The sequence below is a fragment of the Dendrobates tinctorius genome, unplaced genomic scaffold (assembly GCF_039654945.1).
Source record: "Dendrobates tinctorius isolate UK_male_01 unplaced genomic scaffold, ASM3965494v1 ptg000165l, whole genome shotgun sequence".
Lineage (NCBI taxonomy): Eukaryota > Metazoa > Chordata > Amphibia > Anura > Dendrobatidae > Dendrobates > Dendrobates tinctorius.
This window is the reverse complement of record NW_027361832.1, coordinates 31,124,073-31,268,251: the sequence shown is the minus strand read 5'-3', so window position 1 is coordinate 31,268,251 and position 144,179 is coordinate 31,124,073. Positions and strand designations below refer to the sequence as shown.

Genomic DNA, 144,179 nt, shown 5'->3' with positions numbered 1-144,179 from the left:
ATCCCGACCATGATACGACCTGGTCAGGATCGCTGGTGCATCACTAAATGGTCGCTAGTGAGCTTCCACACAGGAAGATCTCACAGCGATGCAGCAGCGATACAACGGTCGTTACTTACCTTTCAGACGCGGCGAGTCCACGTGTTGCTCGTCGTCTATTACCACCATTACGGTATTACCTTTTCATATACCTGCTGGGGATTTGCACTTACACTTTATTTAGTGGCAGGATATATATGCTAAGTGTATATTTTACAGGAGCTACATATTACCTCTGTACTAGCCATTATGTGATACACCTGATATCTGGCTATATGTTACATACTTGCTATGGGGAATATTGTTTACATGGCTATATAATTTCCTTGTGAGGCAAATTGGACATGTGTCTCTTTTTAGTGTTTTTATTCTGTTTGCCATTGTGTATTAATAAAGGCTGAATATTGTTATGGCTTAACTTCATGTGTCGTGTTTGATGTATTGGTTATTTTTGAAGTGCCATTTATTAGGCTCATCTATTTGGATATATTATGATAAGTACAATTAAACTGATGAATGAGAATAATGAAGGTGAAAAGCAGCTAGAAGAACATTTCACATTCAGTATGTTGGATATGGAAGGCCACAGTCCTGTTCCCATAACAGAGGAACAAACAGATATTACTACAGAAGAACAGCAAAATGATTCCTTACAATTAGATGATCTTGTTGAAGCTGCTTCACACCTCTTTCCTATTCATCACATGCACTGTGGTCCAGATAGCAGCAGATTCTGCCTTCAAGACTCTAGAAAACTGATCTCCTTCCAAAGAGAACAAAGTGTCTAACATCCACATAAGGAAGTGGACGTGGCGACCGCAGGAGAAGCTGACGCAATTGAAGGAGTTGCTTCATCGCCCATTTACAGTGACTAAAAAGTTACAAGCCGAAGATTTAACGCCTGGCATTTTTCTAAATGAGTGGAATAACTTGTTGTTTTGCCTGTCCCAAGGAGGAGGTTTAATCACAGATAGCATTGCTGCTTCAATGAAACAGAGAGAGACACTGCTATTAGAAAATAAAATTCTTCTGGCAGCGGTTTATGTGGACCCGAGTCATCGTATATTGCAGGATGATCAACAACTTACTAAAGGAAAAGAAGCTCTGATTGAGGAAGAAGTTAGGATGAGTGGGCTACAGGACGGCCAAGAGCAAGAGGACTCGGGTCCTGCCAGTGCTGCCGTTTCTTCATCCTCATCAGATGAGGAGTTTGATTTTGAAAAGTATTTGGATGACATGGAGAAGGAAAACGTTGCCACAGGGAAAAAGATTCCACTTCCATAGAAAACAGATTGACCATATTTCAGCAACATTTTTCACCTGCTCTCAAAGTAGAAGAGTTCAATCGTTCATCAAAACGGACTGTGCACGAGGCAATTCCTTTTCACCCTGAAATTGTTAGAGATGTTGCCTATGTGGTTACTGCTTTGCCACCAACCCAAGTTAGTGTAGTGAGGTTGCTCTCTAGCCTTAAAATAATTAGGTCAGATTTGAGGTCATCTATGAAGGAGGATCTGATGGACGTGATACTGTTTCTCAGAACAAATTCATAGACTGCGCAATATGTTTTTGTGGAAAACTTTTTTTTACACATACTGCATAGTGTATAATAAATTGTAAATATGCAAAAGTTTTCTTGTTCTAAAGTTGTTTTCCAAAAAATATATTATGTTCTATCTAAATGGCCTGATTATTGTATCATAATAATGATTAAAAGCCTGCTGTTACCATTTTACTACAGTAAATTTATCACTTAAACATGAGCCATGTATGAGGGAGTCGGAGTTGTGGAGTGAAAGTTGGAATCAGTGTCATGGAAATTGAGGTGTCGGAGTTGGAGTCAGAGGTTTGGCTTACCGACTCCACATCCCTGATAGAAACATGTCTGGTTTTGACTCAAACTACTCATATAAATACCTGTGAGCTCGTGAAAATCAGCAAAAGGTTGGCGTCCATGATCAATCCATGTTAAAGAAGGGACGTCTGTATGAGGCCTCAGGGTATATCCACACAGGACTTTTCTGCTGAGGATTTTCCGCAGTGACAAAATCCGGGGTGAACAGTGTACATTTTTCTGCAGACTTCACTCTACGTATTGAAAAGGTGCAAACTAATTTGACATGTTGTCGATATCAAATCTGTAGCGCTGGTTATTTTACACTGCAGATTTTCTCTGCAGCACATGAATGAAATTTCATAAAGTCATATCCACTATGCAATGTAAAAAAAAAATAATGGCACAGAACTGGAACATAAAATAAGTGCCAAGAAAACACTGACCAACTCACTGCTGTTACAATAATGCCAGCCACAATATTCCCATAGCAGGGCTTCTCAAATGGGACACTATTGAGACCCGGCTCACGGTGACTGCAAACCGCTGGTCAAAAATGCCAGTGAGCGCGGATTGCAAGATGCAAGGCAGAAAGAAGCTCATGACTTCCTGTGGAACTGCTGGTTAAGTCACGTGCCTCCGCACCATCAAACTGAAGGAATTTTAAAAAGGCAGCAGCTCTGAAGGAAACCATTGAAAGCTTTCAGCATTGCAATCTCCCATTTTTTCTTAGTAGACTTTCATGGCACAATGATGGTACTGTGCGATGAGTGTCATTTGGCAGGAGAGAGGACAGAATGCAGGACCGACTGGAAGTATCTGATGTGAGGCGAGTGGGTTTTTAGTTTTATTCTCCTGAATACAGAAGCTTAACCACTTTACCCCCAAGGGTGGTTTGCACGTTCATGGCCGGGCCAATTTTTACAATTCTGACCACTGTCCCTTTATGAGGTAATAACTCTGAAATGCTTCACTGGATCCCGGTGATTCTGACATTGTTTTCTCGTGACATATTGTACCTCATGCTAGTGGTAAAATTTCATTCAAATAACTTGCGTTTATTTGCGAAAAAAAACGGAAATTTGGCAAAAATTTTTATGCCCTTAAATCAGAGATATGGCACACAAAAAACTTAATAAGTAACATTTCACATATGTTTACCGTATATACTCGTGTATAAGCCGAGATTTTCAGCCCATTTTTTTGGGCTGAAAGTCCCCCTCTCGGCTTATACACGAGTCATATACCTGGGGTCAGTGGGGGAGGGGGTGTCACAGATCATACTCACCCGTCCTGGCACTCTCTGCAGCCCCCTCGCTTCTCCACTGTCTCCCTTCCTGCCTTCAACGGTCACGTGGTTAAACTCATGAATATGCGCATATTCATGAGTGGTAATGAGCGGTATCCCGTGACCGCTGAAGGCAGGAAGGGAGACAGGGGATAAACGAGGCTCCAGAGACGTTTCAGGACTTGTGAGTATAGCGATATTCACCTGTTCTCGTTCCCACGCTGCTCACCGCCATCTGCTGCTTCCTGTGTCCGTGATGTTTAGCCAGCAGGGGGCGCAGTGACGTGGTTAGTGTGCGCTGCGCCCTCTGCTGGCTGAACAGTCACTGACAGAGGACGCACAGACAGTGGTGAGCAGCGATGGACCCCGGACAGGTGAATATCTCAGGTGCCGGGTCCTGAGCAGGAGAGGCGAGTATGGCATTTTTTTTTTTGCAGCATCATAAGGGGGCATAATCTATGGGGGATTTTATGGGGGCACAATCTATGGAGCATCTTATGGGGGCATAATCTATGGAGCATCTTATGGGGGAATAATCTATGGAGCATCTTATGGGGGCATAACCTTTATGGAGCATTATATGGGGCATATTATTCTATGGAGCATCTTATGGGGCCATTATTAACCTTTGTGCAGCATGATATGGGATGTATTTTGTATGGAGCATTATATGGGGCTCCTGATTCAATATGGATATTCAAAAACATTTAACCTACTGATGTTTCAATTAATTTTACTTTTATTGGTATCTATTTTTATTTTTTAAATTTACCCATAGCTGCTGCATTTTCCACCCTAGGCTTATACATGAGTCAACAAGTTTTCCCAGTTTTTTGTGGCAAAATTAGGGGGGGGGTGTCGGCTTATATACGGGTCGGCTTGTACACGAGTATATACGGTACTTTAACTCAGCACAGTTTTGGAACCAACATTTTTTTGTTAGGAAGTTATAAGGGTTAAAAGTTGACCAGCGATTTCTCATTTTTACAGCAACATTTTATTTTTACGGACCACATCACATTTGAAGTCACTTTGAGGGGTCTATATGATAGAAAATACCCAGAACATACCCAAAAGTGATACCATTCTAAAAATTGCACCCCTCAATGTGCTCGAAACCACATTCAAGAAGTTTATTAACCCTTCAGGTGCTTCACAGGAATTTTTTTAATGTTTAAAAAAAAAATTACTTCAGGTCCAATTTTTTTTATTTACCAAGGGTAACAGGAGAAATTGGACTGCAAAAGTTATTGTGCAATTTCTCCTGAGTACGCTGATGCCTGATATGTGGGGGGAACCACTGTTTCGGCGCATGGCAGAGCTCAGAAGAGAAGGAGCGCCGTTTGACTTTTTCAATGCAAAATTGGCTGGAATTCAGATTGAACGCCATGTCATGTTTGGAGAGCCCCTGATGTGCCTAAACAGTGGAAAACCCCCTACAAGTGACCCCATTTTGGAAACTAGACCCCCCAAGGAACTTATCTAGATATGTGGTGAAAACTTTGAACCCACAAGGGCTTCACAGAAGTTTATAACGTACAGCCGTACAATTAAAAAATCATATTTTTTCCCCAAAAATGATCTTTTCACCCCCAATTTTTATTTTCCCAAGGGTAACAGGACCCTAAAAGTTATTGTGTAATTTGTCATGAGTACGCTGATACCCCATATGTAGGTGTGAATGACTATTTGGCCGCATGGCAGAGCTAGAAAGGGAAGCAGCGCCATTTGACTTTTTTGGCTGGAATTGAGATCGGACACCATGTCGCGTTTGGAAAGCCCCTGATGTACAAAAACAGTGGAAACCCCCCACAAATGACACCATTTTGGAAACTAGACCCCCCCAAGGAACTTATCTAGATGTGTGGTGAGCACATTGAACCCCCAAGGGCTTCACAGAAGTTTATAACGCCCGGGTGTTAAAATAAAAAAAAAAAAATCATATTTTTTCCACAAACATGATCTTTTAGTCCTTAATTTTTTTATTTTCCCAAGGGTAACAGGAGAAATTGGACTCCAAAAGTTGTTGTCCAATTTGTCCTGAGTACACTGATACCCCATATATTGGAGAAAACTACCGTATGGGCACACGTCGGGGCTCGGAAGGGAAGTAGTGACGTTTTGGAATGCAGACTTTGATGGAATAGTCTGCGGGTGTCATGTTGCCTTTGGCGAGCGCCTGATGTACCTAAACAGTGGAAACCCCCCACAAGTGACCTCATATTGGAAACTAGACCCCTTAAGGAACTTATCTAGATGTGTGATGAGCACTTTGAACCCCCCAGTACTTCACATTATAACGCTCGGGCATGAAAATAAAAAAATCATATTTCTTTTCCACAACAACTGATATTTTTGCCCCCAATTTTTATTTTGGTAACAGGAGAAATTGGACCCCAAAAGTTGTTTTGCAATTTGTCCCGAGTAGGCCGATACCCCATATGTGGGGGTAAACAACTGTTTGGGCGCATAGCAGAGCTTGGAAGGGAAGGAGCACCATTTGACTTTTTCAACGCAGAATTGGCTGGAATTGAGATCAGACGCCATGTTGCGTTTGGAGAGCACCTGATGTGCGCTAAAAGACGCTTTTTATTGAAAAAATAGTTTTTGCATCACATTTTGAGAGCTATAATTTTTCCATATTTTGACCCACCGAGTCATGTGAGGTCTTATTTTTTGCGGGACGAGTTGACATTTTTATTGGTACCATTTTCGGGCACATGACATTTTTTGATCTCTTTATTCCGACGCAGAATGAACAAAAACCAGCATTTCAAGAATTTCTTTTGGGGGTGCGTTTACACAGTTCAGCGTGTGGTAAAATTGATAAGGCGGTTTGATTCTTCGGATCAGTACGGTTACAGCGATACCTCATCTATGTCGTTTTTTTGTTTTGGCGTTTTTATGCAATGAAAACAATTTTCTATAAAAAAATTATTTTTGCATCGCTTTATTCTGCGAGCTATAACTTATTTTTTCGCTGATGACATTGTATGGTGGCTCGTTTTTTGTGGGACAAGATGACGTTTTCAGCGGTACCATGGTTATTTATATCTGGCTTTTTGATCGCGCGTTATTGCACTTTTTGTTCGGCGGTATGATAATAAAGCATTATTTTTTGCTTTGTTTTTTATTTTTTAAGGGGCATCGCTAAAGGGGTTAACTAATGGTACAGTTTTATAGGGCGAGTCGTTACGGACGCGGCGATACTAAATAAACTGTGTTCCAAATTATTATGCAAAAAGAGTTTAGGAGTGATAAGGTTAGAATTTTTTTTGTTTGTCATTTAAACTCATTGATGGTGATGTGTGTCAGGGCTCTTTATATCACTGAAAGCAATTGCAGATACCTGTGCAAATTAGTTTGGCAAGTGTGTCCAAATAAAGGCAAGACTACTTAAGAAGGCTGTTCCACATTATTAAGCAGCCTACATTTTTTGCCAAAATGGGAAAGAAAAAGGATGTGTCGGCTGCTGAGAAGCAACAAATTGTGGAGTATTTAGGTCAAGGCATGACTACAATCAACATTGCCAAGACACTTCATCGTGATCATCGCACAATCAAGAAGTATGTAGCTGATTCCCAGCACACATGTGTGCGTGCTGATAAGGAAAAATTGAGGACTCTTTCCAACAGGCAATTGCATCAGGTTAAAAGAGCAGCTGCAAAAATGCCTTGCCATAGCAGCAGACAAGTTTTTGAAGCTGCTGGTGCCTCCAATGTCCCCCTAACAACAAGATGCAGGGTCCTTCAGAGGTTTGCAGCTGTGCGTAAGCCATCCTGTCGACCACCTCTATCCACTGCACAAAAGCAGAAACGGCTCCAGTGGGCCAAACGATACATGAAGACTGACTTCCAAACAGTTTTGTTCACCGATGAGTGCCGTGCAACGCTCGATGGTCCAGATGGATGGAGTGGAGGATGGCTGGTTGATGGACACCCCATGAAAACACGGCTAGGGCGCCAACAAGGAGGAGGTGGAGTAATGTTTTGGGCTGGAATCATGGGGAGAGAGATTGTCGGCCCCTTTAGGATCCCTGAAGGGGTAAAGATGAACTCCATAATCTATGTGGAGTTTCTAAAACAGCACTTCCTGCCATGGTTCAAGAGGAAGAACCGTGCTTTCTGCAGCAAGATCATTTTCATGCATGATAATGCACCGTCTCATGCTGCAAATAACACATCTGCATTGAGAACCTCTGGAGCATCATCAAAAGGAGTGTCTATGATGGCGGGAGGCAGTTCACATCTAAGCAACAGCTCTGAGAGGGTATTCTGTCCACATGCAAAACAATTGAAGCAAAAACCATCCAAAAACTGACAAATTCAATGGACGAGAGAGTTCAGAAGCTTCTTTCGAACAAGGTGTCCTATGTGCAAATGTAACATCACCTAGAATAAAGTTTTGACTTGAAAACTGTTTGATTTCATTTTGTAATAAGCTGATAATGCTTATAATTTGACAATTGACCATTTTTTTGTTCAAAATAAAAAAGGTTGAAAACTCTGCTGTGCATAATAATTTGGAACATGCATTTTGAGTGTTTCTTATTTTTAAAAATATACTGTTTTCATAGGCAGTTTGTTCAAAAACATTGCAATTATACTAGAATATTAGATGACTGGAAAATAACAATGACTGCAATTCATATAGGTAATTTAGAGAAAATATGAGGAAATATTTTTTGCATAATAATTTGGAACACAGTGTATGTGTACTTTTATTGTTTTGTTTTTATATCCAAAAAATGAATTTATTAGGGAATATTTTTTTTTTCTTTTTAATTTATTTAGCGATTTTTGATAAATGTTTACACTTTTTTAACTTTATTATACTGTCCCGGGGGACATAACTATCATGTGACAGATCGCTGATCTGTCACATCACAGATCGCTGTGACAGATCAGCAATCTGTCACAGCCAGTGCTAGAGGCTTCCTCATGCTGGCGATTTGCAGGCATGAGGAAGCCGGCTCTCTGCAGGCCCCCGAAGGTCCCGGCCGCCATTTTGGATCCGGGGACCTACAGGGAAGGAGGCCCCCGCAGCAGCTCTGCACATTGCACTGCTGCGGGGGTCTCAGGAAAGCACGGTGAGAGGCCCCTCCCTGCCGATGCTTCCCTAAACCCCCGGTACACTGCGATCGTGTTTGATTGTAGTGTGCCAGGGGTTAACGTGTCGGGGGCGGTCCGTGACCGCCCCTGACACATAGTGCCGGGTGTCAGCTGTGATAATCAGCTGACACCCAGCCGCAATCAGCAGCGCTCACCCCGTGAGCGCCGCTGATCGCGCTAGACGTACTATCCCATCCATGGTCATAGGGGTCCGGTTCCCATGGACAGGATAGTACGTCTCATGTCAGAAAGGGGTTAAAGGAATTTTTCCGCAAACAAAAGTACACTTTAAACAATAGATTTTGGAATAAAAATAAGATCCACAAACAAATGTACCTGTGCAGAAATAATCTTACGAACCAGTGTGTACTGTGTAATGGCTGTGTCTGACCGTACAGAAACACGGTCTGATCATACCGTAGCTCCTGGGCAGGGGAGGAAGCAAAAAATAGAATACAGACAGGACAGTATGGGATTATGGCTGTTGTTTTACCTCACAGAAAGTATGTTTAAAGACGAGCAGCAAATGCAATTCCATGCCCAGGAGCTGTGGTATGATCAGACCACATCCCTGTGCGGTCAGACACGGCCATTACACAGTACACAGCAGGGGCACATTTCTAAGATTATCTCAGCACAGGAACATTTTTAACACATCCAATTGGGGAATTAATTTTATTCTAAGATCTTTTGATTGAAATTAACTTTGTTGAAAAACCCCTTTAACTTTATATTCTGGTGTCAGCTCTTAATAGCAGTTTATATATGGCACAGAGTATTTTTTTTTTTTTCGTTTAATATTCAGGGGCCACAGTTTGTGTTTTTGGTGGAGAGGAGAAACCATGCAGAGGTCTTAGTCTGGAATCCAATGAAGGTTGTCATAATACAACTGGTGGGTAGCGATCCTGTTGGTGCGCACAGCAAATAAATAGAAGAGAAAGGATGGGTATCTGACTCCCCGACCAGGTAAAATCCAAATGAACATGGATAAAGCAAAAGGCTGTTTTAATGATTTTGTTTTAACCATGTTCTAATAAATTTTGATGTTACCTGGCCGGTGAGCCAGATACCCATCCTTTCTCTTCTAAGTGCATGTTTTTGCTTTATATTTCAGAAGCACAGTACATATTTTTGGGCCATCTGTAAAATTAACTAAATTAATAATTGATAGGGGTGCCTGGCACAAACTTTTTTGAAGAAAAGGTGCTCCAAGACCAAACAGGATGTAAAAATTTGCCCTATAGTCTTTGCAACTACAACCATTCCTTCATTCTCTTACCAACATTACCCATGGACCAAGTCTCTTTTTATTATGGTAGTTTTTTTGTGAGAAGTATCACATACCACTTGCCTCAACAGAAAAAAAAAATCTTAAAAAATTATGTAAATGCCATTATTGTGTGATAGGCAAGGGTCTGAGTAATGGTCCGAAAAGTGCTAAAACGCCCCATGCATGGTGAATGGAGGTATGAGGTCAAGGTGTGAATGTAGTCTAAACTGGAGGTGTAATACAACTATATAATATACAATTGAAACACTATGAGTAATTAGGCTGTTATTTGTAGAATGAAGTACCCGTGTTTCTGACTTGCACTACCGCTGTGCTAATGCCAGCGTCAGGAGAGACCTCGGAGGCAGAGTGCCAGGGGAACAGAGCAGAAAATAGGATGACAAACTAAGTGCAGGAAAATATAGAAAGAAAGAAATCAGGAATGAAAGAAGGAATTAATAGGCTTTTAACCTGTTTTTTTGGCAAATGTTTATGTTGGTTTTGAAAATGCACATTTTCTTTAAAAGCAACAATACCTTCTAAGCTACGCGGGCCACCATTTTACGGGTAAAGTCACTATCAAAGGAACGCTTCATATTGAAGGTTCTTTTGATAGAGGAAGACTTATGTGAAAGGTCTTCCCAATTCCACTTTTGTCCCCGCACATATATGCAAGAAAATCAGCCACATGGTTAAATTGATAGCCGGTAGAGGGAAGAAAAGAAGGCAGTCTGATTACTTTACGGTTCTTTTGCAAAACTGATGAGACAGCAAATGCTATTCAATCCCATTAACAAGACTAAGCACGGCTTTTTTTTTTCCCTCACTCCTACTCCCTCACACAAAAAAAAAAGAAAAAAAATCCTCACATTCCTCACATCAGGATGGTGTGATACGGTTCCACAATTCGGGGAGATTGGAAATTACAGGGCATCTGCAATGAAATTGGTTTTCTGTGGAAAACAGATGAATCACTTACTGCCAATGACTGGAAGGAAAAAGTACTTGTTTATGCCCTTCTGTAATGAATTTTTATGAGGTACAGTTTGCTGTTCATAGAAAAAAAAAAAAGAAGAAAACCTCACCGCACACTTAAAGCTTCGAAAAAATATAAGGTAATAGAATTGTGAATACTGTGCTGCAATTATTCGGGGAGGGAGAGAAGAAATCATGGTATAAAGCACCATACCAATCACATTATGGCAGCAGTAATGCTAAAATTAAAAATGCTCTACTGTATGTAGAAAAAATAAAAGGATAAAATATTAGATTAAAATGCAGAAGGAAATGCTTAGGTCAAATCTCAAGGGCCAAGAGAAATAAATCTTTATACTCTGAAGAACTGGGTATAAGAAAGGATCATCAGCAGGGACATCATGTAATCCACCAATGCTAGAGCTTGTAAGAAAACTGTGAACAGCCGTTTGCTATAATTTATGATTTGGCTATAGATACATCCCAGTGTGTCCAAAAAAATACACAAAAATACCTGTATTTAGCAAATCACACTCATTTTGTCTAGGGAGGAAATAACTTATTAAAAAAGGCCGCTATCTGACTAAGCTGACAAATCTGCCTTAGGTCATGTTCACATCACATTTTATTTTAATCAGTGGCTTCGATGTGGCTTACGAGTGAAGCTGATGGAGTAACGCTGTGCTATGTTGGACATCATTTTTAGCAGAATCTGAGTATTTGATGTAGCCAAAAAAACATGGTCAATTGAGTTTTCAAGCCTGCCTCAAGTAAAGAAATATTGCTGAAAATGATGTCCAACAGAGCACAAAATCACTCCATCTGCATTATTCCATGTCATGAGCCCTCTCAATGCAAACGTCCAAATCCCAGTTTCCAGGGCTTCAGATGCAAGCCCTGATAGATCCACAGACAGTAGACTAAAACACAATGTTAACATAACCTTAGAATGTCAATAAGACAAGTGTCTGTGAGCATGTGTTGTAGGAAGCGCCGCCCTTGCCTTCATCAGTAGGAAGCTCAGGAGGAAGCTTTGGATTTCCCTTCTGAAGGAAGCTTTGGATCTCCCTTCTGAAGTAGTAGGTAGCTCCATCTCTTCCATTCATGTACAGTAGGTGCCACTTCCCGAGATCTCCAGGGCACCGCTGCAGAGCTTCCTATTGTACATCCTCCCAGGCACTCACTCATTTCAGTGTAGCTTGAACAAATAATAATAATAATAATAATAATAATAATCTTTATTTATATAGTGCCAACATATTCCGCAGCGCTTTACAGTTTAACAGTTTCAAAACACAAGTCATAAGTAACAACGCTAACAATACAATAATTAAAGCAAAATAAGACGAAATAAGACGACCCTGCTCGTGAGAGCTTACAATCTACAATGAGGTGAGGGAGATACAGAGTACAGGTGTGTATTTACAATGGTGTATTAACAATGAAGGTCCAGCCATCTTGCGGGAGTGAAGGATGGATGGAGATAGTGAATGGGCTACACACGCACACTTACACAGAGAATGACTTTGATTAGTGAATGTGATAGGCCGCTCTGAACAGGTGTGTTTTGAGGGAGCGCCTAAAACTATGCAAATTGTGGATAGTCCTGATTTCTTGGAGTAGAGCATTCCAGAGGATAGGAGCAGCACGGGAGAAGTCTTGGAGTCGGGAGTGGGAGGTACGGATTAGTGCAGAGGTTAGTCGAAAGTCGTTTGCAGAGCGCAGCGATCGGCTAAGCCGATAGACAGAAATGAGAGAAGAGATGTAAGGGGGTGCCGCACTGTGGAGAGCTTTGTGGGTGAGAACAAGTACTTTGAATTGGATCCTATAATGAATGGGCAGCCACTGTAAGGACTGGTGAAGAGCGGACGCGTCCGAGTACCGATTACCCAGATGGACGATCCTGGCCGCTGCATTAAGTATGGACTCGAGAGGGGATAGTCGAGTGACGGGGAGGCCAATTAATAGAGCGTTGCAGTAATCCAGGCGAGAGTGGATCAATGCAACAGTGAGGGTTTTTGTTGTTTCCATAGTGAGAAAAGGGCGGATTCTAGAGATGTTCTTTAGGTGTAAGCGGCAAGAGCGGGCAAGGGATTGTATATGGGATGTGAAGGAGAGATTGGTGTCAAACATAACACCCAGACAGCGCACCTGCTGCCGGGGTGTTATTGTGGTACCACCCACGGAGAGGGAAATGTCAGATTTAGGGAGGTTAGTAGACGGCGGAGCAGAAGAAGTTCAGTTTTGGAGAGGTTGAGTTTCAGATAGAGAGCGGACATAATATTGGAGACTGCGGACAGACAGTCACTGGCGTTCTGTAGTACAGCGGGGGTAAGGTCGGGGGAAGACGTGTATAGTTGTGTGTCATCAGCATAAAGATGGTACTGAAAGCCAAATCTGCTGATGGTCTGTCCAATTGGGGCCGTGTAGAGAGAGAAAAGAAGGGGGCCAAGGACTGAGCCCTGAGGTACCCCGACAGCAAGAGGAAGAGGAGATGACGTGGAGCCAGAGAACAAAACACTGAAGGAGCAGTCAGAGAGATAGGAAGAGAACCAGGAGAGTGCAGTGTCCTTAATGCCTAGTGACTGGAGCCTAGAGAGTAGGAGATGGTGGTCAACAGTATCGAAAGCTGCAGATAGGTCAAGAAGAATGAGCAGAGAGTGGTCACCGTTACGTTTTGCTGTCAGAAGGTCATTGGTCACTTTGATGAGTGCAGTTTCAGTCGAATGTAGGGGGCGGAAGCCGGACTGTGAAGGGTCTAGAAGGGAGTGAATGGAGAGGTAACGGGTAAGGCGGGAGTAAACTAGGCGTTCCAATAGTTTAGAGATGAAGGGGAGATTGGAGACTGGTCTGTAGTTGTTTGTGCAGGATGGGTTGAGAGCAGGTTTCTTTAGTAATGGAGTAACGATGGCGTGTTTGAAGGAGGATGGGAAAATGCCCGAGGAGAGGGAGAGATTAAAGATTGTAGTTAGGTGGGTTGTGACGACTGGAGAGAGAGACTGGAGGAGATGTGAGGGAATGGGGTCGGTAGTGCATGTAGTCGGACGAGAAGAAGAGAGGAGTCTGGAGACTTCTTCTTCTGTGATGGGATCAAATGTGGAGAGTGAGCCAGGGGAGATGTAGGAAGGGATGGGAGTCACAGCACTTGGTGGTTGGGAGCAGATTTCTTGACGGATATTATCTATTTTTTCTGTAAAGTGGGAGGCCAGGTCATCAGCACAAATGTCTGTGATAGGGGCTTGTGCTTTTGGCCTGAGGAGGGAGTGAAAAGTGTCAAAAAGTTTCTTGGGGTTGTTGGCTAGTGAGGAGATCAGGGTGGTGAAGTAGGTCTGTTTGGCAAGGTGAAGGGCAGCGTTATAGGTTCTTAACATAAATTTGAAGTGGATGAAGTCTTCTGGTGTGCGGGTTTTTCTCCATAGGCGTTCAGCACTCCTGGAGCATCGCTGGAGAAGTTGAGTTTGCGATGTGAGCCAGGGCTGTTTTACTCTGTGTTTGGAGGTTCTGAGGGTGAGGGGAGCTACTTGGTCAAGGGTGCTTCTAAGAGTGTCATTGTAGTGATGAACAGCCAGATTAGGACAGGAAAGAGAGGAGATTGGGGACAGAGATGAGTGTAGGGAATCTGAAAGTGTCTGAGGGTTAATAGCTTGTAGATTTCTGACTGAGTGGTAGGTAGGAATGAGCTGGGGTGGGCGAGGATTTGTGAGCGTGAAGGAGAGAATGTTGTGGTCAGAGAGTGGAAGCGGTGAGTTGTTTAGGTGGGAGATTGAACAGAGCCGGCAGAAGACCAGGTCAAGGGTGTTACCGTCCTTATGTGTCTCAGAGGTTGAAAGCTGTGAGAGGCCTAGAGAGGTGGTTAGTGATAGAAGCTGGGATGCAGATGTGGAATTAGGGCTGTTAATGGGGATGTTGAAGTCTCCCAGGATGAGGGTTGGTAGTTCTGAGGACATGAAGTGTGGCAGCCAGGCTGAAAAGTGGTCAAGGAAGTGGGTGGGTGAGCCTGGGGGCCGGTATATGACCGCTACCCTGAGGGAGAGGGGACGGAAGAGCCTGATGGTGTGGACCTCAAAAGAAGGGAATAAGAGTGATGGGACTGGGGGGATGACCTGGAAAGTGCATTGTGGGGACAGGAGTATGCCAACTCCACCACCAGGTCTGTTTGTGGGTCTCGGGGAGTGAGAGAATTGTAAGCCACCATAGGAAATGGCAGCAGGAGAGACAGTGTCAGAATCCTGAATCCAGGTTTCAGTGAGGGCCAACAGATTAAGAGAGTTGTTCAGAAAGTAGTTGTGTAGGAAAGGAAGCTTGTTACAAGCAGACCGTGGATTCCAGAGGGCACAATTAAAAGATTGAGATGAGGGAGTGCAAGTAATGTTAATCAGATTATTGTGGTTTCGATATGAGGTAGGGTAGGGGTTGAGGTTGGGGGATGGTGGACCAGGGTTGGGGGAGATGTCCCCTGAAATCAGTAGGAGAAGGAAGATAAAGAGCCAATAGTTGTTGGAATTGTAAGTAGTTTTTTTCTGCGATGTGTTTGGGCAAGATGGGCTGAGGTTTCTCAGGAAGGTGAGGAGTGTGTGGGAGCTGTACATGGGAGAAGGAAGTATAGAGGGGCTGATGTGTATGAGTCGTGATGGAGGGGGGATAGGGTGATGAATGTGGATGGCAAGGGAACACAGGAGGATAAAAATAAAGCACATGGTTAAAGGGGAAGGCAAAGTGTGGGTTACCTGACTCCTGCCCTGACTAACTGCCGTTTTGCTGGATGCTTATCTTCTGTGATGCTTTGCTTACGGGATGCTTGCGTGCTGTACCCCACTGCGTGCTTCCCTTTAGCAACTACTACATATATAGGCCACACTACAGGGTCAGGAGAGAGGGATTGTGGGAGCTGGTTGGGTATAATTTGGCAGCTGGGGCCAGCACACCAGGGGATGGTTAGATGATCAAAGGCACTAGACCAAGATGTGGCAATATGCTATAGCACCTTCCACCTGATAAGATCTAGAAAGGCCCCAGTCACAGATCTAAAGCAGTAAGTATTACATACAGTGCAACAAATGAATTATACCAAAGCTTTAGCAAGCACATTTAAATATGCAGCAAAATGGTAAAGCAGCAGAAGTATGGAGTTGTACCATTTGGATATATTACAGCAGAGAATAGAGGCAGCAGAGGTGGGAAGTTGTATCATTCAGGCTGCTTGCTGGCAGTGAATGGAGTAAATACATGCAGGGTGGCTCAGTTGATTACCATTTGGATATATTACAGCAGAGAATAGAGGCAGCAGAGGTGGGAAGTTGTATCATTCAGGCTGCTTGCTGGCAGTGAATGGAGTAAATACATGCAGGGTGGCTCAGTTGATTACCATTTGGATATATTACAGCAGAGAATAGAGGCAGCAGAGGTGGGAAGTTGTATCATTCAGGCTGCTTGCTGGCAGTGAATGGAGTAAATACATGCAGGGTGGCTCAGTTGATTACCTGTGTGAAGAGAGAAGATGAATGTTAATTCCATGCCATGTATAACTGCCGTTTTGCTGGATGCTTATCTTCTGTGATGCTTTGCTTATGGGATGCTTGCGTGCTGTACCCCACAGGGAAAAGATAATAAAGTGTCATCAAGATTAGATGTCTCCTTTTACTATATTGAATGTTCCTACATTGGTTTTTATCATTGGCTTTATTCATGACAGCTATGTGGATCTATTTCTGAACCATTCTTGACAAATTCTGGTGGACCCCAGTGATCTATAAAAGGATCAATGAATTTTCTGGCATTTTTTGATACAACAACTACTCTATTGCAGATAAAAATAACTAAACTATTCATAGTATGAGTATGCATAACCAAATTCTCACTACAGATGCTATAGTATAATACTGACGCATCAATTAATGGAAATCTGTTAGCACGATCCCTCTTCCACAAACTGTTTATAAGTTAAATGTTGCTCTCTAAAAGAGGTTATCCATACCTTTACTGATGAAATCTGTTGCTCTCTGACTGAAAAATAGGTTTTAATATATAGGGAAATGAGGGTTAAGTGCTTTAATAGTGTGAAAGCACTTCCCAAGCCTCTGTCTCCCATCTACTTCTGCTTGACTGACAGCTCACAGGCTTGACTACACAGCCAGTAAGCTGTCAAGAAGAAAGGTAGGGCTGAGCGGGGAATAGAGCTAGAAACCAGAGGCTACAAAGTCTGTTGTATTGCCTGTATTTGTCTGTGAAATTGGAAAAAGTTGGTTACCAGGGTCAGGCAACTGTTTTAACATAGTGAGCTGGTCAGAGGAGCTCCGGGAATACCATAACACTCCTGTGTCTGTCTTACTCTAATCACCCTCCTTGGTCCTGATTCGGATGGATGTGAGGTGGTGAAGGTGTCTGGATGTTCCACACCTTCCTCCATCTCAGGCTTAGCGTCAGCTTCCTCCCTAAATTCAAAGTCCTCACTTTTATGTCAGCTTCTTTTGCCACTACATGTGATCTTATCTAGACAGGATTCAGTGTAAATCGGTTAGGTCGGGTAGCAGCACACACAACACAAGTATCTCTCCAGTCTGGGTTTGGCTGACAACAATGTTTACAAGTCCATCTGTCTTGTCTGGTTATACAGAGGTGGGGCGGTAGCAGTCATGGTCTTAGATTTTTGTGCATCAAAACATTCATAATACATGTTACAACTGTGGTCTCCTTACATCCGTTCTGAACTTCCTCAGCCACACGCCACCATTTAACCACTTGTTGTTCTCTTCATTTGTCTTTTATCCATCCCTTATTCTTTTCCCTAAAACTGTGCCAGTTTTGTACATCCAAACATCCACACTCTGGCATGTTTGTGTGGGGAAGGTGACCGGACTTGTCAGAAGGAAAACAGCTGGGAAAAGGGTAGAATGGGTGCAGTACCCTGGTATGACCACAAGATGGCAGGGGGGAGTGTGAGTACAGGACTTGACAGCAGCTTATGGCTCTAGAAACCGTTAGTCATGGGGGGCGGGGTTACAGGGAACCGGGAAGGTTATAAATAGGACAGGAGGGTTCCAGAAAGTTCCAGTCCCGGGAGGAGCTCAGGAGGAGAGGAGTTTGTGAAGGCGTGCGGACAGTGTTGGAGAGCTCAATAAGGGGACTGAGGAGAAAAGACGTCAGGGGAGTGGCCCTGACACGAAGAACCGCAGAACAGACAAGGCCCCGGGGGTACCAAAATGATGTCGACCTCTGACCGGTGAAGTGCTGGTGGTAGTTAGGCCTAGGGCGGCCCGCAGTGACAGAACCGTGAAAAATGTCACAACGACAGAAGAAAGGTGTGTGTACCCGGGTCTGAATATGGAGAGCTGTGGAAGTGCTGTGGTGTATTGCTGAGGTCGTCAGAAGGACGGCCAATAAACTTGGACCTGTTGTAACTGAAATCTGCATCTGTCTCATGACTGTGACGTCTGTTCACGGTAAACAAGGGACCACCCCCCAAGCTGGGCCACCTTACTACATTTGCCTTTTCAGTATTGATCTCACAATCTTCAATGCTCCTTTTCCTTCTCTGTCCTTTACAATCTGTATAGCTGTTCTGGATCCCATTGGGGCCCTGCCTGCACACAGAACAAGTTGGCAATAGCTTCACCTTATTCTTCACACAGTTCACCTTTCTGCAAAAGCCCTCTCCGTGTGTGTGCATCTTGTCCACAGGCCACACTCTAGCAAGTCAGAATGAGCTGTCAAGGTGTGTAGCGAGAATGCACTCGTGGCTGTCACCTGGTAGACCTTGCAGGGTGTAATGGGAAGGCTCTGGAAAGCTTTCTCCCCATAACTCCTAGCATACTGGATGGAATTCCTAGAAATCACATGTCCACTATGCATGCAGTCGCCTGCGGCTCATCCCCCGGAGACTGACATGCGGTGGGTCTTTCAAGACCACTGCATATCTACTTCTCTTGTGGAGATGCTAGTCTCCGCAACAGAAATAACATAAATAGAAATGTATTGAATGCTGTAAATTCGCATGGTTCAGTGAACAAAAGCGAATTTACCTGCTTCAATAGAAGGAAGTGCTTTGGCCACAGTGAACATACAATGCGTCCAAAGCGCTGCTAGTTCTGGATCGTGGGCACTCGGCCTCATAGATGTTTTTTGTTCTGACTCAAAGTCAGATATGCCGGAACACCAGTGAGGCCAAATTAAGAGATTAGACCCTCAACTCACGAGCGCTTGAAGAAAAGAATTCACACTTGTGAGCATAAGGTTTTTAGTTTATTCACACTGAGAATATTACTTCTTATACCATTTACAAATAATGGAACTCACTGTAGACACCCTGTTACCCAGGTTATGACGACTATTATGTACCCAGAACATGTTTTTGCAGAATCTTAGACATTACATAAGAGATAAGAAGTATGAAATCCTTGACTAAGGCTGGAGTCACATATAGCGACTCACCAGCGATCCTGACAACGATATCAATGTGTCAGGATCGCTGGTGAATCGCTATGTGATCGCTGGTGAGCCGTCAAACAGACAGCTTCACCAGCTATCAGCCCAGCGCCCGGCGTCGCTGTGCACGTTAGTAACCAGCGCGCTGATGCAGGAAGCTGGTAACTAACGTACACATCGGGTATCCAAGGGACGTGCGTCCCTTGGATACCCGATGTGTACGTTAGTTATCAGAAGATCGCTGGTCTCCCGCTTGTCACAAGCAGCGATGCGAGGTGGCCAGCGGGAGACCAGCGACCAAAAAAAAAAAAGTCCTGGCCTTTCCTGCAGTGATCAGTGATACCGGCAGGGGGGGCCGGTTGCTGATCGTTGTCACACACAGCGATCTCGCTGGTGAGATCGCTGTTGTGTCAAAAAAATTGTGACTCAGCAGCGATCTCGCTAGCAAGATCGCTATGTGTGACGGGGCCTTAAGACTACAAAGGCTGGGTAAACAAGAACAGAATGTAGAACAGAGGAAAAAATATTAGCCCTTCTATATTACAGAGCTGTGGGCTACCAGGACAGGGAAAGGATTTGACAATGGTACTAGCAAAATACGGGAAAACAAATTACTGCAAATATTATAAGATGTTTTTAGATACCATATTTTTTGGACTATACGGCACCCTTCTTTCCTCTAAAATTTTGGAGGAAAGTGTGGAAGGTAGGGGGGTGTATTATAGTGCCACTGTACCCCATCTTATAGTCCAGCTGTTGTAGAATTTCACAGGAGTCAAGAGCCAGTAGCTGCAACTAACGTGGGCCTGCTGTTAAAGAAAATGAATATTCACTGCTTCCCATGCCCATAGTCCTCACCTACCTCTTTGAACTGAAACCTGTGTCAAGAGGTGGGTGGGACTATGGGAGTGGAGAGCAGTGAATTTTCATTTTCTGCAACAGCTGGCAGACTGTTACCCGCAGCCGCCGGCTCCTGCAGCGAATGGGCGATCACGTGTACCTGCAATTAAAGAAAATTTGACCACCCATAGTTTCGGGCGTGAGGAGCAGTGAATATTCCAGCAGCGGACCTTGGCATGTGGGGGTGCATAGCAGTGACGTAAAGCGCTGCTTAAACGCTGAAATCAGCTGCTGGCACCAGAACAGGACGCCGCGCTGCGAGGTAGCGGAGGGAAACTAAGTAGAATGCTTTCTTTTGTAATATGTGCAGCATGATGGGGGCATAAAAACCAGGATGGGGGGGCTATTAGTACAGAATTGAGGGACATTACCCTTATAATAGTGTCAGCGGCAGATTCTTCCCCCCATAACATTGCATCATGATCACATTTTTTTTCAACTTTTTTTTTTATATTTTACTCCTCTAAAACCTAGGTGCGTCTTATAGTGCGAAAAAAATAATATAGTTTTTTTATTGTGACAAATTGTGCAAAAAAGGAGCTGCTTATACCTGGATAAGGTCTTGCACTTGTATGTTCCTCTTCATGTGCAGGTTGTAAATCTTGAGTGTTTCATTGTACTATGATGTTTCTCGCCCCCACAGTCCAAGTTTCCACGATCTCTCATAGAGGAGGAATATCAATGACAATTACTGATGCAGTTACACCAATTATATCACTGGTAGAGTAGTCTGTCTACCTTCCAGCCATGACCCGAGGATTGGAATTTAGAGATACTGATTTACACGAGTCAGATCAAGATTGGTGACCGGATTTTAACATACAGTGCAAGATATTTATCCCACAACTGCCTTGTTTAGTGTGAGATAGATCAAAGTCAGGGTCTGATTAGTTTCTATATAGACTTAAAAGCCCTTGCAATTCAAAGCAAGCACAACCAAACGGGTTAATGAACATACATACTTAACACAAAGGTGCCTTAAAAATGTATGCAGCTTTGAAGCCTGGCAAAGAACACTAGTTATCTTCCCAAAGAGCATAGCACTTCAAATACCACCGGACTGCTTTTAAATACAGTGCACATCATCAGTACAGGGATAGTTTGTATTACAGTCTATAATGGGGTGGAACATTTAATAATTAGACCATGTAATATTGCATCACAGAGACACAAAGTGACTCACAGCTGTACAATCTCCACCATAGGCATTGTGATATCAGTCAAACATATCTGGCATGGGTTACAAAGACCAAACAGAAGAAAAAAAAAAAAAAAGGTTCATTCCATGTCCACGCTGTCTACAATGAAATACATAGGGATAGCTACTGGTGAAATGGGATTGACACCCTGCTGAAATGTATATGCCTAGGCATACAGGTCCGCAATATGCCCATAGGAACACAGTGTGATGTGTAAAGAGTATGAAGCCCTTTATGTACTCTAAGCTGGGACTACGCATATGATGGGGGAACCTTTAGTTTCCTGTACTTATTAAAAAAGAACCTATCAGGGGGGCGTGGCCTAGCCTGCTATGTGAGTGAATGTGCGGCTGATCTCTCCCGCTCCACTCACCGGTTAAAAGCATTAATTGAGGCGCCGCCGAATGCCTGTTGTATCCTGCTGACGTGCCCTGGGATCCGGTGTGCAGGGGAAGCTGGGTGGTCAGGATCTTCACCCCCGGGTTTACGCACAGAAGACAGGAGCCGGGGAAGGCGGGAAGCTCCTGCGCCCAAGATGGCGCCGAATCCACAGAGGAGGCAGCAAAGACAAGCGCCGATTACAGAAGAAAGCTGGAGGTAATCTCCAGGTTGGAGAGATTTGTCAGGACAGAGGAGTATGAACGGCTGCAGACGGGAGTGGAAGGTGAGGGGGCTGGAGGAATAGAGGACCCAGGGGAGCTGGAGGAAGGAAAAGCTCGGGTGCAGGATGGTGAGTTGTTGAATAGGTCCCATATATGTCCTGATGGAGCACTTGTTATGAGGGACACATCACCTGCTGGTATGGCCCCACAAGGTCCTGTCCACACTGATCAATATATAGAGGGCTGTGCACCAGTTATGGAAGAGCCGACTCTAAAGAACATATTCTCAGGGGTGGTGTCCTGTAAAACTGCACTTACAGCCTTAACCCTGGAAGTGGATGATTTAAAAGGTGAAATGGTCACTTTTCACTCTGCTATGCAAAAGATGGAGGAGAGAGTGGAGGTGGTGGAAGAACGTGTAGGATTTGCTGAGGATCCGGCTACTGAACTGTTAAAAAGAGAAAAAATACATCTAGCGTATTGCACAGTTGGAGTTTAAAACGAATGATCTTGAAAACTGTTCCCGCAGGAACAATGAGAATAATTGGTGTGCCTGAAAAAGTGGATCTAACCCCACAGATTATATTGAGGCATGGCTGAAAAATACTGTGGGAGGTGACAGTCTCACTAAACTGTTTGCTGTTGAAAAGGGCGCATCAAGTACCGACTCTGCCCCCTGGGTCTGCCCCGAGAGCTATCCTGGCCAAAATTTTGAACTATCGAGACATCTTACTCAGAAAAGCCAGGAACTGTGATGAACTAACTATTGATGGTACCTGGATATCTTTTTACCCGGATTATTCTGCGGTAGTCCAAAAGCACAGGATGAAGTTTGGAGAGGTTAAGAGGAGATTGAGTGGATTGGGCATGACTTACTCGATGATTTATCCTTCTAAATTGAGGATGGTGGCCATGGAAAAAGTGCACTTTTTTCAGAACCCAGAGAAGGCAATGCTTTGGTTGGAACCATTTTTACAAATATCAAGTTAAGCAAAGGAATTAAATCAGAATGTGAACATGTATTCCCGTAAAAAAATACTCTTTAATAAAAGATATTAAAAACACACTTGTCCCAATGAACAAATATGGAAAATACCAAAAATACCTAGACCAAAAAAGCCCTACAAAACCCTGCGATAAACCTGATTAACACCTTCCTTGCTGTGGAGGTTGGCACCCTAAAAGAAATGATTCTGGCGCCCCCAAACAACGAAGACTGTCCTTCAATCCTCTACCTCACCCTATAAAAAAGGTGGGAAAACAATATATAATAGGGAAGAGATGAAGGGAGCAGAAACAAGAGGACTAGCAGGTAAAACGTGGACCAAAATAAATTGAACCAATGAACATACTAATCCCATGCATTAACATGAGCAGTAAGTTGCACCATTCACATTAAATAAAAATAACTTGAGAATTTCAAGCCCGATGTAGTTAATGTATTCATATCAGCAATCACAAAAAGCCACATTAAAGATCACTTATCGTGCATAGGCTATGCCCCAACGCGTTTCCCCGCTGTGATGGTTCATCAGGAGGCTTTTGCAATGAAAAAGATACAGATGCGGAATGCCATAATGAATAAAGCATAGACGATGGTCAGAAATGGGCGGACATAAATAACCCCCACCAATTAATGAACATACTAATGTGCTACGGACACCCAATCAGCGTTTGAATAGTAAACCGGGTCACAACAATTTAAAAACCACCTGTCACATACCCAATCATCAGATCATATCTTCTGCACGGCACTACCACCAGAAGCCCACTATGCGTTCCACAATATACAATCCATGTTAATGCATGGGATTAGTATGTTCATTGGTTCAATTTAATTTGGTCCACATTTTACCTGCTAGTCCTCGTTTCTGGTCCACATTTTACCTGCTAGTTATCTTGTTTCTGCTTCCTTCATCTCTTCCCTATTATATATTGTTTTCCCACCTTTTTTATAGGGTGAGGTAGGGAAGTGAGGGACAGTCTTCGTTGAGTGGGGACGCCAGAATCATTTCTTTTATGGTGCCAACCTCCACAGCAAGGAAGGTGTTAATCAGGCTAATCGCAGGCTTTTGTAGGGCTTTTTTGGTCTAGGTATTTTGGTATTTTCCAAATTTGTTCACTGGGACAGGTGTGTTTTTAATATCTTTAATTAAAGAGTATTTTTTAAGGGAATACATGTTCACATAATGCTTTGGTTGGATCATAATGCTAAACATATTGAAGCAAAGAGGACCCGCTGAAGTCGGCTATATGTATTTACGAGACAGTGGACTATCATTGGTTGTCATTAAGCGGTCCTGTTAAATCTAAAGAGTTATGTGGATAATATGTTATGTTGAGATGAGACGAATGGTTAATTTCAGTTGTGTTCGGCGGTGCAAAAGACAAACTATGTTGTTATAGGTGGGCGGGAGAGATGGAGGGGTGGAGCTTCAGTCAAAAGAGTTTGGGGTCCGTAATTTCGGATTCTAGGTATTGCTGGGTTGCAAAAGAGCGTTCCCATATCTCATATAGAGAGGGTTAATTGGGAAGTTATACAAAGAGTTGGTAAAGGTTCTCTTTTTAAAGGGGGGGGGGAGTTAAAGTGGGACAGCATGGCGGTTAAGTGGTTCCTATCAATACTGATAGAAAATTTAGATTGTGAGCCCCATCGGGGACAGTGATGATAATGTGTGCAAAGGGTAAAGCGCTGCGGTATCATTCAACTTCTTATCTGATCCACTGTGCATGTTTTCACTCCATTCACTGTTAGCAAGCAGCCTGAATGGCACAACTCCCCAACTACATATTTTAATGTGCCTGCTAAAGCTTTGGTATAATTCATTTGTTGCACTGTATTCAATACTTACTGCTTTATATCCATGACTGGGGCCTCTCTAGATCTAATCAGGTGGAAGGTGCTATAGCATATAGATGCAGCCTGGTCTAGTGCCTTTGATCATCTAACCACCCCCTGGTGTGCTGGCCCCAGCTGCCAAATTATCCCCAACCAGCTCCCACAATCCCTCTCTCCTGACCCTGTAGTGTGGCCTATATATCTAGTAGTTCCTAAGGGGAAGCAAGCAGAGTGGGGTACAGCACGCAAGCATCCCATAAGCAAAGCATCACAGAAGCTAACATCAAGTAAAAGGCAGTTATCCATGGCAGTTAATCAGGGTAGGAGCCAGGTAACCCACACTTTGCTTTCCCTTTTAACCATGTGCTTTATTTCTATCCTCCTGTGCTCCCTTGCCATCCACATTCACCACCCCATCCCCCCTCCATCACAACTCCTACACATCAGCCCCTTTACTTACCTCTCCCATGTACAGCTCCCATTCACTCCTCACATTCCTGAGAAACCTCAGCCCATCTTGCCCAAAAACATCACAGAAAAAACTACTTACAATTCCCACAACTATTTGCTCTTTATATTCTTACCCCTACTGATTTCCGGTGACATCTCCCCCAACCCTGGTCCACCATCCCCCAGCCCCTACCCTACCTCATATCGAAACCATAATAATCTTATTAATATTACTTGCACTCCTGTTATGATTGAGTCACCGTAGGAGGCAAAAACAGAAATGCTAGCTAAGTCCAGAAAACCAGAGAAGTTGGCAGCTATCGGATTGCAGACAGACCCCTGAACCTATCAACACAACTAGCAGTAGCCGTGGGGGGTTCCTACGATGCCCTAGACCCCTCGATCACAGCCGGAGAATTAAATAGGCCTATAGAAAGAAAGGGGAAATCTAAACTGCCCCAGAGCAGACCCCAAAGCAATAGGCAGCCCCCAACATATAATGACGGTGAAGCAAGATGAAAACACTAACACAGACAGAAAGATAGACTGAGCAAAGACGGGGCCCAAGCTAACTAGATAGAAAAGGACAGGAAGGCTGCTGTCTGCAATCCGTGAAAAAACCCTATGAAAATAAGAGCCAACAGACTGACAGTGAAAAAGGCCCTGAAGACGCTAGGCTTCAAAAAAGCTATGTCAGTACTCAGGAATATTCTGAAGACAGAGTAACAGGCAAAAGGAGATTCAGCTCACCCCAGCAGGGAATGGCAGAATCCAGAAAAGCAAGGAAAACAAAAACAAAACACGAATGCTAACAGGCAAAGCAGAAAACTTAGCTTTAGAGGAGCAGGAATCAGACTGGTGTCCTAGAAGTCCACAGAGAAATCACCCGCAGGGCAGAAGGGCGTCGGCAGCCTTATATCCAGTCCGTGACTCCACTCAGCCAGTCATCCTCATTAGGCTCAGGTGCCTGATAATCAGGCTCATTACCTTCCTTTACCAGAATAGGGAGTTCACCAGACCTCAGTGATGAAGGGGAAAATGAACTCACAACACACTCCCTCATCTCCTTTCAATTGTGCCCTCTGGAATCCATGGTCTGTTCGTAACAAGCTTCCTTTCCTGCACAACAACTTTCTGAACAACTCTCTTAATCTGTTGGCCCTCACTAAAACCTGGATTCAGGATTCTAATACTGTCTCTCCTGCTGCCATTTGCTATGGTGGCCTATAATTCTGTTATTCCCCGAGACCCACAAACAGATTTGGTGGTGGAGTCAGCATACTCCTGTCTCAACATTCCACTTTCCAGGTCATCCCCCCGGTTCCATCACTTTTATTCCCTTCTTTTGAGGTCCACACCATCAGGCTCTTTCGTCCCCTCCCCCTCAGAGTAGCGGTCATTTACCGCCCCTCAGGTTCACGCACAGCCTTCCTTGACCACTTCTCAGCCTGGCTGCCGCACTTCATGTCCTCAGAATTACCAACTCTTACCCTGGGAGACTTCAACATCCCCATTAACAGCCCTACTTCCACATCAGCATCCCAGCTTCTATCACTAACCACCTCTCTAGGCCTCTCGCAGCTTTCAACCCCTGAGACACACAAAGACAGTAACACCCTTGATCTGGTCTTTGTCCAGCTCTGTTCAATCTCCCACCTAAATAACTGACCGCTTCCACTCTGACCACAACATTCTCTCCTTCACGCTCACAAATCCTCGCCCACCCCAGCTCACTCCTACCTACCACACATTCAAAAATCTACAAGCCATTAACCCTCATTTTCAGACTCCCTACACTCATCACTCTCCCCAATCTCCTCTTTTTCCTGTCCTGATCTGGCTGTTCATCACTACAACGACACTCTTAGAAGCACCCTTGACCAAGTAGCTCCCCTCACTCTAAAACAGCCCTGGCTCACATCGCAAACTCGACTTCTCCAGCGACGCTCTAGGAGTGCTGAATGCCTATGGAGAAAAACCCGCACACCAGAAGACTTGATCCACTTCAAATTTATGTTAAGAACCTATAACGCTGCCCTTCACCTCGCCAAACAGACTTACTTCACCACCTTGATCTCCTCAGTAGCCAACAACCCCAAGAAACTTTTTGACACTTTTCACTCCCCCTCCTCAGGCCAAAAGCACAAGCCCCTATCACAGACATTTGTGCTGATGACCTGGCCTCCCACTTTACAGAAAAAATAGATAATATCCGTCAGGAAATCTGCTTCCAACCACCAAGTGCTGTGACTCCCATCCTTTCCTGCATCTCCCCAGGCTCACTTTCCACATTTGATCCCATCACAGAAGTCTCCAGACTCCTTTCTTCCTCTCGTACGACTACATACACTACCAACCCCATTCCCTCACATCTCCTCCAGTCTCTCTCCAGTCGTGCAATCTTTAATCTCTCCCTCTCCTCTGGCATTTTCCCATCCTCCTTCAAACACGCCATCGCTACTACATTACTAAAGAAACCCGCTCTCGACCCATCCTGCACAAACAACTACAGACCAGTCTCCAATCTCTAAACTTTTGGAGCACCTAGTTTACTCCCGCCTTACCCGTTACCTCTCCACTCACTCCCTTCTAAACCCTTCACAGTCCGGCTTCTGCCCCCTACATTTGACAAACTGCATTCAAAGTGACCAATGACCTGACAGCAAAACATAATGGTGACCACTCTCTGCTCATTCTTCTCGATCTATCCGCAGCTTTCGACACTGTTGACCACCATCTCCTACTCTCTAGGCTCCAGTAGGCTCCAGTAACTAGGCATTAAGGACACTCCTCACTCCTGGTTCTCTTCCTATCTTTCTGACCGCTCCTTCAGGGTTTTGTTCTCTGGCCCCACGTCATCTCCTCTTCCTCTTACTGTTGGGGTACCTCAGGGCTCAGTCCTTGGCCCCCTTCTCTTCTCTCTCTACACGGCCCCAATTGGACAGACCATCAGCAGATTTGGCTTTCAGTACCATCTTTATGCGGATGACACACAACTATATACGTCATCCCCCGACCGTACGCCCGCTGTACTACAGAACGCCAGTGACTGTCCGCAGTCTCCCAACATCATGTCCGCTCCCTATCTGAAACTCAACCTCTCCATAACTGAACTTCTGCTCCCGCCGTCTACTAACCTCCCTAAATCTGACATTTCCCTCTCCGTGGGTGGCACCACAATAACACCATGGCAGCTGGCGCGCTGTCTTGGTGTTATGTTTGACACCAATCTCTCCTTCACATCCCATATACAATCTCTTGCCCACTATTGACGCTTACACCTAAAGAACATCTCTAGAACCCGCCCTTTTCTCAACATGGAAACAAAAACCCTCACTGTAGCATTGATCCACTCCCGCCTGGAGTGCTGCAACGCTCTATTGATTGGCCTCCCCGTTACTCGACTATCCCCTCGACAGTCCATACTTAATGCAGCAGCCAGGGTCATCTATCTGGCTAATCGGTACTCGGACACGTCCGTTCTTCGCCAGTCCTTACATTGGCTGCCCATTCATTATAGGATCCAATTCAAAGTACTTGTTCTCACCCACAAAGCTCTCCACAGTGCAGCACCCCCCTCATTTCCGTCTATCGGCCTAGCCAACCGCTGCACTCTGCAAACGACTTTCGACTAACCTTTGCACTAATCCGTACCTCCCACTCCCGACTCCAAGACTTCTCCTGCGCTGTGCCAATCCTCTGGAATGCTCTACCCCAAGAAATTAGGACTATCCACAATTTGCTTAGTTTCAGGCTCTCCCTCAAAACACATTTGTTCAGAGCAGCCTATCACGTTCACTAATCAAAGTCATTAGATGTGCAAGTGTGCATGTGTAGTGAATGGGCTATCTCCATCCATCCTTCACTCCCTCAAGATGGCTGGACCATCATTGTAAATACACCATTGTAAGTACACACCTGTACCTTGTATCTCCCCCACCTCATTGTAGATTGTAAGCTCTCACGAGCAGGGTCGTCTTATTTTGCTTTAATTAGTGTATTGTTAACATTGTAACTTATGACTTGTGTTTTGAAACTGATAAAATGTAAAGCGCTGCGGAATATGTTTGCCCTATATAAAGATTATTATTATTACTTTGAGATTTACTAATGGCAGAGGGATAGTTGGTGGGGGGACTTCAGAGGTAATAAAATGCTAAGGGAGGTAGAGTAAAAATCTTAAGCTGGAACGTCAGGGGTCTGGTCTAATAATACAAGGCGTACAGTTAAAGTGCAGTATATTCTGAAACAGAGGCCCTCGGTGATATGACTTCAGGAAACACATTTGGTGGGAGAAAAAAAATAGCTGTACTGCAGAAAAGATGGGTGAGGAAGGCGTATCACGCGACATTCTCAGCTTAGGCTAGGGTGGTGTCTATACTGGTCCATGCGAGTGTTCCTTTTGAGGAGATAGAGACAATAATAGACAAAGATGGTCAATTTGTGTTTGTACACTGCTCAAAAATATAAAGGGAACACTTAACACCAGAATATAACTCCAAGTAAATCAAACTTCTGTGAAATCAAACTGTCCACTTAGGAAGCAACACTGATTGACAATCAATTTCACATGCTGTTGTGCAAATGGAATAGACAACAGATGGAAATTATTGGCAATTATCAAGACACACTCAATAAGTGTTCAGAGGCTGGACGCGCTACCAGGAGACAGGACAGTAGACATGGAGGGGGCCGTAAGAGGGCAACAACCCAGCAACAGGACCGCTACTTCAGCCTTTGTGCAAGGAGGAGCACTGCTAGAGCCCTGCAAAATGACCTCCAGCAGGCCACAAATGTGCATGTCTGCACAAACGGTTAGAAACCGACTCCATGAAGATGGTCTGAGTGCCCAACATCCACAGATGGGGGTTGTGCTCACAGACCAACACTGTGCAGGATGCTTGGCATTTGCCACAGAACACCAGGATTGGCAAATTCACCACTGGCGCCCTGTGCTCTTCACAGATGAAAGCAGGTTCACACTGAGCACGTGACAGAGTCTGGAGACGCCGTGGAGAGCGATCTTCTGCCTGCAACATCCTTCAGCATGTCCGGTTTGGCAGTAGGTCAGTAATGGTGAGGGGTGGCATTTCTTTCGAGGGCCGCACAGTCCTCCATGTGCTCACCAGAGGTAGCCTGACTGCCATTAGGTACCGAGATGAGATCCTCAGACCCCTTGTGAGACCATATGATGGTGCAGTTGGCCATGGGTTCCTCCTAACGCAGGAGAATGCCAGACCTCATGTGGCTGGAGTGTGTCAGCAGTTCCTGCAAGATGAGGGCATTGAGGCTATGGACTGGCCCGCCCGTTCCCCAGACCTGAATCGGATTGAGCACTTCTAGGACATCATGTCTCGCTCCATCCAAAAACATCATGTTACACCACAGACTGTCCAGGAGTTGGTGGATGCTTTAGTCCAGATCTGGGAGGAGATCATCCACCGCCTCATCAGGAGCATGCCCAGGCATTGTAGGGAGGACATACAGGCACGTGGAGGCCACACACACTACTGAGCATCATTTTCTTGTCTAGAGGCATTTCCACTGAAGTTGGATCAGCCTTTAATTTGATTTTCCACTTTGATTTTGAGTATCATTCCAAATCCAGACCTCAATGGAATATTGAGTTTGATTTACATTGATCGTTTTTTCTTGTTCTCAACGCATTCCACTATGCAATGAATAAAGATTTTTAACTGGAATATTTTATTCAGTGATAGCTAGGATGTGGTATTTTAGCGTTCCCTTTAATTTTTTGAGCAGTGTACATTAGAGTATGTACCTAGGATATTAATGAGTGAACCTGGGAGACTCTCTCAGCTGTATGTGATACATAGAGTGTATAGAACTCCGGACATGCTCTTTAAAGCTGGGTTGAGGTCCAACTCTGATTGCCCAAGATGTTTGCAACCCCAGGCTGGCCTACTACACATGCTCTGGCATTGCCCAAGACTGTCATCCTTCTGGATTGCTTTGCTGAATCACATTGGAGTGATGTATGGGTGTGTGGTCCCTAGAGACCTGTTGGTATGCATCTTGGGATAAGTGGAAGAAATAGTAACTGATAACATATTTAAAATAGCGATTGCAAGATTGTTGCTTATTGCGAGAAAAATGGTTGCAAAATACTGAATCACAGAGGAGCCACCGTCGAGATGGGAATCCATTGCTCAAGCGGATCATATAATTCTACTGGAAAAGGAACATTACACCAAGAGAAATAAGCTAGATCCATTTCTTAAACTGTGGCAGCCATGGTTAGATAGGAATTAGTGTCGTTGTACCAAGGTAGGACTTTGCAATGTTGGCTCTATGTTAACGTGAATTAATGTTTGACATTGTTAACAATGGAAGGAATATTGTTTGCTTCTGGGATGGTCTCCAGGTGTGTGTGTGTGTGTGTGTGTGTGTGTGTGTGTGTGTGTGTGTGTGTGTGTGTGTGTGTGTGTGGTAATATTCCTCAAAAATTTAAACCGTGAGTATAATGGATATGTTGTTATTTCCGTTTTACATTATTATATTTTAATAAAAATGTATCCAATTTGAAAAAAAAAAAAAAAAAAGGAACCCATCAGGTAAATTTTACTACAGAATCTAGTGGTATGACTGTACACGTTCTAGCAGAATAAAATAAATTTTCGCAGTAATCCAATGTGCCAGCATTGAAAAAGCGGGGTTTTAAATTACATGTAGCTTAGTCTGCAAGTGCATTGTGGGTTCATCTATACACTCAGAGTACATGGATGGCACCAAAAATGAACTTACAGGCTAATTTTTAATTTCTAGGTTAGAATCTTTTAAAATGAAAAAAGTGGTTTGGTACTGTGTTAGCCAGTAGAAAAAAAATATATATAAAAAGTGCTCTCAGTGAGAGAAACAAAATAGGAATCTTGTGGGTATGATAGCCATTAAAAGGTAACAAATAATAGTGAATGTTGTTACAACATTCACTATTATTTGTTAGCCATTAAACGGTATCATACCCACAAGATTCCTATTTTGTTTCTCTCACTGAGAGCACTTTATATATTAGAATCTTTTAAAGCACATCATATTACTCCCAATATTTAGTAGTATCCTCTTCAGATTTTGTATTAGTCAATGCCTGATTAAGAGATCTTAGTCTCAAAAGCTTGCAATTTGTTACCTTTTAATGGCTAACTGAAAAGATGGTATCAACCACTGAGGACTCTCAATTCTGAATATTTTTCTAAGATTTAGTAGTAAAATCTTCCTGGCAAGGCAGAGTGATGGTCAACTGAACTTGTCTAAACCGCATTGACAGTCCAACTATTTAATTTCTATGGAGGCCTACCGAATGCTCCCTCACCAATACTCTAAGTGGAACCTGTCAGCATGATTGTCTGTAGGTGACTGTGCACATTGTTAAGTTGGTGCCATTAAAATGATACCTTGGTTCATGAAATCTTGTGGTCGTTTGATCTTTATTTTCAGTTTTGAGTTCATGACATGCTCGTGCTCTGGGGTGGGGGGGAACTCAACTTCCACACTATAAGATGCATTTTTTTCCTCAAAAAAATCTGGACGAAAATGAAAGGGGGGGGGGGGGGGGGGTACATCTTAAAGTCCATATGTACCTGCTTTGGCTGTGGTGGAGGAGCATCAGCAGGGGATAACTCCCATGCCCACTGCTAAAGAAAAATGAAAATTCACTGCATGGCGCACCCATGGACGTGGAAAGCTGTGAATATTCTTTTCTCTAGCAACCTTCCACGACAGCTCTCCGGTCTCTCCTCCTCCCCCTGCGTGCAGTGCGATACCCGGAAGTGACACCCCGGAAGTGACCCATGCGTGACATGTGGACGACGTGCTGTCATGGCGGCCCCCATCCTTTTGCCGGCGCGCGGAGCTCGCCAGCGCTTGCTGTGCCTGCTCCAGGACCCAGGGAGGAGGAGGGGGAAACAAATGATTGCGCTGAGGGCGGAGTTAACCTGTTATTAACCCGCTGGAAGACGCCGACAGGTAAGACACAGAATCCCCTGTTAGCATGGATGGGTCTTCCTGCCCTGCGTCTGTACAGCCCAGCGCTGCCCCAGCCACAGTGAGTGTACCTGGGGGTGGGTCCTAGTGGTGCGATTCGGGATAGAAGTCCTCAAAATAATTCTCCCCCTTTTTCTTATAGGGAGAAAAGTCTGCCCATAAAAGCACCAATACTTCCAGCAAAATCAGCCAAATGTGCTATATGCAGTACAAAGCTCCCTTCAAACTGGGAGAAAAAGCTATATCAAGCTTGCACAGATAAAGTAGTCAGGGCTGAGCACCCATCATTAATTGAGGAGATCCGTAGCTTGGTCACTAATCAGGTTCAGGCCTCTTTAGCCGCCCTGCCCCCCCCTCCACCACCTCCACCACCTCCGATTATGGGCTCACCACCCTCGAAAAAATGGTGAGTTCAGGTAGAGGATTCAGAGTCCGAATCTGAAAGATCATACAATTCAGGCTCCGAAAATTGGGAGCAACCGGGAACCTCTAAGTCGGCCGACACTAGAAAGTACCTCCTGTCCACGGAATATGTGGAGGAGTTGATCAGCGCAGTACGCGCCACTATGGGCCTAGAAGAGGAACCAGTTACACAGGCAGCACAGGATCGCATGTTTGGGGGATATGAAGGACCCAAACGTCCAGGCTTTCCAGTTCATAAGAGTATAGCAGATATGATCTCGCAGGAATGAGAGTACCCAAAAAAACGCTACTCAGCCCCTTCAGAGCTTCGACATAGACTTCCCCTGGAGGGAGAGGAGTTTAAATGGGACATCCCGAAAGTTGATGTCCAGGTGGCAAGGGTGGTAAAAAAGTCAGTTCTGCCGTTTGATGATGCGTCCCAGCTTAGAGACCCGATGGACCGTAAAGCAGAAAGCCTCCTGAGAAAAAACATGGGAAACCTCTGCCTTTACTTTAAAATCAAGAATTGCGTCCACTTGTGTTTCTAGGTCTCTCTTCCAATGGATTAAGGAGCTAGAGAGCCATATTTCTCGTGGTACCTCGAGAAGTGACCTTCTTAACTTCCTCCCTATTTTGCAAAGAGCCACTGGCTTCCTGGCGGATGCATCAATAGAGATGATCCGTACCTCTGCCAGATCCATGGTACAGTCAAATTCTGCCAGACGTGCCCTCTGGCTTAAAACGTGGAGTGGGGATGTTACATCTAAGGTCAAACTCTGCTCTTTACCTTTCAAAGGTGAGCATGTCTTTGGCCCTGCCTTAGACGAAATTCTGGAGAAGGCCTCAGATAAAAAGAAGGTACTTCCAGAGCAGAGAACCACAAAAAAGCATCTTTTTCGAGCCCCCCAGAATCAGTCATCCCAGCCACGAGGGAAGGGAAAGACGGGAAGATGGAGCTATGCTAAAGGGTAGTAAGGAAGCCCACACGGGAGGCAAAAATAATAAATCTGAAAGGCCTCAACCAACACATTGCATACCACAGATTCAAGATGGAGTCGGTAAAGACCGCCATTCCTCTGATAGGGCCGTTTTACTTTATGGCAACTATAGATCTGAAGGATGTTTATTTCCACATCCCCATCCATCCTTCCCACAGAAAATATCTGAGGTTTGCCATCCAGCAAGGTCCAGAAATAAGGCACTTTCAGTACAATGTGCTTCCCTTTGGGACATCATCTGCCCCTCGAGTATTCTCCAAGATCATGACGGAGGCTGAATCCCACATCAGAAGCCAGGGCATATGTATTGCACCCTACTTGGAAGACCTACTGGTAATAGCAGCCTCCTACAAGACCCTGGAACACCAAGTGGCTCAGACTCTGGATATTCTCCAGTCATTAGGGCAGATCCCGTATAATAAAAAAAAAAAAACAAAAAAAAAAAACACTCAAATCCATCCGTCCCAGGTGGTGAAATTCTTAGGAATTCTGTTAGATTCAAAGAATCAAATGTCCTTCCTCCCGGAGGAAGATCATAGGTCCATAATATCAAGGATCTCGAAATTCAGGGAACAGAGGTCCCCGACCCTCAGGTCAGCCATGTCCATCCTAGGGTCAATGACCTCCTGCATCCAGTTGGTGCCTTGGGCGCAGGACCATTCCAGAAAGCTCCAGTCCCATATCTTAAGGAACTGGAACCAGGATCACACCTGCCTGAACAAGAGGGTCCAGACCCCAGGAGCGGTGAAGGTCTCGCTAGCATGGTGGATGGACCACAAAAACCTGTGCAAAGGAATCTACTGGTCCCTGACCCCCCTAGTCACGGTAACAGATGCCAGCAAAAAAGGCTGGGGAGCTGTAGTGTCTCGACACCCATTCCAGGGGTTATGGAGCCAGAAAGTGAGCGCAGGTTCCTCAAACTTCAGGGAACTGAAAGCGGTGGAGGAGGCTCTACAAGCAGCAAAACACCTAGTCCAGGGCCATCATATCAGAGTGTACTCAGACAACATCACAACTGTGGCCCATCTCAGGCACCAGGGCAGCACAAGATCCAGCAACTTGGAAAGCCTCTCAAGCTGAATATTTTGCTGGGCCGAAAGACATCTCAGATCCCTGACAGCAATCCACCTAAGGGGTACCGCCAATCTTCAGGCAGATTACCTAAGCAGAAAACGTATCCAGCCTGGCGAGTGGACCCTAAACAAAAGAATCTTTCAGAAACTAGTCAACAGGTGGGGCCTCCCGGAGGTGGACCTACTAGCCTCAGGAGAAGATGCCAAGCTGAGAAACTACTTCTCCCTGAATCCCAAGGACAGATCCCTGGGAGTGGATGCCTTTGCCCACAGATGGAGGTTCCATCTAGCATATGCCTTCCCGGCAGTTCCAATTCTTGCCGCAACCCTGAGGAAGATCCGGGAGGATCAAACTCCAACCAGCCTAGTAGCTCCACTATGGCCAAAAAGGAGCTGGTACTCTCTAATCACAGAGCTACAGGTAGACGGGCCATTTATCCTACCCATAGAAGACGACCTTCTCTTGCAGGGCCCTCTGCATCACCCGAACCTTAGGGGTATGAAGTTAGCGGCCTGGCTACTGAAGCCCAGATCCTGAGGACCAGGGGGCTATCAGAGGTGGTAATAAAAAACACTCCAGAAATCTCAGAAACCGGTCACCATTGCTATATATAAAATATGGAAAAAGTTCTCCTCATGGTATCTGCCAGATCTACCCGACCCAGAGAACCCTAACATTTCCCATATCCTGGATTTCTTACAGAGGGGGCTGGAACTAGGTCTAAAACCTAGCACACTGAAAGTACAGGTATCAGCATTAAGCTCTATGTTTGACTGTGACTTGGCTAACCACAGGTGGATAAGAAGATTCATGACATCAGCTGCTAGGCTACATCCAAAGAAACTAGTTGCTGTTCCTCCATGGGACTTGAATGTGGTTCTTACGGGACTCACTCAGTCACCCTTCGAGCCCCTGTCATCCTGTACTTCTCAACACCTCACCTATAAAATGGCTGTTCTTATAGCAAGAACTTCAGCAAGGCGAGTGGGAGAACTCAAAGCTCTCTCAATCAGGGAACCCTACCTAACCATTAGAGATGATTCCGTAGTCCTCTCCCTTGATCCGTCTTTTCTGCCGAATGTTGTGTCCGACTTCCATAGATCTCAAAATATAATTCTTCCTTCATTCTGCCAAAACCCAGCAAACTCCAAAGAGGAACTGTTTCATACGCTGGATGTAAGACGTATAATTCTCCACTACTTGGAGTATACCAAACCCTATAGAATCGACCACAACTTATTTATCCATACCTCTGGTCCAAACAGAGGAAAGAAGGTGGCAAAGAACACCATTGCCAATTGGATGAAAAAGGCTATCACTCCCCCTGCAGGAATCAAAGCGCATTCAACACGATCTACCTCTACTTCATGGTCTGAGAGGGCAGGCGCATCTTCAGAGCAGATTTGTAAGGCAGTAACCTGGTCCCCCTTACATACCTTTACTAAACACTATGGATTAGACCTTGTGTCCAACAGGGATCTCGTCTTTGGCCGAAAAGTTCTTCAGGCCGTTGTCGTCCCCCCCCCCCCCCCCAGTGCAGTATAGGTTGTTATGCCTCCTATGCTGTCGTGGAAGGTTGCTAGAGAAAATAGAATTAGACTTACCGGTAATTTGGTTTCTAGAAACCTTCCACGACACCACTATTTCCCTCCCTGCATTCTTGGAAAAATTCTGAGAATCTTAAGGTAACCGGTGCTATGGTAATCAGTTATAAGTCACTGGTGAGAGGGAGGTGGGAGGGACCTTTTAACCTCTCGTGCTTCCTGTCCCCCATTAGGACGTGGAGACAACCTCCTATGCTGTCGTGGAAGGTTTCTAGAAACCCAATTACCGGTAAGTCTAATTCTATTTTCTCTTTAATAGCTGACACACTGTTAAGATGCAGCAGCAAGCTTCCTGCAACTGCTGGGCATTCGCGTGTGCCTGCTACTTAAGGCAATGAATATTCACTGCTCTTCACTCCCATAGGCGTGGAATGCAGTAAATAGTCACTCTTTAATAACAGCACACGTGAAAGCATACTGTCTGTAGGTTACTCAGCACAATTCTGCTGACAGGTTCTCTTTAAAGGATATCTTCCAGTGGGATTAACACTCTTAAGCAGTGTATATGGGCATGCACCAGAAGTGCACCAATGTTTAAGTGCAAAAAAGTAAGGTAAGGAGGCGGTATAAAATAAGACCAAAGTGCAACAATGCATCAAAATCCATCATCCAGAATGAGCCATTGTGATAAACTTGGTGCATACTGCATAATTTATACAGTTGGCATTTTTTTTTACTTGCTTATACAGCATGGTCCTGAGAAGTGTGGTGGGTATCTTAATACACTGTGTTTTTAATTTAAATCCATTTACAATGTTGCCATTGTATCCTCCATTTCGAAAGAAAAAAAAAAAAATAAGCAAAGAAAAAGTGACACAAGCTCAACCATTTATATAATTACTTTAATTGTAATATTACATCATATTAATAAGAAAATAAACAAAATGCGAATACAATATTTTATTCTAAACATTAGATAACAGCATTTAATTTCACACTCAGTTCTACAACTGAATTAATCACAATACAGAAAAAAAAACAAAAACACAGTGAATATTCACACACACAGGATTTTAGCTGTTAGTAGCATTTCTCCATAGTGTGAGCATGAGTAGTATGGATTATACCTTGTGTTTTTCAGTAGTTCATCCCCATTATACTCAAGGGGAAAAATTAGTGCATATAAAACAACTCTAAATGAGTCAATAAAGTATCAACAAGGCCACAGGAAGGTAAGAATCCAACAGCTTATGTCAAGTCAGGGTTATATTGAGATTATTGCTCAGACAGAATTTTTGACATGGCACATACTGCACTACAGATGGGTGTCCTTTCCTTTCAGATGAGACTACGGTTCGGCTTATATTCTTATTCATGCTACAAGGGTTGGATATATAGGTTAGCTACCTCCTATAAGTAGTATAGGAACTAACTTGACGACATTGTCCACCTTGGGGACTAATGGAAGCATTTGTGGCCGATATCATTTTTCGTAATAGGGTTTCAGTAAAAATTTCAATTTTTTTCTTCTCTTACAGGCTCTGTTTATTGCACTTTTCACTTTTATGTGGTTTACAGTCATAAATCAGACGGGCGGGGGGGAGAAGAATAACACACTCCCTCATTAGACCATCATAGTGGGCCAAAAGACGGACTCCATTAATAAATTCTACAGCCAACAGAAAAGTGCAATACAGGTCCTATAAGGGCAAACAGTAAAAGATGCAAACAAAACCCCAAATTGTAAAAATTATTTGGTCCCCAAATACACGAATTAAACAAAGAAAAAAACACAACAATTTTGTCCCTAAAGTTGGACAACCCATTTAGTTTCATTACTTCCTTCCTGTACATTCCTCCTTCCCTTTCAAGGCCATACTGCATCTGCATGGATGAACATCTTGACAAGTTCTAGGTAGGACATGCTGAAGAACTGGAACAGTAAGGGTGCTTTCACATTGTATTTAGGCATCCATTCGGCGGCCCTGTCGGAACTAAGGTCTGAAACCCCCCAAAATGGGATTTGGACGTATGTGTTGACGGGGCCATGGACTAGAATGGTACCGGCATAGCGAACGTGCAGCTCTGCCGTGCATCATTTTCTAGCGTGTATGCCTACTGGAGGGGAGACACTCAGAAGTAGTAACATAAAACAGTTTTATTGCTTGCTAATTGGATACCTAAAGCCAAAATGTTTGTGTAAAATACAACAGATGGGCAATTTCATAAAATATTGCAGGAGGCAATTTCTAGCAATCAAACTTCTGTTCCAGGAAGAGTAGGGGTTACTTCCACAATCATACCTTTTTAATAGTTCACTCTGTGTGATATTTGGCACCACTGATTGGAAAGTTACATAAAGTTCCTCAGACAGATTGTGACACTTTTGGCATTATCACAAATAGCTAGTTTTGGAATATCCAATCAACATTGCATAAATACTAGTTATTGGGTGTCAGAAATATGGGAAACCCCACTAGTGCAGAGATCGCTGCTTCTTACACGTCTCCATAGACTACAATAGAGTAGAACCACAAATGTGCTGCAAACTTTCCACCAGAAACTGAAGAACAAAGTGCAAAATGCATTTTGATTCTAACTTAAGAAAAAAAGTGTCACCTTATTACTGTTAAGGTCTTCGAACACAAGAGTTGGCCAAGGTAGTTGAGATCGAAGTGACTAGCCAATCTAATGTGTGAAGGGGCTCCCCCACAGTTAAAGTCCGGGAAAGAAGAATGCTGAATTTCAATGCTCGATACTTCTGAAGTCCTTGGAAATGGCTTACTCCCTTTTCCCAATTCAGAACACATACATGGTAAAACTGCACAACTTAAGAGTTTGCACCATATAACTCCTGCGTACATCCGTGGCACTTACAGTGGCTGTCACTACAGGGTTAAAGTGCCACAGGTGGTAATTACACCAACAGCTTCTGTTCCAATGAAGCCTTAACATCTCTGTTGTCAAACAGGTCCTAACAAATCCTGATCAATACCACAGACTGGGCCAACCGTTCCAGTATGCTTTTTTCCTATGGTAAAAATAAAAGTTACAAATTACATAATTCCTCCCATAACTTAAAGGGCTGGAACTGAATCCAATGCCAATGTGAACAATGGCTCAACGTAAAACCATTAATTCATAATATCTGGCTCATGTAAACTATTCACAGATCAGCAAGATGCTTGCTAATCTAGCGATTGGATGATTTATACCAGAGCATGATCTCACCTCTATGGGGGTGGGGGGGGGTAGTATGTCGACCAGGACCCAAAGCAAAAAGCTTCTCTAATCCTCATAACAGATAAGCGATGTATTTGAGTTTTCTAGTATCATGCAAAAAAAAAAAAAAAAAAAAAGAAGCTTAATGATCACCCAAAACCTTTGTTACTGGCAGTGTGCCAGGGCCAGTTGGACATGACATGGACCTTCATCCTTCAACTGTAAATATCACTTTTGTTTTGCAGCTTTGGGTGCGTTAAGATCGCTGCTTGGTGTCAGTAAATTACCATATTTTTGGTTTGGGATTATAAGAAGCACTTTTTTCCCCAAATTTGGGGGGGGGGAGAGATGGGGGTGCGTCTTATAATGCGGATATACCTTACTGGCTGGTTCGCTGCTGGAGGAAGCAAGAGTGGCGCGTTGCTGCAGGCTGGGTTGAGGGGGGTTCCGATAAGTGCTGCTGCGAGTGAAAATGGCTGCGGTGCTCGGTGGAGCAGGGGGGTGGGCTCCACCGGCATTTTGTGAAAGCCCGGAGCCACCCGCATATCCATTACTGCGATGCAGTGGCCTCCGGCCGCTGGGGGCAGCGCATGCTCAGAATGGGATCTCGGCAATAAGATCTCGATGCCAAATCTCAATCTGAGCATGTGCCGCCCCCCGGCGGCCATTTTCCCAGAGCCCCCGCACATCCATTACTGCAATGCGGTGGCATCCAGGTAAAGGGCCGCCGAGGGCGGCGCATGTTCAGACAGATCTCAATCTGTGCATGCAATGCCCCTGGTGGCAATTTTCCCGGAGGCCACCGCATCGCAGTAATGGATGTGCAGGGGGACACCTCCGGGATTTCACAAAATGCCAGCAGAGCACCCTGCACCACAGCCATTTTCAACTGCAGCGGAATACCCCCTCATCCCAGGCTGCGGCCTGCAGCAAAGCGCCACTCTTGCCTCCTCCAGCAGCGACCCTGGATCACGGCAGCCACCACCCCCAATAAACAATAAGACGCATGGATTATTAGAGGCACCATTTCATTAAAAAGTTTTTTTTTTTTCCTATTTTTCTCCTCAAAATTTGGAGTGCGTCTTATAATCCGCATAATACATCTCAAAGTCATGCCATCTCCTTTTGGCTATGTGCCCACGTAAGCAGAATTTTGCTGAGAAAAACCGGACTCCTCAGGAAATCCGCTTTTTGACCCCCAGAACATCCTAATACAATGAACATAGTGGCAAATCCGCAGATTTTCTGCAAAATTAATCAACATACTGCTTTTTTTTCCCCCGCAATGCGTTTTTTTGGCGGAAAAAACGCAGCATGGGCACAAAAATTATGGAATGCGTTCTAATAACAGGATGCTTAATGTATGCGTTAAGCTTTTTGCAGTGGAAAAACGCTAAAAAGCCACAAAAAAAATCCTGAACATGTGCACACCTTAGTTGTGTGCAGGCCCCATATCACATTATGAGAGCCATTTATACACCCCTCTATGCAACAATCCCAAGACTACCAGGCGCAGATCGGTGGCACTTGGCCATTTTCCAGTGCTCCCAACACCTTTGTATTAGTTAGGAGGATCTAGCAAACATCTGTTAATACTCTATAGCAGGCTATGATTATAGAAACATGTTCTTCACATGTGGCGATATTAGATCGTAATTAAAGATGAAAATCTCATGAAATATTCACGTCTTGGTGGAATTCAGTTTACGATCGACTTCCACATTTCATCTTATGCAAATTGGCTCTCCTCTAGAAAAAACAAACAAAAAAAAAACAAAAAAAACCAACTATGTTAACTAAACCTAGCAACCATCTGCAGACAGCCGTTCCAGTATTCTGCACCTTGTCAGGGCAGTGAAGGGTCCTGGTTGGCTGAATAAAAGTGACCGACAACTCTGGATGGAGGGAGAGTCTGGTTCTCATTGTCAAGCACCAGAAGGCAACCCATCTAGCTCACGAGGATCCTCTTCTCTGTATTGGCAAGGAGCCAAATCCTGAAACAACTGTCTACACAAGGGTGTCTGTCAAGGAAAACTTGAAGTCATTTTCTTATTTTAGGAGATGAGCTCATTTGTGTATTCTCTGCCTTGAACTAATCCCCCAGAGCCACTTTTCATCTTACAAAGTGTGAACCTCAGAGATTTCAATCTTGAACTCCAGGGGCTGCAGGCTGTGCACCTGGGTACTACACTTAGGACATGTGAAATACATGTCAGCCATGTAATTGCTTTTAATGCAGTAGTAGCAAAAGACATGAGTGCAACCGATGGTATGAGGCATCGTGGGCCATTCTCCACACAGGCAGCATTCCTTGCAGATGGTGGCTACGGATGGATCAGCGAGTCGCAACCCTCTGACTGGCCTACACCAAGAGAACAACCTCGATTTTAACTTTTGAGTATTAACAAGAGGCAGGAGAAAAATCAAGAATTCAGCAAATCCATGCCACAAGATTTCCCGGTTCATGAAATCAAAGCCAACTTGTCGCACATCTTGGGGTTTCTTGAAAACGGATTGAATCCCAAGCAATCGTTCAGTCAATGTTGCGAACTTTCCTTGCTGTAGAAAAATTAAGAAGTTCAAGAGTCCGAAGACCTTGGAGAGTCCAGAAACAACATTAATTATATGCTTCATCCTGAGAAACGATGACCCAAAAGAGTTATTACTGAATATGTCATAGGACCTTTCCTCTAACCATTTGCCCCCAACTGATAACAGTGCAAACCATACTTTCTGCTGTTTATTAAGTGGTTGGTATTTCGGAGCCTCAGACAAGTTGTTTTTGTAATGAATGTTCAATATTGCCTGGCCCACAGTCGCATTCTTGGAATAGATGGTGTATCTCCACAAAAACAGCCATAAAAAGGCTTTAATCTCTGCTTCATAGCGGCTCAAAAGTCCTGGTTTGAAGCCTTGAAAACAACTATTAAACTGAGTCCAGATTAATTGCTCCAATGCCTTGTTTAATTCAATAGCATCCAGTTGACTAATTCTTAATACAGGATTTATGTCTTCCATATTGTTTTTAGCCATGGCCGATTCAACTGTAGGGAAATAAATCAGGTTATTTAACATGCAGAATAATTATTCGAATGAAAAGCTCTAAGTCTAATTCAGACCATATATTATCACCAAGGTCAATAAAGAAAGCTGTAAAAGGGGCAAATTCTGGTTAGTAACATTAGAGATTTCGGCTCTGAGTGGCTCGCTGGCCAGCTTTCTCTTGCCTTACACCATTTGGTACATGGTTTGGGTTCCATAAGGCCAGCATATCAAAGTACTTTAGTTTCTGCACACTTGTTTAAGTCAGATTGCTACGAAACTGGGTACACTGAAGGCACAAAGGGAAACAATTCATATGTCAGTCTTCAACCTAAATCCTGCTAGAGTGAGGTGTGCTAAATTATGTGGCAAGTACCACATCCAATTAGCTCCATATCTTTTGCTATGGAGACACCTATAGTGCATATAAAAGGTGTTTCAGTAGTGATGGCATTATGCTAGGATGTCAATCTATGGCAGTGTCCATCTCCAGGAACAGCATGGTCAAACCATTCTAGTTAATGTCCAACCATGTGAACTTAGCTGTTTGGGCTTTCCTTGTGCTCCACCGCAGGGATTGTCAGGATCCCAGTGACTGGATGTTGATGGCATTTCTAAGGGTACCGTTTCACATAACGATGTCCCAGCGATCCCACCAACGATCCAACGTGGATGGGATCGCTGGGACATTGTTAGCTGATCGCTGGTGAGCTGTCACAGACAGCCCCTCCAGCGATCAGGACCAGCGAGCACGCTGGTTACCAACGTAAACATCGCGTTTCTAAGGGCCGCGGACAGATTGGAGTAGCAGATAGGAGAGCTACTCGGGTCTGTCAGCGCCGCTCTGCCTCCACCTCCCGCCCTGCAGTGCACGCTGGTATTTAGGTATCTAGGATAAACATCGGGTTTCTAAGGGCGGCCCTCAGAAACCCGATGTTTACGTTGGTAACCAGCGTTCAGTGCCGCTCATCGCTGGCTCCCGCTGCCACACGGAGCGATGCGCGCTGGCCAGTGGGAGACAGGCGATGGAAAAAACGGGCCAGCACGATCATCGATACCCTGCGGGGGGGGGGGGGCGATCGCTGCTGGATGTCACACACAGCGATCTCGCTGGAGAGATCACTGATGTGTCACAAAATCAGCGATCTCGCCAGCGAGATCACTGTGTGTAACGGGCCCTTTAGTATTGTCATTAATGTATGCCATTGATAGGTCCTTTGAAACGGATCTGTAACCTTTATATGCGCAGTTTAATAAGAACAGCATATTAAGGCCCCGTCACACTAAACGATGTCCCAGCGATCCCACCAACGATCCGACATGATGGGATCGCTGGGACATCGTTAGACAGCCCCAGCGAGGCTGGATGCTGGTTACTAATGTAAACGTCGGGTATCCAGGAGTCGCGCGACTCCTGTATACCCGCTGTTTACCTTGGAAACTGGCGTACACGTCGGTTTCCAAGGTAAACAGCAGGTATCCAGGAGCCACGGCTCCTGGATACCCGTCGTTTTACATTAGTAACCAGCGTCGCTGATTACAGGTCTCTCGCTGCAACACGCAGCGATGAGCGCTGGGCAGCGGGAGACCAGCGATTGAAAAACGGCCCAGGCCGCTAGAGCACGATCAGCGATAACCGGCAGGGGGGCCGGTCGCTGATCCCTGTGACACACAGCGATCTCTCTGGCGAGATCGCTGATGTGTCACAAAATCAGCGATCTCGCTAGCGAGATCGCTTAGTGTGACGGGGCCTTTACAGGTGCACATCTGTACTTCTGGTATCTCAACTGTACAAGGAAAGTGTGTTTTTTTGGCTGCTCATAGACCTGGTGCCAAGTTTATGAATCCCGGGAATTTATGAAGAGCGCTCCTCCCCATGTCTTCACGCCTCACAACCGTGATCGATAGGCTACAGTGTACATACAGGTGCCTCATAAAATTAAAATATCAAAAAGTTAATTTCAGTTCTTAAATATAAAAAGTGCAACTCATTATATAGAGTCATTACAAACAGTGTTGATGACTATGGATTACAGCCAATGAAAAGCCAAAAGTCATTACCTCAGTAAATTAGAATAATTAACAAAAAACACCTGTAAAGGCATCCTAAGCGTTTAAAAAAAGTCCCTTAGTCTGTTTCAGTAGGCTCTACAATCATGGGGAAGACTGCTGACTTGACAGATGTCCAGAAGGCAGTCATTGACACTCCACAAGGAGGGTAAGCCACAAAAGGTCATTGCTAAAGCAGCTGGCTGTTCACAAAGTGCTGTGTCCAAGCATATTAATGGAAAGTTGAGTGGAAGGAAAAAAAAAAAAAAAAAGTGTGGTAGGAAGAGGTGCACAAGCAACCAAGATAACCACAGCCTTGAAAGGATTGTTAAGAAAAGGCCATTCAAAAATTTGAGGGGGGGGGATTCACAAGGAGTGGACTGCTGCTGGAGTCATTGCTTCAAGAGCCACCACACACAGATGTATCCAGGACATGTGCTACAAATGTCACTTTCCTTGTGTCAAGACACTCATGACCAACAGACAACGCCAGAAGCGTCTTACCTGGGCCAAGGAGAAAAAACTGGACTGTTGCAACCTGGGCTTCCATAACACCTCAGCAGTGCCACAGGCTGATCGCCTCCATGCCACGCCGCATTGATGCAGTAATTGATGTCAAAGGAGCCCCGACAAAATATTGAGTGCATTTACTGAACATGCATTTCATATAGGCCAACACTTCAGATTTTAAAATCATTTTTTCAAGCTGGTGTTATAAAGTATTCTAATTTACTGAGATAATGACTTTTGGGCTTTCATTGGCTATAAGCCAAAATCATCAACATTAACAGAAATAAACAAATTGTACATAGTCATTACAGACAGTGATCCATTTCAAGTTTCACTTTTTGTATTGAAGAAATAAAAAACTAACTTAATAACTTTTATACTTAAAGGACCCAGGGTGCTTTAACGGGGTATTGCCATCTCCAAGATCCTATCCCAATATGTAGTAGGTGTAATTAATAATTTCTAATTGTAGGTATTTGCTAATAAGTATAGATTTTCTAATTCACCATGTTCTCAAATGCAGACTTTGCAGGACCTTTGATATCCATAGCTGTGACCACCGATAAAGTGACAGTTAGCCAGTTGTCGTAACCATTGAAATTAATAAGAACAATGTTATTAATACATATAAGGATAAGATCTCGAGGGGAGGAGGGGGAGGAATAAAATAAAGCTTTACCAACTTCCTAGACTGGAACCGCTCCTCATCACTAGTGTCCTTTGTCAGTTTGATAAGGGCAAGGGGGTGTCACTTGAGCATTTCAACCAATCAGCAAGGAATATCATACATACACTTCCTTGTTTGCCCCCATAAAGTGAACCTGCGTTGGATTCTCTGATATCAGAGTGCTCAGATTATATACCTCAGTCCTAAACTCCTAATCCACCATCCATACAATGGTGCTTTACGGTACTAAAAAGGAGTGCAAAAAAATGGAAGAGGTTCACAGCTACCAACAAGCTCAGTACTTTACTCTTGCCAAGCTTTATTTTTGTAAAAAAAAAAAAAAAAAAAAAAGTGACAAATCTAGCAGAAAGAAGGAGCAGGTGGACAGAGTCATTGGGGAATTATAACATTTACATCAAAATCCTTCCAATTGTATAGCAAATTTTGCCTTCCACCTTGGACTGAATAAATATGCAGAACATGATTTATTAAGCCACAAAAAAAAGACACAATATAGTATGAATAAAAGATAAAAACATGTAAAGAGCAACACCACACTAAAAAAATGAAATCCCACTAAACTGCATTGTCCGTGTCTAAGGAATAGGATTCACCAAAACTTGGAGAGTTGTATAGACCTCAGCAGGTGGAGAGCTCCTAAATGTTCAGCTCCAGTTTGACTGACTGCTTCCGGAATTTCATATTATTTTGTCCACCCATGGTCAAAACATACACAGATAGATGATCCCATGCTTGAAGCATAGAGTAGAAACCAGGAACAAAAGCCCGGCTTCTGCAGGTGGGCCTGACTATTGTATTGTGATTATCTGATGAAAGAATAAAATTGTATGTGGGGAGAAAAAGGAAAACTAAATGCTCCGCAGTCCGGAGACTATTCATGAAATACTCCACTCTGCTACCTATTGACATTCGCTCAACGTCACATGAATATCATGTTGTAACAAAGAATGACCCCAGATCTGCAGACAAAACCAGAGAACAAAGGGAGGTTCTTTCTCTTGAGGTCACTGCACTAACAAAAAGAAAAGTCAAACTACTGAAGCCAAATTGTGCACATGCATAAAATGTGGAGGCGAGCCCACTGCGGCCATTTGCCGGCTTCTATTCCCTGCAGGCCAATTTAAGTGAGCACCTTCCAAGCAAATGATATGTGCAAGAATGCTGCATCGGATTCCTCCTTCTATGCCAGGAGTAAATAAATCAGCACTCGCTACATTTATTCTTATGTTATGATGCATATGTAACAAAAAAAAAAAGGCAGAATCATTTCTCCCACAATTTAGGAGTATTTCTTGACATACAACTTCAAAGTGGTAAGGAAAATCTGAAATGTGATATATCTATATCTATCAAGCCATCACTGCTCCGCCATCCTACTGGCTGTGTCTCTCCCCAGACTTTTCTGGCTGGATCGACGCTTGACCAGCACAACCTATAGTTGTGGCAACTGATCGGCTGCAGCAGTCACATGCCGACCATACTGGAAGTGGAGGATGAGGCCAGTTTGGACATGGACACTAGGACAGGGGTGTCGAGGAATGGAGTGGAGTATGCCATTTATTATTTTTTAGCACATATATGACAAAGTGCAGAAAGCCTCTCAAAGCAATGGACGGCGAGGCCAGTAACTGCACAATAGACACGCGACCATTGCAACCTGACGAAGGAAAAACTAGGAGGAAAAGGCATTGCTGGATCTACACAGGATTGTAGAGGTGAGCATTTTTTCTTCTTATAGAGATTAACATAACCTCTTAGTAGCCAAAATTAATGATTTGTAGCAAGGCGTTCCCTTCAAATTTCTAGACCTCTTCCTCAAACTTGAGAAACAATTGGTCCAAGTACCATAAAATGAACCTATGGAATCCCAAAAACCTATAAGACGATTGTCGTCCACACCCGGTATGTAGATAAGAAGCAGTCATTTGGATCACGCATGAAAATCTGAATACATTCCATACCTTTCCTGATCGTCTGGGGTGAGATTGTACGGATACAGTGGTCCCTTGTTTACACGAATAACCTGAAAAACGAATATGGAAATGTGTTCATGAGCGGCAAGAAACTTTTTCCGCTTTAAACAAAAGTTACTATTTCTATCAGTCTTGCGGCAAAATGTGCGACAAGAGCGGCCTGTACAGTATCCACGAGGCTGACAGCAGTAGAGTTTTTATTTTTAAGCTGTCAATGCCAAAAGGTAAAGATTTCATTAAGAATGGATAACCCCGTCGAGGACACTACTGGCCTGCTTTAGGTGGTGTCTACATTTGGTGCACATGTCGAGATATGTCCCACCATATATAACATGTGTACCTTAAAACACAGTGTGAGCTTACTCTAGTAATAAGTATGGTGCAGATTTAAGATGTCACTTATCTATCTATCTATATGTAGCTCATTTACAAGTCTATGGTACATAGATTCATGAGTCTTTCCTCTAGAGGGTCTTCCATGGCTCCCCATGATAGTGCTATACGTTCATTGCACCTACCCAGTGAGCTGATGGGTGTCCTCTGCCAAAAAAAAAAAAAAAAAAAACAAACCTGCGTCAACTTTTCCCCTTCCTCCTTCTGTCCGAACTCCGCAGCTTCGCAGATCTGCAATACATTACACAGTTTGGCTGAGCGTTCGGGTTGTATTAAGTTTTAGACGTGATCCCATATCAAGTAAACACATCCTCCGCGCCTAAGTAGGTGTCACATACCAGAGCGCAGCCTATAGTAACTGGATGGGGACAGCTGTTCTTTATATCAGCACAAGGTCTACAGAACGGTTACATCCACAACAGAGAAATGGCCCAACTACATCACACAATTAGTCCCAAGAAGCCTGGGCCACAATTAGAAACTAATCTACATTCCCCAGCTCACAAACTGACAGCTCAGACAATCGCCAAGCTAAAAGTAAAGGGGTATTCTAGCTAGAAGAGACATAGGGTGGTCACAATGACTCCCATAGAGATGGTATGGTACAGATCCGTGCACATGGTCACACGTCGGCGCACACCAACGTCATTTCATAGGGGACAGAGCCTTGTTATGAGGCCATGGTCTCCATGTAATAGTTGTAAAGGGGGACCCATCAGACTTACTACTGAGGATTTAACCCCAATTATATATCCAAAAGGTTACAAGTAGTGTTGAGCGATACCATCCGACATCGTGAAATATCGGATCGGACCGATACCCAAAAAGTATCGGATATCGCCGATTCCGATACCGGAAACCAATGCAAGTCAATGGGACAGAAATATCGGAATTAAAATAAACCCTTTCTTTCCTTGTAGGTTAATTCTACATGAAGAAAAACAACTAAGAATAATGTAGAATGTATGGGGGGGGGGGGGGGTGGAGGAGACATTAAAGGCATAAAGGTTTAGCCCAATCAAGTGGAATAGCAGGAATAATCTTTTTTTAAAGACGTTCGGAGTTACAAAGATATTGACTATGTTAAGCTTTTTTATATTTTGTCAGATATGTATGTTTCACTACTTCCATGCTCTTCACCTTCTTTTTTACTTCTCCCACACTTTCTCCTTCATCATCCTCAGCAGCATCTTTTTCATCAACTTCTTCCTTGTTTTTTTTTTTTTTTTTACATTCTTCATATTCTTCTTATTCAACAATTATTCTTCTTCATCATATTCTTATTTGTGACAGGCATTCTGAAGATTACACCTTCCGTTCTGCCTGTCACAAAAGATTTACAACAGGATTTGTCAGTGTTCAGTTTGGCCTGCAGCAGCAGGCATTTTCCAGGGGCACCACGAGGAGGAACGGACTCACCCCCATACATTGCTTAGTCTTCTTCTGCTTATAATTTAGATATCTTTTGCTCTGATTTTTGGTCTTCTGCTTAAAGGTGGTTGTCTTCATGTTCTTGGTCATTTTCTTGGTCTTGTTCGGGGTGGTCTTTAGGGTCGTCTTCTGGGTCATCGTCAGGGAGATCCAGAGTGATAACCAAAAACCATTTCCAAAAGCTTGAACTTGGAAATGTAGCAGAAGGTACAAGAAGGCTGAGGAACTGCCGAGAACCAGCTGACTGTACTGAAACCCGGATGTGTAGCAGAAGGAACAAGAGCCAATGGCACTACCGAGGACCAGCTGACGGTGCTGGAACCCGGAAGGGCAGCAGAAGGAACAAGAGCCAATGGCACTACCGAGGACCAGCTGACGGAGCTGGAACCCGGAGGGGCAGCAGAAGGAACAAGAGCCAATGGCACTACCGAGGACCAGCTGACGGTGCTGGAACCCGGTTACTAAGCAGGAGGTACCTGTGCTAGAAAGCACTACCAAGGACCAGCAGACGTTGCTGGAACTCAGATACCGAGAAGGAGGCACCTAAGCCAAAAGGCACTGCCGAGAACCAGCTGACAGTACTGGAACCCGGATGGGTAGCAAAAGGTACCCATGAAAAACAAAGTTGCAAGGCCGTGAGCCGGCCGCAGTTACCGAAACCCACAGTCCTACAGGGGGTGCTTGTCCTATTGGCACTACAGAACTAACCTTTGTTGCCAGATCTCGCAGCCCACATAGGAAGCCCATAAACTGCAGGCACCATAGACTCGGCTAACCCGACCGCAACACGACAGGACAACGTATTGGTGGCAAAGTGACATTGACACTACCCGGAAACAGCAGGCGTGCTGGAACCAGGCTGGGCAGGAGGGAGTACCTGTGCCAAAGACAATTGCCGGGAAATAGCTGGCGGTGCTGGAACCCAGGGAAAATACTACAGAGTGGAGACAGAGGCCTAATTGGAGCAAGTTTAAAATCTGTAGTTGTGTGAGTGTGGACAGAGCAGGAGAAATTACCGGACACACAGTTGGGGGATCAGCTGACATTTCTGAACCCCATAACACTGGAGCAAATGTTGACTGTGCAGACGGCACTTCTGAGCAGCAACTGGCGATGTTGGAGCCCAGGGTCAATCAGGGTGTCGGCTGAGGCCTAATTTCATCAAGTTTAATATCGGTTGTGGACTACTGATTTTAAACGTGCTCCAATTAGGCCTCTGGCTCCACTCTGTTTCTAGTATTTACCCTGGCCTCCAACACCGCCAGTTGCTGCTCAGAAGTGCTACTAGTTGTGGGAATGTGGACAGAGCAGGAGACATTGCCAGACACACATCAGACGATCAGCTGACATTACTGAACCCCAGTAACACAGGAACAAGTGTTGATTGTGCAGACGCCACTTCTGAGCAGCAACTGGCGGTGTTGGAGGCCAGGGTAAATACTAGAGACAGAGTGGAGCCAGAGGCCTAATTGGAGCAAGTTTTATATCTGATGTAGTTTGAATGTGGAAGCAACAGGAGAATTTGCCAGACACAGCAGGGGAGCAGCTGACATTATTGAACCCCACTAACACAGGAGCTAGTGTTTTTCTCTGTGCAGACGGCACTTCTGAGCAGCAACTGGCAGTGTTGGAGCCCAGGGTCGATCAGGGTGTAGGCTGAGACCTAATTGGAACAAGTTTAATATCTGACGTAGCTTGAGTGTGGAGGGAGCAGGAGATATTGCCGGACACACAGCAGGGGAGCAGCTGAAATTACTGAACCCCACTAACACAGGAGCTAGTGTTTTTCTCTGTGCAGACGGCACTTCTGAGCAACAACTGGTCGTGTTGGAGCCCAGGGATTACAGTTCAGGTGGTAGAAACATGAACACAAAAGGAGACCTGGATACTGTTGCCAACCAATTATTTATTCTGGAAGAGGAATAGCAAACTCCGGCGAGATCCAGGCCTTGTTTATATTCAGAAAAGTAAGCCGGTCAACGTTATCGAAGGATAGTCGCGTGCGACGGTCTGTTAGTACACCACCTGCGGCACTAAAGACGCGTTCCGATAATACACTAGCAGCAGGGCAAGCCAGCACCTCCAATGCATACTGGCTAAGCTCTGGCCATGTATCCAGCTTAGAGACCCAAAACTTGAAGGGGGAAGAGCCATCTGGGAGTACACTGACAGGGCAAGACATGTAGTCTGTCACCATCTGACGGAAACGTTGCCTCCTGCTGACTGGAGCCGTCTGTGATGGTGTAGACATTTGTGGCGGGCACACAAAACTTTGCCACATTTGGGCCATACTGGTCTTGCCTTGTGCTGAGGCGCTGCCTCTGCTCCCTCTTTGTGCAGAGCTGCTTTGTAAAGCACTAGCAGCACTGCTCTCGGGTGGAATGGAGAACATGATGGAATGCACCAGTGTGTCTTGGAACTCCTGCATTTTACGCTCCCGGTTCAACGGTGTTATGAGGCTTTGTAAGTTGTCCCGGTAGCGAGGATCTAGGAGGGTGTACACCCAATAATCAGCCGTGTTGAGAATGTGGGCGATGCGGCGGTCGTTTCTCAGGCACTGCAGCATGAAATCAATCATGTGCTGCAGACTCCCAACTGCCCAAGAAACGCTGTCCCCTGCTTGAAGAGTCATCTCTGCCTGCTCTGCATCACCCCATCCTCGCTGTACATACTGACTACTAAAGCATTGTGTACCTCCCTCCTCTGGAGAGATGTCTTCCTCCTCCATTGACTCCTCCTCACAAAGTGTCCCCTGCCTAGGCCTTTGTGAGGAACCACGTAGCGCAGACTGTCCAGAAGCAGATGGCATTTATGACTCCTCATCCTCCACCTCTTCCAAAAACTCCTCCCTTAGTGCTTGCAGTGTTTTTTGAAGCAGGCAGATAAGGGGGACAGTCATGCTGACAAGTGCATCATCTGCACTCGCCATCCGCGTGGAATCATCGAAGGCACGCAAAATGAGGCAGATGTCCTTCATAGAGGCCCACTCAGTGGTGCTGAAGTGTGACGGCGCACAGTGCGACTTGTTTGCGCCTGATGCAGCTGGTACTCCATTACTGCTGCCTGCTGCTCACACAACAGCTCCAACATATGTAACGTTGAATTCCACCTGGTGGGTAGGTCACATATGATGCGATGTTCCGGAAGGCGGAATTGGCGCTGCAGAGCTGCAATGCGCGATCTTGCCATGCTGGAACGCCGTAGGTGAGCGCACTCTATGCGGACCTTGTGCAGCAGTGTATCAAGATCCGGACAGTCCCTCAGAAAGCTCTGCACGACCAAGTTGAGCACATGTGCCAGACATGGGATTTGAGTGAGGTTGCCTAGGCCCAGAGCTGCCACCAGATTTCGGCCATTGTCACACACTACCAAGCCTGGCTGGAGATTCGGTGGCACAAACCACACGTCGCTCTCCTGCTTGTTGGCATTCCAGAGCTCCTGCACAGTGTGGCTTCGATTTCCCAAAGAAATTAATTTCAGTACAGCCTGTTGACGTTTGGCCATGGCTGTGCTCATATTGGGCAAGCATTCACGGGTCCATGTGGAGGTAGACCGTGATGGCTCCTGCAGTGCTGTTTCTGAGGAACTTGAGTAGGAGGAGGAGTCAATGTGTACAGACTGGATTCCTGCAATCCTTGGAGTTGGCAGAACACGTACAGCGCCACTCTCAAGATCTGTACCCGGGTCCACAACATTAACCCTGTCCATGGTTACTGGTCCACACATCGGTAGTCAGGTGGACCTTGCTACTGACGGCGTTTAGTAGCGCATGTTTAATTTTTCCCTCCACGTGCTTTTGCAGGGCAGGGACGGCTTGCCTGCTGAAATAAAAGCAGCTGGGCACAGTGTATTGTGGGACTGCCAATGCCATGAAGTTACAGAAGGTGTCAGCCTCCACCAGCCTGAATGAGAGCATTTCAAGGGCCAGTAGTTTTGCAATGCCAGCATTCAGAGCCTGTGCTCGGGGATGGTTTGCCGAGTATGGTCGCCTTTTATCCCATGCCTGTGCTACCGATGGCTGTAGAGTGGCCTGGGAGTGTGAGGATGACAGGGAACGTGGTGCTGTGGGTGGAATGTCACTGGGTCTCTTGACAACAGTGCCAGCGGTTCTTCCATGGCGATCCTGTGAGGACGCCAAACCAGCTGTGTGAGCTGGAGGAAGAGGCTACAACACGAGCTGAAGAGGTGGTAGGTGGTGCTATAATAATAATAATAATAATAATAATAATCTTTATTTATATAGCGCCAACATATTCCGCAGCGCTTTACAGTTGAACAGTTTCAAACACAACAGTCATAAGTAACAACGTTAACAATACAATAATTAAAGCGAAATAAGACGACCCTGCTCGTGGAGCTTACAATCTACAATGAGGTGGGGGAGATACAAACCTGTGCTTTGTATTTACAATGATGTATTTACAATGACGGTCCAGCCATCTTCAGGGGGTGGGGGTTAGATGGAGATAGTGAATGGGCTACACACACACACAAACATGACTTTGATTACTGAATGTGATAGGCCGCTCTGAACAAATGTGTTTTGAGTGAGCGCCTAAAACTATGCAAATTGTGGATGGTCCTAATATCTTGAGGTAGAGCATTCCAGAGGATTGGCGCAGCACGGGAGAAGTCTTGGAGTAGGGAGGTACGGATTAGGGCAGAGGTTAGTCGAAAGTCATTTGCAGAGCGCAGCGGTCGGTTAGGCCGATAGACAGAAATGAGGGAGGAGATGTAAGGGGGTGCCGCACTGTGGAGAGCTTTGTGGGTGAGAACAAGTACTTTGAATTGTACCCTGTAATGAATTGGCAGCCAGTGTAACGACTGGCGAAGAGCGGACGCGTCTGAGTAACGATTAGCCAGATGGACAACCCTGGCTGCTGCATTAAGGATAGACTGGAGAGGGGAGAGTCGAGTGAGAGGGAGGCCAATTAATAGAGCATTACAGTAGTCCAGGCGGGAGTGGATCAGGGCGACAGTGAGAGTTTTTGTTGTTTCCATGGTGAGAAAAGGGCGGATTCTAGAGATGTTCTTTAGGTGTAAGCGGCATGAGCGGGCAAGAGATTGTATATGGGAGGTGAAGGAGAGATCGGAGTCGAACATAACACCCAGACAGCGCGCCTGCTGTCGGGGTGTTATTATGGTGCCACCCACAGAGAGGGAAATGTCAGATTTAGGGAGGTTAGTAGATGGTGGGAGCAGAAGTTCAGTTTTGGAGAGGTTGAGTTTCAGATAGAGAGCAGACATGATGTTGGAGACTGCAGACAGACAGTCAGTGGCGTTCTGTAGGTTGGCCTACGTCTTCAGTGTGTCTTTGTAACTCCACCACGTGCTTGGTCAGCACATGTTTCCACATATTTGTGGTATTGAGGTTGCTGACACTTTTCCCTCTTTTGACTTTCTGATTACACAGCTTGCATTTGACAAATCAAATGTCATCTGCAACTGTGTCAAAAAAGGACCACACACTGCAAGTCCTGGGAGCGCAAGTTTTGGGTTTTGGAAGAGGAATGCTCTAACGGGTGCTGAAGTGGAGGCTACAGGAAACCAAGTCTGCCCCCTCCCTCTCCCTCCTGTTTTGGCCGTTCGGGGAATCTCTTCCTCAGAGCTGCTCCCACCACCTTCCTGTTCCTCATGCCATGATGGGTCAAGGACCTCATCATCTACACCCCTCTTCAAACACCTGCTTCTCCTGGGTAGTCTCGCCAGCACAGTACGCACCAGAAAGTGGCACCTGAGTCTCATCATCTGATGCGTACTGTGGTGTGCTGACCATAGGCACTGGCCCACCCGCCTCTTCAGATTCAGAGGGACAAAGCAGTTGCGCATCACTGCATACTCCCTCTTCTTCACATTCTAGAATGCTGCTTGGCTGGCCCCGTTTCCAAGCCAAGAGATTCAGAGAACAGAAGTAGAGATGGCTCCTGTCCAGGGCTCTCATACTGCCTGGGCAATTTGGCAGGTGGTGAAGAGACAGATGGTTGCTCTTCAGTGCTCTGGCCCTGAGAGGATGTGGAAGCAATTGAAGCCGATGCGTTAGCTGCCATCCATCCGACAACGGCTTCAGTTTTTTCGTCCCGCAGGAGTGGGGTACGGCAAGGTCCTACAAAGCTGCGCATAAAGGACTGTTGCCTGGTTAAACTGGGGGATGCTGAGTCACTGGTGCCCGCAGCAGGCACAGAATCCCCACATCCTCTCCCTGCTGAAACTCCACGACCACGTGCCTTAAGGCCCCGTCTCACTAAGCGATCTCAGTAACGAGATCGCTGCTGAGTCACAACTTTTGTGACGTAACAGCGATCTCACCAGCGAGATCGCTGTGTGTGACAGCGATCAGCGAGCGGCCCCCCTGCCGGTATCGCTGGAAGAAACCTCTGGACATTTCTTTTGTCGCTGGTCTCCCGCTGGCCAGCACGCATCGCTGTGTGTGACAGGCGGGAGACCAGCGATCAGGTGTAAAAAATAATAAAAAAAAATAAAAAATTTAGTTATTCTCACCTTCCGACGTCACGTTCAGCCATCCTGCCTCTCTCCACGCTCCGGTCCCAGTGATCCTTTGCACGAATGACTGCGAGATGTCACGGTCTCGAGGGATAACAAAGTCTCACGGTCATTCGTGCAAAGGATCACTGGGACCGGAGCGTGGAGAGAGGCGGGATGGCTGCGTGGGACGTCGGAAGGTGAGAATAACTATATTTTTTATTTTGATTCTATTTTTTACAGCGATGGCAAGCTCACCAGCGATCACATAGCAACTTACCAGCGATCCTGACACCTTGATATCGGTGTCGGGATCGCTGGTAAGTCGCTTAGTGTGAAGGGGCCTTTACTCCCTGCCTTCTTCATCTTGGTAGACTGATAAAGATTGTACTTTTCTGCCTAAGGGGGGGGCTTAGTGTGCTTATTCCTGAACAGCTGCTAACAGGTATAAGAAACACTAATTTTATAAAGTGGGGACTACACTTTAATATGAGCAAATGTGGCCAACACAACAGTCAAGTGGAGTGTTTGGTGAACTTTATTTACGTGTTTTTTTTTTTTTCAAAAAAACAAAAAGGATGTGACCAAAGATGTGAAAGCGATAATGTCACAAACTTTTTGGAGCTATTAGGCTGTGTGCACACGCTGCGGATTCCGCTGCGTTTCCGCAGCGGTTTTGGCCGCTGCGGACACGCAGCAGTTTTAGCTGCGGTGTACAGTACCATTCATTTGAATGGGAAAAAAAAAAACGCTGTGCCGACGCTGCGGAAAAAAACGCGCGGATTTGCTGCGGTTTTGAATCCGCAGAAAGAATTGCATGTCAATTCTTTCTGCGGAAACCGCTGCGGGTTCCTATCTCCACCATTGTGGAGATAGTGAATCCGCAGGACCAAACCGCAGGCAAAACCGCAGATAATCCGCAGGTCTTTGGACCTGCGGATTATCTGCGGTTTTTGCAAAATCCGTGCGGATTAATCCGCAGCGTGTGCACGTACCCTTACAATGCAGGAAGGTAACCTACAATGCAATAGATGAGGCTCCAAAAAAATAGGCTAATACTAATCTGGCTGCGGCTGCAGGGCGCAAGCCAGAAAAAAGGCTCCTCTATCTACTCCTATATAGTGCTTGCAACCAACCAATGTAGATGGATACGGATGGAAGCACACTAATAGGAGAGGAAAAAAGAACAGGAAAAATGAGCTGCAATAAAACAAAAAAAAGGGACTATGTATGAGGCAGTGACGCACGCTGAGCGGACTACAACCAGAGGTGGCTGCAGGACACACTACAGCATGAGCTGCACTCACACAGACCTTGCAGACAGCTGTGAACAGCGCTGCAAGGCAAAAGAAAGCTACAGTGATTGATAATGTAGCCTGGGTAAAGCACAATATTATATAGCAAATCGCTATCTCTAACTGTCCCTCAGAGTCTTGAAAAACAGCCTGTCCCTAACTGAATTCACAGCAGAGTGAACCCTAAATGGCGGCGGCTTTTATAGTGCATCATGACATCATTTCAGCAGCCAATCACAGCCATGCCATTAGTTAACATGCCTAACAGGATGTGCCCACACTTATGAGGATTCCTCATTGGCTAAATCAAATCAAACTGGCTCATAGCATTATGGGAACTTCCTATTCCGGTATTCGATATGCAAAAAGTATCGGAACTCTGTATCGGAATTCCGATACCGCGAATATCGGCCGATACCAGATATTTGCGGTATCGGAATGCTCAACACTAGTTACAAGTGTTTCTAGCAGGAAGTCGGCTTTAATAATAAAGCTGACAACGCACATTATAGCACTATTGGATGAACCAGACTATTTCGAAGTCTAATCTAACCCATATGGCGACCCCCCAATGTGTCATTTCAAGGGTAGCTTCCCCCCACCTACACTTTCCCCTCTGCTTTCTGAAAATACAGACATGCATGTATATGTGGGAGAGAGGAAATATGGCAGTCCGTTGAACTGATTGCTATTGAGGACGTATGGGAACCTTAAAGGGATTGCGTGGGCATAAAATGTTGAAAACCTATCCTTAGCGGTTATTAGCTCCGTTACCAGCCCAACGTAAACGCAGAGCAGAACAGCACAGCTCTTGGTATCACAACTGTACCCACCCTATGTGATATCAGTGACTCAAAACTATAAGCCCCATGTCTGACTTAGGCCTAATTCTAATGTCCTAAACGCCGCCACTGATCATAGATTTACACAATTCAGGAAAAGATAAGACTATGGTACATAAGATATAGGAAGGTTTAGATCGGCATCATATATGGATTAAACCTTGTGGCCGATTCCCCAATTGAGAAGTGTCTCAGCAGAGTCAGATGGCCGTATAACTCATACGAGGATCTGATCACTCTGACTGGCCATCTGCTCTCCCAACAGCTGCATAGAAATACATGCCGCCATGCTCCTGTTGGGAGAGCCACCAGACAGTCCAAGCATTGCAACCACCGTGCGAGTTACATGAGTTATGTGACTCCCCATAGGGTTATTCTCATTCCGGTGCTTGAATATTGTGATTAATTTATGCTTAGTGGAGGTCCAATCTCTAGGACCCCCTCCAATCCAGAAAGCTAGGGGATGCAGTACTTGAATGGAGCTGTACTCCTATTTCCCTGTAGAATGGGACTGAGACCTTGAGAATCACTATGAAGGGAAGGACTGAATGAAGGAAATACAGTGTCATATTCGCCCAGTGATTCTAAAGATCAGTAGGATCTCACATCGATCGTCACCAACCAAAATCCAAGCACAGTAACAATGTGCCATCACTGTATCAGATGGTACTAAAGGAACCGCACACAGAAGTATTGTACCATCTGTTTAGCACAGAAATCCACAGACCTCAACATCGGACTAGCAGTCTCTCTAATGAGAGCCTGAAAGATGATCGCTCACCTCATTTGCCACGAGTCATTTTTTACCTGGTGTAAATTGCACTGTTCATGAATCTGGGGATGTTTTTAGTTCCTGTCCATCCCGGAGATCCACCCCCCTACCCTGTATATAAATATAGGATCCGATTCATATTTGCATACTTTTTCTTATAGCCTGAAATCCTCTGTAAAACGGAATCCGGACGTGTTCGCCAACAGGATCAGGGTCTCTCTCCCCCACCCCGGCATCAGCTAGGAGTCTGCAGTCAGTGTGGAAGATATCTTTAGGCTGTGTGCACACGCTGCAGTTTTTGCTGCGGTGTACAGTACAATGATTCCCTATGGGAATCAAAAACCGCAGTGCAGACGGTGCGGAATTTTCCGCGCAGATTATCTGCGGTTTTCAATCCGCAGAAAGAATTGACATGTCAATTCTTTCTGCGGATTCTCCTGCGGTTTGCCATCTCCTCCATTGAGGAGATGAAAAACCGCAGGGCAAAACCGCAGAGCAATCCGCAGGTAAAACCGCAGGTCTTTTGACCTGCGGTTTCACCTGCGGATTGTACAAAATCCGCGCGGATGAATCCGCACCTTTTCCGCAGCGTGTGCACACAGCCTTAGAGGTTATCATCATGTTACCTTTCCCTTTGTGCCACTTTAACCCTATTTTAACCTCCACCTTGCTAATTTCATATCATATTTTCCTATTTATAATAAATATTGTTCTCTTATTTTTCAGCTGTGTTTGACACGTGTATCCTGCCCGGCCTTTATCTGGAGGATTGATTGTTTTTTTCTGTATAAGCATGGTATGTCGTTCTGTCTGTGCATAAATAGGAAAACGCTATTATACTTTATTTCTATTATTTCTGTTCAGGTTTATTTTTGCAGGCAATTCATTTAAAGTCATGTTTTGTCTTTTTCCCGCTGGTGAATTTTGCACCAAATTCATCCATATGGGTGCATAATGTTTGAAGAACAGGCACAGGTGCAGAGACGCTGATTTTTTAGGATTCTTTCACACCTTCTTTATAGTAAATGCTGCATGAACCCATCACATTTGTCTTCAACTGCACAAAATAAAAAGGAATACATTCACTCACACACACACACCTCGTGCCCACCAAGAATACAGGGGGGCCAACAATTACCAACATGTCTCTCACAGGAAGAACTGGGAATAACCAAACACACTGTACAGGGAACTGGAGGGACGAAAAACTTCATAATAAGTCACAATTACAGCCATTATTACTTCAGGAAATCACCTCAGTGCAATGGCAGTCAATCAGATTCCAGCCTACATTCTTCCACTTCAGGTTGAAAATGAAAGAAGACCGGTGATTGGCAGCTGTAGGCAGCGCTGACACGGATTTGCATACGTGACCTTGCACATCTGCACGTGGTTCCTGCTCTGAACTCGGAGCCCCACGAAGAAACACAAAGCTCGCATCACATCCTGCAGGGAAACTGCTGTGGGACTACAAGTCCCACAATGCCCTACTGATATGGGCCCGGAAAGTGTCATACTGAGGCTGCAGCACACAGAATGGAAGCACAGTAACAGGAGGACATGGAGCAACTCACAGGTGGGCGGCGGCGGCGGCAGCAGCACTACTGATCTCCAGGACGTAAACACGCTCTGCAGCTGTCACCCTGCTTCCTGGATGGGTCCAGTCACATGACCGAGGTCTGACTACGGAAGCTCACAAAGATCAAAACACTGGAGACTGCGTGACTTTATAGGAAGTCCCGGAAACTGTCGCAAACCAGTGACTGGCTGCAGAGGCTGCTGGGAGCAGAAAACACTCAGGCTAAGTTCACACATAGCGGAAAATCGCATTTTAAATTCCCGCGAGTTTCCCGTGGAAAAACTAGCGATTTGCAAGCGTATTTAGCTTGCAGAATGCTAGCGTTTTCCAAGCAATCTGTAGCATCGCTTGGAGAACTGATTGACAGGTTGGTCACACTCGTCAAACATAGTGTTTAACGAGTGTGACCAACTTTTTACTACTGAGGCCACCTATGCAGCATCAGTAGTAAAAAGATCTAATGTTAAAAATAATAAAAAAATAAAAAATCGGGTTATGTTCACCTTCAATGTCCCTTGCAGCGTCCCCAGGCCTCAGCGATACACACGGCAGGTCCTGTTCCCAGTGATGCATTGCGGCAATGACCTTTGATGATGTCGCGGTCTCGCGAGAACGCTACAGTATCGTGAGACAGCAACGTCAGCAAAGGTCATTCTCGCAATGCATCACTGGGAACGGGACCTGCCGCGTGTATCGCTGAAGCCTGTGGACGCGGCGCAGGACGTCGGAAGGTGAATAAAACCCGATTTTTTTTAATTCTATTTTTTACAGGGATATGGTACCCACAGCCTGGAGGACAGTCTCCTCTCCTCCGTACCATCCGCAAATGTTCTGCTTAATTTTCGCATGGTGGGCACAGCCACATGCAGGAAGTAAGCAGGACAATGCATTCCTATGTGGGCGCAATTGCCACGATTCCGCAAATAATTGAGCATGCTGCGGATTTTTCCGTGATGCAATTCCCGCCACAGGAAAATCCGCAGCATTAGCACAGCATTGCGGAATCCCATAGGAATGCATAGGATGCTTTTTTTTTTCGTTTTCGCGGCAAAAATCGCGCTTTAAAAAACGCTGCGAAAAAAACCGCGTCGTGTGATCGCAGCCTCATACTTGTATGTATTAACCCATTAGTGAACCAAGAATTTTTCATTATTGCGCTCTCATTTTATCCTCCACTTCTTCCAAAAGAGCCAAAAAAAAAACCAGGAAAAAGATTCCTCGTGGGGTGAAATTGCAAATACCCCGCCCCAAAAAAAACAACAACAGCTGTCCACAATGCTGATCCCGCTGTCAGTCAGTGCAGGGGTGTGGTTACAGCCACCCCTACCCCCATGGCTGGAAGCCGATCACTACTGGGGGGATAACACTCATTTCCTCCTGGCAGCCGGGCTCTCAGTGTCGGCACCTCGCTGTCAGGTTACCCCCATATCTGCAAGTTACATGACAGGCTCCTTGTAAGGCCGGGGTCACACTTGCGAGAAAATGGCACAAGTCTCGGGTCTCAATACAATAATAATAATAAATTTTATTTCTATAGCGCCGACATATTCCGCAGCACTTTACATTTCAGAGGGGATTTGTACAGACGATAGACATTACAGCATAACAATAATCACATAGATCATAACAGATACCAAGAGGAAAGAGGACCCTGTTCGCAAGCTTACAATCTATGAGGAAAAAGGTAGACACGAAAGGTGGGTTGTTATGAATGGGTCACCAAGGAGGAAAACTAAACAAGCTAAGTCACAGAAAACCAGAGTGTTTGGTAACTATGCAGATTGCAGATCCCTGATCCTACCACACAACTAGCAGCAGCCGAGGAGCGTTCCTACGATGAATCTAGACGCCTCATCACAGCTGGAGGTCTAAATAAGCCTAAAGCAAGAAAAGGGGAAAACTAACTGCCCCAGAGCAGACCCCAAAGGAATAGACAGCCCCCACACATGTATTGACGGTGAAACAAGATGAAAACACAGGCAGGAAAATAGGCTGAGCAAGCGATGGGGCCCAAACTAACTAGAAAGGACAGGAAAGGAAAGACACTCTGCAATCTGCCCAAAAAACCCTACAAAAATAATGTCCAACACTTCTGATAACAAAATTAACCCTGAAGTCACTAGACTTCTCCCACTATATCAGCACTCTGAAATATTCTGAGACAGAGCAAAAAAGAGGCCAATCTAATAAGGGACATAAAGCAAAATTTGCAAATACAGATAAATAAGAGTGGAAATTCAGCACAGCCCCAGCTGGGGCTGGCTGACCACACAAAAAACTGAATAGACCAACAAAATCAAGTGTGAACATTAGCAGAAACACTTAGCTTGAGATGACTGGAACAGAGCTGAAAACAAAGACCTGAAAAGCCAGAAGGAATCACCAGCACCAGAATAGGGCGTCGGCGGTCTTAAATCCAGTCTGAGATTCCAGAGATCCAATCGTTATCCTCATCATCAGGTGGCAGATCTCTCCTAATTAAATCAACTTCACTACCTCCTGTTACCACCAGAGGGAGCCCGGAAGGAGAACTCACAACTGGTAGATCAGAAAATGAGTTCATTACAGTGGGTGGTAACAATTGCCCTGATTGTATGGACCAGCCATAATGTTAAGTTGTTCTGTCCCCACATGAGGCGAATGGAGGTGTAGTTGATTGGGGCTGGGAGAGATTCCTACCTTCTGTTCCTCAATGCAGAGCAGACAGGACCATGTTGCTGTTTTGCTGTTCAGCGTCCGGAGAGATAAATAAAATCTTTATTTTTTATATAGTGCTAACATATTCCGCAGCGCTTTACAGTTTGCACACATCATCATCACTGTCCCCGATGGGGCTCACAATCTAAATTCCCTATCAGTATGTCTTTGGAATGTGGGAGGAAACCGGAGGAAACCCACGCAAACACGGGGATAACATACAAACTCCTTGCAGATGTTGTCCTTGGTGGGATTCTAACCCAGGACCCCAGCGCTGCAAGGCTGCAGCGCTAACCACTGAGCCAACGTGCCGCCCCAGAGATGATACACACCAGGGATTGTGAAGTCCAGACTTGTTTATTTGGAAATCTGGACATAAAGCATATGAATAGTAATGCAGTACTTCTCCAGAAATGCAGGTGTAGCAACCAAGGTGATACAGCGAATTTGTGAAGCAAGGTGGTTCAGCAATGTGGTTGAAAAACTGATGCCTTTCACAGCTCGGTACAAGCGCTTCTCTCCCACAGAAAATGAAACTAAGAAAGGCTGCTAGCAGGATGAAGAAGGCGTGAACTGACCCGGAAGTGAAAGACATGTACTAGAATTAATTAGCTGTAGGCTGCTATACAGAAAAAGGACAGCAGGTGGCAGCAGAGCAAATACAGGACTATTATACACAGCATGGAAAATAACAGTCTATGAAACCATATATGCATAACTTTAGATGGAACAGCACACTCCCCGTCTGAAATTCCATAAAGGATTTCACTATATTAATGTTTTTATTGTTTTTGTTTTTAAGTAAAGTTCAATAACCTGAAAAACAAACACAAATATGCATGAAATGCAATAATAACTCCAAAACGAGGTAGATGACAGAGAGTTCCTTAGACAATCCAAAGATACCCATCTTCGGATCGGAGAAGCCGCACTAGGCCAAACTATCTCCGACCCAATGGTAATCCAATGGACGAAGTACTAGGGCAGTGTTCTGTTCATGGTTCATCCTACCGGAATGTCCTCAATTGGTAGTATCAGTACGAGCTCATGGATTGGCCTCTGAAATGTCTTAGGCTCGCCTTTCCTAAGGACCTTCAGCTCCTCCTTTTGGACCTTACCGTCTTGACTAGGGAAAGTGTTTGTAACGATTTCCATAGGCCAGTCGATCCTTTGGGCTTGTTGTTCTTTCATAAGCACCACGTCTCCTTCTTTCAAGTTCGGTTTACTCTGTTGCCATTTCCTTCTTCCTTGGAGAATCACAAGATACTCCTTTCTCCACCGGTTCCAGAAGTAATCAGCAAGGTACTGCACACGTTTCCACTGTTTCTGGTAGGTGTTTGTATGAGTAAACTTTCCACTGACTGTTAGTGGGTTCCTGGTCTTTTGAGTGAGAAGAGTAGCTGATGTAAGAATGGTCGGTATTTCAGGATCCATTGACACTGGGACAAGTGGTCTTGAGGTGATTATAGTAGAAACTTCAGCCAGAAGAGTAGCCAAGGTCTCATGCGTAAGCCTTGAAGAGTTTACGTCCATAAGAATAGAGTTCAGGATATTGCGCGAGATCCTGATCATCCTTTCCCAGGAACCTCCCACGTGAGAACTATGCAGTGGATTGAAGATCCAGGTGCAGCCTCTTTCTGCCAGTTGATCCTGAATTGGCTTGATGTTGATATCCAGATCTCGACTTGCACCAATGAAGTTGCTTCCGTGGTTGGAACTTATCTGCTTTACCAGTCCTCTGATCGCTAGAAAACGCCGGAGAGCATTGATCAGGCTGGATGTGTCCATAGACTCTATTACTTTTATGTGGACGGCACGGACACTCATGCAAGTGAATAGTATGGCCCATCGTTTGCTGTTGGCGTGGCCACCTCAAGTTCTGCGTGCAGATACCATCCATGGCCCAAAGACATCTAGGCCAACGTAGGTGAAAGGCGGTTCGGCACTCTGTCAGAGGGCAGGTCGGCCATTTGTTGATGTGCCTGTTTTCCTCTGGTTTTCTGACATTGCACACAGCGATGTAGTAATCCCGCTATGCGTCTTTGCATACCTATGATCCAAAGCCCTGCAGACCATAACATGCCCACTGTGATCTGCCTGCCTTGGTGTTCGGTCCATTCATGAAAGTGTCGGATCAGTAGATCAGTGATATGACGTTTACTGGGAATGATGCAAGGATGTTGCTCTGAAGCCACAATCTTGGCTTGATTTAAATGACCACCGACTCTCAGCAAACTGTAGCTGTCCATTACTGGATTCAAATGGGCAATGGAGCTTTTCAGAGGGATCTGCTGTTTGTGGTATAGGCATTCCCATTCAGTACTGAATATGCTCTGCTGGACATAGCGTATTGTAAGAGACTCACAGTGAGAAATGTCCTCGGCAGAGAGTGATTTATGGCAGACGTGCCAACCGTGACAGTCTTTGTCTCCACATGAGTTGTGATAAGATCTCGCGATGTGGACTAACCTTGCGATAGTCTTGACAAGTTTCATACAATTGGAGAAGCGTTCGAAGTGCTGGCAACCGAGGCTGGAGGATGGTTGAGTGTTCGTCGCCAAAGCACTGACCTTGGAGCGGACCTCTGGATCGCCTTCAGGATCCTGGATGCTGAAGAGTTCCTGGACACGTTCACTTCCCTTCTGTTCCAACAGAAACTTAGGACCTGAAAGCCAAGAAGAGTTAGCAAAGGACCTTATAGACATACTGTAGGTCTAGTAGCATGGTCAGCTGGATTAAGTTCAGATGGGATATAGTGCCATTGTTCAGGCTTGGTAGGGGAAGAACCCAGTGACTAGTCTCGTCCTTAAGGAACTCATTGTCCATTATCCTGACAAATTCCTTGTCTTCCATTGATGGGGCTACCGTGTTGTCATCCTTAGTTGTATGAAACACTGATCTTCCCAAGTCGTCTGCATAGGGAAAAGGAATGACATCAGGCAGCTGTACGGGATCTGGAGGCTTCTCTTTCACCTCATAGTGATGATGGCATGGTTTGCAGAAAGTAGTTCATCCGTCTCGGCGTACGTAGGTCTTAAAGGAATCAACCCTTGTTCGGTCCAAGCACATATTTCCTATGATTACCCACTCCAAGTTGAGTCTCTGTGCGTAGGGTTCATAGTCAGGACCATTGCACTGTTGGCGGACCTTATGTATCCTTAAATTGTTTTTGCCAAGCAGAAGTAGGATTTCAGCATCTGTGTCCATAGGTGGGATAATGCTGACTAGGTGCCTTAGGTGTGGTTGGTGGAGCAAAGCTTCCGGGGTAGGAATCTCATCCCTTTGGCTGGGTATTTGATCGCATTCGATTAGCATAGGTAGGGGTATTTCTATGCCTCCGTTGACACGAGAAGCAATGAAACCTTGTGCCCTCCTGCCGCTAGTCTCTGTGCAACCTGAGCAAGAATTCAGAGTATAGGACGTTACTGGTCCCTTGATTCCAAAGGCTTCAAAGAACTTAGGTCCAGCTAGGGATCGACTGCTCTGATTGTCAATGATGGCATACATTTTTACTGCCTTCTCTGGTTGCCCTTCTGGATAAACTCTGATTAGGCATATCCTGGCACAGCATTTATCACTTTGGCTCTCCCCACATACCTCTGAGCATGAGCAGGAGACAGCCATGGTAGACTTGGCGTTATTCTGTGGCTACCCGCTGTGGCTTGTAGCCAGACTAGAGGTAACTGCGACTGCTGGATCGCTGGTGGCTGAGGTTGGATGCAAAGCTGATGGGTGTTTGTCACTATGACACTCTTCACACTTATTGGCAGATTTGCAGTCCTTGGCCATGTGTTCTAATAAGGCGCAGCACTTGAAACACACCCCAAGTTCACTGAGGATTTTCTTGCGCTCTTGCATGGTTTTGGACCTGAAGCCTCTACAATTGTTCAATGAGTGTGTTTTTTTCTGAATGGGACACTCACGATTGAAAGACTTATCTCTCGACGGACTAGTGTACTGTTTATCAGCAGTTACTGCAGGTGGTGGCAGGTTAGTCTTTCTGACACTTATACTGCTCCTCAAGTCCTTGCATCTATGTGTGACGCTTTCATACCTTGATGACGGTGTTGCTGGAGCTGTAGTGTTAGACTCCAGGAAGCCTAGGCTAGCGTCGTTTCTCATTTGGGCCTGTTCGTCGACAAACTTGCAGAACTGATTGAACGGAGGAAAGGTGACATCATGTGACCTTTTGTACCTGGAAACGCATACTGCCCACTTCTTTTGCAGACTGTGTGGCAGCTTTGAGACGATTAGTGTTGTGAGCTCATTTTCTCGTTCACCTTTGATGTCCGATGAACTCCCTCTGCTGGTGAAAGGAGATGGTGAAACTGTCACCTGAACAGGTGGATTGCGATTGGACATCCGGAATCTCTGAGTGGATATAAGGCAGCTGACGCCCTGTAGGGTTGCTGGTGATTTCTCTGCTCTGAGCTCTGGCCCCAGTTCAGTTCCTGTCTTCTAAAGCTAAGTTTTGCTCTGTTATTGTTCCATGAGATTTTGTCTGATTTGCTTAGTTTTGTGTTCTGCCAGCCCCGGCTGGGGCTCTGCTGAATTTCCATTTTTGTCCCTGATTGGTTAAATCTCTTTTGCTCTGTCTTCAGAATATATCGGAGTGTTGATATAGGGATTTTGAAGTCTAGTGACTTCAGGGCCATTTTTCCTATCAGACGTGTTGGGACATTTTTGGTAGAGTTTTTACGGATTGCAGCCAGCATCTTTTCTGTCCTTTCCTATCTAGTTAATTGGGCCCCATCGTTTGCTCTGCCCGTCTTTCTGTCTGTGTTTGTGTTTTCATCTGTTTTCACCAACAATACATGTTGGGGGCTGTCTATTGCTTTGGGGTCTGCTCTGGGGCAGTTTAGATTTCCCCTTTCTTTAGGCTAATTTAGTTCTCCGGCTGTGAAGAGGCATCTAGGACCACCTTAGGAACGCTCCACGGCTACTGTTAGTTGTTGAGAATAGGATCAGGGGTCTGCAATCCGCTAGCTACCAACCTCTCCGGTTTTCTGGACTTAGCTTGCATTTTTGCTTTTTCCTCCTCCGGTGATTCATTCATAACAGATTGGGTTTACCCTACGGGCGGTGTCCAGGTAGCACAATCCAGACAGATGAGGGTCTCTTTGTGCGAGTTCCAGCTCCATAAGCAGATTGCTTAAGTCCAGAAGCTTGTGGGATTCCTTAAGGTGGATCCTTGGAATGTTCTGCAGTCTCTTGAATAGGGACTTTTCTATTGCTTCAGCGCTGCCATAGGTTCTTTGGAGTCTCAGCCAGGCATCAGCGAGACCTGCTTCAGCTTGCCTCACGTAGATGGTCCGAAGACTCTTGATACGGTTTGTGGAGTCAGGACCCAACCATTTTACCATGAGGTCGAGCTCCTGTTCTGTGGATAGGTTGAAGTCAGCAATGGTGGCCTTGAATGTTGCTTTCTAGGCTCTGTAGTTCTCTGCACAGTCGTCAAACTTTGAGAGGCTGGTGCTGACTAGATCTTTGCTCACCATAAACCTGGCAAACTCGGACATGTCTGATCCTTTGCGTAAGCTGTGTGGAGTGGAAGGGTGAATTGTTCCCAGGTAGAATGAGGTTGCTGTAGGGTTGAGCTGTGGTTTAACGTCTGGAGATTTTGATGACTGCGACTTGAACTGTGGAGATGGACTGGAGTGCGTCTTGTGGTCTTGTGATGATTGCTGCTCCTGAGGGGACACATTTTGGCGTTGGTCTTGGGTCTCTGCACTGTCACTGTAAGTTGAGCTGACTTGGACGTTTCCACATTGTTGGGTTGAATGTCGCTGGAGAAGGTGTGTGCTGCAGCTATCTGTTTCTGCACATAATCACTGGTACGAACAGCTGGGTCCTCTTCTTCCAGTGGTGGTAGGCAAATCAGGTCGAGGTTTTGATTCAATGCTTGTTCGAGTATTTTTACTTTAGCTAATGCAATTTTTTTTTCCTCCATTTCTGTTTGAAGAATCTTTGCTTGGGCCTCTGCTTTCTTGGCTTTGGCCTCTGCTTCAGCTTTCTTTGCTTCTGCCTCTGCTTCTGCTTTCTTGGCTTCTGCCTGTGCTTGAGCTTTCTTGGCTTCTGCCTGTGCTTCAGCTTTCTTGGCTTCTGCCTCTGCTTCAGCTTTCTTGGCTTCCGCCTGTGCTTCAGCTTTCTTGGCTTCTGCCTCTGCTTTCTTGGCTTCTGCCTCTGCTTTCTTTTCTGTGTAGGAATGTCTTAGTTTGGATCGCTCTGCGTTTAAACGGGCCTCTAGGATTCTGTCACTAAGAGTTGAAGTCCTTGAGCAGGATGATTTGTATGACTGAGAAGAGTGTCTGGATGAGCCTGACCTTTGGCGTCTTGCACGGCGGTGTCCCTTTCTCTTTCTATGGAATCTACTTTGCTTAATTCTGATGAGGCTTCATCAATATTAGAGTCTTTTAGGAAGGCAACGTACCTTGTGGAAAGTCTCTTGTATCTTCCGTGGGCCGTGTCTAGCCGTTTTATAGTGTCCTGTAGACTCGCTGCATCATTTTTGTGGCGTCGGATGCTTGACATGAGGGAGGTGACTCGTTCCCATAGGTCGTCCAGGTTGTCATTGAACTCATCCTTCGTATTGTGATAGTTTTCAACAGCCTTTATGGTTGGTTTCATAGAGCGTCTTGGTCGTGACTAGTGTTGAGCATTCCGATACCGCAAGTATCGGGTATCGGCCGATACTTGCTGTATCGGAATTCCGATACCGACTTCCGATATTTTTTCAATATCGGAATTCGGTATCGGAATCGGAAGTTCAGTTGATTGACGGCCTGACGTCATCATGATGCGCGGTGTGTGCGCATCATGATGCGCCGTCATTTCGGGCCTTCCGGGGGTCTCTGCCGGCCTGCCGGGGGGCTGTGCCGGCCTGCCGGGGGGCTGTGTGGACTGCCCGGGGTCTGTACCGGCCTGCCGGGGGGCTGTGCCGGCCTGCCGGTGGTCTGTGCACCCTGTGGGGGTCTGTACCGGCCTGCCGGGGGGCTGTGCCGGCCTGCCGGGGGGCTGTGCTGATGTCCGGGGGTCTGTGCAAGCATCGTCCGATGGGACTACAAGTCCCATCGGGCGATGCCTGCTACCATGACAGTGATTGACACATTAGCCAATGATGGGACAGTAGTAGTCCCATCATCCGGCTAATGTGTTAAATGTTAAAAAAAAAAAAATACTACATACATACTACATGCATGCTACATACATACTACATGCTACATACATACTACATATATACTACATACATACTACATACATGCTACATACATACTACATGCATGCTACATACATACTACATGCTACATACATACTACATGCATGCTACATACATACTACATATATACTACATACATACTACATACATGCTACATACATACTGCATGCTACATACATACTACATACATACTACATACATACTACATGCATGCTACATACATACTACATATATACTACATGCATGCTACATACATACTACATGCTACATACATACTACATATATACTACATACATACTACATACATGCTACATACATACTGCATGCTACATACATACTACATACATACTACATACATACTACATGCATGCTACATACATACTACATACATACTACATGCATGCTACATGCATGCTACATACATACTACATGCTACATACATACCACATACATACTACATACATACTACATACTACATATATACTACATGCATGCTACATACATACTACATGCTACATACATACCACATACATACTACATACATACTACATGCTACATACATACCACATACATACTACATACATACTACATACATACTACATGCTACATACATACTACATATATACTACATGCATGCTACATACATGCTACATGCTACATACATACCACATACATACTACATACATGCTACATATATACTACATGCATGCTACATACATACTACATATATACTACATGCATGCTACATACATACTACATGCTACATGCATGCTACATACATACTACATACATACTACATGCTACATACATACCACATATATACTACATACATACAATACATTCATACAATACATACATAGACATACAGTACATATAACATAGAGTAACATACTTACCAATACTTGTCACATTGTTCCCCGAAGCCATTGTCTTTTCCGGAATAAATATTAACATAACAAACCACAAAAATACTCACCCACGATCCGAAGCAGTCCACGAGTGTGTCCCACGACGATCTTGGGTAGAGCACTGCAGCATCAGATGATGCTGCCGTTCTCTACGGGCTGCAGGAATCCAATGACGGAAGGTAGGTATCCTTCCGCACTGTATTCCTCCGCCACTTAAAAAAAAAAAAGTCCCTAGTCTCACTTTATGCCATTGCTGCGTGGGAAATTCCCACACAGCAATGGCATAAAGTGAGACTAGGGACTTTTTTTTTTTAAGTGGCGGAGGAATACAGTGCGGAAGGATACCTACCTTCCGTCATTGGATTCCTGCAGCCCGTAGAGAACGGCAGCATCATCTGATGCTGCAGTTCTCTACCCAAGATCGTCGTGGGACACACTCGTGGACTGCTTCGGATCGTGGGTGAGTATTTTTGTGGTTTGTTATGTTAATATTTATTCCGGAAAAGACAATGGCTTCGGGGAACAATGTGACAAGTATTGGTAAGTATGTTACTCTATGTTATATGTACTGTATGTCTATGTATGTATTGTATGAATGTATTGTATGTATGTAGTATATATGTGGTATGTATGTAGCATGTAGTATGTATGTAGTATGTATGTAGCATGCATGTAGCATGTAGTATGTATGTAGCATGCATGTAGTATATATGTAGTATGTATGTAGCATGCATGTAGTATATATGTAGCATGTATGTAGTATGTATGTGGTATGTATGTAGCATGTAGTATGTATGTAGCATGCATGTAGTATATATGTAGTATGTATGTAGCATGTAGTATGTATGTAGTATGTATGTAGTATGTATGTGGTATGTATGTAGCATGTAGTATGTATGTAGTATGTATGTAGTATGTATGTGGTATGTATGTAGCATGTAGTATGTATGTAGCATGCATGTAGTATGTATGTAGTATGTATGTGGTATGTATGTAGCATGTAGTATGTATGTAGCATGCATGTAGCATGTAGTATGTATGTAGCATGCATGTAGTATATATGTAGTATGTATGTGGTATGTATGTAGCATGTAGTATGTATGTAGCATGCATGTAGTATGTATGTAGCATGCATGTAGTATATATGTAGTATGTATGTTGCATGTAGTATTTATGTAGTATGAATGTAGCATGTATGTAGTATGTAGTATGAATGTAGCATGTATGTAGTATGCATGTTGTATGTATGTAGCATGTAATTTTTTTATTTTTTTTTTTTTTACATTTAACACATTAGCCGGATGATGGGACTACTACTGTCCCATCATTGGCTAATGTGTCAATCACTGTCATGGTAGCAGGCATCGCCCGATGGGACTTGTAGTCCCATCGGACGATGCCTGCACAGACCCCCCGGAGCCTGCACAGCCCCCCGGCAGGCCGGCACAGCCCCCCGGCAGGCCGGCACAGCCCCCCGGCAGGCCGGCACAGCCCCCCGGAGCCTGCACAGACCACCGGCAGGCCGGCACAGACCACCGGAGCCTGCACAGACCCCCTGGCAGGCCGGCACAGCCCCCCGAAAGGCCCGTACAGACCCCAGAGAGGCTGTACAAGGGCAGGAAAGGGTTTTTCTTATTCCGATACCGGAAGTCCCATAGACTTGAATGGGACTTCCGGTATCGGAATCGGCGATACCGATACTTTTTTTAAAGATCGGCCGATACCATCCGATACGATACTTTGAAGTATCGGACGGTATCGCTCAACTCTAGTCGTGAGTCTTGGTCTGTTTGTGAAGCTGGCTCTGTTTCCCCCTCTTCATAATGGACAGTATCGGGTTGTATTTGATCTGTTTCATTAGTGGGAGACAATGCAGAGTCTTTTTCGGCCATTTTGATTTAAGGTGCGCTGTCTCTTTAAGAAACTGAACTTTTGAATTGGGGGCTGGAAATCACAGTGCAGCTTAGTTAAGACCTCCTGATAAGATTCCCAATGTGTTTTTAGAGAATTGTGGGGTTTTGCAGTCCGACAATCTGCAGCGATGTTGTATAATATACAGAGAGTCTCCATGCACAATGTGGTCTGGGGTGACGCTGCAGAGTTTCTTAGCAGAGCAGGGCTGCAGTGTGTGAGCAGGCAGACGGGTTAGGATATAAGGCTGGAGTCACACTAACCTGCGCAAAATACGGCCAGTATTTTACATGCGTAATACGGATGAATGACCCCTAAACAGTGCTCCGTATGTCATCCGTAATCAAGGTGTGGTCGCGTATTTTGCGCATGTCAGCATCCGTATGTAATCCGTATGGCATCCGTATGGTGAGATTTTCTCGCAGGCTTGCAAAATGGACATATAATGGAGCCCTATGACAGTTTTAATAAAGAAATGAAAGAATAGATATACACACATAGAATGCATATATATATATGCATTCTATGTGTCTATATCTATTCTTTCATTTCTTTATTAAAACTGTCAGTGTGAGTTTACTGTAAAGCACACTGAATTGCCGGCTTTGCTAAAAGACACCTGGTGCGTATTTCTCGCAAGTCACACGTGTGGTCCGTGTGTAATCCGTATTTTTTGCGCACCCATAGACTTGCATTGGCGTATTACGGGCGTAGTACGCTGACAATCGCAGCATGCTGCGAGTGGCATGGAGCGTAGGATACTGAGGAGAAATATACGGCTGGTGCGAGGGACCCCATAGAAAATCATTTGTCCGTGTCTAATGCGTGCTTTTTGCGCCTCTCACTCTCCCGTATTCCTCGCCAGTGTGACCCCGGCCTTAGGGTTATTCTGGCCAGGCTTCAAGGCAGTTTTTCGACTGTTCTGTCCCCACATGAGGCGAATGGAGGTGTAGTTGATTGGGGTTGGGAGAGATTCTCACTTTCCGTTCCTCAATGCAGAGCAGACAGGACCATGTTGCTGTTTTGCTGTTCAGCGTCCGGAGAGATGATACACACCAGGGATTGTGAAGTCCAGACTTGTTTATTTGGAAATCTGGACATACAGCATATGATTGGTAATGCATTACTTCTCCAGAAATGCAGGTGTAACAACCAAGGTGATACAGCTAATTTGTGAAGCAAGGTGGTTCAGCAATGTGGTCGAAAAACTGATGCCTTTCACAGCTCGGTACAAGTGTGTCTCTCCCACAGAAAATGAAACTAAGAATGGCTGCTAAGAAGTCATGACTGACCCGGAAGTGGAAGGCATGTACTAGAATTAATTAGCTGTAGGCTGCTATACAGAAAAAGGACAGCAGGTGGCAGCAGAGCAAATGCAGGACTATTATACACGGCATGAAAAATAACACAGTCTATGAAACCATATATGCATAACTTTAGACGGAACAGCACATAAGTGTGTAACAGTACAGACACAGAGGGCTAATAGATGCATAAAGCATGTGGTAACATGATGCGGGGAACCTGGTTATGGTAAAACTTTTGACTGCGCCACACAGGGATAGTTAGGTTAATGTGTTGAGGCGATAGGCCAGCCTGAATAAATGCGTTTTCAAGGGGACTAATCGTATTGACCTGGGAAGTGCATTCCAAAGAATTGGCGCAGCACGTGTAAAGTCTTTGAGACGGGAGTGGGAGGTTCTGATTATTGAGGATGCTAACCTCAGGTCATCAGCAGAATGGAGGGCAAGGGTAGGGTGGTATATTGAAACAAGGGAGGAGATGTAGGGTGGTGCTGAGACATGGAGAGCTTTGTGGGTGAGGGTAATAAGTTTGTACTGGATTCTGGAGTGGATAGGTAGCCAGTGTAATGACTTGCACAAGGTAGAGGCATCGGTGTAACGATTGGCGGGGAATATGATCCTGGCTGCTGCATTCAAGACAGATTGGAGAGGGGAGAGTTTGGTAAGAGGGAGACCGATTAGAAGAGAGTTACAATAGTTGAGATGAGAATGAATAAGAGAAACTGCCTCCGGTACTCGGGACCGGAGCACTCAGCTGCTTAGAAATACATGCAAGTGCACACTCCCGAGTGCCGGCGGCAGTGCCGGGTATTGAAGTACGAGACTCGTGCGAGTTTCTCGCAGGTCTGATCCCGGCCTACGATTGATTTCAGCCATGTTCACACGTTCAGTATTTGGTCAGTATTTTACCTCAGTATTTGTAAGCCAAAACCAGGAGTGGAACAATCAGAGGAAATGTATAATAGAGACATGTCACCCCTTCGGTATTTATCACCCACTCCTGGTTTTGGCTTACAAATACTGAGGTAAAACACTGAATAAATACTGAACATGTGAACGTGGCCTTAGAGTCAGGCCCACATTCGCCACTATTTACAGTATTTTATTTTTTTATGCAAATGAGGACATTTCTGTGCACCCTCGCGTGGCCTTATGCCTTCATGCACCGTTAAACCCTGTTATTTGCATATTAAAGCCTCTCCCTTGTTATAATTGACAGAGGTCCTTTGCTGAGAGTAAGTGCTGTCTAAAGTAACTTTACATTTCTGCACTTGGGCCCTGACATTAGTGGAGCACAGTATCGCTCTGAGTGTCATTGTGAACTCGCACACAGTGTGACTGCAGGCATTTTGAAAACTAGACCCCCCAAAGAACTTATCTAGATATGTGGTGAGAACCTTGAATCTCCAAGGGCTTCACAGAAGATTATAACATACAGCCGTAAAATTAAAAAATCATATTTTTTCCAAAAAAAGATCTTTTCACCCCCAATTTTTATTTTCCCAAGGGTAACAGGACCCCAAAAGTTATTGTGCAATTTGTCCTGAGTACACTGATACCCCACATGTGGGGGTAAACCACTATTTGGGTGAGGGCAGAGCTCAGAAGGGAAGCAGCTCCATTTGACTTTTTTGGCTGAAATTGAGATCGGACGCCATGTCGCGTTTAGAAAGCCCGATGTGCCAAAACAGTGGAAACCCCCCACAAGTGACCCCATTTTGGAAACTAGACCCCACCCCAAGGAACTTATCTAGATGTGTGGTGAGCACTTTGACCCCCCCAGTGCTTCACAGAAGTTTATAATGCCCGGGCGTGAAAATAAAAAAATCATATTTTTTCCACAAACATGATCTTTTAGTCCCCATTTTTTAATTTTCCCAAGGGTAACAGGAGAAAATGTACCCCAAAAGTTGTTGTCCAATTTGTCCTGAATACCCTGATGTCCCATATGTGGGAGAAAACTACTGTATGAGCACACGTCGGGGCTCGGAAAGGAAGTAGTGACGTTTTGGAATGCAGACTTTGATGGAATGGTCTGCGGGTGTCATGTTGCCTTTGGTGAGTCCCTGATGTGCCTAAACTGTGGAACCTCCCCACAAGTGACCTCATTTTGGAATGACCTCATTTTCGGGGGCGGTCTGTGATAATCAGTGCCGGGTGTCAGCTGTGATAATCAGCTGACACCCGGCTGCGATCAGCAGCGCCCCCCCCCCGGGAGCGCCGCTGATCGCTTGGACGTACTATCCCATCCCCGGTCATAGGGGCCCGGGTACCGTGGACGGGATAGTTCGTCTCATGTCAGAAAGGGGTTAATAAAGCTCCTTCCAAGAACCACAAAGTGCTGTGGTTCCTGTATGGTCCACAGTCTGATGATGGCTGGTAACAACAACTTCAAGCATCTCCTTACTGTTGTTAAGGACATTAGTGGAAGTTGTAGGCTATTGTGATGCAATTTTATATGGAACAGACTTGACACTACAGTTGATTGCTGTACTTATCTTGGCAATATTTTCATGTACTGACGGTGGTTCTGGTGATGTATTACTGCACTGTCAGTGGTTCTGGTGATGTATTACTGCACTTATGGTGGTTATGGTGTTGATTTGCTGCACTCACGGTGGTTATGGTGATATTTTACTGCACTGATGGTGGTTCTGAGAAGTTGAGCAATAAAAGTTGCATATTTTGAAAGGGATGACCAAGCCTTATTTCACAATACCATTAGTATGGTGCTAAAAAATCACCTGACAGATTCCCTTTAAATACCGCTGTCAGAGATTGACAACAGCATTTAATTGGTTAAACTGCGGCGATCAGATCAAGTTCCAGCATCTACCTGGTAAGAAGTAATCTCCCCCCTGAGTCAGCTTCATATATTTATTACAGAGCTGTGACAAAAATGTACGACATAGGTTGGTAAGGGAGTAAAGGAGTTGGCTCAAATTGTTAAAATTGCAAAACAAGCAACTTTGCAATCCACTTTTCTTTAAAAATCCTCTCTGTTTTGAAGAATGGAGGGATTTTTAATTTTATAGTGTACAGCTCATTGCCTAATTACAGGCCACCCTACAGTCACCTAGGCAAGGAATGCGTGGCACTTGCGGGCTCAGTGCTTTAGAGCCTAATGGCGCTGCTCTATGATGGCTGGCTTTAGTTGCTTGAGCTTTTCCCATTCAGCATAGGTTTAGCACAGTTTAGATCAGTAGAGTGACCACCTTGATGATGCAAACAGTCAATCTTAAGGAGCACGCCACCCTTCAGCAACCATGGCCTATTCTTAGGTTAAAAAAAGAAGAAAATTTGGCACCACTGCCGCCACCTTGATGTGCACTATAGTGCGGTACAAACACACACCTGGGCTGCACGCCAGCTACGCACAGAACGGGTGCTCAATCCAAAGAAAAACATGCATGGCTACGATGTATGACAAAGAACAAAAGGGATGGCACTCACCGTTCTGAAGAAGTGAATTTATTTTCAGATAAAGGACCCGTTGAAGCGCAGTTGACGTGAAACGGCCGTTGTCCACAGTTCTCACATCTCTCCCGAGCCTATGCTTTTTATCTGAAAATAAATTCACTTCTTCAGAACAGTGAGTGCCTTCCCTTTTGTTCTTTTTCATACAACGTAGCTATTCTTAGGTTAGGTCATCAATATCTGATCGGTGTGGGTTTGACACATGGCACCCCCCACCAATTACCTGTTTCTGGTGGCTGGATTTGCTGTGTTGCGGAGTTGCATAGCATAAGTCCATCAATTGCATAGTGGCTGTAGTCGGGTATCGCACCACCACTCCCTATTGATTTAAATAGGTGGCGGACATGCAATACCCAGCCGCAGCCACTTTTCCATTAATGGAGCTCTGCAGCTCAGCACATCCAGCCCTCACTGGATCATTGCATTGGTGGCGTTGCCACTTGTTGCACCCCCACTGATCAGATATTGATGACCCATCCTAAGGATAGGCCATCAATATAAAAGTACCAGACAACCCCATTAAGTGGTATTTTTTCATTATCCGGCCCACCACCGATACTTGACCTATGCGACGTAGTGCCACACCACGAAAATATCAGGCATGCTCACCGGTAATGCTTCAGGGAATAATCCAGTTGTCTGATTCATTACGTGGTTTTCACCAGAGTTCTGAAATGTCCAAATTGTTTTGCACAGCTTGAAAGTTTACGTAAAATTGTTGCAAATTTTAGCGTTTTTACGTCCTTGACAGCTCTGCCAACTCTTTGAAAAGTGTAGTAAACTCGGTCAGGGCATGGCCAAGCACGCCTGACAAATTCATCATAATTTACTCCAAAGAAGTGTCATAAATTCTGAAAGAAATATACGCTGTCGCCTCACTGAAGTACATTCTGTCTCTGGAGCACAGAGATGCGTCAAATTCATTAACGACATGGATACCTCTGAATGAAATTATACATGCGCTATGTGTCAGCATACTGCGATTTATGAACTCCACTATCGCTGGTAAAAATGTAAGGTACGTATCAATTTTTAATCAAAGACCGCAAAAGCCAAAAGCGTCAAAGTGTACCTAAATTTGGATGGACCCTAACACTATTGTCCTACCTCTCCATGTGTCTTGCCTAGTGAGATGGAGCCTCAAAGCCCTTAGTCTTGATGAGGATATATTATGCAGCCCAGACAGGTGGTGCTGATGCAGCAATGTGGTCCAGTTGGAACAATGAGCACTGTAGCAGCAGGATGGAAACTGGCATAGCAGCAGAGGGCGGACATACCATTTGTGCAACCTGTGCAGCTGTAAGGGGAGGCCAGGACTTTAGTCATGGCCAGAGACACTGCAGCATCTCTGTTCTGACCTTCACTCACAGAAAACTGTATTCGTCTTCTCAGTGTATCTGCATCTACAGGTTTAGGTCCCCCCGGGCACTTCCAGGCGACCCTCAGTAATGGAGACACGGTCCAGGATAACTTGAACATTCTCTTTACTCAATACTTCACACGTTACATCCACAGTTGGCACATCATGAATTTCACTTGTCTCCTCATCTTTCCCTGCTTTGCTGTCTCTTCTGTGCGGCACACGCCCAAACTGGACCATCTTAGACTGCTCCCCAGTTCCTTCCTGGCCTGACCTCACCATGATGACAATTCCTTCTGCCTGTTTCGCCCCAGACTCGAAATCATCAGCCACTTGGTTTGATTGCCTCTGTGTTATGATTGAGTCACCGAGGAGGAAAAAAACAAAGCACAAGCTCAGCCCAGAAAATCAGAGAGGTTGGAAACTAGCGGATTGCAGATCCCTGATCCTATCACACAACTAGCAGTAGCTGTGGAGTGTTCCTACGGTGATCCTTGACACCTCGTCACAGCCAGAGATCTACACAAGCCTAAAGAGAGAAAAGAGAAAAACTGACTGCCCCAGAGCAGACCCCAAAGCAGTAGGCAGCCCCCAACATATAATGACGGTGAAGCAAGATGAAACACTAACACAGATAGAAAGATAGTTTGAGCAAACGATGGGGCCCAAGCTAACTAAAAAGGACAGGACAGAAAAGCTGCTGTCTGCAATCCGAGAAAACCCTGCCAAAAAATACTACCAACACAACTGATAAGCAAAAAGGACCCTGAAGTCACTAGACTTCAAACCCTATATCAGCACTCAGAATATTCTGAAAGCAGAGCAAAAAAGAGAACACTGATCAAGGAAAAAGAATCCAGCACACCCCCGGCCGGGGATGGCTGAACTCAAAAAACAAGGTAAACAAAACCAAAACTAATAAGTTCAATAGCAGAGCAAAAACTTATCTTTGGGAAGCAGGAATCAGACTGGTCTCCAAGAATCCAGCAGAGAAATCACCAGCGACTCAGAAGGGCGTCGGCTGCCTTATATCCAGTCTGTAGTTCCCGTTACCCAGTCACGATCCACCTGATCAGGTGTTTGGTTTCTTTCATCTGAATCATCCTCACTACCTTCCTTCACCAGAAGAGGGAGATCCTCGGACACAAAAGATGAATGAACAGATGAGCTCACAACACTCTGGTAAAGCATGTGGCCCGTCTGTACTGTTCTCGTGGAAGCTCCAACTTCCTTCAATTCCTCAGTCCTCAGTCCAACCGACTCCTGCCCTGTTCTGGTCCACTGCAATGAAGCCCAGTGGCCATGGATAACGTGGGCTGCAGCTATTTAACATTACATGGCTCCCGAGCTGTCCGGGTCTATAGCCCATGTGGACACTTTGGGTACCCTGGTCCTGTCTGAACTAACTTCCTAAAAACTCCTGTTTTACCACCCGACAGCCCCTCTTACACTTAACCCTCTATAACCATACTATGAACTATACCTGCACACTTATATGCCCCCATCTAGTGGTTGCCACAAGTACTACAGTTACCCTTAATAATAAAGAACTGCAAACATAATAATGCCCCTCTTTATTGTCCGAACGGTACACTTCACTTTCCCTAAACTGTATTTTATACAATGAAGAGCATGACAACACGTTATTATATTACATAAAAGGACCACAGCTTAATATAATATAGTTCTACAAAGAATGGTAACACATGTATGAATGTGGCAGTACCATAAATGTGAGCGGTAATACATATTACTATGTAGCAGTACCACAAATATTAACATAAACATTACAAACATTAGCATATGTAAACATCAATACACTGTGAACAATTAGAGGAAGGGAAGCAAGGAGGTAATTCTATCTCACCCCCTTACACCCGCAAAGGGACCCAAGAGCTATGGAGGCCCATTACCCCCTCCAAAGTCGGTGAAATTGTGCATTATGATGAGCTATTGGACTGCAAAGGGCCAATATACAGTACTGTTCTTGCAGAGGGGCCCTCATATATCTGTATTCACCAGTGCATAGCAGAGTTCTAATCTTCAAGGGAAATTATAAAACTGCTATGAAGAACCAGTGTAGCAGAGCTGAGTTGAGTAGGAGTCTCATGAGTAGAGTAGGTCCAGCAAAGGTGACTTAATGTTTTGGATCTGGAGTGGTAGAGGTGAGTTGCACAGGAGGTTTAGAGACTGACAGAACTAGTCCAACAAAGCAGCTGAGTTAACTCAGCATCAAAGAGCAGAACTAGTAGCGCTGAGTAGCAAAGGAGATTCAAAGGCAGAGCTAATCTAATAATAAAGCCGATAGCAGATTTGACTCAGCAGTGTAGTACAGCGGAGTATATAGCAGAGCTGACCCAGGGATATAGTACAGCTGGCACAGTAATGTAGCAGAGCTAAGTTTTTAGCAGAGTGTGATTTACAAGTGCTAGCATTGTAATACAGTAGAGATGACTTTTCAATGTAGCAGAGCTGAATATCTAGCAGAGTCCTGTGTAGAAAAGCTACCACAGCAATGGCTTAGGTAGTGTCCCTCCACCTGAAAATATCTATATGGCCCAGGGAGAGAGTGATGTCATATAGGTGTATCAGGTTGCTGTAGAACAGTGGAGTCGGGAAGGTGCAGCGAGAAGAAGATTCAGCTTCCAATGTTGGATCCAGGAAAAGTAAGTAAGAGCCATTAGAAATAAATGGATTATTAGCTGCTTTAGCATGCAATATGGAAATCGCTTAGTTTCCATTCCTTAAAAAAAGTGTTCAAACAAAGTTGCTGTGTTTTTATGTTAGGAAATAAAAATAGCATTGCACCTCAATTCACCCTTAGTAACCAAGCAACTAACAATGCCTGCTAAAATATTGCCATGCCCCAAACTGAACTGCCTCCAAATAGTGTTCCTGCTCTCTGCTTATTTAGTCCGCAGATGACTTGACAACATTTCTAATTTCAGACAGATTACGGCCCCTTACCCACTTTACCTAAAACTGATGTGTTTCCCTTTCGAATGTAATAAGCAGAAGAAAATCCAAATTTGACCGCAGTAGACCGAAAACTCGCAATAGCCGTTCATAGCAACATAAAGAAAATGATAAATGTTTGACAAGATCTTGGAAGAGGAACGAGGCTGAGGACATTGATCAAGGCTAAAAGCCAGATATTGTCCCATATTTCTCCTAAATTGTCAATTAAATTGGATAAACCTATGTACGGGAGTCATGAAAGATTTAGTCTAATCGTTGCAGTCATGCATTTTTACCATTACTTGCTTCATTTACGTCCTCCAAGATATTTTTATAACTTGGTATTTAACTTGTGGTATTGAGGTATGCGTTATGTGGAACGGACACATTTATATCACGCTTAACTAGCCTCTGGTGTTTACTGCCCACAAACCCACCTTAGATCACCAGACTTTTTCCTCAACTTTGTAATTATTTAGCACAAGAATAATCGGGGAATTTTCCGGAGGAAATGTACAATCGTCTCAGTGTAACATGGCAGCGTCTGCTCAGTTATGTTGTCTTTTAATTTGGTGCTCTGTCATTTTCTCCTTCTTAGCCGTTGTTAATCCTCCGCTCTCTCGGCCTTGGGAGACGCGACATGTAGACTGGATCTTTTATCACATTATTTAAAAAGGATAAAACAATCAAGCGCAAAGAAAAAAAAAGGATATGTACCTACACTCCTAAGGAGAACTCTCGGAAGAAAACGTTCTTTGGAAAGTTTGTGTCCTCGGTTTTCCGGCGGTTGTTTTAGGACATAGAGATAATAAGAATTATTGTATTGATATATGAAGCATGATCATCAATAGTTTCTACAAAACATCAGAATGATTGTTGGCTGCGAATCTGCGGAGCTAGGCCTTGGCTATTCTTGATTGTTCCTAGCTTGGCTGTTGTTTATAGCTTATAAAGATGACAGCAGTGACAAAAGGAGCTTCTTATTACTGAGCAATAGTACATCTAAGTAGTCTGTTTGTAACGAATGGAAGTGGAGGCAGAGATGGTGAAGTTCAAATTCGTTTTTTATTTTTAAAGTGGAACCTCGGGACCACGGTCCGGGGGGCTCAGAAGGGGGCATAACTAGTGAGCCCCAGGTACCCATAGTAAAGCCCCTCAGACAGGACCAGAATGGAATACCTGGAGGACACAGGTACTACCTACAAGTAGACCCCGGACACGTGGCAGCTGTCCCAGCAAAAGGGATAACAGAAATGACAGCAGAGTTCGTAATGAGACGGGTCCTGGATCCAGGTAGATGGTGTGTAGCTGGCTCCGGTAACCTTGACTCAGTTCTCGGACTCGGATGGCTGTTGGCGGAACAGGATGGCTTTCGCCCAGATGATTGCAAGTATAACCAGGGTTATCAGGATTCAGATTTTTCTGTGGAGACAGACAGCATAAGAACATGCACAGAGACTGCTATGCAGCGCAGACAGGTTAGCAACAGAACCGGATGTAGCAATGATTGATACTCGTTGCTCCAGTGCTCTCCCTATGGAGGAGAGGCCAGAAATAGCAGCCAGTGCGCTGCCATTGGATAATTGCTTATTTTGAAAAATGCAAGCTGTCCCTTTTACGAAGCCAGGGGGGCGTGCATGCGTGCCCTAATAGCTCTGGCTGAAGACCTGCCGACAGGATGCCAGGAAGTGGGGGAAGGGGAGAGAACTGAACGCTGAGAAGCAGGATGGGACAGGAGCCGGCTGCTGCACAGGCGCAGCATGCAAGGCACGAGGTGAGTGCCCTGAACAGGAAGCAGCTGCAGACCGAGGCACAGAGCCAGGACAGGGACCGGGTGTAACAGTATCCCCCTCTTTACGCCCCCTCTTTTTCAAGCCTGCGTAAAATCTTTTAAGAAGAAGAGCCTGGATGTTCTCCCTAGGCTCCCAAGATCTCTCCTCAGGACCAAAGCCCTTCCAGTCCACCAGGTAATAGGTCTTAACCCTTACTTTCTTAATGGCCAGGATATGTTTTACCTCAAAAAATCATCCTCCGAGACAGGGTCAGGAGTGGTACCCGGATACTTAAAGAAGGGGCTCAAAACTACTGGTTTGAGGAGAGAAACACGAAAGGAGTTAGGCACACGTTAAGAAGAAGGCAAATCCAGCTTATAAGAGACTGGATTGATTTGTTTCAAGACTTCAAATGCTCCAATGAACCAGGGGCCCAATTTGTAGGATGGCAACTTCAGACGGATATACTTGGAGGAGAGCCATACCTTGTCTCCGGGGTGCTGGGAGGCTTTCTCCAGAGCAGTTTTGGTGTCTGTCCTTAGAAAAATCTTCAGAGAAAGTATTGGCAGCCGGAACGCCAGATGATCCGGAGATGGGAAGAGGTATTCCGGGTTGCAGTCCAAAGACAATCTGAAATGGAGACTTTCCAGAAGATTCACTTGTTGTGGGAAAATTCAACCCAGGACAGTAAGTCTACCCAGCCGTCATGATGCGCGTTGACGAAGTGACGCAGGAATCCAGCCAGGATCTGAATAGTCCTCTCCACTTGACCATTGGATTGGGGACTGTATACAGAGGAAAAATTCAGTTCAATTCTTACGAGTTTACAAACTGCTCTCCAGAATTTTGAGGTGAACTGGACTCCTCTGTCGGACACGATGTGGAGAGGGAAACCATGGAGACGGAAGATGTGTCAGATGGAGCGGAAGGAAGACCGGGTAGCGGAATGAAGTGAGCCTTCTTAGAAAAACGGTCCACTACTACCCACACCACAGAACAGCCAGATGAGATTGGAAGATCTGTGATGAAGTCCATCGCGATGTGCTGGCAGGAGGCCGACGGAATTGGTAGAGGCTGAAGCCTACGAGCAGGTACACGTTTGACAGTCTTGTTATGGGCACAGGAAGGACAGGCTGCAACATACTCCTTTATATCCTTAGCCACAGCAGGCCATCAGTAGTATCGGGTGATGAGTTGCAGAGTCTTCCTCTGACCGGCGTGACCAGCCAACTTGGAAGCGTGACCCCACCGAAGGACACAAGTATGTTATGAATGAGTCACCGTAGGAGGCAAAAACAGAAATACTAGCTAAGTCCAGAAAACCAGAGAAGTTGGCAGCTATCGGATTGCAGACCCCTGAACCTATCAACAACAACTAGCAGTAGCCGTGGGGGGTTCCTACGGTGCCCTAGACCCCTCGATCACAGCCGGAGAACTAAATAGCCTAAAGACAGAAAGGGAAATCTAAACTGCCCCAGAGCAGAACCCAAAGCAAAAGGCAGCCGCCAACATATAATGACGGTGAAGCAAGATGAAAAAACACTCACACAGATAGAAAGATAGGCTGAGCAAATGATGGGGCCCAAGCTAACTAAATAGGACAGGATAGAAAAGCTGCGGTTTGCAATCCGCCCAAAACCCTATCAAAACAAGAGCCAACAGACTGATAGGGAAAAAAGCCCTGAAGACTCTAGGCTTCAAAAAGACTTTATCAGTACTCAGGTAGTTTCTGAAGACAGAGCAAAAAGGAATTCAGCTCACCCCAGCAGGGAATGGCAGAAATCCAGAAAAACAAGGCAAAACAAAACCAAAACACAAATGCAAAAAGCAGAGCAGAAAACTTAGCTTTTGAGGAGCAGGAATCAGACTGGTCTCCTAGAATCCCTCAGAGAAATCACCCGCAAGGCAGAAGGGCGTCGGCTGCCTTACATCCAGTCAGCAATTCCAGTCACCCAGTCATCATCATCCTGCACAGGTGCTTGGTAATCAGCCTCACTACCTTCCTTCACCAGAAGAGGGAGTTCATCAGACCTCAATGGTGAAGGGGAAAATGAACTCACAACACAAGTACGTTCAGGAGCAGACACGAAAGTTTTCCCAGGGGGAAGCGGGGTAAGATCAGCAGAAGCGACAGCGACTAACCTTGAGGGTTCATTGATGTGCTGAGGTTCCTCCTCTTGATCAGGAGGCAAAAAGGCTCTGGAAAGTGCATCTGCCTTGACATTTTTGTCAGCTGGACGAAAATGAAGAACAAAATTAAATCGAGCAAAAAACAAAGCCCAGCGGGCTTGACAGGGATTCAGCCTCTGCGCGGTTTGAAGGTAAGCAAGGTTTTTGTGATCGGTGTATATAACTACCTGATGAAGAGCTCCCTCAAGAAGATGCCTCCACTCCTGCAAAGCCAATTTGATAGCCAGCAATTCCCAATCTTCACCGGAATAATTCCTCTCTGCAGAAGAAAAAACCTTGGAAAAAAAAACACATGAGTTCATTCGATCAGTTGACGATTTCTGGGTAAGTACTGCTCCTGCACCTTCGGAGGTAGCATCGACCTCAAGAAAAAATTGCTCATTAGAGTTAGGACAATGGAGCACAGGTGCGACAGCAAAGGCCTTCTTGAGCGAAGCAAAAGCCTCCTCTGCATCAGGAGGCCAATCCTTGGGATTTGTACCTTTCCGGGTCAGGGCTGAGATGGGCGCCACTCGGGTGGAAAAGTTAGGAATTAATTATCTGTAGTAGTTGGCGAAGCCCAGGAATCGCTGTATGGCCTTCAGCCCAGATGGACGAGGCCACCTGAGTACAGCTGATAACTTCTCCCGATCCATTTTCAATCCTGTGGAGGAAACAATGTAACCGAGGAAAGGCAAAGAGGATTGTTCGAAGAGGCATTTCTCAAACTTGGTATACAGTCTGTTTTCTCTGAGCCTCTGTAAGACTAGGTGTACTTGCTTCCGGTGCATGGCCAACTTAGTGGAAAAAATCAGAATGTCATCCAGGTAGACAGAAACACAGGTATAGAGCAGATCCCTGAAAATGTCATTGATGAACTCTTGGAAAACAGCGGGTGCATTGCTTAGGCCAAACGGCATTACCAGGTACTCGTAGTGACCATCACGGGTGTTGAAGGCTGTTTTCCATTCGTCTTCTTCCCGGATTTGGATCAAATTGTAGGCACCTCTGAGATCCAGCTTGGTGAAGATTTTGGCCCCTCGGAGGCGGTCGAACAGTTCTGAAATGAGAGGCAAGGGGTACCTGTTTTTTACCGTGATCTGGTTTAGTCGTCAGTATTCAATACAGGGCCACATGGATCCGTCCTTTTTCTTCACGAAGAAAAATCCTGCCCCTGCTGGTGATGATGATTTTTGGATAAATCCTCTGGCCAAATTCTCCTGGATGTAGTCCGTCATAGCTTGAGCCTCTGCCTGGGAAAGAGGGTAGACTCTCCCATGGGGAGGAGATGTTCCAGGAAGAAGATCTATTGGACAGTCATACAACCTGTGGGGAGGAAGTCTCTCAGCCTCCTTTTTCCCGAATACATCCGAGAAGGGCCAGTAAGCAGATGGTAACCCAGGCAGGGTAGCTGGTTGGACAGGGGGTGAAACTGGTTCAAACCGGGTTGAGCATCGGTTCGAGGAAGAATCTCCCCAACGCAGAATCTCGCCTGTTCTCCAATTAAGGACTGGTTCATGTTTCCGGAACCATGGTAAACCTAAAAGCAAGGGGTGAGACAAACCAGGATACACATAAAAATGGATTCTTTCAGAATGCATTAGACCTACCCGGAGTTCCACTTGCTCAGCTGGACGGGTTCGGTCAGTGGCTTGCCATCGACAGCGGTCACCAGCAACGGATTGGGAAGAGCCTGGATTGGTAAGCGGTAATGATCCACAAGCGTCTGCTGGATAAAATTCCCGGCGGCTCCGGAATCCAAGAGTCCAGAAAATGTTATTGCCCTGCAGGACACGGAGACCGAGATCTGCAACGGAGAGGAATATTCTCTACCTAGGGTGGCCTCTCCTGCCGAGCCTAGGCACTGGAGTTTCCCGACTTCTTTGGACAGGAGCGGATCAGGTGTTTGGAAGTGCCACAATATTGACAGCTTCCTTCCTTGTGACGCGCCTCCTGGCGGCGGCTGCCCGAACTTACTCGGTCAACCTCCATAGCTTCGGGAGAAGGAGGTGAGGTAGTCATTTTGGAAGAACTAGAGTCCGGGTGGTAGGACCTCCTGTCTCGCTTGATCTCCATGGAACTCTCCTGAAAGCACAAGTCAATCCGGGTTGCCAAGGATATCAGATCATCCAAGGTGGTAGATCTGTCCCGTCCTGCCAGCTCATCCTTGATTTTTCCAGATAGGCCCTCCCAGAAGGTAGCCAGCAAGGCCTCACTGTTTCAGGATAACTCAGACGAGAGGGTGCGGAACTGAACAGCATACTGAGCCACCGTGAGGGTTCCTTGGTGTAAGTGAAGCAGGGCAGAAGTGGTCGACGTGACCCGGCCAGGTTCATCGAAAGTCCTGCAAAAAGTCTCTAGGAAACATTGAAGATCATTAACCAGCGGTTCTCTCTCCCATAACGGGTTTAGCCAGGCGAGAGCCTCTCCTGCTAGATGTGACATAATGAAGCCCACTTTGGCATGGTCAGAAGCAAACATGTGCCCCAAGATTTTAAAGTGTAGGGTACACTGAGAAAATCCCGACACTGAGTGGGATCACCGTGGAAGCGGGTAGGAGCCGCCAGGCGAGGGCCCTTGCTTGCTGTGACTGCAGATACCTGGATGCTGGTAGATGAATCTGGAGCAGCTGGGTTCAGCAGAGAATCCATGCGGGTGGACAGGTTACGTAGATATATTGTGATCTTGTCCTGTTGATCTCTTAAACAGGTCACCTCTTGGCACAGTTCCATAGACGGAGGCCTCTGGGGTCCAGTGGATCCCATGGCCGGAGCAATCTGTAACGAATGGAAGCGGAGGCAGAGATGGTGAAGTTCACATTCGTTTTTATTTTTAAAGTGGAATCTCGGGACCATGGTCCGGTGGGCTCCGAAGGGGGCGTAACTAGTGAGCCCCGGGTACCCGTAGTAAAGCCTCTCAGACAAGACCAGAATGGAATACCCGGAGGACACAGGTGCTACCTCCAGTTAGACCCCGGACACGTGGCAGCTGTCCCAGTGGGACCAAAAGGGATAACAGAAATGACAGCAGAGTTCATAATGAGATGGGTCCTGGATCCGGGTAGATGATGTGTAGCTGGCTCCGGTAACCTTGACTCAGTTCTCGGACTCGGATGGCTGTTGGCAGAACGAGATGGCTTTCGCCCAGATGATTGCAGGTATAACCAGGGTTATCAGGATACAGATATTTCTGTGGAGACAGCATAAGAAAATGCACAGAGACTGCTACGCAGCGCAGACAGGTTAGCAACAGAACCGGATATAGCAATGATTGATACTTGTTGCTCTGGCGCTCTCCCTATAGAGGAGAGGCCAGAAATAGCAGCCAGTGCGCTGCCATTGGATAATTGCTTATTTTGAAAAATGCACGCTGTCCCTTTAAGAAGCCAGGGGGGGCATGCGCGGGTGCCCTAATAGCTCTGGCTGAAGACCTGCCCACAGGACGCCAAGAGGTGGGGAAAAGGGAGAGAACTGAACGCTGAGAAGCAGTATGGGACACACAGGGAGCCGGCTGCTGCACAGGCACAGCGTGCAAGGCACGAGGTGAGTGCCCTGAACGGGTAGCAGCAGCAGACCGAGGCGCAGAGCCAGGACAGGGACCGGGTGTAACACTGTATATCCATCTTAAAGGGAACCTGTCTGGTTCCCCATGCCTGCCAACCTATGTATGAGCAAATTCTTTGCCTAACCCGCTCTGTATAACGTTATTGAGTGAAAACAAGGTATAAAAATGCATTTATAATGTGCCCGTTCCCTATGCTAATGAAGGCTTTGAGTAGTCGATGGTGCGTTAGTTGCCCAAGACTAGTCAGCCCTCTTTCCTTGTTATCATGCCCCTGTGGGCGTCGTAACATAATATGCAAGAGCAACATCATCTCCACTCATGTCAATGTAGAGCTTGCTCACTGCACATTCCAGCAGTGTCAGTGCGTTTTTGAAGCCAGGTGTGTGCTTCTCGGCTTCAGAGGTGCTTTGTCTGGAAGTTTAGAAGATAGATGACAGGTTCTTTTTAAAGTGGTACCCGAGGATATACAGTTCTTTCAGAATGTGGTATTTTTTTTTTTTTTTGGTGCTTGGCTCATTTCACATTGATTCTGGGGTATACAATATCACATATGGAACATAGATCAGTTTCCATTTCCATTTACAAGAGTTAAGTCAGAAAGTTGTAGTTCTGTGAAGCTCAAAGGTTTCATCTTTTAGTAGTCTATATTAGTCTAAATTCATGAGTGTGTTAAAATACGGACATGTTTTTCATCTGAATTTTCATCCATGTGACAACCATATGGCATCTGTTTTTATACATCAGCAGTTATAAAAATGTAAAAGACTAAATATAGTTTTCTTTGTTAAAGGGAACATGTCAGCTGATGCTTCACGCCAATCCACAGGCTGCATGTATCTGGCACTGACTGTATGATTTTAGCCAGGTATGTTTGATTCTGAGACACTGCGTCACCTGTCTGACTAATCTATAGTACGACTCGATCTGCAGCAGCTTTTAAAGCAGGGGTCTCAAACACGCGGGCCACATGCGGCCACTGAGGCTGCTTCATACGGCCCACAGGCACTGTAGACCCCTTGGTGATCCCTGCCTGGTCCAGGGGGCCGCCAACTGCAGTGGTTTATATCAGCTGAACTGCGGCCGACCAGATTGGGAGTCTGCAGGATCTCTGTGCCAGCTGTCAAGCTGACATGCGGCACAGAGGAGCTGCAGCGTGCCGGCTCCCAGTATTCAATTGTACGACGACTTAGAGCTACTCCATTTGCGAGATCAGGTCATGTGTTCACGCTGCTGACGTCACTCTCCAGCACCCAGAGGTGCACATTGGTGGTAAGTGGAGCTAAAGACACCTAAGATTGGGTGTGGGTTTGGGTGATTACTGTGTGTGTGTGGGGGGGTGGTATTTACTATGTGGTTTTGTATTTGTGTGTGGGTATTTACTGTGTGGGGGTATTACTGTTAGGCTGTGTGCCCAAGTTGCGTTTATTAAGCGTTTCCTCCGCGTTTTTGCCGCTGCAGAAACGCTTAAAAAACGCTAACAAAACGCATCCCATGCAATCCTATGGGATTCCACAGTTGCTGTGCCAATAATGCGGATTAATTTTGTGGAATCACGGCCGCCATAGGATTGCATTGAAACGCTCACTTTACGCATGTGGCTATGCCCAACATGCGTAAAGTGAGCGCTTCATGTGCGGATGGTACCCAGGGTCTGGAGGAGAGGAGACTCTCCTCCATGCCCTGGGAACCATATTCCTGTAAAAAATAGAATTAAAGGAAAAAATAGGGATATACTTACTGTCATGATCTCAGTGCGGGTTTGACTCGCACACGTGGGGTTAATGTATGGAACCAGTGCTGATGACTGGCTTTTCTGGGGTTAAAGGTTGTGATCCCGATGCAGGCTTACCTGCACACCTGGGTCTATGATTGTGGCCTCTTCCTGGTTCTGGGGGAGGCTTCTTATAGCCTCTGGACGCTCCCATCCCTGTCAGTTATACTTTCGCCCTTGGCATTGTGTGGTGACCCCTGAGTGTGTTAGTGCTGTGTTCTGGTTACTTGATTCTCTGTGTATGACTCGGTCTGTTCCCTGGATATCGCTTTGGATTCTTCCTGGTACTTCCTATGTCTGTTTGGTTTTGATCTCTGCTTGGCCCTGATTATCCGCTCTGTCTCCTCCCTGGTACGGTACTGTGATCCTGTGTATGACCTTTGGCTTTGTCTGACCTCCCGTCTGTTTATCCCTCCTGTACCTCGTTTGACTGTACCATAGGTCCTGTGCATGCTTGCTCATTTTCAGTGTCCGCAGGTCCCGTGCCTCTTTACTTTCCAGCACTGACTGGTCCCTGACATTATTAGCTTGAAGCACGCATTGTCACCGCTGCTGCCACTCCACAGGTATCTTTTAGCACGGCTTCTGTACTCAGGACACGCGCACTGGCTCTATGAGCAAGTGTGGTGCGATGTCTCTGACACTTACCTTCTGTCGTCCCCCAGGAGTCCTCAGCGGCGCTGCCCGCAAGTTCCGTTCCCAGGCGTGTTTTGCGAGAATGATCTCTGATGACTTAGCGCTCACGCGACCACGACGTCACAAAGGTCATTCTCGCAAAGCACACCTGGGAATGGAACTTGCCGGCAGCGCCATTGAGGACCAGGATCACCGCTGAGGAGATCGGAGGCCGCCAGGAGGTGAGTATATCCATATTTTTTATTTATTTTATTATTTTTAACATCTATCTTTTACTATTGATGCTGCATAGGCAGCATCAATAGTAAAAAGTTGGTCACAACATCTCTTCATTATGCTGCTATCAGATTAGGTGGCAAAAACCTGTTGACAGATTCCCTTTAAAGGGGAAACCCACTAAAAGTTATATGATAGTTCATAATCTTCACCCCTTTTTACACATCTTTATTGACCTGTTATAGAGCACCTATAGCCTGCTATGCCTCTGATTTTACGCATGAATTAATTCATATACAATCTGTAAGAAATAAAATCGTATTATGATTGAATGCATGACATATTATAGTAGTGTTCTACCATAGAGACATTGTTGTTACGGTATTACAGTTGTGGCCAAAAGTATTGACGCCCCTGCAATTTTGTCAGATATTACTTAGTTTCTTCTTGAAAATGATTGCAAACACAAATTCTTTGGTATTATTATCTTTATTTAATTTGTCTTAAATGAAAAAACACAAAAGAGAATGAAGCAAAAAGCAAAACATTTATCATTTCACACAAAATTCCAAAAATGGGCCAGACAAAAGCATTGGCACCCTCAGCCTAATACTTGGTTGCACAACCTTTAGCCAAAATAACTGCGACCAACCGCTTCCGATAACCATCAATGAGTTTCTTACAATGCTCTGCTGGAATTTTAGACCATTCTTCTTTGGCAAACTGCTCCAGGTCCCTGATATTAGAAGGGTGCCTTCTCCAAACTGCCATTTTTAGATCTCTCCACAGGTGTTCTATGGGATTCAGGTCTGGACTCATTGCTGGCAACTAGAGTTGAGCGACTTTGGTCGGATCGGGTTTCGTGAAACCCGAATTAAACAAAATAAGTTTCAGATGAAACTCGTCCGACTAGAGCAAAAAAAGTCGGAGTTTCGTCCGACTTGTATTTCCCATTGACTTGCATTGGGGTCGGGTTTCGGACGAAACTCCGACTTTGTTTTGCTCTAGTCGGACGAGTTTCATCTGAAACTTATTTTGTTTCATTCGGGTTTCACGAAACCCGATCCGACCAAAGTCGCTCAACTCTACTGGCAACCTTAGAAGTCTCCAGTGCTTTCTCTCAAACCATTTTCTAGTGCTTTTTGAAGTGTGTTTTGGGTCATTGTCCTGCTGGAACACCCATGACCTCTGAGGGAGACCCAGCTTTCTCACACTGGGCCCTACATTATGCTGCAAAATTTGTTGGTAGTCTTCAGACTTCATAATGCCATGCACACGGTCAGGCAGTCCAGCGCCAGAGGCAGCAAAGCAACCCCAAAACATCAGGGAACCTCCGCCATGTTTGAGTGTAGGGACCGTGTTTTTTTCTTTGAATGCCTCTTTTTTTTCTCCTGTAAACTCTATGTTGATGCCTTTGCCCAAAAAGCTCTACTTTTGTGTCATCTGACCAGAGAACATTTTTCCAAAACGTTTTAGGCTTTTTCAGGTAAGTTTTGGCAAACTCCAGCCTGGCTTTTTTATGTCTCGGGGTAAGAAGTGGGGTCTTCCTGGGTCTCCTACTATACAGTCCCTTTTCATTCAGACGCCGACGGATAGCACGGGTTGACACTGTTGTACCCTTGGACTGCAGGGCAGCTTGAACTTGTTTGGATGTTAGTCGAGGTTCTTTATCCAACATCCACACAATCTTGCGTTGAAATCTCTTATCAATTTTTCTTTTCCGTCCACATCTAGGGAGGTTAGCCACAGTGCCATGGGCTTTAAACTTCTTGATGACACTGCGCACTGTAGACACAGGAACATTCAGGTCTTTGAAGATGGACTTGTAGCCTTGAGATTGCTCATGCTTCCTCACAATTTGGTTTCTCAAGTCCTCAGACAGTTCTTTGGTCTTCTTTCTTTTCTCCATGCTCAATGTGGTACACACAAGGACACAGGACTGAGGTTGAGTCAACTTTAATCCATGTCAACTGGCTGCAAGTGTGATTTAGTTATTGCCAACACCTGTTAGGTGCCACAGGTAAGTTTCAGGTGCTGTTAATTACACAAATTAAAGAAGCATCACATGATTTTTCGAACAGTGCCAATACTTTTGTCCACCCTCTTTTTTATGTTTGGTGTGGAATAATATCCAATTTGACTTTAGGACAATTCTTTTTGTGTTTTTTCATTTAAGACAAATTAAATGAAGATAATAATACCAAAGAATTTGTGCTTGCAATCATTTTCAGGAAGAAACTGAGTATTATCTGACAGAATTGCAGGGGTGTCAATACTTTTGGCCACAACTGTATTTACCACCCCTTAGAAAACCATTTTTAGTGTTTTAGCAGAAATCCAGTTTATAGAGTTGTGATGGTGTGATATGTTATGTGGGTATCATTTTGTGTATATTTATATTTTACGTATTTCCATAGTGTTCTCTTGTTGCCCGGTATCATTCCGTGTATCCCCCATATTGTCTAGAGTCTCAATTACCTTCCAAAAGTTTGATAATTGAATTAGCTCACTTTCTGTCTGCAGCTTGACTGTATCTATGCCTCTTGATGACGCCCTGTAGTGCCTTAATCCCCAAGGCACCTCTGTCAGGTCTGGGAGGCCTGAAAATCGCCTTAACCTATCTGACTGCCCCTGGACGTAAGGAGGGGGCTGGGGAGGACAGGAGCTATTGAAGTCAGACCCTGTGTGGTGATGATCATGTGAGGACAGCACGCCAGAGAGAAGGGGAAGTGTTGTTCATTTTCTGGTCCACAAGTTGTGAGTTCTCCTGCCAGGCTCCCTCTGGTGGTAACAGGAGGTAGTGAGGCTGATTTAATCAGTAGAGATCTGCCACCTGATAATGAGGATGACGATTGGACCTCAGGAATCTCAGACTGGATTCCTGTCTCTCAGAGGATGACTGTTATCTGGGTGATTTGTGATAGATTTTTGAAGATGGTCCATCTTTTACCACTCCCAAAGTTGCCATCTTTCGCTGAGTTGGTGCCCTTGTTTTTACAACAGGTGGTTCGGTTACATGGGATTCCTGAGAACATTGTGTCCGACAGAGGAGTCCAGTTTGTTTTCAGATTCTGGAAAGCCTTTTGTTCCAATCTGGGAATTCAGTTATCCTTCTCCTCCACGTTTCATCCCCAGACCAATGGACAGACTGAGAGAACAAACCAGACCTTGGAGTCTTATTTGAGATGTTTTATATCTGCCGATCAGGATGATTGGGTCTCATTTTTGCCCTTGGCCGAATTCGCACTGAACAATAGAGCTAGTTCTGCCACTTTGATGTCACCTGTTGTGAGTTCATTTTCCCCTTCACTACTGAGGCCCGAGGAACTCCCTCTTCTGGTAAAGAAAGGTAGTAAGCCTGATTATCAAACACCTGAGTCTGATGATGATGACTGGCTGAGTGGAGTTACTGATTGGATATAAGGTTGCCGACGCCCTTCTGCCCTGTGGGTGATTTCTCTGTGGGATCCTTGGAGACCAGTCTGAATTCCTGCTCCTCTAAAGCTAAGTTTTCTGCTCGGCCTTTTGCATTTGTGCTTAGACTTTGTTTTGCTTTGTTTTTCTGGATTTCTGCCATTCCCTGCTGGGGTGTGCTGAATTCCTTTAGCTCTGTCTTCTGAAAATACCTGAGTGCTGATTTAGTTTTTGAAGCCTAGCTGCTTCAGGGTCTTTTTCATATCAGCTTGTTGGCTTTTGTCTTTGATAGGGTTTTGGCAGATTGCAGACAGCAACCTTCCTTTCCTGTTCTGTTTAGCTAGCTTGGGCTCCATCCTTTACTCAGCCTATCTTTCTATCTGTGTGAGTGTTTTTTCATCTTGCTTCACCGTCATTATATGTTGGGGGCTGCCTTTTACTTTGGGGTCTGCTCTGGGGCAGTTTAGATTTCCTTTTCTGTCTTTAGGCTATTTAGCGCTCCGGCTGTGATCGAGGGGTCTAGGGCATCGTAGGAACCCCCCACGGCTACTGCTAGTTGTGTTGATAGGTTCAGGGGTCTGCAATCTGATAGTTGCCAACTTCTCTGGTTTTCTGGACGTAGCTTCTATTTTTGTGTCTGCCTCCTACGGTGACTCAATCATAACAGAATCACCCGCCATACCGCAGATCCTAGGGTACTCAATAGCAGGAAAGAATTGTAAAAAAAAAAAAAAAAAAGTGTGTATATTTTTTCCTCTATATCTCTGAGGCCGTAGGGGGAATTTTTTTTTCTCTCAATGGAGATAAAGCAATTGTCTGATCGTGTGGAGCAGCTCGCTGCGGAAGTGTGGGGAATTTCCGCCTACCTTGCTCATTCACATGCTGCTGAACCAAAGATTCCTACACCTGATGTATTTTTTGGGGATCGGTCTAAATTTTTGAATTTCAAAAATAATTGTAAATTATTTTTTGCCTTGAAGCCTAACTCGTCAGGGAGCTCCGCGCAGCAGGTTAAAATTGTCATCTCTTTGGCGATCCCCAGGATTGGGCGTTTTCTTTGAAACCAGATGATCCTATTCTGACTAATGTGAACACATTTTTTCAGGCCTTGGAGTTGTTGTATGACGAACCTAATGCCATTGATCAGGCTGAAAAGACCCTGCTGGCATTGAACCAGGGTCGTGATTCTGCAGAATTGTACTGTCAAAAATTCCGAAAGTGGGCAGTACTTACTACCTGGAATGATAATGCCTTGGCTGCTCTCTTTCGGAAGGGGTTGTCAGAAGCCGTAAAAGATACTATGGTGGGATTTCCTGTTCCCTCTGGTCTTGACGATTCTATGTCATTAGCCATTCAGGTTGATCGGCGTTTGCGCGAACGCAAAGCTGCACGAGAGCTGCCACCTGTTGAACAAATGTCTGAACCTATGCAATGTGATAGAGTTTTTTCCAGAGAGCAGCATCAGGAGTTCAGAAGGCGTAATAAGTTGTGTTTTTTCTGTGGAGATGCCTCGCATATTATTTCTGTCTGTCCTAAACGAGAGAAATGCTTTGCACACACGTTTTCTGTTGGTGGTGTTCAACCTAAATTTCTTCTGGCTATTACTCTGATCTGCTCCCTGTCCACATTTTCCGCCAAGGCTTTTGTGGATTCGGGAGCAGCCCTAAACCTAATGGACTTGGATTTTGCTAAACGTTGTGGATTTCCGATGACACCTCTGCAGACGCCTATCCCTTTGAGGGGGATTGATGCTACTCCTTTGGCTAAAAATAAACCTCAGTTTTGGACCCAGGTGGTAATGCGGGTCGCCCCAGACCATCAAGAAAATTGCATATTTTTGGTGTTGCATAATCTGCATGATACTATTGTTCTGGGGTTTCCCTGGTTACAAATTCATAATCCAGTTTTGGATTGGAAATCTGTGTCTGTGGTGAGTTGGGGTTGTCGGAATGCCTTTAGTGAGGCTCCGGTGTTTTCCACCTCTCCTCAGTCGCATGATGTTCCTGATTATTTGGCGGACTTTTATGATGTATTTAGTGAGAATGAGTCTGCGTCTCTGCCTCCTCATAGGAGTTATAACTGTGCAATTGAACTGAGCCCGGGGTGTAAATTTCCCAAGGGTCGGCTCTTCAATCTATCTGTACCCGAGCACGAGGCTATGTGATCCTATATTAAGGAGGCATTGGAGAAGGGTCATATTAGACCATCCTCGTCACCCTTAGGTGCCGGTTTTTTTTTGGAGCCAAAAAGGATGGATCATTAAGACCTTGTATTGATTATCGTGCCCTCAACAAAATTACTGTTAAATATCAGTATCCGTTACCCCTGATTTCTGATCTATTCTCCAGAGTTAAAGGTGCTTGCTGGTTTACCAAGCTTGACCTCAGGGGGGCGTATAATCTTATTTGCATTAAGCACGGGGATGAATGGAAGACGGCGTTTAATACTCCGGAGGGACATTTTGAGTACCTGGTGATGCCTTTTGGGCTCACTAATGCCCCTTCTGTCTTCCAGTGCTTCATGAACGATATTTTCCAAGATTTTGTCGATAAATTTTTGATTATCTGTCTGGATGATATTTTGATCTTCTCCAAGGATTGGGATTCTCATGTGGAACATATTCGGACTGTGTTCCGGATCTTGAGGGAGAATTCCCTGTATGTCAAAGGATCTAAATGCCTTTTTGGAGTACAGAGGATTTCTTTTTTGGGATTTATTTTGTCCCCGTCAACTATTGAAATCGACCCGGCCAAGGTACAGGCCATTTACGATTGGGTTCAGCCCACTTCTTTGAAGGCCCTCCAGAAGTTTTTGGGTTTTGCTGATTTTTATCGGAAATTTATAGCAAAATTTTCTAGTATTGCCAAGCCATTGACTGATTTGACTAAGAAGGGTGCTGATGTGTTAAATTGGTCTCCGGAGGCTGTTTCTTCCTTTCAGGAGCTGAAGCGAAGATTCACCTCCGCCCCGGTTTTGCGGCAACCTGATGTCTCACTTCCGTTCCAGGTAGAGGTGGATGCTTCTGAGATTGGTGCAGGAGCTGTTTTGTCCCAAAAGGATCCTGTAACATCTAAAATGAATCCCTGTGCTTTCTTTTCCCGAAAGTTCTCTCCATCTGAACGTAACTATGATGTGGGGAATTGGGAACTGTTGGCCGTGAAATGGGCATTTGAGGAGTGGAGACATTGGTTGGAGGGAGCTAAGCATCAAGTCGTGGTCCTCACTGACCACAAGAATTTGATTTACCTAGAGTCGGCTAAGCGCTTGAACCCTAGACAGGCTAGGTGGGCCTTGTTTTTTACACGTTTTGATTTTGTGGTTTCTTTTCTTCCTGGAACTAAGAATGTCAAGGCAGACGCCCTCTCTAGGAGCTTTTTTGCTGATTCTCCTGTGGTGACCAAGGCGAAGGGGTAGTTCTTTCTGCCATCTCGCCCGATTTGAGACGTGCTCTGGAAGAGTTCCAGGAGGACAAACCTGAGCGTTGTCCCAGTGGAAAGTTGTATGTTCCTGACCAGTGGAAGAAGAGAGTGATGTCTGAAGTTCATTGCTCTGCTTTGGCTGGTCATCTAGGTATTTTTGGTACTAGAGATCTGGTGAGTCAGTCTTTTTGGTGGCCCTCCTTGTCTCGTGATGTCATGAATTTTGTGCAGTCCTGTGGGACGTGCTCCCGGTCTAAATCGTGTTCTCGCTCTAGTGGGTTGTTGATGCCTTTGCCTGTCCTCAAGAGGCCATGGACCCATATTTCAATGGATTTCATCTCTGATATGCCTGTCTCTCAAAGGATGACTGTTATTTGGGTGATTTGTGATAGGTTCTCTAAGATGGTTCATCTTGTACCACTCCCTAAGTTGCCGTCTTCCTCTGAGTTGGTGCCCCTGTTTTTACAACAGGTGGTTCGCTTGCACGGGATTCCTGAGAACATTGTATCTGACAGAGGAGTCCAGTTTGTGTCTAGATTTTGGAGAACTTTCTGTTCCAAGCTGGGAATTCAGTTGTCCTTCTCCTCTGCTTTTCACCCTCAGACCAATGGGCAGACAGAGAGAACAAACCAGACCTTGGAGTCATATTTGAGATGTTTTATTTCTGCTGATCAGGATGATTGGGTTTCATTTTTGCCCTTGGCCGAATTTGCTTTAAATAATAGAGCTAGTTCTGCCACTTTGATGTCACCTTTTTTTTGTAACTTTGGGTTTCATCCTCGATTTTCTTCAGGGCAGGTGGAGCCCTCTGTCTGACCAGGTGTTGACACTGTGGTGGAGAGAATGCACCAGATCTGGGACCAAGTGGTGGATAAGTTATCTCTCTCCCAGGAAAAGGCCCAGCGGTTTTCCAACCGACATTGGATCATTGGTCCCCAGTTTAAGGTTGGTGATATGGTGTGGTTATCATCAAAAAATATTGCTATGAAGGTGGCTTCTCCTAAGTTTAAGCCTAGATTTATTGGACCTTACAAGATTTTGGAGATTATTAATCCGGTCTCTTTTCGTTTGGCTCTTCCTGTCACATTTAAAATCCATAATGTGTTCCATAAATCTTTGTTGAAGAGGTTTGTTGAACCTGTTGTTCCAGGGGTGGCACCTCCAGACCCTGTATTGGTTGAAGGTAACATGGAATATGAGGTAGAGAAAGTACTGGATTCCCGTCTGGCTAGACGGAGACTCCAGTATTTGGTTAAGTGGAAGGATTATGGTCAGGAGGATAATTTGTGGGTCTCTGCCTCTGATATTCATGCCGAAAGATTGGTGCGTGCCTTTCATCGGGCTCACCCTGATCGCCCTGGTGGCGTGGTTGAGGGTTCGGTGACCCCTCCTCAAGGGGGAGGTACTGTTGTGAGTTAATTTTCCCCTTCACTACTGAGGCCCGAGGAACTCCCTCTTCTGGTAAAGAAAGGTAGTGAGCCTGATTATCAAACACCTGAGTCTGATGATGATGACTGGCTGAGTGGAGTTACTGACTGAATATAAGGCTGCCGACGCCCTTCTGCCCTGCGGGTGATTTCTCTCTGGGATCCTTGGAGACCAGTCTGAATTCCTGCTCCTCTAAAGCTAAGTTTTCTGCTCGGCCTTTTGCATTTGTGCTTAGACTTTGTTTTGCTTTGTTTTTCTGGATTTCTGCCATTCCCTGCTGGGGTGTGCTGAATTCCTTTAGCTCTGTCTTCTGAAAATACCTGAGTGCTGATTTAGTTTTTGAAGCCTAGCTGCTTCAGGGTCTTTTTCATATCAGCTTGTTGGCTTTTGTCTTTGATAGGGTTTTGGCAGATTGCAGACAGCAACCTTCCTTTCCTGTTCTGTTTAGCTAGCTTGGGCCCCATCGTTTGCTCAGCCTATCTTTCTATCAGTTTGAGTGTTTTTTCATCTTGCTTCACCGTCATTATATGTTGGGGGCTGCCTTTTACTTTGGGGTCTGCTCTGGGGCAGTTTAGATTTCCTTTTCTGTCTTTAGGCTATTTAGCGCTCCGGCTGTGATCGAGGTGTCTAGGGCATAGTAGGAACCCCCCACGGCTACTGCTAGTTGTGTTGATAGGTTCAGGGGTCTGCAATCTGATAGTTGCTAACTTCTCTGGTTTTCTGGACGTAGCTTCTATTTTTGTGTCTGCCTCCTACGGTGACTCAATCATAACAGTCACCCTTTTTCTGTCATTTTTTATTTCATCCTCGATTCTCTTCAGGGCAAGTGGAATCTTCGTCCTGCCCAGGTGTTGACACTGTGTTTGAGAGAATACAGCAGATATGGAACCAAGTGGTGGATAAGTTGTCACTCTCTCAGGAAAATGCCCAGCGATTTTCCAACCGGCATAGGACCATTGGTCCCCGGTTTAAAGTGGGTGATATGGTTTTTTTGTCGTCTAAGAATATTCCTATGAAGGTTGCATCTCCAAAATTTAAGCCAAGATTTATTGGACCTTATAAGATTTTGGAGATTCTTAATCCTGTTTCTTTTCGATTGGCTCTTCCAGTTACATTCAAGATCCATAACGTATTTCACAAATCTCTGTTGATGAGGTTTGTTGAGCCAGTGGTGCCTATGGCAGCACCTCCTGACCCTGTGTTGGTTGAAGGCAATGTGGAATATGAGGTAGGGAAAATATTGGATTCTCGTTTGGTTTGACGGAGACTCCAGTATTTGGTCAAATGGAAGGACTATGGCCAGGAGGATAATTCTTGGGTCTCTGCCTCTGATATTCATGCCAATAGATTGGTTCGTGCTTTTCACAAGGTCCATCCTGATCGGCCTGGTGGCGTGGATGAGGGTTCGGTGACCCCTCCTCAAGGGGGGGTACTGTTGTGAATTCATTTTCTGGTCCACCAGTAGTGAGTTCTCCTGCCATGCTCCCTCTGGTGGTAACAGGAGCTAGTGAGGCTGATTTAATCAGTAGAGATCTGTCACCTGATAATGAGGATGACGATTGGACCTCAGGAATCTCAGACTGGATTTAAGACAGCCGACTCCCTATTCTGGTGCTGGTGATTCCTTCTGGCTTGTGAGGTCTTGGTTTTCAGCTCTGTTCCAGTCATCTAAAGCTAAGTTTTTCTGCTAATGTTCACACTTGGTTTTGTTGGTCTATTCAGTTTTTTGTGTGGTCAGCCAGCCCCGGCTGAGGCTGTGCTGAATTTCCACTCTTATTTACCTGTATTTGCAATTTGCTTTTTGTTCCTTATTAGATTGGCCTCTTTTTGCTCTGTCTCAGAATATTTCAGAGTGCTGATATAGTGGGAGAAGTCTAGTGACTTCAGGGTTAATTTTGCTATCAGAAGTGTTGGACATTATTTTTGTAGGGTTTTTTTGCAGATTGCAGACAGTGTCTTTCCTTTCCTATCCTTTCTAGTTAGTTTGGGCCCCATCGTTTGCTCTGCCTATTTTCCTGCATGTGTTTGTGCTTTCATCTTGTTTCACCATCAATACATGTGTGGGGGTTGTCTTTCCTTTGGGGTCTGCTCTGGGGCAGTTAGTTTTCCCCTTTTCTTGCTTCAGGCTAATGTAGTTCTCCGGCTGTGACGAAGCGTCTAGGATCATCATAGGTATGCTCCACGGCTGCTGCTAGTTGTGTGGTTAGGATCAGGGATCTGCAATCTGCATAGTTACCAACTTCTCTGGTTTTCTGTGACTTAGCTTGTTTTGCTTTTTTCTCCTCGGTGACCCATTCATAACAGAATCACCAGCCATACCGCAGAAGTTGTTAAAAAAAAAAAAAAGTGTCAGAATTTTTTTTTTTATATTTTTTCCTCTTTTTCTCTGGGGCCGTAGGAGGATTTTTTTTTTCCTAATGGAGATTAAGCAATTGTCTGAGGAGCAACTTGCTGCTGAAGTACAGGGAATTTCCACCTACCTCATTCAGTCACATGCTGCTGAACCTAAGATCCCTACTCCTGATGTGTTTTCTGGGGATCGGTCTAAATTTCTGAATTTTAAGAATAATTGTAAATTCTTTCTTGCCTTGAAACCATCGGGGAGCTCTGTGCAGCAGGTTAAAATTGTCATCTCCTTGCTGCGCGGCGATCCCCAGGATTGGGCTTTTTCTCTGACACCTGAAAATCCTATTCTGACTAATGTGGATGCATTTTTTCAAGCCTTGGGGTTGTTTTATGATGAACCTAATGCTGTTGATCAAGCTGAGAGAACCCTTTTGGCATTAAACCAGGGTCAGGATTCTGCAGAGTTATACTGTCAAAAATTCCAAAAGTGGGCTGTCCTTACTACATGGAATGATAGTGCATTGGCAGCTCTCTTTCGGAAGGGTTTATCAGAGACCATAAAAGATGTTATGGTGGGATTTCCTGTTCCCTCTGGTCTGGATGATTCTATGTTATTAGCCATTCAAGTTGATCGGCGTTTACGTGAACGTAAAACTACACGGGAGGCACTGCCACCTGTTGAACAAATGTCTGAACCTATGCAATGTGATAGAGTTTTGTCTAGGGCGCAACGTCAGGAGTTTAGAAGATGTAATAAGCTGTGTTTTTTTCTGTGGAGATGCCTCTCATATTATTTCTGTCTGCCCTAAACGAGAGAAACATTTTGCACACACATTTGCTGTAGGTGGTGTACAACCTAAGTTTCTTCTGGCAATTACTCTGATCTGCTCCCTGTCTACATTTTCCGCTAAAGCCTTTGTGGACTCAGGAGCGGCCTTGAACCTAATGAATTTGGATTTTGGTAAACATTGTGGCTTCCCTATGACACCCCTGTGGACACCTATTCCTTTGAGGGGTATTGATGCATGATACCATCGTTCTGGAGTTCCCCTGGTTGCAAATCCATAATCCAGTTTTGGATGGGAAATCTGTGTCTGTGGTGAGTTGGGGTTGTCAGTGTGCTCTTAGTAACACTCCTGTTTTCTCCACCTCTCCCCAGTCGCATAAGGTTCCTGACTATTTGGTTGATTTTTATGATATGTTTAGTGAGAGTAAGTCTGCGTCTTTGCCTCCTCATAGGAGTTATGACTGTGCAATTGAGCTGAGTCCGGGGTGTAAATTTCCCAAGGGTCGACTTTTTAATTTATCAGTACCCGAAGATGAGGCTATGCATTCTTATATTAAGGAGTCGTTGGAGAAGGGTCATATTAGACCATCCTCTTCACCCTTGGGTGCTGGGTTTTTTTTTTGTTGCCAAGAAGGATGGTTCATTAAGGCCCTGTATTGACTATCGCTCCCTTAACAAAATTACTGTTAAATATCAGTATCCGTTACCCCTGATTTCTGACCTATTTTCTAGAGTTGAAGGTGCTTGCTAGTTTACCAAGCATGACCTCAGGGGGGCATATAATCTTATTCGCATTAAGCATGGGGATGAATGGAAGACAGCGTTTAATACTCCGGATGGACATTTTGAGTACCTGGTGATGCCTTTTGGGCTCACTAATGCCCCTTCTGTCTTCCAGTGCTTCATGAATGATATTTTCCGGGACTTTGTGGATAAGTTTCTGATCATCTATTTGGATGATATTTTGATCTTTTCCAGGGATTGGGACTCTCATGTGGAACATGTTCGGACTGTGTTCCGGATTTTGAGGGAAAACTCCCTGTATGTTAAGGGATCGAAATGTCTTTTTGGGGTACAGAGGATTTCATTTATGGGATTTATTTTGTCTCCGTCAACTATTGAAATAGACCCGGCCAAGGTACAGGCCATTTATGATTGGGTTCAGCCCACTTCTTTGAAGGCTCTCCAGAAGTTTTTGGGGTTTGCTAATTTTTATCGTAAGTTTATAGCCAATTTTTCTGTTATTGCCAAACCATTGACTGATTTGACTAAGAAGGGCGCTGATTTGCTGAATTGGTCTCCAGAGGCTGTTTCTTCTTTTCAGGAGCTGAAGTGGAGGTTCACTTCTTCTCCGGTTTTGCGACAACCCGATGTCTCACTTTCATTTCAGGTGGAGGTGGATGCTTCAGAGACTGGTGCAGGAGCTGTTTTGTCCCAAAAGGATACTGTAACATCTAAAATGAACCCCTGTGCCTTCTTTTCCCGAAAGTTCTCTCCTTCAGAACGCAATTATGATGTGGGGAATCGAGAACTGTTGGCCATGAAGTGGGCATTTGAGGAGTGGAGACATTGGTTGGAGGGAGCTAGACATCAAGTTGTGGTCCTCACTGACCACAAGAATTTGATCTACCTTGAGTCGGCTAAACGCTTGAATCTGAGACAGGCCAGGTGGCCCTTGTTTTTCACACGTTTTGATTTTGTGGTCTCCTTTCTTCCGGGCACTAAGAACGTTAAGGCTGATGCCCTCTCTAGGAGTTTTTTGGCTGATTCTCCTATTGTGACCAAGCCTGCTACCATCTTAGGTGAGGGTGTGGTTCTTTCTGCCATCTCGCCTGATTTGAGATGTGCTCTGGAGAAGTTTCAGGAGGATAAGCCTGAGTGTTGTCCCAGTGGTAGGTTGTATGTTCCTGACCAGTGGAGGAGGAAAGTGATGTCTGATGTTCATTGCTCCACGTTGGCTGGTCATCCAGGTATTTTTGGTACTAGAGATTTGGTGAGTCGGTCTTTTTGGTGGCCTGCCTTGTCTCGTGATGTCAGAAATTTTGTGCAGTCCTGTGGGACTTGCTCCCGATCTAAGTCTTGTTATCGTTCTAGTGGGTTGTTGATGCCCTTGCCAGTGCCCAGGAGGCCATGGACCCATATTTCAATGGATTTTATTTCTGATCTGCCTGTCTCTCAGAGGATGACTGTTATCTGGGTGATTTGTGATAGATTCTCTAAGATGGTCCATCTTGTACCACTCCCTAAGTTGCCATCTTCCTCAGAGTTGGTGCCCTTGTTTTTGCAACAGGTGGTTTGCTTGCACGGGATTCCTGAGAACATTGTATCAGACAGAGGAGTTCAGTTTGTCTTTAGATTCTGGAGTACCTTTTTTTCCAAGTTGGGAATTCAGTTGTCCTTCTCCTCTGCATTTCACCCTCAGACCAATGGTCAGACGGAGAGAACAAACCAGACTTTGGAGGCTTATTTGAGATGTTTTATATCTGCTGATCAGGATGATTGGGTCTCATTGTTACCCTTGGCCGAATTTGCTTTAAATAATAGAGCTAGTTCTGCCACTTTGATGTCACCCTTTTTCTGTAACTTTGGGTTTCATCCTCGATTTTCTTCAGGGCAGGTGGAGTTTTCTGCCTGTCCAGGGGTTGACACTGTGGTGGAAAGAATGCAGCAGATTTGGGACCAAGTGGTGGATAAGTTGTCTCTTTCCCAGGAAAAGACCCAGCGGTTTTCTAACCGGCATAGGACCATTGGTCCCCGGTTTAAGGTGGGTGATATGGTCTGGTTGTCATCAAAGAATATCTCTATGAAAGTGGCTTCTCCAAAATGTAAACCTAGATTTATTGGACCTTACAAGATTTTGGAGATTATTAATCCGGTCTCTTTTCGATTGGCTCTTCCTGTCACATTTAAGATTCATAATGTGTTTCATAAGTCCTTGTTGAAGAGGTTTGTTGAACCAGTGGTTCCTATGGCGGCACCTCCTGACCCTGTGTTGGTTGAAGGTAACATGGAATATGAGGTAGAGAAGATACTGGATTCCCGTCTGGCTAGACGGAGACTCCAGTATTTGGTTAAGTGGAAAGGTTATAGTCAGGAGGATAATTCGTGGGTCTCTGCCTCTGATATTCATGCCGAAAGATTGGTGCGTGCTTTTCATCGGGCTCATCCTGATCGGCCTGGTGGCTTGGATGAGGGTTCGGTGACCCCTCCTCAAGGGGGAGGTACTGTTGTGAGCTCATCTGTTCATTCACCTTTTGTGTCCGAGGATCTCCCTCTTCTGATGAAGGAAGGTAGTGAGGCTGATTTGTATGAAAGAAACCAAACACCTGATCAGGTGGATTGTGACTGGGTAATGGGAACTTCAGACTGGATATAAGGCAGCCGACGCCCTTCTGAGTGGCTGGTGATTTCTCTGCTGGATTCTTGGAGACCAGTCTGATTCCTGCTTCCCAAAGATATGTTTTTGCTCTGCTATTGAACTTATTAGTTTTGGTTTTGTTTTTCTTGTTTCCTGAGTTCAGCCATCCCCGGCTGGGGGTGTGCTGGATTCTTTTTCCTTGATCAGTGTTCTCTTTTGCTCTGCTTTCAGAATATTCTGAGTGCTGATAGAGGGTTTGAAGTCTAGTGACTTCAGGGTCCTTTTTGCTTATCAGTTGTGTTGGTAATACTTTTAGCAGGGTTTTCTCGGATTGCAGACAGCAGCTTTTCTGTCCTGTCCTTTTTAGTTAGCTTGGGCCCCATCGTTTGCGCAACCTATCTTTCTATCTGTGTTAGTGTTTTCATCTTGCTTCACCGTCATTATATGTTGGGGGCTGCCTATTGCTTTGGGGTCTGCTCTGGGGCAGTCAGTTTTTCCCTTTTTTCTCTTTAGGCTTATGTAGATCTCCGGCTGTGACGAGGTGTCTAGGATCACCGTAGGAACACTCCACGGCTACTGCTAGTTGTGTGATAGGATTAGGGGTCTGCAATCCGCTAGTTTCCAACCTCCCTGATTTTCTGGGCTGAGCTTGTGTTTTGTTTTTTCCTCCTCAGTGACTCAATCATAACAGGGATGAATGGAAGACGGCGTTTAATACTCCGGAGGGACATTTTGAGTACCTGGTGATGCCTTTTGGGCTCACTAATGCCCCCTTCTGTCTTCCAGTCCTTTATGAATGATATTTTCCGTGACTTTGTGGATAAGTTTTTGATCATCTATCTGGATGATATTTTGATCTTTTCTAGTGATTGGGATTCTCATGTGGAACACGTCCAGACTGTGTTCCGGATTTTGAAGGAGAATTCCCTGTTTGTTAAGGCATCAAAATGCTTCTTTGGTGTACAGAGGATTTCACTTTTGGGATTTATCTTGTCTCCATCGACTATTGAAATGGACCCGGCCAGGGTACAGGCCATTTATGATTGGGTTCAGCCTACTTCTTTGAAGGCCCTCCAGAAGTTTTTGGGTTTTGCTAATTTCTAAAGTAAATTTATAGGTTATTTTTCTGATATTGTCAAACCACTGACTGATCTGACCAAGAAGGGCGCTAATGTGCTGAATTGGTCTCCTGAGGCTGTCTCAGCATTTCAGGAGCTTAAGCAGAGATTTACTTCAGCTGCAGTTTTACGGCAACCTGATGTCTCACTTCCATTTCAGGTGGAGGTAGATGCTTCTGAGATTGGTGCAGGAGCTGTTTTGTCCCAAAAAGACCCTGTGACTTCTAAGATGAATCCCTGTGCCTTCTTTTCTCGAAAGTTCTCCCCATCTGAACGCAACTATGACGTGGGGAATCGGGAATTGTTGGCCATGAAATGGGCATTTGAGGAGTGGAGACATTGGTTGGAGGGAGCTAGACATCAAGTTGTGGTCCTCACGATCACAAAAATTTGATTTATCTGGAGTCGGCCAAACGCTTGAATCCTTGACAGGCTAGATGGGCCTTGTTTTTCACGCGTTTTAATTTTGTGGTCTCTTTTCTTCCGGGCACTAAGAATGTTAAGGCAGATGCCCTTTCTAGGAGTTTCTTTGCCGATTCCCTTAGTGTGAACGAGCCTACTACCATCCTAGGTGAGGGGGTAATTCTTTCTGCCACTTCGCCCGATTTGAGACGCGCCCTGGAGGAATTTCAGGAGGATAAACCTGAACGCTGCCCTTTGGGAAAATTGTATGTTCCTGACCAGTGGAGAAAGAGAGTGATGTTTGAAATTCATTGCTCCGCATTGGCTGGTCATCCAGGTATTTTTGGTACCAGAGATTTGGTGAGTTGGTCTTTTTGGTGGCCTGCCTTATCTTGTGACGTCAGGAATTTTGTACAGTCCTGTGGGACTTGTTCTCAGTCTAAACCCTGTTCTCGTTCTAGTGGGTTGCTGATGACCCTGCCGGTGCCCAAGAGGCCATGGACCCATATCTCAATGGATTTTATTTCTGATCTTCCTGTCTCTCAGATGATGACTGTTATCTGGGTGATTTGTGATAGATTTTTGAAGATGGTCCATCTTCTACCACTCCCAAAGTTGCCATCTTCCGCTGAGTTGGTGCCCTTGTTTTTACAACAGATGGTTCGGTTACATGGGATTCCTGAGAACATTCTGTCCAACAGAGGAGTCCAGTTTGTTTCCAGATTCTGGAAAGCCTTTTGTTCCAATCTGGGAATTCAGTTATCCTTCTCCTCCGCGTTTCATCCCCAGACCAATGGACAGACTGAGCGAACAAACCAGACCTTGGAGTCTTATTTGAGTGTTTTATATCTGCTGATCAGGATGATTGGGTCTCATTTTTGCCCTTGGCCGAATTCGCACTGAACAATAGAGCTAGTTCTGCCACTTTGATGTCACCCTTTTTCTGTCATTTTGGATTTCATCCTCGATTCTCTTCAGGGCAAGTGGAATCTTCGTCCTGCCCAGGTGTTGACACTGTGTTTGAGAGAATGCAGCAGATATGGGACCAAGTGGTGGATAAGTTGTCACTCTCTCAGGAAAAGGCCCAGCGATTTTACAACCGGCATAGGACCATTGGTCCCCGGTTTAAAGTGGGTGATATGGTTTGGTTGTAGTCTAAGAATATTCCTATGAAGGTTGCATCTCCAAAATTTAAGCCAAGATTTATTGGACCTTATAAGATTTTGGAGATTCTTAATCCTGTTTCTTTTCGATTGGCTCTTCCAGTTACGTTCAAGATCCATAACGTATTTCACAAATCTCTGTTGATGAGGTTTGTTGAGCCAGTGGTGCCTATGGCAGCACCTCCTGACCCTGTGTTGGTTGAAGGCAATGCGGAATATGAGGTAGGGAAAATATTGGATTCTCGTTTGGTTTGACGGAGACTCCAGTATTTGGTCAAATGGAAGGGCTATGGCCAGGAGGATAATTCTTGGGTCTCTGCCTCTGATATTCATGCCAATAGATTGGTTTGTGCTTTTCACCAGGCCCATCCTGATCGGCCTGGTGGCGTAGATGAGGGTTCGGTGACCCCTCCTCAAGGGGGGTACTGTTGTGAATTCATTTTCTGGTCCACCAGTTGTGAGTTCTCCTGTCAGGCTCCCTCTGGTGGTAACAGGAGGTAGTGAGGCTGATTTAATCAGTAGAGATCTGCCACCTGATAATGAGGATGACGATTGGACCTCAGGAATCTCAGACTGGATTTAAGACAGCCGACTCCCTATTCTGGTGCTGGTGATTCCTTCTGGCTTGTCAGGTCTTGGTTTTCAGCTCTGTTCCAGTCATCTAAAGCTAAGTTTTTCTGCTAATGTTCACACGTGATTTTGTTGGTCTATTCAGTTTTTTGTGTGGTCAGCCAGCCCCAGCTGGGGCTGTGCTGAATTTCCACTCTTATTTACCTGTATTTGCCAATTTACTTTTTGTCCCTTATTAGATTGGCCTCTTTTTGCTCTGTCTCAGAATAGTTCAGAGTGCTGATATAGTGGGAGAAGTCTAGTGACTTCAGGGTTAATTTTGCTATCAGAAGTGTTGGACATTATTTTTTAGGGTTTTTTGCAGATTGCAGACAGTGTCTTTCCTTTCCTATCCTTTCTAGTTAGTTTGGGCCCCATCGTTTGCTCTGCCTATTTTCCTGCCTGTGTTTGTGCTTTCATCTTGTTTCACCGTCAATACATGTGTGGGGGCTGTTTTTCCTTTGGGGTCTCCTCTGGGGCAGTTAGTTTTCCCCTTTTCTTGCTTCAGGCTTATGTAGTTCTCCTGCTGTGACGAAGCGTCTAGGATCATTGTAGGTACGCTCCACGGCTGCTGCTAGTTGTGTGGTTAGGATCAGGGATCTGCAATCTGCATAGTTACCAACCTCTCTGCTTTTCTGTGACTTAGCTTGTTTTGTTTTTTTCTCCTCGGTGACCCATTCATAACAGGAAAGCATATGGACCCATTTTATCCTCTGTCTGCTGGATTTTTGGACTCTCATCTTCTTGGACATTCATCCTGTTGCTTAACTGCATCCGTGTTCTGGACTATTGTATCCTCAGTGTGGTGGATTATTTATGGACCTTTTAGTTTTCCTAAAATAAAGGTCTTTGGATTGTTTACACTTCCCTCGCTCTGTAGATTGTGCGATATCGGAGAAGGAACCTATGACAAGGGTTATTACCACAAAGCAAAATACCCCAAATTCATAGAATTTCAAGGTGGGGCACTATAGAGCCCATGTTCTTGGAACCGCTGTGGATCGCAGCAGTCGGAGCCCCAGAGATCAGCATATCATTACCTATCATATGAATTAGGGATAATTTGTTGTTTTGGAAATACCCTTTTAAAGGGAATCTGTCACAAGAAAAAGTGCTATTATCCTGCATATACGGGATTAATCTGCAGATTAATAGCATTATTAACCTGACCAGCGCCTGCACTTAACCGAATGCTGCGGGAATAAAATAACTTTATTCCCCCATCAACATTCTGATTTTAGTAACAGGGGCAGTGCTACCGTGGGTTCAATCACTGCTCTGTGTATAAAGAGTGACGGCTGTAACCGCTCCCCCGGACCTGACTGACAGCCAGCCCTAATGCAGACCCAGTGTCAGTCAGTGCCGGGGAACTCATTTCTCAGTAGTTAGTTCCTCTCTTCTGACTCTGGGAGAGAACCTGGCATACAGTATATTCGTGCTCTGTGTATGCTTGTATTTATTTAATTAACTAATTCTTCACTTTTCCTAAAGTCTGGTCTTCCCCCACAATTTCAACACCCAGCCTCTTTCATAGCAATCAGCAGCTTTATTAATGAACCACAGGCTGTGATATCATGTATGGTTGAATTTTCTCTACTTAATATGACTGATCGTCTTCATTACAGTCACAATGTGTTGATACATTGTAAGGAGGCTAATGGCCACATAATCAATGGAAGGTATGTGTCACAGGGATGGCTGCTCCCTGTGATGTAACCTGAAGTATTTTTCTTTAGTGCACGCAAAGCATTAGGATGTTGTTTAGTGCACCTGGGTCCGGGTTGCAGGTAGCTATTGGAGATGGGCTACCCATATACCTTACCTGTGGGTGTGGGTACAGCCCACATAATGGAGACTGTTATTTGGCACATGGTCTGTGTGTTGAGAGGGAGAATGCCTCCTGAGTGCGTGGATCCAGACAGCCTGCGTACTGGACATTACCCCCAGCCTGTGCGCTCACAGGCCTGGTGGTGCAGAGCCCTGCTAGGGACATTTAAGCATTGTTTGTGCTTGCTCTAAAGTCTGTGACTGGAGGCATGAAGGCTTCCAGTGTGTGCTCTCCTGCGATACTGACCTCAGCGGACGGAGCCGCTGTGCTATTTGAACTGTTTGTTTCCATTTTTATGCTACAGAAGGTCATCTTTGTTTACTGAACTTAAGCAGGTTTATGAAGCCAATAAACCTGATGGACACTTTTATAAAAAGCGCTTCCTTTGCTTACCTCAACCAGCGGCCAAGTGAGTAAAACCCTACATTTGGTGGAGAATGCGGGCATTGGTCCAGGAGGTGCCTGGGAGGATTGCAGCAGACGGCTTGCTGTGGATCGGCAGGTCCACAACTCCGGGCGGCTTGTTGTGGATCGGTGGGTCCACGAACTCCAGGCGGTCTGCTGTGGATCGGCGGGTGTTGTGAATTCACTTTCTGGCCTACCTCTCGTTATTAGTGAAGGTAGTGGAGCTGGTTATATTGACAGAGGGGTCGCGAGTTCTCGTTCCGGACTCCCTCTGGTGGTTACAGGAGGTAATGGAGCTGATCTAATTAACAGAGGTCTGCCACCTGATAATGAGGAGGACGATTGGACATCTGGAGTTTCTGATTGGATTTAAGACAGCCGACTCCCTCAATCCCTGATGGTGATTTTTCCTGCCTCCTGAGGTCTTAGTTTCCAGCTCAGTCCCTGCATGCTCAAGTTAAGTGTTCTTTTGCTATTGTTCACATTTGATTTGGTTTTGTTTATTTCAGTTTTGTGTGGTCAGCCAGCCCCTGCTGGGGCTGTGCTGAATTTCCATCCTTATGTTACTGTTTGTGCCAGTTTGTTTTTGTCCCTTATTAGATTGGCCTCTCTTTGCTCTGTTTTCAGAATATACCAGAGTGCTGATATAGTGGGCAAAGTCTAGTGACTTCAGTGTTTTTTCTATCAGACGTGTTGGGCATTTTTTGCAGGGTTTTTTGCATGATTGCAGACAGCGTCTTTCTCTTCCTGTCCTGTCTAGTTAGTTTGGGCCCCATCGCTTGCTCAGCCTATTTTCCTACCTGCGTTTGTGTTTTCATCTTGTCTAACCGACAATATATGTTGGGGGCTATCTATTCCTTTGGGGTCTGCTCTGGGGCAGTTTAGATTTCCCCTTTCTTGCTTTAGGCTTATTTAGTTCTCTGGCTGTATTGAGGCATCTAGAATCATCGTAGGTACGCTCCACGGCTACTGCTAGTTGTGTGGATAGGATCAGGGGTCTGCAATCCACTTAGTTACCAACCTCTCTGGTTTTCTGTGGCTTAGCTTGGTCTTGCTTTCCTCCTCGGTGACCCAATCATAGCAGGCAGGTCCACGAAGTCTGCAGAGTGGAGCTGTGCAGAGTCGTGGATTGAGGTGTGGAGCTGTGCAGGGCCGTGCGGAGAGATGAGAGCCGTGCAGAGAGGTGCAGAGCCGCACAGAGTCTGGCAGAGCCGTGCGGAGCCTCGTTGTGCAGAGCCTTACAGAGCCAGACAGAGCCTTGCAGAGCAGTGCGGAGCCTCACTGTGAAGGAACTGCTGGGGTGGATAGACTGCCATACACAGGAGGTGAGGGGCCTGAGAGGGCATGGAGAGTCCACGGCATGCACACCAAGGAGGGATGGTTGACCGAAAGGGGGTGGAGTCCCAAAAGGGGGCGGTAAACCATACATGGATGGTTGCCAAGAAAGAGGGGGGAGTCGCAAAAGGGGATGGTGACCCAAATAGGGTGGTAGCCCAAAAAGGGGAGGCAGGGAATGCGCCAGAGAACTGTTGCAGGGAACAGTGTTTTTTCAGTGCATATCTGACATCCTGTTTCAGTTATCCATCTGAAGACGTCACAGAGGTGTTCTGTGGAGGTCAATGGGGAGGGCATGGCTGAACTTCTGGACTCAGGGAGCCCGGTGACCCTGGTGAGTTCCACACTCCCTGTCTGATTCACGGAAGGAAGATGGAAGACCACTGCATCCATGGGGTCGCTAGGGACTATCCGGTGTCAAGGGTAATAATTGAGATGCCCACTATTATTTTCAGCCATGATGTCCCTGTTGTCCTGGTTTTGGGACTTGTGGGAGGAAAGGGGAATGTCTGATTGCTCAGAGGGGAGCCGGAATGACCCTATGGGAGCCACACCGCAGTGGACGGTAGGGGTTCTTGATGGTGTGTTGCATAAAAAGGAGGAGGTCGCACCCCCTAAGGTCGATTTCTCAGAGTTAGGGGTGACTGGGGAAAAGTTTTGGTCTGACCAAATCTGGGATTTAGCAGAGGTGATCAACAGTGTGACTGTTAAAAACAGAGTAGCTCCAGGAAATGGGGTCGATACCTGTTTAAGTGGGAACTTGTTGTTCTAGGGTGACAGGGTGAGTAGTGGTGACTCCCATGCAGACTGTGACGCAAGGGGAAAAGAGTGTGGTAAGGTGGACTCTGGTACAGATGGCAAGTCTTCCCCTCGTCGCCGGGGACACAGCGGTCATAAAAAGGCAGGACAGACTACACCCTCTGATAAGAGGGGTGAAGGAGAGACAGGGGCAAATGAGGTTAATGTCCTTGAGAAGGAGGTTACTTTACCACTGACAAACCCCAGCACTGAGGTAGTCGATGAAGTGGGGAACATAAAAGGGACCCAGGGTGGTGGTAGGGATCCAACAGATAAAATCGCAGGTGGAGAAGAACTCCGAGAAAAAGCAGAGCCTGTAGGAAAAGCTGTCCGAGTCGACCACTGCCACCCGACAGCGAGAGGATCAAATCGACAAACTGACAAAGGAAATATGCCCGTGGAAAGAGCCCGATGAGGTCTATCAACAGCTGGTGAATGAAAGGTTGAAGTTGTCGAGTATGGAAGATGCCATCTCCGCGCAGCTGGATCAGATGCGTCACCTGGAGTCCGATCTCTCAACAGCCAGGGCTCAGCTCGGAGAGAAGGAAGTGCAGAAGCTGAAGCTGTTTTATACTATCCGCACCACTGAGGAGAAGCTGCGCTCTGCTTGATAGGAGGATGCAGAACATGTGTCTCAGCTGGAATTGACCTGCTGCAACAAAGCACAGGAGTTCCAGGACCTCGCAAAAGAGTTTTCTCGTGAGAAGCAAAAAGTGGCAGATTTACAGGCCGAATTAAAGCGTCTGAAAGAACAGAAATCTGAGGAAATCGCAGCTTTGGACTCAAAATTAAGTTCAATAAGAAAAGTGAAGACACAAAGTGAACAAGTCCTCTGGGAACTGTCCGCCGACTTGGAGGAGAAGAACACATGCATCAGAGAGGCCCATGAGAAGCATCAGCGGGAGCTTCTCCAGAGAGAGGACAAGTGACACTGCCTGGCAGGAGAGTGGGAAAAAGTTCTCCGAGAGCTCTAGATTGAGCAGGAGGCTGAGGCCCAGCTCCAGAAATACATGCCGGAAAATTGAGCTTTCTGCTCTACAGAACGAACTTGTAAATCAACAGCCGCGGAGACACCATCACATGTTTCTCAACGCAAGCAATGACTAGCCAGGTCTTTCACCGGGAAAGAACAACCACGGGAAGGGCAGTCTCCAATGAAGGAAACCACCTATGCCAAAACATGGTATCCATCCACAGACAGCTGTTTCGGGGTATTGCCCCTCAGCAATCCGCTGAGCGACCAATCTCTTTGGTGTTCTGGTGGCATAGCGTATTGTGCTCTCCTCCTTGGTGTCCCATTCATAACACTGGACAGTCTGGTACAACGTGACGTTGGTGGATGGAACGAGACATAATGTCCCAGATGTGCTCGATTGGATTCTGGTCTGAGAAACCAGCAGGCCAGTCCATAGCATCAATGCCAATGTGGTGGGGGCCCGGATTGGGGGGTGGTCCACTGCTTACCAGGACCAGACGATGCAAAGACAAGACAGAGGCAGATTCCAATTGTAACAGGTCCGAGTTTATTGGCCGTCCTCATGACGACCTTAGCCATACACCGCAGCACGTTTACAGCTCTCCGTTTCCAGGCCCGGGTACCTTCACCTTTCCTTCAGTCATGATGACGTCCCTCGCTGATCTTTCGCTGGGGCTGTCCTAGACCAATCTACCGCCAGCGCTTCACCTGCCCGAGGTCGTCGTCCAATCGGTACCCCCAGGGCCTCGTCTGTCCTGCGGTCCACTTTGTCAGGGCCACCCCCTGACTGTCTTCTCTTGTCAGTCCCCTGGTCGAGCTCTTCACCGTTCTCCGTCTTCTGTCCTGAGTCCTCTTTTGTGCTCATCCCGGGACAAGCCTAGCCTCTGGAACCCCAACCTGTCCTATTTATCCCCTCTCTCACTGGGAATTTCCCTCCTGGTTTCCTATCTCCCCGCCCCCCATGACTAAGCAGTTTCTATAGCTGTAAGCTGATGTTAAGTCCTGAACTACACTCCTCCCTGCCATCTTGTGGTCAAATCTCGGTACTGCACTCCCTTTTCTGTCTTTCCCTGCTGTTACCTTTCTGTCATTGCCAATCTCTGTCTGTAGTGCACAAATCATCCCCTCCTACTTCCAGTCAAGTCTGTCCATCAAGTCACCCTCCCCACAGCTTCATTATGCAGTAACTGCTAACACACTTCAGCCACATGAGACCTAGCCTTGCCATGCATCAGAAGGAACCCAGGGTCCAGAGCACCTGCATATTGTCTCACAATGGGTCTGAGGATCTCATCCCGATACCTAATGGCAGTCAGGCTAGCACATGGAGGGCTGTGAGGCCCTCCAAAGAAATGCCTCCCACACCATTACTGACCCACTGCCAAACTCCATGGGAGACTAGAAGCTGCCACAACTCGATCGGCTCTGCTACATAGAGGGGATGGTCAGATTGCCTCTATGTAGTAGAATTACAGACTTGCTATGAGTGCCGGCCACGGGGTGGTGCTCACAGCAACCCAGCATTGACAACCATAGAGGTCTCTAGGAGACCTCAGTTTGTCATACCGACCCACCGATGACCCACGATCACGTGACGCAGGTGTCCGTATTTCTGGCGCAATTGCCGAGGCGCCAGTTATATGCCATTGTCAGCATTTGACAGCGGCATTTCACTGGTTAATAACCACTGGTGGATGGTGATTCCACACGTGGCTATTTCGGGAACATTTCAGCTGTTCCTGATCAGATTTAGAACATGGCTTTTCAGACTTAGAAATAAGTGTATGGCACATAAAGGACCTTCTTATTACTCAGGAATAGGCTTATATAAAGTTATGGTGGTACAAGAAGTGTTGGGGAGTTGGCAGATTCCCTTTAACTTTAATTTGGGTATGCCAGGTTTTAAGTATTTTGACATTAAAAATAGTGCCGGAGACTGTGCCATTCAAATGCAGTGGAAACTCAGTGCATAAATACAGGACAGATTTAGTAGCTTGTAGCTCGAACACTGGATTCCTTTACTACCTCACATGTAGAGTACCATATTAAGTTGTCCTGCTGATCCTAATGTGCAACAGGACACTGGGACCTTCGTTATGTTTATACTAATGGGTTTGGCCGCAACTTTTGCGTGAATCTTGAGGTTAGCTGTATTAAAGGTTTGTATGTATCATCACATGGAGATTCTTCTTTCATCATAAGGTATGTACACCATGCATCATTAGTTTGTTGACATCTCCACAGTGTGCGGGCCTTATGGCTATGAAGGCAACTTATTATGCTATGTATGTCTCATTAAACATTATATCATTCCAGAGTATAATGTGCAGTGTTGTTCCTGACATAAATATGATAATCCCGTGGGAAAATTTGTACAATCGCCTGTATATGATGGCACAGTTTCTGCCAAGGCTCATCAATGTGTCGTCTGTGACCTCTCCTCCTTTTATTTCATAGAATCTCTCAATTTTACTCCAGTCCAAGCGATGATTATAGGAGCTTTGTAAGGATGTAAGAAGAAGACTTGCTAAATATACATATATTTTTCATAATATACATAGTGAAACCTTTCATTATCAGCAGATACATAGAAAAATGTTGAAAATCTGCCCAATGGCAGGCTTTCCATGGACCTTTTGGCAAGACAACCTTAAACAAAATAGTAAAAGGACTTTGAGTGTATGAACAGAGTCTAAAGGGGGCTTTACACATAGCGATATTGCTACATGTGATACTTACCTCCGACCGGCTCCCCCGCTGGCTATCGCTGATCGCGCGAGATCAGCCTGGTCCATTTCTCGTCGCCGGCTTTCTGCTGGCGCCGACGAGCGAGCTATGGACGCTGGCGGAAGACGGCGGTCATCGCTTCGTCTGAAAGGTAAGTATGGCCGCCGAGCATCGCTGCATCGCTAGTGAGATCTTCCTGTGTGGCAGCTCACTAGCGACCATTTAGCGATGCACCAGCGATCCTGACCAGGTTGTATCGTGGTCGGGATCGCTGGTGCATCGCTAAATGTAAAGGGGCCTTAATAGATAAGTAATAGTGCAAATGTAATAGTGCAAATAAGTCTAAAACTGGATGCTGTACTGGAGATCCAACTACATTATAATGGATTACATTCCCTGCTATAATACTATGAAGAATTGGGTATTACAAGTCATTGTTCACTTCTCTGTAGATTTATTTACCTAAGGTTCAGTTGCAGTTCCCTGTTTGATGGCATTACATATAGAAGTTATTACGACAGGCCAGCATATTGGATCATTGGAAAATGACTCCATGTAAATGGCCATAGTGACTGCTTCAACCTGTTAGGGTCACGTGGTGAGGTTGATTCACAAAGAAGCAGGACCAAGTGGACTCACGGTTCTTGACACTGGTATAGCAGGCTGGGAGGCACATGGAACAGCGAGAACTTGGACAACAAGCTAGATGATAGACAAGCAATAGAGGTAGGATTCATTGGTGGTCACAGTACAAGAAAGGCAAATGCAGAGAAAAGGGCAAGTCTGAAGCAGCAATCATGTTGGTGGAGGGAGGCAATGTGAACAGTTTATAATAACAGTTTGTGATGCTACAGCAAATGATAGGTTAACAAGCAACTAACAAGAGGAAAGTTAACCAGCAGGTCAGATGGTTTGCAGAAATGACAGCATTTTGCAAAAATCAATATAACAGAAGACACTGGATGGTAGCAAACAGCAACTGAATACATTATTCTTAGTTTTCAGAAATGTGTCCAAATGGGCCTTGGAAAATGATGTCACTGAGGAGTTTCAGGTCGTACGAGCGGCCCAATGTGGAATGCAAAAAACAGTGGGAAAGGAAGCCGCGCTTCGCACTGACGAGACATGCATTACACAATCATCAACAATGATAAACATGCAGTCAGGGCTTTTCTCTATAGGGTGACAAACCATTACATTAGTAGGAACCATAGCATCCTGACAGTTTTCAGCTATCATTCTGGAAGTGGAATTGAGAAATTTAACTTCAGATGGATTTTAGTGGTCCAAATTTTTTTTCTTTACAACAGTTTATTATTAGGCTGAAGTTAGTAGTGGAGGAGCTAAAATAAATGTACAATGCACTCTGGCTAACTTATTGGTGCATAAATCTTGAGATCCTTGCTCAATAAAAATAATTCTCATCACTAGCTAGACCATATTAAATACACTATCAATGAGCAAGTTTATTATAATGGCAGTATTGTTTTAATGCATTTTTAGGGCTTCTTGTAAATTTTTCTGTAGCACTTAATCAGCACTACTTTAGCTTAGCTAAGAGGAGTTTGCTTGTTAAGAAGTTAGAAGCTATCCTTAAAATAGATTCTAAGTGGTAGATCATTTGGTGACTGACCTCTAAGGGTATGTGCACACGCTGCGGATTCTGCTGCGGATCCGCTGCGGGTTTGGCCTCTGCGGATCCGCAGCAGTTCTGCAGACAATGTACAGTACAATGTAAGTCTATGGGATTTACAGTCCACTGTGCACATGCTGCGGTTTTTCAACTGCGGAAAAGCTGCGGTTTTGAATCCGCAGAAAGAATTGACATATCAATTCTTTCTGCGGATTCCGCTGCGGTTTGCCACCTATTCCATTGTCCAGGTGTCAAACCGTAGGGGAAAACCGCTGGCCAATCCGCAGGTAAAACCGCAGGTCATTTTAGCTGCGGTTGTACCTGCGGATCTGCAGATACAAATCCGCGGGTTAATCCGCAGCGTGTGCACATAGCCTTAGAGTGCCATTGATCATTAAAATGGTGGACGTCTGTCTCCTATTTGAATGGCGCTGTGGTCAAGCACAAGTACATCTGCTCCACTCATTTTCTATGGGACCGACAGAAATTGACAAGTACAGCACTCTGCTGTCTCTGGCAGTCCTTACTAAATTTCCCATTCTGGTGATCAACAATGTTCTCAGTAATTAGACCTCTCCCCACCAATTCTAAAGGTGGGTTATATTATTGCCGTAAAACACCAAAAAGGGTACTCCTACTTATACATTGCTCTCCGTTGAGCACAACCTTGGATTTTCCATCCTGAATTCCTACAAAACTGTCTTCTGACTAGAGCCCCAAAGAAGGCATTCACTTGAACAAAGTCAATAGAGTCACTATGGGCATTGTCTGGCTTCATTCACAGTTTTATTCATGGTTATCCACATTTTTGTGCATGTCTGAAGAAAACAAATACTGCCAAGACAGAGGCAATGACTCCATTGACTTAATTCAAGTGAATGGCTGTGTTGGGGTTTCCAAAGTGGAGCTCGATGTAGAAAAATGTATAATTGTGAACCTAACCTAATTGGGACCATTTTATATTGCCTTTTATACATTCTCTCGATTAAAATCCGCTTTACTTAACAAATACAGTATTTCTATTGTCTATGACCTGTCATTGTGTTACAAAAAGACTTTGCATATAAAGTATCACCCATGACATCCTGAGGTTTAGAATTTACACTGTATATATGCTTTACGATGAGGTGTGTATATTTATGATGGATAATATATGTTATCATTTCATTTTCCTCCCTTGTCTCAAAGAATTCTCCCAAAGGCAAGTATTTCAGTGATATTTATGGCTTCTTTCCAGCCGAGTGCAATTCGGCTCTCTTTTGAAAACTTTACACCTGTAAGTAGGAGGCATAAATTTTTCCTGCCCCAGAACTAATTGCCTGACATTAAACAACATAAGTCGCTCGCAGACAATTTATCACATATTCTCCGCATTAGGAAACATACAAGCCCAGGTCGGTTGTGAATTTGTGATGGCTTAATTAGTCGATGATAACCAAACTCACAAAGTATGCAAGACTCAATAAAAAAAATATCCAAAATGTGAAGATACAGTCAGCGGGGGTGAGATGATCATTCAGAGTAAAGAACAAAAGCATTCACGGCAAGGCAGGAGGTTTGATTGAAAAATAAATTCAAAATGTAAAGGTCATCAGGAGAAAATATTCTGTAAAACGAAGAGTCTATTCAGTAATTGCAGCTGTCTTAGTTCAAATCAATTTTCCCCTGTTGTGTTTTGTTTCGCGATTGCTTTTTATTGTGAAGATTTTCAGAATGCACAGTATCTCCGTCTTTCTAATCACTTCCTGATCAGGTTAACGGGCCTATGACATCTTCCTCGGCACAGCCTAGCTGCCAGTTTATCCCAGCTGCCAAATTCTGTCAGCCTTCCAGAAACAGACATGAAATATTGTTATGATGCAGAGGAGGTATCAGAAGGGATTTCTAAACTGTAGCATGAAAGAAGTGGGAAACTTCAGGGGTTCATTTGCCAAACTCTGAACATCCAGTACTTGTGATTTATTGCCTGCATGAGAAGTGTCACTGTGAATACATTGTTCCTACAGTGAGATTGTCACATTACTGTGTTGTGGATTTGCTTTGCATACATCGGCACACATTTCTGTCTAAGGTTGGAGATTTGCCAGTTCTGCTGTGTGTTGGTTCTCAACAAGTGAAATCACGTGATAGTGGCATTCCATTGGAATACACTTTGAATAATACAAAGCGGTGAATGAGCAAGAACTTAGAAGTAAAGAGCCATGAGTGAGGCAAGGTGACCCCAAAACTTGATAAAATTTAAGAAGTAAATCATTGGTTTAATGGTAAGGGAACAGTTTAGGGATAGTATTGCATCTAGGTAATTTTAAATGTAACTGAGAAGTTAACACATTAGTACCTCTTATGTGAACAAAATGATATTTATGCAGTGGAAAAAATGAGAGCTAATGTTTGGAGAAGGTGGTAAAAGTAGTTGGTAAGAGATATTAGCAATCAAAGTATTTGGCTGTTATCAGATAGTTTTCTTTGGGGCTGTGAATATCTTCCCCCTATATGATGTGCACCAATCATAAACAAGCAGCAACAATCACAGGAAAGAACAGGCCGCCACCAGAATAGCTTAGTGCGATTTTCCCATCATGTTAGAAGTATGGCAGACAACCCTAATCTCCTAGCCTAAGCTCCTGCATGATTAGAAAGTTCTGTATGAAGAGCACAGGTGACTACCACCCTTCAAATGAGGTCTCTATGATTTTAGAGGCAGCACAGCTGAGTTTAGCTGTGTCACATTAAAAAAGCTTTCTATTATCAGCTCACTTTTCATTGCACTGTCACTTCTGCTGTACTGCAAATACACAAATGTATGCTGGGCAACTTATAATCACTTTGCAGTGAGATCAAAGCAGGGTGTCAGTGTCATTACATCTCACACAGGAGTAGTCAAAAACAGGCAGATTACTCCCGTATGAGACATGACAGCCCTGATCTCAATACAGAGAGAGTACAAGTTTCCTGAGCACAGTAGACATAAGTGTGATTACATCTCACAATGAGAGGCCTGATCTTAGGTATGGTGAAGGAGTGTTCTTACTTGCTGCTATAAGTGTAGCTGGCTGCTTATAGTTGAGAAACATTAGACAAGGAGAAGTACTCACCTCCAGTGAAAACTCTCTGATAACCCCTTGAACTTAGCAAAAGTTAACTCATTAGGTGCCAAATACTTTGATTCAATCTTGGTCACATAGGTGAAATAGAAAAAAACATGGTTTATTACAGTTTGCAGGCACTACTATGTAGTGTATCCAGTTCAACATGAAAAAAATGGTGAAAAGTTCACTTTAAAGTTTTTTGGTGAGGAATTAAATATTTATAGCTTATCCTAAGGATATGCCATCAATATTTAGCCACAGATCAGCAGAATTTTGGGAATGTTAATGAACTGCAGTACCAGACACAATTGTGGTATGATTGTGTAACTAATAAACAAAAGATGTGCAGCCTCTTCATTCTGCTGACTGCTGGGCATCCCAAAGTTTGGACCTTTTATAGATCAAATGGTGACTGTTTATACGCCATTGATCTTCTAGTTTCAGAAAGGCAAGTGATAGTATACAGTGGGTATGGAAAGTATTCAGACCCCTTTAAATTTCTCACGCTTTGTTTCATTGCAGCCATTTGGTAAATTCAAAAAAGTTCATTTTTTTCATTAAATGTACACTCTGCACCCCATCTTGACTGGAAAAACAGAAATGTAGAAATTTATTAAAAAAATTAAATATCCCATGGTCATAAGTATTCAGACCCTTTGCTCAGTATTGAGTAGAAGCACACTTTTGAGCTAGTACAGCCATGAATCGTCTTGGGAATGATGCAACAAGTTTTTCACACCTGATTTGGGGATCCTCTGCCATCATTCCTTGCAGATCCTCTTCAGTGCCGTCAGGTTGGATGGTGAATGTTGGTGGACAGCCATTTTCAGGTCTCTCCAGGGATGCTCAATTGCCTTTAGGACAGGGCTCTGGCTGGGCCAGTCGAAAAATAGTAACAGAGTTATTCTGAAGCCACTACTTTGTTATTTTAGCTGTGCTCTTAGGGTCATTGTCTTGTTGGAAGGTGAACCTTCGGCCAAGTCTGAGGTCCATAGCACTCTGGAAGAGGTTTTCATCCAGGGTATCTCTGTACTTGGTTGCATTCATGTTTCCTTCAATTGCAACCAGTCGTCTTGTCACTGCAGCTGAAAAACACCCCCCATAATATGATGCTGCCACCACGTTTTACTGTTGGAATTATATTGGGTAGTTGATGAGCAGTGTCTGGTTTTCTCCACACATACTGCTTAGAATTATCACCAAAAAGTTCTATCTTTGTCTCATCAGACCAGAGAATCTTATTTCTCATAGTCTGGGAGTCCTTTGTGTGTTTTTTAGCAAACATATGCGGGCTTTCATATGTCTTGAACTGAGGAGAGGCTTCCATCGGGCCAGTCTGCCATAAAGGCCTGACTGGTGGAGGGCTGCAGTGATAGTTGACTTTGTGGAACTTTCTCACATCTCCCTACTGCATCTGTAGAGCTCAGCCACAGTGATCTTGGGGTCCTTCTTTACATCTCTCACCGAGGCTCTTCTCCCACGATTGCTCAGTTTGGCTGGACGGCCAGGTCTACGAAGACTTCTGGTGGTCCCAAACTTCTTTCATTTAAGGATTATGGAGGCCACTGTGCTCTTAGGAACCTTGAGTACTGCAGAAATTCTTTTGTAACCTTGGCCAGATCTGCGCCTTGCCACAATTCTGTCTCTGAGCTCCTTGGCCATTTCCTTTTGACCTCATGATTCTCATTTGGTCTGACATGCACTGTGATCTGTGAGGTCTTACATAGACAGGTGTATGCCTTTACAAATCAAGTCCTAACAGTTTAATTAAACACAGCTGGACTCCAATGAAGGAGTAGAACCATCTGAAGGAGGATCAGAAGGAAATGAACAGCATGTGACTTAAATATGAGTGTCTGAGCAAAGTGTCTGAACACTTATGACCTTGTGATATTTCGGTTTTTCTTTTTTTAATAAATTTGCAAAAATGTCTACATTTCTGTTTTTTTCAGTCAAGATGTGGTGCAGAGTGTACATTAATGATAAAAAAATGAACTTTTTTGAATTTACCAAATGGCTGCAATGAAACAAAGAGTGAAAAATGTAAAGGGGTCTGAATACTTTCCATACCAACTGTAGCATTGGCCATGGATAGGCCTAAGAGATTGAGGAGACAGGTTGGTCTTTATGGTTCTGTCACTTAGAGGGATACTGCAGTATTACCATACTAATTGAATTGATGGGTAGCAGAGTAAAAGTAAAATTCAAATATACCACGCTGTGTGCATATGGATATTTGAACGCTAAAAAAATCAACTTTTTTTAATCTTCAGCTGCTCCGAGGTCAGGCCAACTCCATTCAGTCAAGAGGAGTCCCATGGAAAACGTACAGTACTTTCAATTAGTGTGCCAAAGCCAACAACCTAAGGTGATTTTCTTGTTTTTTCCTGATTAGCAGTTGGGGGTCATTTAGTGGGTACAGTTCTACTGTGTGGCTCACACCATTGACTGGCATTGTAGAGACGACCATCTATATACTGTGCTAATGATAGGTTATTACAGTAATTACTAAATCTTTCTTGAATTCTTGATCAGTCTGACAATGCATTGCAAGAAACAAGTCATTATTAGTCCAAAAATCCCAGGCTGTTATTACAATGTATCAATGGTAATTAACTTGGAAAATTAAATTGTGACAAGAACTGAAATAGGTCTTTTCAAAGTCCTAAAACTTCACAGTCACAATGCTATTATATTGTGTGCCAAGATACCTGATCTTAGAATATGTACCATGAGTCACACATATTTAATATGTTTTCTCTTTTAACTCGGTTTCCCAGAGGCCTTGCTGTATTACACTGACTACACAACATAGACTGGTGGTGAAAAGACAAAATGTAGCCTGACCAAGAATCGGGCCAATGCAACGACAGCTGGATTCTGTTACTTCAATTGTAGTAATCATGTGGTGGTAGGTGCAAGCTCCGCAGACAATATATTTCTATCAAAGGCTCACACTACCAATTTAACTTGTATACTAAGCTTTACACAAATTGCTTGCACAAGCCGCACCCCATTATTTCAAGTGTACATAGTATAATTGGTAAGGGATTTTCATAGGTGGAAACATGTGGCACATCTGCAGTGATTATATTATATTTGTTTGTTACCTATAGTGACAGAGATAGCTAAGCTTTTAAAAACAATGTGGCAGACGGGCACCGGTATTTAATTAAGTATCTTATGTACAATCCGCTGTAACTAATGCTACATCCTGAAATTTGATGGCTTAGATATGACTGAGTGAGATATCATCATACAGATGATGTGTGATTATTTGCAACCCATGCAAAGTTTAGACATACAGTATATATACTGTATGTCTCATAAAAGCTGTATTTGGTGAAGATGCAAACCTGTTTTATTAATTTCACATTTTCTACAGGCACTGTAGCTTCACTATGGCCCTGCAATGTACTTTCATGCAATTTAGCAGTTTATAGGCTCTGAGGTCAAGTGTATTTCGCTCTGTGAATGACACCTGAGGGAGAAGAGAGAGGGAGTTGGCATGCTCTGCCCCATGGTAGAATGGTCAACTGAGGTTTTGAATAGAGTTAAAAGAAGATAGTGAAGACAAAGCCTTCATGTATAGGGATGTGGTCTTACACAAGGGGGACTGGGTTGGGTCCTCAGAGTAGCGCTGGCTGGTGGAGTGAGCTGGCTGGAATGGTCAGTTTGCTGGATCAGAACCTGGAAGGATGATAAGTGGCAAAATCATAAGGCAGAAGAATCATCAGTAAATGGGACAAAGTTAGAGTGAGTATAAAATAGGAAAAAAGAAGCTAAGCAACAAAACTGAACCAAAGCTAGTGTAAATTATAACTGGTCATCTTAGAAAGCTAATTACCCCACCGGACAGCACGCACACCTATACTGCCAGACTGGGTGGCACAACATGTCCAAGCCACATTAGTCCCTTTAGGACCAAACATGCGCTGCCCAGAACCTCTTGTCCTGACATTTCCTCAATCACCAGCTCCGACAACAGAATAAACACAGTGGGACTTGGAGACAGAAGTTGATGTTGCAAGAGTGGGTCCAGGAGGAGATGTGATACAGAGGTTGTCCCATTATTTGAAGTCTATAGACACAGAAAACCTGCTGTTTATACATTAAGTAGAGTTATACGTACTGTATGTTTTCCATCATATGCGTTAAAAGTGCACAACTTATATGATTTTATGAACTTCTTGTTTTGTAAGGATATCCATATCTCCGATCATTTTCATAATTTTACTAAACCTAGTAATCATTAAAAATTATAAGGGTATGTTTCCATGGTCAGGATTTGCTGCAGATTGGACACTGCATACAGCTGCAGCATCCAATCTGCAGCGGCCAGATGTACAGTCTAGTGGAGGGGATTTTGTGAAATCCCATCTCCACTATGCGTGCAGGTACGCCTCCGGCATCCCTGCGTATACGCACATGCAGCGCGTCTTTCCAGACCGCAGCATGTCTATTTATCTTGTGGAGAAGCTCGGTCTCCGCAAGATAAATAGACATGCTGATGAATAGACATGCCTGATGAAAAGACCTGAGTAGTCTCGAAAGCTTGCAATTTCTTACCATCATTTCAGTTAGCCATTAAAAGGTATCAACCACTGAGGACTCTCAATCCTGAATATTTTTCTATACTGAATGTTTTCTTTAATTAGAGACAGATAATGTAGTTACAGCAAAGATCCAATTTGTCTCTATATTGCAGCAATTATTTCACAGACGTTTTTATCGTAATAGGTATATGGTATTTTCAAGTGGAATCACTGAAGTGTTCAAGAAAGCTGCCACAGTAAATATTCACTAATGTAACTGAACATAAATGTCATTGCTTCTGTTCTGCTGACTTGTTCTCCACTTCTCAGGTAGGATCAAAAAATACTTGATGAGACCTTTGTAATGACAGCCATGCAGAATTTTCAATCGACTTTTCAAATAATATTTACTTTAAGCTTTGATTGCTGATTGAAGAGCATACGTGCATTCATCGTGAAATAACAAATATTGGTACAGTACTTATTTTCTTAGAACCCTGGACTGTGTTGTTCCTCTGTTATTACTCTTGGTAATATACTGTATTAATAAATTTCCAATTAGATGTGACCATTCCCTTTATTGATAAGATGTTTCTCTACACAGTTTGACATTTTCAACACTGATGGTAAAGTTGTGGTGCATAGGGACATGTCTCACTCACACAGAGAATTGTATCAATGTATACAGGATATTTTCTAAATTGAGAACAGAGAGAAAGCACAATCCAGTACTCCAAGGAAAAGTTACTCCATATTTATAAAAATGCAAATCTTTTCATGGCCAAGCTTGAAAGCGATTTTTTGTCCTCATGCCCCATCAGGCCCCTGGCCTACTACCGCTTCATTGATGATATTTTAATCATCTGGACGGAGTCTGAGCAACAGCTAAAGACGTTCCACGAACAGTTTAATCAATTTCATCCCACCATCAATTTAACACTCAACTACTCCAGTACCGAGATTAATTTTTTGGACACCATCATTAAGCTAAAAAACAATGAAATAGAGACATCCCTGTATCAGAAGCCAATTGACCATCCAACATACCTTAAATGGGACAGTTTCCATCCAAAACACATAAAGAACTCTATTATCTATAGCCAAGCCATCAGATACAATCGTATATGTTCCAACCGCATGGATAGAGACAAACACCTTGGTCGCCTCAAAAAGACCTTTTTGAATCAGGGTTACCATCCAAGAACAATTGAAAACCAAATTACAAGAGCCACCAGATTGTCAAGGAATCACCTGCTACATTACAAAGCTAAAGAAGAAAATAACCGAGTGCCTCTAGTCGTCACCTACAACCCAAATCTGGAGGTGCTAAGGGGAGCTGCACGGAAATTACAACCTTTACTACAAAAAGATGCCCGATTAAAATCCATTTTTCCAGACCCCCCACTGCTGTGTTTTAGGCAGCCCCCAAATTTAAGAAGCATCATTGTCAGAAGCTCCCTGTCCTCTCCAACAGCTGCAGGAACCTTTCCTTGCAACCAGAAAAAATGTAAAACCTGTCCATTTATAATGACCACGGACAAGATAAAGATCCCCAACTCACATCAGGACTACACGATCCCAGGTACTTTCACCTGCATTACATCTAATGTGGTGTACTTAATTATTTGTACTAAATGTCCAACTGGGGGTCTGTATGTGGGGGAGACAGGGCAAAAGCTTAGAACAAGGATGAATGCTCATCGTCACACAATAAGAGAAAAAAGAATGGATCTACCTGTGGCAAAACATTTCTGTATCCCTGATCACAGCAGCATGGATATGAAATTACTGGTATTGAAAGGTAACTTCACATCTCAGAGAGAGAGACGAGTTTGGGAGTACAAATTTATGACGAACTTTGACACTCTCAGTGCTGGAATGAATGTGTCGCATGGATTTATGTCTTTTTACATCAATTAAGGAATTTCCTTTTAAAACCTTGCGGGGCAACACAGAACTAGACCCCAATCAGAGGACCATAAAACATCCAGACTCCTTATCTATGAACTGGTCCAATGTTTATATTTATGTTTCTCCCTCTCCCATATTGATAGTTCTGCTTCACGTCACTTGTCTTATCTATTGCATTTTTTCTAGGCTGTATTGTGCATAAATATGTGACTTCAGATTTTGTATTAGTGTAGCCTGATGAAGAGACCTGAGTAGTCTCGAAAGCTTGCAATGTATTACCATCTTTTCAGTTAGCCATTAAAAGGTATCAACTACTGAGGACTCTCAATCCTGAATATTTTTCTATCCACTGGCTAACACGGTACAAAGATATACATCTTTCCTGTATCCATATTTATAGGCTGTCATTTGAGAGTTTTGTCTAAATCAGATCTTGTAATATATTATTTTGTATCATCTGTGGCTTCTTCTTGCCTTGTCTTTGAATTTACCCTATTAGGCCAGTTTAACATATCCGACAGTCATAAATCAAGTACGAACTGCGATGTCTGGAATGGCTGGGAGACTCATGACCTTAACTCAACATTAGGGATGGGCGAAGTCAAATAGTAATGTTCCGGGTCAGTTCAGAATTTTTTGTGTCTACACGGACCCCGAACACAGACTTCTCCCTGAAGTCCATGTTACTGTTTGGGTTAAGCAGTCTGAACATCCGGCGTTTCCCATGCTGTCATCAGTGTGACTTACTGCTGTGATCGGCAGTAGGTTAGTTACCGCCGATCAGAACGCTGCGGTTCCCTGCTGTCATATAGATGACAGCGTGAGCCAGCGTGACCAACGGTAAAAAGGCTAACACTAGTCACAGGTAGAGATGAGTGACTTTGCCTTTTTTAGGGTCGAGTCGGGTTTCATGAAACCCGACTTTCTCAAAAGTCGAGTCGAACGAAATCGTCCGACTATCGTGAAAAGTCGAAGGTCCGACTGAAACACGAAACGCAATGCAAGTCAATGGGGAAGCAAAGTTGGCAGGAAGTGGAGGACAGTAAACACACCTACATGCCAGACCGCATTTTAAAGTGCGCAAAATCTTCTCTCTCTCTTCCCGGACACTGCACATGTCATCTCATTGCCCACAGTGTACGTCCTTGCTCATTGGCTGAAAAAAAAAATCACGTGCAAGCATTCTGTGACATCCGACTTTGGCGCTCGGGTCGCCAACCGCATGGCCGACCTCACGCTTTGGTCGGGTTTCGCTCAACGAAACCCGACTTTGGCGAAAGTCGGCGACTTTTGAATCTGACCGACCTGTTTCGCTCAACTCTAGTCACAGGTTGTCACCTGATAAGAGTTCTACTATCATTATCCTAAGCCTCGTCTCGCTGATAGCAGCAAGAGCTGGCAAACGATGATGAGAGTATTCATCAGCCGGCAACTGTGCAATAAATAAAATTTAAAAAATGTCATGGGTTCCCCTCAAGTTTTGATAACCAGAGCAGGCAAAACTGTCAGCGATATCTTGGCAGGTTATTAAAAATAGAGGGGTCCCCACGCTATTTTTACAATTATTTAAATAACTAAAAAATGGCTCCTCCATTTTTGACAACCAGCCAAGCTAAAGGCAGGCAGCTGGAGGCTGGTATTCTCAGACTTCCATGGAATGACATGCTATTGGCTCCTGTATTCACAGCTGAGCGGTCGCATCATGCCACTGCTCAGCCATGCAGTCCAGATGTAGCTGAGTTGGCCTCTTTATGGCGCAAATGGATTGTTGTTGGACAGGTGAGGAATCTGGTGTTTTGTTATTTTTAATTTTACCGTAATAAATGGGTGAAAGAGGGAGTGGAGTGTTTATTTAAAATATAATTTTTTTTATGTGTTTTGTTTAATTAAAGGACTTTTTCATGTGTGTCTAATTAATTTTCACAACGGGGTTAGTAATGGGGTGTCTTATAAATGCTTCGCCATTACTAACACCTGGGCTTGATGTCAGCTGAATTTAGAAAACTGCCATCAACCACACAAATATTACCCCACTTGCACCAGGGCAAGTGGGAAGAGCTGGCAAAAGCTCCAGAATTAGGGTATCTCATAGATGTGCCTTTTCTGGGGTGGCTGCAAGCTGCTATATTTAAGCTTCGGAGGGCCAGTATCCATGGCCCCTTCCCACTCTGAGAATATCAGCACCCAGTTGTCTGTTTTAGCTTAGCTGATTGCCACTCTGTTTTTCTAGAATTATTTAAATAATTAAAAAAAAATCTTGGGAAACCTTTATTTTTGATAACCAGCCAATATAAAGCTGGGGGCTGCAAGATAGAGCATTTTTATATTTTATTTATTTAATCATTGCACGCACGCCTGCTTGTGAATATTCTCATCATTGTACACCTGCTCTCGCTGCTATCAAGTACTTTAAATCAGCTGATTCCTGTGACCAGGGGTAAACTGGCTCACGCTATAATTTGTGTGAGAGCATGAGAACTGCAGCGCTCTGACTGGTGGTAATGAACTTAAAGCCCATGTTTCTCATGCCGTCACGCAAATGACAGTGTGGACAACACCAGATGTACGGGCCCCCTTTTATTTGAATCGGGTCTGAGTTTGGTTGTTTTTAGCATGGATGAAGAAGACTTCGATTACCGTGGCACCTCCATTGGATTAAGGCGGACGTGTGGATTATTTTTTTTAATAAATAGGGGAAAATAGGAACTTATTAGGGAGGTTTTTTATTCAAATAAAAATTTTATTTGGTGTGTTTTCTTCTCTTTTTACTTGCTGGGTTAGTAATGATGATGTCTGATAGATGCCTCTCCATTACTAACCTGTGAGCTTATGTTAGCGGACTTTACACAGCTGACATCAACCACACAATCCCATTACCCTGATTACCAAGGCTAAACACCAGAATCTAATGGATGCATCTTTCTGGGGCGGCTGTGGACTGCTCTCATTAGGGCGGGAAGTGGCCAATATCCATGACCCTTCCCAGCCTATTAATATCAGCTCCAGCCTTCTGCTTTGCTTTAGCTGGTTATTAAAAACTAGCTGCTGTCCCGATTCTAAAGCATCAGATACTCTAGAATATGGCCAGCAGGAGATTAAAATAAAAAAAGTGATATACTCACCATCCGACGGACCCCGGACTGTGTCCCTCCTCTCCACGCTCCCGGCATCTTCCTTTCCCAGTAATGCTTTGCGCCAAAGTCCGCTGCTGATGTCACTCTCGTGAGAGCGTGACGTCATCAGCGGTCTTTGGCGCAAAGCCTTACTGGGAACGGAAGATGCCGGGAAAGTGGAAAGGAGAGGAAAAGTCTGGAGGCCGTCGGAAGGTGAGAATATCACTCTTTTTTATCTTAATTCTATTTTTTATGGTACCCAGGGTCCGGAGGAGTCTCCTCTCCTCTGGACCCTGGGTACCGCTAGCAGGTCATCTCCTGGCTGCGTCACCACTGATGCCCGTGCGCCCGGAGATGACCCGCGGCAACTGTCAGGAGATCAGCGGCCAGCTTCTAATTGAAGACTGCGTCTGCGCACTGCACCTGTCGCTGATTGGTCGAGGCCTGGTGGCCACAACCGGTCAGCAACGCAGAAATTCGGTTACAGACAGACACCATAAGACGATTATATATATATATATATATATATATATATATATATATAGATAGGGGGACCACACATCATTTTTTAGGATCCCCCAAGGTAAAGCAGACAGCTGGTGGCTCTTATTCTCAAGCTGGATATTTGGCCCTCCCCAGCCTAAATATTGAAGCCCACAGGTGCCTCATAAAAGCGCATCCATTAGATGCCCAACTATGGTGCTTTGCCCAGCTCTTTCTGCTTGCCTTGGTGTGTTGCAAATGGGCAAATATTTTGAGGTTAATGTTAGCTGTATAATGTCTGCTGACACTAAGCCCAGAGGTTAGTAATGGGTCGGTGTCTATAAGACACCCCCCATTGATAACCTGGTGATTGAATAGTTAAAAAAGCAGACACACTGGAAAAAAATACTTTATTTGAATAAAGACCCCCCCAACTCCCTCGTTTACCCTTTCATTAGCTAAAAATTAATCTAGGAAGCTCCGATGATAATCCCAAGGCATTCGTTTTCAAAACTAGTCTCAGTATTGTTACTTGTGGTCAGCGGAAGGCAGGAGCTTGAGAATTTCAGTGCCTGCTGCTGAACGGGAGTGAACTGTGAAGTTTCGTTCCGAGAACTTTCCCAGAATGAAACTCTAGAATTTGATAGATATTGTGGGACATTACATTCTTAGATTACTGTAGGAACTTTCTGGATTTATTTTAATTAATAAATGGGTAAATAAAGGAGTGAGGGTGAGTCTTCATTGAAATAAAGTATTTTTTTCCTGTGCAACTGTGTTTTTTTTTTTTTTAAATATTCACTTACTGTGTTGGTAATGGGGCAGTTTGATAGATGCTGCCCCATCACCAATGTTTGGATTTGATGTTAGCGGACATTACAAAGCTAACATCAACGCCCTGTGACGTAGCGATCACTAAGCAGGTTAGGGTCCACTCACCTGGCAGTGATATTCAAAACATACAGCAATCGTTTCTTCATTTAAGTCCAGTTCTGGTTTATTACATCATCATAAACCACTGTAGGCCATGTAAACATCACAAATCTAACATAGCGTCCATTCCTGGTTTATTACCACCATAAACCATGGTAGGGCATTTAAACATCACAGCACCAACATACAGTCCATTTCAGCTGCAGTTGCATTCATACAGTTCCATACCTGATGCCCGTCAGGTCACAGTTCCCCAGGCTCTGGGTTACCTGCTTAACTGATGCTTCCGGTTTTCCCTGCCAAGATTCATATAGGTCCTGTCAGTAGTTCCTGGACTTTCAGGAGCTCCAGCCAGCTCCAGTCTCACACATGTTCATCCTGCATGTGGTGCAAGCAGGAAAATATAGAAGACCTTCCTGATGTCACAGGAGCACACCCCATGGGAGGTATGTAGTTAACCAGTCCCACACATCACTTTCTGGTTAACCCTTAAATCCAGCCCTTTACTAAAATACAGGTTTGTGGGATTGCAAGACCTAGCAACCTGTCATGGATTCAGATCGCCGCAGACCTCTGTCTGTGCGCTACATACCTGTCTCTCAGTAGATCACTTGTTGGTACATCACACCCCAAATATTACCTCACTTGCCAATGTACCAAGGTAAGTGGGAAGAGTCAGGTAAAGTGACAGAATTGGTGCATCTAATGGATGCCTCTTCTCTAGGATGGCTGCAGTCTGCTATTTTTAGGCTGGGGGGACAAATATCCATGGACCTTCCCATACCAGACCCCAGCTGTCTGCTTTACCTAGGCTGGTTATCAAAAATAGGGAAGACCCCACGCTTTTTTTAATTATTTAAATGGCGTGAAGGCACCTCTATTTTTGATAACCAGCCAAGATAACGCAGACATTTGAGGGCTGCAGTCTGCAGCTGTCCGCTTTACCTATGCTTGTTATGAAAAATAACGAGATCCATCCTTTTTTTATTAATTTTTTTCACATGCTGCACTGGCCAACCCAGCCTTTCAACAAGCTTTCTTCGGGCTGCCAAACCAGAACATTAACCTGGATTTCCATGAGAAGTTTGTGTTTGGAGTCCATACACAGACACTAGGTGTCCAGTACAGACCCTGAACTTTAGTGTTCGGGTTTATCCATCACTAGTTATCACCAACAGCAAATATTTAGGGAGAGTAAAACCAGCCATACATATTAGACAGTTTTTGCCCGAATGATGCTTTGGTTGATCCCATGGCTGACAGCAATCTCGGCCGTGTTTCCTAAACACAGAAGTGCTCACTTGATCAAGCGCTCCTATGTTCTCTATGTCTGACTACTTGTATCCAGGAAACAATGTGTTTGTCAGCCTGAGAATGGACATGCCCGGCATCTTCCCCAATGATTGGTTGGCTAGCGCCCCATACATTTTCAACTGTTGGTTGAATCCGTTCATAGAATCATAGAATCGTAGAGTTGGAAGGGACCTCCTGGGCCATCTGGTCCAACCCCCTGCTCAAAGCAGGATTCGCTAAATCATCCCAGACAGATATCTGTCCAGCCTCTGTTTGAAGTCTATTGAAGGAGAACTCACCACCTCTCACGGCAGCCTGTTCCACTAATTGATTACTCTAACTGTCAAAAAGTTTTTTCTGATATCTAATCTGTGTCTCCTCCCATTCAGTTTCATCCCATTTCTCTAGTCTTTACTTGTGCAAATGAGAATAAAGATGATCCTTCTGCAATGTGAAAGCCCTTGAGATATTTGTAGACAGTTATTAAGCCACCTCTCAGTCTCCTCTTTTTCAGGCCAAACATTCCCAAATCCTCCAACCTTTCCTCATAAGACAGGGTTTGCAGACCGGTCACCATTCTGGTCGCTCTTTTCTGAACTTGCTCCAGTTTGTTGATGTCTTTTTTAAAATGTCAAACAGATATCAAACAGATATCTGTCCAGCCTCTGTTTGAAGTCTTCTATTGAAGGAGAACTCACCACCTCTCACGGCAGCCTGTTCCACTCATTGATTACTCTAACTGTCAAAAAGTTTTTTCTGATATCTAATCTGTGTCTCCTCCCATTCAGTTTCATCCCATTGCTTCTAGTCTTTCCTTGTGCAAATGAGAATAAAGATGATCCTTCTGCAATGTGACAGCCCTTGAGATATTTGTAGACAGTTATTAAGCCTCCTCTCAGTCTCCTCTTTTGCAGGCCAAACATTCCCAAATCCTGCAACCTTTCCTCATAAGACAGGGTTTGCAGACCGGTCACCATTCTGGTCGCTCTTTTCTGAACTTGCTCCAGTTTGTTGATGTCTTTTTTAAAATGTGGTGCCCAAAACTGGACACAGTATTTTAGATGAGGTCTGACCAAAGAGGAGTAGAGAGCAATAATGACTTCACATGATCTAGACTGAATGCTTCTGTTAATACATCCTAGAATTGCATTTGCCTTTTTTGCTGCTGCATCACACTGTTGACTGATATTCAGTCTGTGATCTATTAGTATACCCAAGTCTTTTTCACATGCGCTTTTTTCATTTTTATTGCCCAGATGTAGTACTTTGCATTTTTCCCTGTTAAAAACCATTCTGTTAGTTGCTGCCCACTGCTCCAGTTTATTTATATTTTTTGAATCTTCTCTCTCTCTTCTCTAGTATTAGCTATCCCTCCTAGCTTTGTGTCATCAGCAAATTTAATCAGTTTACCCTCAATTCCTTCATCTAAATCATTGATAAAGATGTTGAACAATACAGGGCCCAGGACAGAGCCCTGTGGTACCCCACTTGAGACATTCTTCCAACTGGATGTGCAGCCATTTACAACCACTCTTTGGGTCCGATCACTAAGCCAGTTATGAATCCACCTAACAGTTGCCTTGTCCATTCCATACTTAGTCATTTTTTCAATAAGGATTGTGTGAGATACTTTGTCAAATGCTTTGCTGAAGTCAAGATATACTATATCTACAGCATTTCCCTGATCCACCCAATCAGTGATTCTGTCATAGAAGGAAATTAAGTTACTCTGACATGACTTATTAGTTTCAAACCCATGCTGACTCTATTTAATCACTTCATTCTTATCCAGGTACTGACATACATGTTGTTTAATTTGATCAAAGATCTTTCCCGGTATAGAAGTCAGACTCACTGGCCTATAGTTGCCTGGGTCCACCTTCCTCTTTTTGAAGATAGGAACAACATTTGCTCTTCTCCAGTCTTCTGGGACTTCTCCTGTTCTCCACGAATTTTCAAAGATTATGGAGAGCGGTTCAAAAATTTCTTCTGCTATCTCCTTCAGTACTCTGGGGTGTAATTCATCTGGACCTGGAGACTTGAATTGATTTAGGTTAGCTAAGTGTTTCCTCACTATATTTCTGTTTATAGTTATCCTGGATTCTTCTATTCCCTTAATAGGACAGTGAAGAATAGTTGATGTTACATTTCCTTTCTGAGAGAAAACAGATGCAAAATAGGAACTTAAAAGTTTGGCCTTCTCAACGTCCTGTCTTACCATTTCATCATTTTCTTCCTGTAGAAATCCTATAGCATCTTTGACTTTTCTTTTACTTTTGACATATCCCCAAAATCCTTTATTATTGCTTTTGACGTCTCTTGCAAGTCTCAATTCATTGTCAGCTTTAGATAATCTGATTCATGCCCTGCAGGTTCTGCAGACAGCATTATATTCTTCTTTAGATATGCCTCCCTCTTTCCATTTTATAAACATTTCTTTCTTCCTTTTTAGCATGTGCTTAAGTTCTGTGTTCATCCATCCTGGTTTCCTTAAATGCTTCCTATTCTTCCCTCTTTTCGGAATTGTTAACGATTGTGCTTTGAGAATTTCATTTTTCAAGATTTCCCATCCTTCCTGGATATTTTTGTCCTTAAGGATATCCAGCCATTGGATCCCTCCAATTCTCTTTCTGAATCCCTTAAAATCTGCCTTTCTGAAATCTAACCTTGACGTCTGAGTCTTCACAGGTCTTCCTCCTCTAGTTATCCAAATTTCTAAAAGAGCATGGTCGCTACCTCCTAGGGTCCCAGCCACTTTTACCTCCTCAACCATTTCCTCCCTGTTTATAAGGAAACAAGGAACCTATCAGCAGGTTTGGCCGACATTATTCAAATGTGTATGGAGAGCTTAAGGTCTAATTCACTGAATGTAAAGCCCTGTTCAACCTTCGAACATAATAGCTCTGAAACCTATAGAGAGGAGCTGTGAATCCACTTTACAAACACACACGTGTTGTATACTTTATTCCACCGAATGTCTATAACCATATTCACATTTCTAGCAAGCCACAAATAAAAATGGAGACAAGCCTTATTTTGTCCAACTTGTGGTTCACAATCGTGAATTCAAGTGGGTTATTTCAAAATAAGGATACAGACATCATCTGTGTTTTTAAATAGGTAATAGGTGAAATGGGAAAACAGTTTTTTTCATGCTAGAAAAATAGATGTTACATTTATGGTAAAAACCAACACATGGACCTAAAATCATAGGAATATCAAATAAAACACTGATCAAAACCAATGCCAATGTCCTCCTGAATCTGTTTTTTTTTTGTTCCTGTGCTTTGTTCCTGAGATATGGTCCACTCTTGTGGCTCCTTGTTATCAAATCTAGTATTTTTAGCCAAAGGGGCTTGATCCTCAACTCTAGTATGTGAATCACACCCCTTTGTCCATGGCAGATTTCAGCCACATATTCGTAACTTTTGTTCTGTCTGAACTGAAATATGGGTTTCATATGTAATCTTAATGGAGTCAGAGACTTTAGTTTGCAAATAAAGTCAACTTCGAACTCTGTTTGAATTTTTTTGTCTGTATCCATCTTTGATGTTGGAAACAATATTGCAGTCGCTTCCAACTTGAAAGATGGATGTTATGTGACCGAAACATAATGTGAACCCAGCCAGACAAGTGATGTTTCCAATGAGTTGGACCATAAACATCATTTATCACCCATCCATTGGATAGGTGATAAATGTATGGTCAATCAGCGATCATTAAAACGTCTGCCTTGTGCCTCATTTGTATATTGTGGCGGACATGCAAGTGCACTGGTCTTCCATTTATATGGGTTGTCTGGCCTTAGCTACAAGTCTGCAGTCCCTCTATGTGACTGCTGACCTGTGAATCTTAACATTGTGTGCATCCCACGCTGTGAGAGTTCTAAGGTGGCAACACTGAGACCAGTAGTCATGTGAATGCAAGTATGTGATGTGCATAAATCTGGACACAACCCCACTAGACTGTTTCTGGTCTTGCTCAATACACTTGCATTGAGCGAAGCTGCACTCACCTTGTCAGCACTTGACGGCATGTAAGCAAATCGCATATTTGCCCTCACAGTCCTCGTGCCAGCTCAGGAGAGTCCTCACAGCACGCAGTGCGCACAATGTGAAGATTCAAAAGTCTGCAGCCACATAAAGTGACGGCAGACTTGTAGCCTAAGGCGAGACAACACCTTTAATCATACATTTGGATAGGTAATAAATTATATTCATGGTCCAACCCCTTCAATTCTGCTCCTGTTTATTGAAGTACTGTATGCTAGAAGACAACTGAACTGCCCCAGGCTGACCTAATGTAGTTCACTGCCAATTGATGAAATCGATAGTTTAAAAAAAAAGTATAGGGGTGATGTAATGATGTGAATTGTTTAGGTATATAGTTTGCCTGGTTTTGATCTCATATTTTTCACATAATATGTTTTTTTTGTTAAAGTTAAACATATTTAAGTCACGATCAAATTTTCAAAAATAGCAATATTACAACATAATGTTATGTTGTGTCATGTCTATTGTTGGCAGCAGATATCAGGCTGGTTCCACACTAGCGTTTGATCACGCAGAGCATCGTGCGCTATCGGGCGCACTCGCAATATTCCCCTATCTTTAACATGGTGGTTGCAGGGTCTTGCGAATGTACGCGCTCATCAGCATTTAGCGTGCACTGCGCATTTTACAGATGTGTGCCCAGACGCGCCGTACGCTACATGTTGCATTTTTTGTCCGCCTACATCGTTAAAAAAATCGCACACGCACGTGTGCGCTCGGTGTGCACACAAAAATAGCATTACAGTCTATGTGGTCGCTGACGAGCGCTTGGCAGCGTGCTCGTCAGCGCCTTGTGCGCGCATGCGATTTGAGAAAACAATGTCTAGACACTTGTCTAAAACTCCCCCTAAATAAGCAACATTGTTTGGGAGGAGTGTAGATAAAAGAAGGTGTCTTCAGGGACAATAACTCTACAGACAGCCTTGCAGAGAGCAGACAAAAGCCTAGAAGAGTCTTCCAAGTGTGGATTCAAGCTTCAGGAGCCAAAATATGAGTATTCTTCAACATAATGTCTGTGTGTCCTGTACAATTTTATAATGACTAATGTATTTTTTGTTTTCACTTCAGCATGTCTTCTTCTGGATCACTATGTTCGCCATCTCGGCAAGAACTGGCCCAAGCTGATCGTGAGGTGAGAATCTTGCTGCCTTTGGGTAAGTATATCTGCCTCTAGAAATGTGTTTTAATTTTTTCTTTCTTTAAAGACATTGGACACTGGCAGTGAAGATGGAGTGCGGGAGCAGTCTGAGCGGGAGTGGTCTCAGCGGGAGCGGTCTGAGCGGGAGGATTCTGAGCGGGAGCAGCGTAGTCAAGTCGTGGCGAGGAGATGCAATGTTAGTATATATTACTTTTTTTTCTGTCTTTTTTTATCTTGCTTTTTCGCTGTTTCTTTTTGTATCTGTTTCATTTTCCAAAATTCAAAACATTATAATATTATTTTTTCTAGGTTCCACAACGAGATGACAAAGAAGTAGTGTACATCAACAACGAGCACCTGATCCGCCTCGTTGAAGAGCGTATCCTGTTGTGGGGCAGCCGTGACCAGCAGTACAAAGACAGTGGTGACTGTTGTGAGTTCATTCTCCCCTTCACCTTTGATGTCTGATGAACTCCCTCTGCTGGTGAAGAGAGGTAGTGAAATTGATTGGGATGGGAAGAACCTGTCATCTGAACAGGCGGAGTGTGATTGGACATCTGGAATTTCTGAGTGGATATAAGGCAGCCGACGCCCTGCAGGGCTGCTGGTGATCCTTTCTGCTCTGAGCTCTTGCATCCAGTTTAGTTCCTGTCTACTAAAAGCTAAGTTTTTGCCCTTCTATTATTCCATGAGATTTTGTCTGGTTTCCTTAGTGTTTGTATTCAGCCAGTCCTGGTTGGGACTGGCTGAATTCCATTTTTGTCTCTGATCAGTTGATCTCTTTGCTCTGTTTTCAGAATATACCTGAGTGCTGATATAGTGATTTTGAAGTCTAGCGACTTCAGGGCCTTTTTCCCTATCAGACAATTGGGACATTTTTGGTAGGGTTTTATGCGGATTGCAGCCAGCATCTTTTCTGTCCTGTCCTATCTAGTTAGTTGGGCCCCATCGTTTGCTCAGCCTGTCTTTCTGTCTGTGTTTGTGTTTTCATCTGTATTTCACCGACAATACATGTTGGGGTGTTATGATTGAGTCACCGTAGGAGGCAAAAATAGAAATGCTAGCTAAGTCCAGAAAACCAGAGAAGTTGGCAACTATCAGATTGCAGACCCCTGAACCTATCAACTCAACTAGCAGTAGCCGTGGGGGGTTCCTACGATGACCTAGACCCCTCGATCACAGCCGGAGAGATACATAGGCCTAAAGAAGGAAAGGGGAAATCTAACTGCCCCAGAGCAGACCCCAAAGCAATAGGCAGCCCCCCACATATAATGACGGTGAAGCAAGATGAAAACACTTACACAGACAGAAAGACAGGCTGAGCAAAGACGGGGCCCAAAAACTACCTAGATAGGAACGGATAGGAAGGCTGCTGTCTGCAATCTGCCAAAACCCTATCAGAGACAAAAGCCAACAAGCTGATATAAAAATGGCCCTGAAGCAACTAAGCTTCAAAAACTAAATCAGCACTCAGGAACTTTCAGAAGACAGAGCTAACGGAACACTGCACACTCCAGCAGGGAGTGGCAGAATCCAAAAGCAAGAAAAACAAAAACAAATCTTAAATGCAAAAAGGCAAAACAGAAAACTTAGCTTTAGGAGAGCAGGAATCAGACTGGTGTCCAAGAGTCCACAGAGAAATCACCCGCAGGGCAGAAAGGGCGTAGGCTGCCTTAAATCCAGTCAGTGACTCCACTCAGCCAATCGTCTTCATTAGTCCCAGGTGCCTGATAATCAGGCTCACTACCTTCCTTCACTAGAATAGGGAGTTCACCAGGCCTCAGTGACGGAAGGGAAAATGAACTCACAACAGTACCCCCCCTTGAGGAGGGGTCACCGAACCCTCAACAACGCTACCAGGGCGATCAGGGTGAGCCCGATGAAAGGCACGCACCAATCTTTTGGCATGAATATCAGAGGCAGAGACCCAGGAATTATCCTCCTGACCATAACCCTTCCACTTAACCAAATACTGGAGTCTCCGTCTAGCCAGACGGGAATCCAGAATTTTCTCTACCTCATATTCCAAGTTACCTTCAACCAATACAGGGTCCGGAGGTGCCACCTCAGGCACAACTGGCTCAACAAACCTCTTTAACAAGGACTTATGTAACACATTATGGATCTTAAATGTGACAGGAAGAGCCAAACGAAAAGAGACCGGATTAATAATCTCCAAAATCTTGTAAGGTCCAATAAATCTAGGCTTAAACTTAGGAGAAGCCACCTTCATAGCAATATTTTTTGATGATAACCACACCATATCACCAATCTTAAACTGGGGACCAATGGTCCTATGTCGATTGGAAAACCGCTGGGCCTTTTCCTGGGAGAGAGATAACTTATCTACCACTTGGTCCCAGATCTGGTGCATTCTCTCCACCACAGTGTCAACACCTGGGCAGGCAGAGGGCTCCACCTGCCCTGAAGAAAATCGAGGATGAAACCCAAAGTTACAAAAAAAAGGTGACATCAAAGTGGCAGAACTAGCTCTATTATTTAAAGCAAATTCGGCCAAGGGCAAAAATGAAACCCAATCATCCTGATCAGCGGAAATAAAACATCTCAAATACAACTCCAAGGTCTGGTTTGTTCTCTCTGTCTGCCCATTGGTCTGAGGGTGAAAAGCAGAGGAGAAGGACAACTGAATTCCCAACTTGGAACAGAACGTCCTCCAAAATTTAGACACAAATTGAACTCCTCT

The 144,179-nt window shown here is 44.7% G+C and overlaps 2 protein-coding genes across 2 annotated transcripts; one reads left to right on the top strand and one right to left on the bottom strand.

The window, feature by feature from the left end:
- Positions 1-37,830: 37,830 nt before the first annotated feature.
- PEX2 (peroxisomal biogenesis factor 2) lies at positions 37,831-61,345 on the bottom strand. Its single transcript, XM_073550621.1, has 4 exons — positions 61,219-61,345; positions 49,002-49,055; positions 48,420-48,481; positions 37,831-43,213 (listed from the first exon to the last, which is right to left on the bottom strand). The coding sequence occupies exon 4, from the start codon at positions 43,200-43,202 to the stop codon at positions 42,288-42,290; it is 915 nt and encodes a 304-aa protein (XP_073406722.1). The 5' UTR covers positions 43,203-43,213; positions 48,420-48,481; positions 49,002-49,055; positions 61,219-61,345; the 3' UTR covers positions 37,831-42,287.
- Positions 60,687-130,504, top strand: LOC141053223 (uncharacterized). Its single transcript, XM_073550620.1, has 3 exons — positions 60,687-61,220; positions 126,291-126,385; positions 126,798-130,504. Exon 3 carries the CDS (start codon positions 129,330-129,332, stop codon positions 130,470-130,472), a length of 1,143 nt encoding a protein of 380 aa, XP_073406721.1. The 5' UTR covers positions 60,687-61,220; positions 126,291-126,385; positions 126,798-129,329; the 3' UTR covers positions 130,473-130,504.
- The last annotated feature ends 13,675 nt before the right edge of the window (positions 130,505-144,179 follow it).

Bases quoted from the DNA above. Each gene is read 5' to 3' on its own strand.
- PEX2 (XM_073550621.1), bottom strand. From the start codon at position 43,202: ATGGCTAAAAACAATATGGAAGACATAAATCCTGTATTAAGAATTAGT.
- LOC141053223 (XM_073550620.1), top strand. From the start codon at position 129,330: ATGGCCAAGCTTGAAAGCGATTTTTTGTCCTCATGCCCCATCAGGCCC.